The sequence below is a fragment of the Sciurus carolinensis genome, chromosome 1 (assembly GCF_902686445.1).
Source record: "Sciurus carolinensis chromosome 1, mSciCar1.2, whole genome shotgun sequence".
Lineage (NCBI taxonomy): Eukaryota > Metazoa > Chordata > Mammalia > Rodentia > Sciuridae > Sciurus > Sciurus carolinensis.
Window position 1 is genome coordinate 96,768,406 of NC_062213.1, and position 144,179 is coordinate 96,912,584.

Below are 144,179 nucleotides of genomic sequence, written 5' to 3' on the forward strand. Positions count from 1 at the left end.
AATGACCAAGCTGGGTGCAAACTTTTTGGATCAGCAGAACCTTTATTCAGTGGTGGAGTCATGCATCTGGTGGACACACTTTCCTGATGAAAAATGAGCCACTGGTCAAAGGGGGAGTCTGAGCTTATATATGCTATACCGAGAGGTGACTTAATTATTGACAGAGCATGTCAGTTTAGGCACTAAGGAAATAGGTTTGTGAGAATTTGAAATTTGTTTTTACTGTGCAATATTTTTACTTGGGGAAGAATGGAGAGTCTGGGGTCAGCATCCAGTGCTTATCTCTTTCCCTTCAGGGTCCCATTGTACTGTCACTGGTAAAGAATTTATTTGGGGAAGGATCAATACTTTGGCCTCCTCCCAGAGACTGCCATTTTAGGCTTGGTGGATATCTCCTTCCCAGGGATTGTCTGGTCACTGGATGATGTTTGCTTCCTTCCCAGGGATTGTCCTGTCACAGAAATGTTGTATTGGGAAAGGACCAATGCATCACACAATGTTACCAATGTGTTGCCTTCTTCCTCTTTCCCTCTTCCCAGGTCACACTATTTTGGGGCTTGTTATTTGCCATATCTTACAAACACCCTTCCATGACTTGTACATGTGGGTGAACCTCACCTTACACAGCAGGCTAAGAGTAAGGTAGAGAGTAAAACATTCACAAATTCTTAGATGCAAAGTGGGAGTTGCTAGTGTAATTATCAAGGGACCCTGTGGAGAAGTCTTTCACAGAGTGAAAATTTTTCTTTCATCTTTCATGAAAATTTCGTGCTAGCTGTGCTTTAAGTGAGAACACTCTCATCTCCACTTCAGAATCATGGCTGATGTGCATATAGCTAATCAAAATGTTCCGATGAACTCCTTGCCTGGTAGGGACTGTGTCTTCCTTCCTCTGTAGATCTAACGCCTGGCACAGCCTTATATTTAGGAAACAACTAAGTAAAGAAGGATGAGCAGTTATCAGAGACATTCTGGTTGTGAGAGAAGGTTGCCAAGGCCTTCAAATCAGATACAGGACAAAGGTAAACAGGGGTCAGGGGTGGATAGGGGATAAGAACCTAACCAGAATGGAAAACAGTACAAAGTTGGAGAAGGAACTACTGTTGTAGCCCCAAATCCAGCAGGGCAGGATAATGGGGGCTCACCTCCTTCTTCTGAAAAGGCTTTCATGGGTAGTTTGGATGGAGAGAAATTCCCATGAGCAAAACAGATGGTGGGAGAATGGTACAAAGGCTGTCTCATCACATTAGAACAGGACCCTAGAGGCAGCACCTGATTTTGGGTGCCTCAGAGATTACACTCTTTCTTCCTTCCTTCTTTTTCTTCTATTTCCTCACTTTCTTCTTCTGCACTTCCACATGTATCAAAAATACTCTGATTGCTCCTCCAAAGTGCTTCATGTGCACTAAGGAAGTTGGAAGGCAGTGTGACTTTGATTTTAATATCCTAGTTGTTACTTTTCCCCTCCCAACACCTGCATCACATAAACCCATGCTCCAGAGACCTCACATGTCTCAAAAGCATTTCCTTGAGTTTAACCTGTATGCCTCCTACCTAAGGAATGAGGATTCTTCCTGGGGTTCTGCCCTGGGTTAACTAAGCATCCCTGTCTCCTTTACATCTCCTCCAGACCACTGCTTATAATAAATTGCCTGCAAAAATCTCTAGGTGCAGTGCTAAAATGAATTTTATCACTTATAAGATGCCATTGGAAATTGACTTCAGAAGAGGACTTCATGAGTTCCCCAAGTTGCAGTGTCTTCCAAATGGACTTGTAAGTCCACACAGTTATAAATCAAGATCCCAGAAATTTAATGTTCTCCTTTAATTATCCCCGTCCTTCTCTTCCTGGCTCAGGGTGTATCTAAGAGTATGATTCTGTGATTTGGTAACTATTAAGTACCTGCTATGGACTGGATATAAGAAGGAATAGAGCCCCATCATATACTTCAAATTTTTCACCTTGAGAGAGAGAAAAAAGACACATTAATAAATAAGACAAGAAAGATGGGCAAATTGGGAGGCAGGTGAATTCTGGTCGTAGGTTAGGAGTAGGACTAGTTAACTTAAATGAATCCAGTTAGAGAATATCTGAAGAGATTCAGTTCCTACTATTATTAGAATCTCAACCTAATCTAGAGACAAGACTCCATTCCTGAGAATAATCCTTTCTCATCCCTCATCACTATTTATGATCCTATTTCTCAGAGCAATAGATGCCTTCAGGTCCCCTTAGAAAGCTGCTTAGCTTCCTAACTGTCTGGACTTTGGTCACTTTCTTTCTGGTACCCCCAAACATTTGGTTATTCCTGAAATGATTCCCCAAATGTATTTTTAAAACTATATTTTATCTTGCTCAATTTTTTCATAAATAATTGCCCTGTTACATAATCCTCCAGAACATTCTGGTGTCTTCAGGATAAATCTAAAGCCCTGTGGTTAGCATTTAAGGCTCTGAATTCTTGAGTCCCATCCTATCACTCTGGGCCTCACTCCTGTCACTTCCTTTCCTTTTGTCTCCTCCTCTGATGAATAGGTGGACTCGCTGTATGATGAACTGGCTTTGTCTTTCCTGACAATGTTTCTCTGGTCATCCCTTCCATTCTGCTCTGTTCTGTCTCTTTTTCTTCCTTCTCTTCCTCCCTTCCTCTCTCTTCCTTCCTTCCATCACCAAGCAAACATCCTCTCAAACCTGGAGAAAAAATCCTTTTTACTAATTCATGTTCTGTTCCAGAGTAGCCATCCACCACGCAGACTCCCAGTACCTTGGTTGCTATTGTGAAGCCAAGTGAAGAACAGAACTGGGCAAAACTGGATTGAACCATAAGGAGTGCCATGTGGACCTTCTATTCACCCCAGAGTCACTACCACCTCATTGTAAAATATAGTCCTGATAGAATTTCCACATGCCAGCCCTCTCTCAGTCTATCTAGTCTGCTTCTGACCCCATTGAAACAGTCCCATAACAAGGATCAAAAAAGAGAGCAACCCCTCATCTCTGGGGCAGACCCAGCTCTGTCCCCAAGAAATCACAAATAATCCTCCTACTTCTTAGCTAAAATTCACCTTTTCTCCCCTCACTCTAAAGAAGGACTCTCATTCATTGTTCAGAGAGAAGCTTTTCTGAGAGTTATTTCTCCTGGTTTCTCTTTATTCTTTGGTCAAAGAATGTTCTTTCCTACACTGCTTAATCAGCTGTTGGTTTTGTCATTGGCCTCATGATTCTGAGAGGGAAAAGAATGCACTTTGGGTCAATATTGGTATCATGCACTTCCTCCCTCCGTCCCTCTATTCCTTCCTTTCTTATCTCTCTCTTCTTTATTTTACTTTTTTTGTGTGTGCTAGTTCCTCTTCTGAGTACTCTCACCTTCTTTTCTTTGCCTTCTGATAATCTATCTTCCAAGGGCCAATTCCAATTTCCCATCCTCTATAATTGATTCCTTCGCAATACCTGGCCAAGCAAAACCTTTCTGAGCATTTATTGTTTGTTATATCTGAAATTTACTGTCATGAACAATTGCTTTTTAAAATGTGAATTGTAAGAACTTTGAGCATGGGGCTATGACTCACATCATATGTCCCCTTTCAGTATATATAACCATTCTTTATATGTATTAGTTATCAGGTTTTTAAAAATCCCCATCATGAAAATTTGAAAAATAAAAATGTACAGTTTACAGAATACCTTGTAAATCTTAAGTCCTGAATTTATTAATTCCAATGAAGTATTGACTGAGGCCAAGAAAAAAAATCAGACATATACAATGAGGTTGAGATTGTCCATATTACGTTTGTGGACCCCTCAACTGTATTTCCTGAGTACTGTGATAATTTTACATAAGACTGCATCAATGATTTCAGTTTGAGAGGAATGTTCGGAAATTTATACCATAACTCATACAAGTATTTCTTATTTAACTCACAATTTTTTTAAGAAGAAGAATTAAGAGATCTTTTAGCCTTATCTCCAGGTAAGACTGTACACAAACCACCAATGAATCTAACTTCTTCCAAGCTATAACATCATGAGAACGGCTTGTTAACATGTATTATTGAGTCTAAATGGTTTAGTTTCTATTTCAATGGAAGAAATTGTCACGACCAGCACAATAAACTCTTGGGTCCAGCGAGGGATGAAGGGAGATTGGAAAATAAAGATTCACGGACACAGATTTTGAAGATTAAGCAGGGATCAGGTGAAGCACTGCTCTCTGATGGAGATGCAGATCTAAAGAGTTACACCATTAACCTTTATTTAATGTCTCATTATTAAGTTAAAAACTATGCAAAAGCATTGTTCTTTGTATTCAGGAAAATTACAGAAACTAGGACATCTAAGTAGCTTTTCCACAGTTGCAATCCACAGTTGCAAAGTGCAATGTTAGGAGCTTTGTGTAGCTCTCAAGAAAGTCCATTGTTAAAAGTTACTGTCAGGTGGGCAGGAACTGGAGAAGCAGAGCTGGTGAAACATTGTGGTTGTCTAACATAAGAGTTCCTTCCTAGGAGCTGTATGCCTGAGATCAAGGTCAGAGCAGACAGGACTTGCACAGAGCCTCCTCATGCAGGGCATTACCACAGCAGCTAAGCATCCTGTGCCCTTGCACAGAAACATTCCCAGCACCTGGCATGCCACAGCCATGATTCATCAGGGACTCCCAATCTCAATCACTGCTCTCCCATCCTCTGTCACCACTCTCCACAAATTATCACAAGAAAAAGTTGGACTTAGTATAGCCTTTATTTTACTAAAGGGATCAGTCTTTTGTTCTCTCCCACAAAGAAAGAGGAGGGAAATCTTCTGAGATTTGGAGAAAAATAACTAAAACTGTGCCTATCCAATCAAAACAAACAAACAAACAAACAACAAACCCTGAGGGCCAGGACGGATCATTATATAAAGATGCTACATCATAATATTAAAAAGAACAATTTTTAAACAAAAAGTTTATCATATGTGCAAGTAAACAGGACAGCGTGAATATTGCATGAAAAAGCAGTCAACAGAAACTTTCTATGAGGCAGTCCAAAGGTTGGACTTAATTAGCAAATGTTTTAGAGCAGCCTTTTTAGCTATATTTAAAGAATTTGAAAAAGTTATGCTTAAGATGTTAAGGAAGGTATGGTAATGTTATATTAAAAAAATACTGTCAATAAAGAGGTAGAAATTGTTGGGGTTTCTTTTTAAAGAATTAAATGGAAACTCTGGAGTTGAAAAGGACCATAACTGTAATGAAAAAATTAACTAAAGGGACTTAATTTGAACTAGCAGAGGAGAGAATCAGAAAATAAGATCATACACTCTAAAGAACAGAATGAAAAATGAAGAAAAGTGACTAGAGTCTTTGAAAAACAATGCTAGTAAGGATACCAACATGTACATAATATGAGTGCAAGGGTGTAAAAATTCTGATTATTTCACTAAGGAAACATTAGTCTTTACACAAATGATGCTAAGGCAACTAGAAATCCACAAGCAAAAGAATAAAATTGACTCCTACATCACAACATTTAAAAAATTTACTCAAAATGGGGGGATAAAAGGTGAAAACACACAAGAGTTGGATATCGTGGCACATGTCTCTAATCCCAGCAACTCTGGAGGCTGAAGCAGGAGGATCATGAGTTTAACTGCAGCTTCCACAACTTAGTGAGATGCTGTCTCAAAATAAAACATAAAAAGATCTGGGAATGTAGCTAAGTAGTAGAGCATACCTGAGTTCAATCCATAGTGCCAACAAAAGGCAGGGAGGAGAAGAGGAAGAGAGGGGAGGAGCAGGGAAAGGAGGAAGAAGAGGGAGGAGGAAGAGGAAGAGGAAAAGGAGGAGAAGGGGAAAAAAGAAAACATACAAGAAAATCTTTGTGATCTTGTGGGAAAGCACTGTCTTGACTCTCATGGGGTTCTGTTCTAACATAGACACACAGCATGTATCTTTAGGGAGTACCTAGTCTAAGGAGGTGAAAGACATAACCTTAGAGTGTGCCTGGTCCCAACTCGAACATCACTTCTCTTTTTCAGAATGTATGATTCTTCTACTTGGCAATTCCTATTTATATAGCATGATACTCATGTGTCACTTAGGGCAGCAATCAATTCCGTACCTCTTAGTATGTTAGTTGAATTCTTTGGAGGAGATTACCAGTATGTGTAGTGTTATGACAGCCAAAACAAATATATCCCTCATCTAACTTCCTAGATTGTCAAGGAACAGAAATATAACAGAAGATCAGTGTTTTGGATTTTTCCTCATGAGACTCTGAATATTGGGTGACAAATAAAAGACACAGGGACATCTAGAGGTCATGTTTATCAGAGCAATTGTGAGATGTGCTCCAGTATGTTTCTGTGATGTGTTCCTGCTATCGGTTCTGCCAGACAACCTAAGTTTTTTACACAGATTTAAAAATAAGTACAAAGAGAAAGAAAGATGATCAGTAGAGGGAGGTTGCACTTTTCAGTTGCTCTGTGGCTTGAAATTAAAGCATTAGGAATGCTGCTTCTCAGCAAGATGGGATGACTGAGGGAAGTCACTGAAATTTAATACTGTATAGTTGAAAACTGAGAGAGACCCAGAATTAAGGTATTTTGAACAAAGGACAAGAAAGAGTACTCTGGAGCCAAGCTGGTTGCAGCAGCAGTGCCAGGCCCAGAAGGGAGGGGTAATGAAAACAGAAAGAAAGAAAAACACAGTGGATAAATTTGGCATGGGCAAACCATACCAAACATGAAACAGAAAAGAAGTCTGAATTTAGCTAAACCAAAGGCTGCACAGTAAGCTGGTGTTGGAAAAGTGTTCTGTTTTTCAACTTGTAAGTGGAGAGCTGAGGCAGGGAGTCATCTTGAAGAGGTCATGCTGGAGCTTGTTGCTGTGGAAACTCAGTAGGTCATTGCAGCACTGTCCCAGCCATACCTACTGTGTGGCCTAGGGTGCACCTGAGAGAGTGTGATTGAAACAGGAACAGAAAATATTGGAACTAGAGGGATTCAGGTCACAGATATTAAGGGCAGTGTAACCCACTCTCCCTTTGAGTTTGATGGTTCAGCTCAAAAGTGTAAAGAAACTGAACAGATGGGACTGGGTTTGGGAAGGCCATATTCATGGTTGGTGGAGTACAGAGACATGTCATACTCTCTTCACCAGCCAGGGTGGTTTTATACCCCACCCTGCAAGTAAAATTCTCCTGAGATCCAGACATCCAGCAGAGATCAGCATCTACCTGGCCCTCAGTGTGTGTTGATCAAATTGCTCCAGAACAGACATGACCTGGCAAAATTCCAAAGTTCTGATCAGAGCTAGGCCCCAGTCAACAGATCTTTCCATTTAAACTCTGCATCAGCCCTGTCCTAGCAGGGGATTGATTATCTGTCCAGACAGAACTCCAAAAGAGAGTACTTCCTATTACACCCTATCTTGCACTGGTTAGCAGGGAAGCTGAGAGTCATTTCAACCAGCTTAGGTCCAGGTCACTCCAGTCAGAAGCTTGGTGAGCAGCATCAAAGGTTTTAACAACAGCCAGCCTTTTCTCTCTCTAAGGAGTGTGTAGCCCAAGAAGAAAAGAAAGGATAGTCTGGCATAGACTCTGAATATTCATCCTTGTCCACAGTTTTTATCCCTCAGTGGAGACAATTCTTTCATTTCTTTACAAATATTTTTGGTGGTGCTGTTGTGTTTGTGATATATATGTTTCCTTTTCCTTTTTTTTTAAATCACCCTTTTCTTTTTATTATTCTTTCATTGTAGTGCTTTGTTTTGTTCCTTGAGGATTATTGAGCATTTTGTTTTTGTTGTTTCTCTTGTTCTATTTCTCTTCTTTCTTTTCCTGCTAATGGCCAAATTCTCTTGTCTCCCTTCCATTTTTTTTATTTATTTATTTTTCCTCCTCTATGATCTCCATTTGCTACCTTTCTTATGCTTCCTCTCTTTTCACTTTTAAATATTCTGAGCTTTCTTTTGCTTCTAACTGATTTTCTATTCTCATAACAAACTATATTCATCCTCTTTTAGAACCATTTAGTTTAGATAATCTCTGCCCCCACCCTTCGTGTTGTTGCAGTTATTAGTACTGTGTATGTTGTAGTTGGCACCTGCTGTTTACTTTAACACTAGATTCCATTCACAGCAGTTTGCTGTTGCTACTTGCTGACTCCATCATTCCTGTTTTTGTGGTTAACAGAGTTGTAGATGTCAAAGTAAGCACCTGGTATTTATTTTAATGCTGTATATTGTTTTCTGCTGTTGTTTATTCCCCTCTTCTATTAGATGTTGAGAAAATAGCATGACATTATGAGTTCATGGAGTGGATACTTTGCTGCTGATCTCTTCCCCTCAACCAGCTAAGAGACAGCACACTTTGCTCCACACACAACCTAACCCCACTCAAACTATAGCCTTATTTTAACACAATAGGGGAGAGAAAAATCACAAGTAAGAATGAACATGTTGGGGAGTGGAACTCAGGTTCCACTTAGGGACATCTGGGCCTACAGCAGGAGTGTAGAGGAAAAACACAAATGCCATGGACACCACACCTTCAAGGGGTTTTAATCTAGATTGCTCCCGTACCCTTCCAGAACAGACACAGTTGTCAGGTCTAGAAAAGCAATCGCAGAGGAACTATTTTCAATCCTCCTCAAATTATTGCATGGAACAAAATAGAGAGTGAGCACTCTCAAATTTATTCTATGAAGCCAATATCACCCAGTTAGCAAAATCAGACAAGGCTACATCAAGGAAAGAAAAGTACAGGCCAATATCCTGATGAGCACAGACACAAAAATCCTTAATAAATTATCATCAGATTGCATTCAACAATACATTAAGATTGTATATTGTGACCAAATTCATTTTATTCCAGCTACACAAGGATGGCTCAATATACACTAATCAATAAATGTATTTCACCACATAAATACAATCAAGGAGAAAAATCACATAAGAATCTCAACTGATGCAGAGAAAGTCTTTCACAAAATTCAGAACCCATTCATTATAAAAACACTGAAGAAACAAGGAATAGAAGAAATTTACCTGACATCATAAAGGTTATCTATAACAAATCCAAGTCAACATCATACTTAATGGTGAAAAACAAAATATTTCCTCTAAAGTTAGGAGCAAGACAAGGAGGTCCACTCTCACCTCCTATTCAATATACTATGTGAAATTTTATCCAGAGAAAACAGTAAAGAAGGAAAAAAAGGGATTAAAAAAATGAAAGGAATAGCTGGGTTGAGAGGGGTTAGTGTTAGGGTTAGAGTTAGGGTTAGGGAGGGGGGCAAGAATGCAGGAAGGAAGGACTGTATAGAGGGAAAAGAGGGGTGGGAGGGGTAGGACGGGTGGGAGGAAGGGAAAAAATAACATAATGAATCAAACAGCATTACCCTATGTAGATTTATGATTACACAAATGGTATGCCTTTACTCCATGTACAAACAGAGAAACAACATGTATACCATTTGTTTACAATAAAAAAAAAATGAAAGGAAGAAGTCAAATTATCACTCTTTGCAGATGACATAATTCTATACTTAGAAGATCTAAATAACTTCACAGAATATTTCTAGAGCAAATTAAAAAATTCAGCAAAGTAGCAGGTTATAAAATCATCAACATACAAAAATCAATAATTTTCCTATATTTCATTAAGGAAAAAGAATCTTTTTCCACTGAAAAAGAATCAGGAAAACAATTCAATTTACAATAGCCCCCAAATATTGAATACCTAGGAATAAATTTTACCAAGGTAGTGAAATAACTATATAATAAAAATCATAGAATACTGAAGAAAGAAGTTAAAGAGGACTAAAGAAGATGGTAAGACATCCCATATTTATGGATAGATAAAATCAATGTTTTTTGAAATGACCATCTACAAATTCAATGCAATCCCCATTAAAACACCAATGGCATTTTTCACAGAATTAGAAAAAACAGTCCTAACATTCATATGGAAGAATAAAAACTCAGAATAACCAAAACAATTCTAAGCCAATAAAGCAATGCTGGAGCCAGCACAATACCTAAATTCAAATTGTACTACAGAGCTATAGTAACATAAACTACCTGGTACTGGCCTAAAAACAGACACACAGATGAGTGGAACAGAACAGATGACGCAGAGACAAACCCACATAGATACAGTCATCTGATCCTTGACAAAGGCTTCAAAAATACACATTTGAGAAAAAGCAGCCTTTTTTAAAACTAAGATCAGGAACATTGACATATCCTTTTTTAATTTTTGTTGGTTCTTTTCAGTTATACATGACAGTAGAGTCCATCTTGATATGATTATGTAAGCATGGAATACATCCTATTCTAGTTAGGACCCCAGTCTTGTGGAAGTACATGATAGATTCACTGTGGCATATTCATATATATACACAGAAAAGTTATTTCAGATTCATTCCACTGTCTTTCCTTTCCCTATCCCCTCCTCCCTTCTTTCTATTTCCCATTGTCTAATATACTGAACTTCTATTCTTCTCCTCTCCTACCTTTTTGTGGGTTAGCTTCCACATGTCAGAGAAAACATTTGACATTTGGTTTTTTGGGATTGACTCATTTCACTTAGCATGATAGTCTCCAGATACATCCATTCACTGGCTGATGTCAAAAAGTCATTCTTCTTTATGGCTGAGTAATACTTCATTGTCTATATATAATACATTTTTTTTTATCCTTTCACTTGTTGATGGGCACCTAGGTTTGGTTCCATAACTTAGCTATTGTAAATTGTGATGCTTTAAACACTGATGTGACTGCATCACTGTAGTATGCTAATTTAAAGTCACTTGATATATACTGAGGGGTGGGATAACTGGGTCAAATGGATGTTCTATTCCTATTTTTTAAAGAAATTTCCATATACTTTCCAGAGTGATTGGACCAATTTACATTCCCACCAGCAACATATCAGTGTACCTTTCCCCCACATCCTCAGCAATATTTATTGTTATTTATATTCTTGATGATTGCCATTCTTGTTAGAATGAGATAAAAATCTCAGTGTAGTTTTAATTTGCATTTCTCTAATTGCTAAAGATGTTGAGCATTTTTCCATATATGTGTTGACCATTCATATTTCTTCTATTGAGAAATGTCCTAAAAGAGACATTTATTGCCTTTGCCCATTTATTGATTGGGTTATTTGGGATTTGTTGTTGTTGTTGTTTTTTGAACTCTTGTATATCCTGGAAATTAATGTCCTATCTGAGGTATAAGTGGAAAAGATATTCTCCCATTTTGTAATCTCTCTTCATGCTTTTTGATTGTTTCCTTTACGTGAAGAAGTCTTTCAGTTTGATGCCATCCCATTAATTTACTTTTTAATTTTACTTTTTGCACTTTAGGAATATTGTGAAGGAAGTCAGTTCCTAAGCCAACATATTGAAGTGTTGGGCTTACAGTTTCTTCTAGCAGCTGCAGGATTTCTGGTCTAATAATTAGGTCTTTGTTCCACTTTGAGCTGAGTTTTGTGCAGGGTGAGAGATGGGGTTAAATTTCATTCTACTACATATAGATTTCCATTTTTCCCAGCACCATTAGTTGAAGAGACTATCTTTTCTCCAATATATGTTTTTGACACCTTTTTCTAGTATGAGATAACTGTTGCTGTGTCTTCTATTCTATTCCATTGGTCTTTAGGCCTGTTTTGGTGCCAATACCATGCTGCTTTTGTTATGATAGCTCTGTAGTATAATTTGGGGTCTGATATTATGCCTCCTGTTTTGCTTTACTTGTTAAGGATTGCTTTGACTATTCTGAGCCTCTTATTTCTCCAAATGGATTTCATGACTACCTTTTCTAAATCTGTTAGGAACATCGTTGGAATTTTAATGGGAATTGCATTAAACCTGTAATGATTTTGGTAGCATGGCCATTTTGACAATATTGATTCTTCCTATCCAAGAACGCAGGAGATCTTTCCATCTTCTAAGTTCTTCTTCTATAATTTTCATTGTAGGGAAAGACAGCCTTTTAAACAAATGATGCTGGGAAAACTAGATAGCCATATGCAGAAGAATGAAACTGGATTGCTGTCTCTCAGTCTGCATTCAAGTCAATGGATCAAAGCCTTAAGAATTAGACTAGAAACTTTGTAACTGGTAAAAGAAATTGTAGTGTCAACACTTCAACATATAGGCACAAGCTACAACTTCCTCAATAGTTTTTCTATAACTCAGGAAATAATACCAAAAATCAATAGTAGGATGGTGTCAACTTAAAAAATTTCTGCATAGCAAAAGAAATAATTAAGAGCTTGAAGAGAGAGCCTACAGAATGGGAGAACATCTCTACCAAGCTACTCTTTTAATAGAGGATTAATATCCAGAATAGAAAACTCCAAAAATGTACCAAAACCCCAAATAACTCAATGAATAAATGTATAAATGAACTAAGCAAATCCTTTTCAAAAGAATACAAATGGCCAACAAATACATACATTTTTTACATCCTTAGGAATTAGAGTAATGCACATCAAAACTACACTGAGATTTCACATCACCTCAGTTATAATGACAGTCATGGAGAATACAAACAATAATAGATGTTAGGATGTGGGGTAAAAGACACCTATATGCTGTTGGTAGGATTGCAAATGAGTACAACTGAGGTAGGAGGAAGAAATAAGGATAGGTAGAAAGGAGACAAATAGGGAAGGAACAGGTTCTGTAACTTTAAATTTAAAAATTCCATGCATGCCCTCATCTTTATCCCTCAGGTCTGTTTTCTTCCAGGCTTAAATTATTAAAAAGTCCAATAAATATTACAGTAATTGCAATTAAATAGTACCTTTATACCCTGTTTGATTACAGAACACATTTTTAAACTAAAAATAACCCTACAGATAAATATTGGTAGAGACCCATGATATAAACCAAGTCCAAGTGCTATAAATGAACTAGGTTAACATCCACCAGAGGATTCTGACAAGAACCGGACCACCATGGCCAGCTCCATGCTCCACGATCAAAAGGGATTGAGCTCATTGGATCGATGCCACTCTCTAATGCTTCCCATATTCACCATTTACAAGGTTTCCTTTAGAAGAACCCTGAGACCCTCAGTGCCTGCCTCACTCCAGTGCCTGCCAGTACTCCTTCTCCCTCTGGGTGCATATCCTGCTCTATTGCTTATGTTCCTAAATAAATCTCTACTTGTGTCTCTTTTGACTCATCCTGAAATTCCTTTCTGTGGTGTACTGTACTTAACCACATGAAAATTGCCACCACATTAAGGTATATTCATGAGTATTGTGTGCATCCTTGTCTGGCACCAAAAAGAGGTTAGCAATAGATGATTTAAAAGTAATACAGACACAATAAAAAAGGTTCACATAATGGTCACATCCTACTTTTTTTGAAAAAACAAACAAACAAACAAACAAACAAAAAACCCAAAAAAGGCATAAAATCTGCAACAATTATGCTGTGAAATACAGGAAGTCAGGAACCTACCATGACTGAGTTGAGGTCTTCTTTTCCATTCTGGGGACCTCATCAGACCTCATCTAATCTAGTGATACAACTACTATGGAAATCAGTATACAGGTTTCTCCAAAGATGAGGAATGGAACTACCATGAGACTCAGGTATACCACTCTTTGGTATGTGCTCCAAAGAATTAAAGCCATTATTCCATGATAGGCAATATATGTACGCCCGTGTTTATAGCAGCACAATTCACAATAACCAAATTATGAAGCTACCCTAGATGTCTGTCAATGCATGAATGGATAAAGAAAATGTGGTACACATATATATGATTAAATTTTATTTGGCCAAAAAGAAAAATAGAATTATGTCATTTGTAGGAAAAGGGATGGAATTTGAAAACTTTATATTAAGCAAAAGAAGCCAAATTCAGAAAGTCAAGGATCAGATGTTTTCTCTCATACGTGGAAGCTGGAGAGGAAAAAGGAATAAAAGGGAGGTCAGGGAGAAGCTCTTGGAAATAGAAGGGAGATCGGTAGAGAAGAGGAGGGGATGGGGAGGAGGGAGGGAGTGAAACGGAAAGTACTAGGGAATAAAATTGATCGAATTCTGTTGTGTGCATGCATGAATATGTAACAAAAATCCCACCAATATGTATAGTTATAGACACACTAATAAAGAATTAAAAGAAATGAATAAAAGGTTTTGATTATCCACTTCATGGTAAGATTGCTTACAAATAATAAATACAAAGTAAAATTAACAATGATAAATCTTGTTTGGAATACGTAAATGAAAAACATTTTGTTGAAAAATCATCACATCTTTACAAAAATATAAAGATGAAATATTTAACCTGAATATTGTTCTTGGAACTTGGGAGAGAAAAGAAAGAAGTGACTTATTTTTAAGTTCTTGATTTCTTTTTTAATGAATTTTTATTTTTATCATGTTCATCGTGTGTTATGTTCACATTTCTAGTTAAAATTAGCTAAGATTCATGGTTTATTTGCAGAAAGTTCATAACTAATTTTCTAAAAAGTTTTTTTTTTTTTTTTTTTTTTTTTTTAACTAACAGGGCAAGAAATTTGGGATGGAGTACCATAAATGGGAGGAGGAACAGACCAATAAGTGAAGGAATACAAGCCTGTCTTCCTGCTGTGTCCCAGGATTTGAGTTGGACTCTGAAGAGAGATCATAGTTTGAGGTACTGTGTTCATGAGAGACACCAGGAGTCTGAGCACAAGCAAAGCTATTAGAAATTCGTCTGACAGATGGTGGCAGATGAGGCAGAGAACCATTTTCCTCTCTTTTCTCACCCTTAACCATGTGACTGATATAACTCTGATTACCATGGTCTCCAGGTAGCAGGACAATTAATAGCAGTAAAAGAAATATTGGAGACACAAACAGGCATGGGACAGTCTAGCACAAAATGGCGAGTAGACGTCTTGCTTTATTGTTTCACTTGAGGGTGTACATTGCCAGGAATGAGTGGGGAAGTGGAGTCTCATAGATTTGGGGATCCCAGAAGACAGAGCACAGTTGGTGTCAGAGATCATCACGTAAATTTCTGGGGGAAGACTCAGACTTCTGAATCTAGGACAGAAGCATCCACTAAGCCAGAGCTCAGAGCCATCACCTGGACATGTCAGAATCTAATGCAGGCCCAGGAAAAGGAAGATGAGGAGTAAATATTTGGCCTCTTGCTTGACCTAAATCTTCTCTGCTAGATTCAGGGTCCACTTCAGCAGCAGCCTCCAGATTGCTGGCTGCTGCCCCCTCCACAGCAGCTGGAGCCCCCTGAGGGCTGACTGCAGCAGCCAGAGCTCTGTCTGTGGCGGCGGGACCTGCGGGGCCTGTGGTGGCTCAGGCAGCAGCCACCACCCCCAGAGCTGCAGCAGCCCCCAGAGCTGGAGCCACAGCAGCCCCCAGAGCTGGAACCACAGCAACCCCCAGAGCTGACACTGCAGCAGGAAGGGGCTGGAGGGCACTTAGGGGGACACTTTGGGGGGCACTTTGGGGCAGGGCACTTTTGAGGGCACTTAGGGGTGCACTTGGGAGGGGGCTGGCACTGTTGCTGGCTCTGCTGGCAGGACATCTTGGCAGATGTGTATTCAGGAGCTGAGGGAGAGACAAACACAAGTCAGAACCAGCACACAGAGTTCTCCTTTGTTGTCTTTTTACTTTCATTTATCTCTTCACATTTTTCAAACTTGTTCAAGTTATATCACAGAGAAATGACCTCTAGCGTAGTTTGTCAAATGTTTCTGTGCTCTCTCAATGGAACCTCAGGATGTTTTCACAAAATACAACTGGATTATCTTCTTTTAATAAAGCAAGAAAACGAGAACAATTGTATTAATACACTTGCCTAGAGTGGAGAAGGCAAACTGATATTCACAAAACCTGGGTCAAGCCTGCTTTTCTACACCACTCAGAAATCTGAAGATATCCAATCTAGCATCCAGTTTAGAGATGCAGTTCTCTCTATTAAGGAAGAAGGAAGGAGTCCCTTTGGGAAGAACTTCCCAGATAGCACAGTGTTAACAGACACATGTTCTTTTGCTATCATATGTCATATACATAAATATGAATGACATTCATATCAATGATTATCATACATATGACAATATATACACTATATTATAGTCAGAATTGCAAAAAACCATCCATGTAAAGTATTGTATCAAATCATTTTACAAATGGAGGAAGTGAGACTCCAAGCTAATTGTGGCAACAGATATGTGACCTTTGTTTTTGAGGTCTTGGGAACCCAGGCCTTGTGATGGAAGCTATGCCTCCTCCATCGATCTCCTTCGTGTCATGAAATTCAACCCATTACTCAATGTTGGAGCATCTGATATAAATCCTAGGTCAATCCCTACCCAAGTAAATGATACCTGGTGACGGTGAGGGCCACAGGATCTGAGCCAATCAAGTCCCAATTTTGCTTCCCCTGTGATCTCAGTACAGACTTAGGGAAGGAATTTAGCTGATATCCCAAAAGCAACTCTTCTGAATGGAAGAATTGATATGACCCATCTGTGATATGAGAGGTTCAAAAGGATACAGCACTAATTCAGAGCATCAAGCACAGACACAAATCATCAGAGTGCTTCCAGTCTCCCCTGCCCCCACACAGCTCATCGTCTTTCATCAGGAGTTCTAGACATTCTCTCCCTCTGCCCTTCTAGCTACTCCCTCTCCTGGAGGAATTTCCAGCTTCCCCTCCTCTCTGGTCTGAGCATCCGTCTGGGAAAGTCCCTGTTCTTGTTCCCAGTGGACACTTACCTGGTCACAGGCAGTACAGGGTCTGTGGGCACCTCAGGTGAGTGGATGGAGATGCTTCAGCCTGAGGACCTTTTATCTTGGCTTTGGGCTCTTCCCTCAGCATGTGAGACAGAGCCTGGGCATGGGAGGGCCCACCTCCTGACGCCCACATGGTCCTGTGACAGGTGATGACTGGATGTTCCTCACCTGCTTCTGTCCATGGGGTTGAGGGCAGCTGCCTCAGCTTGGAATATGACTTAGAAAAGGGGAGGTGGGTGAATTCCTACACCATCTGCCATTTTGTTCTCCCTAGGGAACCTGCTTCTCAGTCTCTTTCTTGGAGTGTGGCCCAGAAACTTCCTCATCTTCCTCCTGCAATGCTAATTCTTTAGTTCCAGGTCTTCAGGCTTGAAGAAAGAAACACAGATTCCTTCACACCTTCTCACATATGTCTCCCCACTCTGCCATTGAGAGTTAGTTTAACTGTACATTGTGTGTGTCTATTTGTAAGTCTGGTTTATGGATTAGGTGTATATGGTGTGGAACAACTTTCCAAAGTAGATCTTTTCTGAAGATCAGCTTGAGCTTGGAAAAATTGCTTAGAAGTAGGTCTTGGGGATAGACATCCTTAGGAAAATTATTTAACCTCTTTTCCTCAGTTTCCTCATTTGAAAAAGGGGGATTTTGATAGCTTCCACCTCACTGTTTTTTTAGGAGTATTAAAAGAGATAACTTACTTAAATCTCATCTAATTTTTAATTTGTAAAAAATTTAGTGCATTATGGATATACATAATAGTGGGGTTCAATCTGACATATTTCTAAATGCATACAATGTAATTTTCTCCATTTTAGCATCATCCCCTTCTCTCTACTCCTCCCTTCCACTGCTCCCTTCCTCTACTCTACTGGTTTTTCCTATAGCTATTTGTTTATTTTTAATTGGTACATTAAAGTTTATATAAAGTTAGAATGCATTGTGATATATGCACAAAGCATAATTTGGTCAACTTTATTCCCCAGTTCTTCTCTTTTCCCTCTGTTCCTCCTCTTCTCTTGGGCCCCTGCTTCTACTTTACTGATCTTCAGTTTTATGAAACTTGCTGTCATTTTTCTTCTCCTTCTCTGCCCCCTTCATTTTTTTTTATCATATTCTAGAAGTATGCTGTCACACAGTCAGTCAATAGATTATTTTTTGGTCAGGTGTGAAGCATGCATTTACATACTACTTGAGAGCTTACAAATAGTTTTCTAACCTATCAGCCCGAGACCTGGAGCACACCAACATACGTGGTGAGTACACATCATCCTGCAGATATCTAGTCTTATGTTGCCAATGACTCTTCTTTTCCTCTTCAGGTTGTTACAAAAGTCTTTCTAAGAAGGGAGTGGTCAGAATACCAAATCCTTGGTCCACACAAGTCAATCTTAGGAGTGGGGCTCACTGATTCTTTAGACAATTAGTCTGAGAGTTCAATGGCCCATGCCTCTAGAGGATGTGGGGCTCAGTACAGGCACAATTAATTAGATTTAGGTTTGGAACCTCATGAAGATTGGTTTGCCTGCCTGATGTCAATAACTTAAATTCCATTCAGTAAGAAAATTTTTATTAAGCAAATGATTGGCTTTCTTGGTCTTCTGGTATCAAAAATTGAGAGTGAACGTAGCTGAGATCTAGAATGGAAGGAAATATGAGGCAAATCAAAAGTAATGCATAAGTCCCACATTGTAATGTTGTAGAGATAAGTGTGATCATTTCCAGTTGGCTTTGAATATGTACACCTAAAAACTTGTTACTGAATAACAAATTTTTGAAAATATTTAACTTCTTTAGAACCATCCTGAATTTTATACTTCATAATATTTTATTTTATTCTCTATAACCAGTGCCAAGGACATTAATGGATTATTTGTTTTTATCTATCAAATCCATTTTTGGTTACATACATTACTAAATAATAATCTCAAAGTGATAAATAAAACAGTTGACTGTTTCTTATGCCTGGGAGCTTCTAAAATCATAATAGAAAAGGAAAATGTGATTAAGTTTATCCACTTCCAAATGAAACTATTCACATATAGTTTCATATATTCACATATATAGTATATAAATAAAATTGAAAGAGAAATAACTGATTAAAATTATATTACATATCTCGGAAGAAGATTTTAAAAGTTCATATACAAATATTTTCTACAAATTAATGAGAAGGAAACATGAAAATAATGTACAAAAGTGAGAAATACAATACAAATATTATATTTATATATGTCCAAAAGCTATGTGAAAAGTTGGAAAACTGAGGAGTATTTTTATTCAAATACATAAATTCATATTAAAACAGAAAAGATTTAAAACTTCTATAAACTAAGAGTGAACACAGGAAAAAATATCACTGTGGTTAATATGCTTTTCTGAAAGGCAAAAATCTATTCATTCATGTAATTTTTATTGGTAAAATCATTAAAATGTGGAATGTAGATGCATCTGTACCAAACAAGTCCAAAAATGTGACAATCTGAATATCAAGTTTGTTAATCATGATATTTATGAGAAGTTGGAAACACCTTAATACTTACAATAAATTGTGACACATACATACAAAAAAATGTGTGGTGGTGATAATTAAAATTGTTTTTTTGGTTCTGTACATATTTATTTACTTTTTCTTTTCCTTTTCTCTTTTTTGGTAACAGGGATTGAACCCAGGGGCACTTAACCACTGAATTACATCCTCAGCCCCTTTTAAAATGTTTATTATTATTTTTTTGTGACAGGATCTTGCTAAGTTGCTGAGGCTGGCTTGGAACTTGCAATCCTCCTGCTTCAGAATCACAAGCTACTGGGATTACAGGTGTGTACCACTGCCCCCAGTTCTGAAAATATGTTTCTTGACTGAAGCTGTTATGCTATAGAACACATATTATGCAAAACAATCAGAAAATGTTATTTAAACATAAAACCATATATAGTCCATGGCAATGAGAATATGTTATAAGGATCCTTAGGTCCTCTGGTCCTTCTCATTGTGCCAACATCACAGAGTATACTTAAACAAATCTAGATGATATAGCTTACCACACATCTAGGCTATATGGTGTAGCCTATTGTTCCTAGGCCACAAACCTATTGCTGTACTGTTGCGCTGGTCATGACAGGTTAACCTCATGGCTACCAAATTTTACATGGATCAAACAACTTTTCATTGGAGGATGTTTATTGATAGTTGCCTTATTGAGCTATGCTTATTTTTGCCAGTGTTTGCCTTGCTTTCTCCCTCCACTTTCCTTAAACAGAATATAAGTCATGTCTATTCAAAAGGCCATACAAAACAAAAAAAGGGGAGTTGTAGGGATTTCAAGTCAAGTTAACATACAGAGGAACAAAAAGTCCTTTGAGTCGAGCAAACTCCTCAGGACAAAAGGCACTCTGTTTGAATGAGTTAGAGACGCTCTGCACCTCCCCTGTCCTTGAGGCCTGGAGACATTATCTTATTATAATAACCCTTGGTAGTAGTGGACTCTAAGAAGCAAGCAAGTTATGTGATCTGCACATGTGCAAAGTTAACTGTACTATGTAACCTAGGTAACATATGATATGACCCTGGAATAGATCATAAACTGGATTGGCTTTCCCATGGGAGCCACTTCTTGCTCTTTGTCATCCTGTGTGTTTGTCTCTTGATTGTTCTCCCTGTACTGTATACCAATTAACCTTTACACTGTACTGAATACTATAATTAATTATAATCAAGGGTAAGTACAAAGATACACAAAAATATCGTATAAAAGATAAAAAATGATGTACCTGTACAGGACATTTCCATGAGTGGTGCTTGCAGGACTGGAAGTTGCTCTGGGTGAGTGTGAGGATGAAGTAGAGGACATTACTATACACTACTGCAGACGTTATAAATGCTGTACACTTGGGCTACAATAATTTTTTAAAAGTCTATTTCTTTCTTCAATGAGAAGTTAATTTGATCTTACTGTGATCTTTTTGTTTTAAAACTTTTTTTTAAAAGCTTTGATTCTTTTCTGATTCTTGGCTTTAAACACAAACATGTTGTATAGCTCTACAAAAGTATTTTCTTTCTTTATATTCTTATTCTTAAAAGTTTTTCTCTATTTAATTCTTTATTAATATTTAAAACTTTTTAAAAAAATTTTTTGCAGTATTGGAGATTGAACCCAGGGACACTCTACCACTGAGCCACATTCATGCTCTTGTAAAATGGGGGTCTTGAAGCAGGGTCTTGTTAAACTGCTTAGGGCCTCACTAAATTGCTGAGGCTGCCTCATATTTGTGATCTTCCTGCCTCAGTTTCCTGCATGGCTGGGATTATAGGTATGTGGCACCAAGCCTGGCTAAAATTACTTCATTAAAAACTAAGATACACACAGTTTAGTCTAGGCCTACACAGGTCAGACTCACCAGCATCACTGTCTGCCACCTCCACATCTTCTTGTTCCACTGGAAGGTCTTCAAGAGCAGCAATACACATGCAGCTGTCATCTCCTCTAGTAGTGATGCCTTCCTCTGGATCCCCTCCTGAAGGACCTCTCTGAAGCTCTTCTTGAGGAGATATTATTCTTCAGAAATATGTGCATAGTCATTTGCTTGCTTTGTTTAATATTTTAAATCATAGATTTGTTTGTAAGCAGATAATGCACCATGAACATTCATTCCTCTCTATCAATGAAAACTGTGGTACTGGGGTCCATGTTTTCAACTGTTTTAAAGAGTTTGTTTAGGTCTATAAGAGCTTCTGCTAAGAACTTCACTGTGAACATATCTTTGGGTTCCCTCTTTTTCTTCTCCTGCAGTTGCTTTTTCTCTTGTCTCTTCCTCAGCTATGTTTTCCTATTTCATTTCCAACAATTCCTTATTACTCAATCCCAAGGAAACACCTCTGGGAGTTCCTCAATGTCATCCCCATTCACACACAGGCTAAAGTTATTTGCCATCTCAACCACAACCTCGTTGATTTTTGTAACCTCCTCATTCTTGTCAAATTCTTTGCAGTAATGGACCAACTTCTTGAGTGTCTTCTTCTAGATGCCACTTGCACACTCCTTGATGACATCACCTGAAGCCCAAGCAAGGCTTTGATGCAGTCCTAGATGTTGTAATCCTTCCAGAATTGCATCAGTGTCTTCCTCAGATATAGCAAGAGCCTCCTCAGGGAGCAGGCCTTGAAATCTGCTATAACTCCTTGATCCATTGGTTGGATCAAAGATGTAGTGTTTAAAACTATTTTATATTGGAATGAAAATCACCAATAGAAGGAAATAAGAAACAAGGAAAATGGATTACTAACAACAAGAAAAATTCTTAAAGTACTATTTCCTAAACAGTACTTTGTTAGCATAGCAATTCTGGAGGCATCGTGGAAGAGGAGCTGAGACATCCATGACTTCTGAGGGACACTGGCAGTGTGTGCTTATTGACATGCTTGGAGTCCCTGGGATTCTCACTGTGCCACATCACAGGGGTTTCTATTTGTATACTTCAATATTTCCCCCAAGCAAGTCTTGAAACCTGGCACTCAATTGGTCTCCTTAAGGACAAAATTCCTTCTAGGCATCCATTTCAGAATACAGAGTTTTCATTCACAATGAAGATTTGCTTGGGCAAGCAATTCTCTGACACAACAGTTTACCTTGAGTTTCCAAAATTCCTTCAGCTTCCTTCACTTCAGTCATTGCAGACTGTCTTCTCCCTTTCACATTACATCATGAATAATAGCATTTCCAGAATCATTTAAACCATCCAGAGCTAGCAGTAACTTCAACATCATAGTCAAGTTCAGGTATTTCTTTCAAAATCACAAACCTTTTGCTTTTGCTGTGAGCATGGTGCTGAGAGGGATATACTTTTGTGTCTGGTCTTCTACTGAAGTCATTAGAAGTACCTCCATATCTGATATAGAACTTCTCAAAATTTTGTCCATCTCATTCAATAAAATACGTTTTTTTTAACAGTTTCTGTCCCTTTATTTTTCTGAAATCAGCCCTGCCTGACCAGTGAGTGGGGATATCGCCAATATTACACATTTATAGGACTTAATCACTTTTAATTTTGTTTCCAACACAGTCAGTCACTCAGTGTGCTTCTTACTGGCTATACCAGCAGTGGTGGTGGTATGCTTAGGAGCCATTCTGAGCAAAACAACTGGAGATTAATTTAAGCATATTATTTGATTCAATCAGGAGATATATTAAACATTTAAGAACAGCATATCATTGTACAATAGATTTTTTTAAAAATTAAGTACAAGGAGTATGAAGTAGAATACTGATTACCAGAAGCTGGGGACAGTGGAGGAAGTGATGGGGAAAGGCTGATTAATGGGTAGTAAATTATGGTTAGATAGGAAAAAGAAGTTCTGGTGTGCTATTGCACAGTAGGCTGACAACTGATAAGGTATAAATATATCTATATTTTTTTAAAAGGTAGAAGAAAGGACAGATTTTTTATCATGAAGAAATGATAAATATTTGAACATTACACAATGTGTTCATTTATTGAAACATCACATCGGTATACCATAAATGTACATTTTTATATATCAGTTTTAAGTAACAATATTTAAAAATAAAACAAAATGATAATAAAAAGCATTGTACAGTAAATGTATAAACCTGTAGTAGAGTTATTTGTCATCATTATTATGTACTGAATATGATAGTATATACAATACATTTTTATTAAAAGAATACTTTTTGTACTACTGGTCATTGAACTCAAGGGTGATCTCCCACTGAGCTACATCTTCAACCCACCCCTGATCTGTTTTCGATACAGGACATTGCTACATTGGTAAGGCTGGCCTCAAACTTGCAATTCTCCTGTCACAGCCTCCTGGGTAGCTGGAATTACAGGCATGTTCCTCAACATCTGACTTATATTAGATTTTGTATCACCTGTACGTTTGCTTGCATCAGCAGCACCAAAAGTGTATGAGTAATGCAAAGTACTATGAAGTTATCTATGACATCACTAGACCATAGTCAATTTTCAGTTCTATTATAATATTATGGGACCTCTGTCACATATTTGGTCCACCACTAACTGAAATGTTATTTGTTATGCTGCACATGATTGTACATTAACAACAAGAATACGAGGTATCCAAGAATAAATATCTCAAAATATATTTATTTGTGCAAATGGAGAAAATTAGAACTCTTCATTGAAAGGTGTTAAAGTAGATTGTAATAAATGGAAAACTATATTATATGCATGGATTGAAAGAACAATGTCTTAAAGATGTCCATTATCTCTAAGTCATCCTATGGATCCCACTCAATTCTAATAAAACCACAAGAGGAATTTTACAGGAACTTCACAAACTTACTCCATGACTTTTGTGAAATAGCAAAAGGCTAAAAGTAGACTCATGAAGAGGAAAAACAAAGCATGTGAACTTGCCTCACAAACCACCAAGCAAAATTATAGAGAACTTACCCTTAAGACCTTGGTGAAGAAAAAATGTAAAAGGTGCAATAAGTAAAAATAAACTCACTTACATATATGTGAACACTTGAAATGTGTTCAGAAGATGGTTACACAAAAGTGGTGTAAGAGCAAACACATTAAAAGGTGCTATGCCAACTGTTTATTACACCACATGATGAAAGTCAATTCCATAATGTGGAAAACAAAACCTTAAGCATGGGTTCACAATACGGTGAATTAACAGAAAGTGGCCTTTCTTTTTTCTTTTCTTTTTGTTTGTTTGCAATGGTTCATATTCTTTATGAAATTTCACTTTTTAAAAAATTTTTATTTCATTTGTTCTAATTAGTTGTATATGACAGCAGAATGCAATTGTACACTATGATAGATTATACGTAAATAGAGTATAATCTCATTTTTCTGATTATACATATTGCAGGATCACATCAGTCATGCAGTCATACATGTACTTGAGATAATAATGTCTGTTTCACTTTACTAACATTCCTTCTCCCATACCCCTTCCCCTCCCTTCACTCCCTTCTACCTAATATAAAGTGACTCTATTCCTCCCTATCTGCCCACCCCCACCCCCCTTATTGTAAATTAGCATCTGCATATCAGAGAAAACATTCAGTCTTTAGTTTTTTGGGTTTGGCTTATTTCACTTAGCATGATATTCTCTAACTCCATCCATTTACCAGCAAATGCCAGAATTTCATTCTTCTTTAAAGTTTAATATTCCAACATAAATATCACATTTTCTTTATCCATTCATCTGTTGAAGGGCATCTATGTTTGTTCCCTAGTTTAGCTGTTGTGAATTGAGCTGCTATAAACATTGATGTGACTGTGACACTGTAGCATGCTGATTATAAGTCCTTTGGGTATAAACTGAGGAGCGGCCTCAGAAAACTTGAAATGGAAAGTGGTATTTCTTACAGCTCTGTGACACGGGACACAAGTGGCAGGAATATGGCTTCTCTGCGAGGTGGGTGAAAAGGAACTTCACTGATACTCAATATCGAACTGGGAACCATGGAGCCTAGGAAATTTGGACTGCATCAAACAAGCATAAAAGGAACAAAACTGGAGCAGGGGTCCTGGTGGGAGTCTGGGATATTAGCACACAAGGTTGGAAAAGGCTGAAAAGTGCTTCAAGACAGTCTTGGATGGAGAATCCTGAGAATGGAGAGGCATCCTGTCCTGTGCTGACCCAGAAGTTATTTGTCTCATTAAACTGGTGCAGGAAAGACTTCCTGGTCTGCCACGTGTGCCCAGGGAGCCCAGGTGGGGGCCATTTGGGGATGTCTACACTGCAGTGCTCCAACTTAGACCAGGAATTTAAAGCCAGGAGTATGGGGCTGACTTTAATAGATGAATCCAACAGATGCCAGCCACAGTATCTACACTGAGCCCAACAAATCAGGAAAATTTCTGGCACAGAGAGCATTTTGACCCGGCATAATATAGGTTGGAGAGCTGGAGAGACCCCGCCTCCCTTCCCTCCCTTGAGTCAGGCCGCTCATAGGACCAGTGGCAGTGATTCAAGAATTTGAATGGGGCAGAGTGACAGCATTCAAGGTCAGACCTCAGGAGTCCAGAAAGGGCAGCACTGCAAACAAGAGAAGCAGTGAAGAACTGGCTCCCTGGTCCCAAGAGCAAAGCCCTGGGGAGACTCCCAGGGTACAGTCCTAGAGGTATGTTGATTTAATAATGCTGACAACACCCCACACAATAAAACACCTGGGGCAATACTAGACCTAATTCCTGCCCCTGGGAACTTCACTTTAAACACTCATCTCTTAAAATCCAGTGGTACCCATACCCTGGGAGTGGAGCTGAGCCCGCTTCCCATGGCTCCCCACACCATCCTGCTGAGAAGGAAAGGTGAGAAACAGAGGACACTGGCACAGAGAGCCATACTTTCATTGACTATTCTTTTTTTTCTTTTTCTTTTGAATGTGTACTGACTGATAGGTGGACATTTATATATATATAGGTGTTTATTTCTGCTTTCTCATTTCTAGCATTTCTTGAAGGTAGTTATTTTCCCTTACTCTGTTTTTTTCAGGGTTAGGTTTTTTTCATTAGTATATTTCGAATTGATTTTGTATTGTCTGTTTTACACCGCTGTCTCTCTTGGTTTCTCCTTATCTCTTTTCTTCTGCTAACAGCCAACTTCTATTGTTCTCTTCACTCTCCCTTTAATTCTTTTACTTCTATTTTTTATCCTTTCCCCTAATAAACATTTCCCCTGTCACCTCGGAATCTACCCTATTCACCTCTTGAAACTACAAACTGTTTTACCCTTTGATTTCTTCTTTCCTCTTAATTAACTTTAACCTTAACTTCTCTTAACACTAATTGACTTATAAAAGTCAGACCCCACCACTACTGCTGCAGCCATAATTAATACAATGGAAGTCATAAACAACACCCATTGCTTGATTTTGTGCCATAATTCATGATTACTTATTGTCTTTATTGAAATAAATGGTTGATCCTGTCATTCTTGTTTATTGTGTCAATTAACATTTTAAATTTCATAATAGGAATTAAGTACATAATTTAGTTTTACATATTGTATGCATAGTTGGTTGCAATTATTTGGCTTCCCTAATCTGTGAGGCACTAAAAACCTACAGAATCACTAAACATTAGAATAGAAGCTCTCCTGCTTCAGATCCATTCAGATAGGTGGATAAACACACACAAAAAAACATGAAATAGCAAAGGAATAAACAATCCCAAACAAGTCACAATGGCCCAATAACAGACTTCACCGAAACGACAGTGGAGAAAATGTCAGAGAAGGAATTTAGAGAGTTTAAAGTTAAACTGATCTATGAGATAAAATGTGATGTCAGTAGCTAAACTATAGAACCAATCTAGGTGCCCTTCAACAGATGAATGAATAAAGAAACTGTGGTATATATACATAATAGAATATTACTCAGCCTTAAAGAGAATGAAATTATGGAATTTGCCATTAAATGGATGGGACTGGAGAATATGCTAAGTGAAATAAGCCAATCCCAAACAACCAAAGGCTGAATGTTTTCTCTGATATGTGGATGCTAATTCACAATAAGGGGGGACTAGGGAAGAATAGAGGTACTTTAGATCAGACCAGGGGATCTAAGGTTAGTAAGGATAGTAGAATAAATTGGACATTATCACTCTAAGTAAATATATGATTACACAACCGCTGTCATTCTACATCATGTAGAACCAGAAGAATGAGAAGTTATATTGCATTTATGCATGATGTATCAAAATGCATTCTAATGTCCTGTATAACTAATTAGAACAAATAAAAATTAGTTTAAAAAGACTTAAAAAAGAGTATACAGATAAGAACAATATTTTAACTTATACATAGTTAAAACTCTGGAGCCTTAGTTTTTTATTTGATATGATTAGAATGCCCCTTTTTAAGTCACTTGAGTAATTATAGCTTCTAAGTCTTCCAAGGATGATGCTAGAGTATGGTTCAGTTTCCCTTTACCTTTTGGAAACATGGTTCAGGTATACTCTGATTACTACATGTTGTATCAGTTGATAGAGATAATTAAAGGGACACCTCATTCTGAAAGAAAAGAAAAGAGATAAAATGCAGTCTGTAAAAAAGAAAAAAAATTAAAAAATTAAAAAATTAAAAAATAAATTCCATAGAACTTTCTACAAATATAAATAATCATCTGTAAGCAATGAAAAATCTACTTTTTCATTGTTTTCATTGTTTTATAAGCTCTTTGTTTTCTTTTCTTGAATTTCTGAGTTGGCTAGAACTCCCAGTACAATGCTGAACAGATGTAGTAAGTGTTCCTTGCATAATATCAGTATTGGGAAGAACTACTGAATGTTTCAACATTAAGCTTGATGTTATATGTTTTTACAACACCCTTTATCAAATAAAGGAAAATGCCTTCTATTACTAAATACCAAGAGTTTTTACCTTGAAGATACCTTGAGCCTTTTCAGATCTGTTGAGATGGCCATGTGGTTTGTCCCTTTTATTGTGTTATTGTGAATTTTTGAATATTAAGTCAACTTTGCACTCCTGAATAATGAAATTTGTGTGATTATAAAAAAAAGTGAAATCAGAGAAAAAATACAAGAAGTGAAAGATCACTTCAATAAGGAAATAGAAATACTGAAGAGGAATCAATCTGAAATTCTTGAAATGAAGGATTCAATAAACCAAATTTAAAAATCAATGGAAAGATCACCAATAGACTTGACCATTTGGAAGACAGATTTTCAGGCAATGAAGACAAAGTACAAAATCTTCAAAATAAAGTTTATCATGGAGAAAAGATGTTAAGACACCATGAATAGAATTTTCAAGAAATATGGGATAACACTAAAAGGTCAAATCTAAGATTCATAGGGGTAGATGACAGCTCTGAATTATAAACCAAAGGAATGCAAAATCTTTTCAATGAAATAATAACAGAACATTTCCCAAATCTGAAGAATAAAATGGAAACTCAAATACAGGAGGCATACAGGACTCCCAATATACAAAATTACAACAAACCCACTTGTACGCACATTATAATGAAAATGCTTAACATACAGAATAAGAATAGAATTTTAAAGGTGTCTAGAGATAAATGGTCACATTTAGAAGTAAACCAATCTGGATCTCAGCTGATTTTTCAACCCAGAGCCTAAAAGCTAGGAGGTCTTAGAATACTACATACTAAGCTTTTAAAGAAAATGGATGCCAATCAAGAATACTATACCCAGCAAAATAAAGCTTCAGATTTGAAGATGAGGTAAAAACCTTTCGTGATAAACAAAAGTTAAAAGAATTCACAACTAGAAATCTGCCACTAGGAGCCATACTCAACAAACTATTTCATGAAGGAAAAATGGAGAATACAAATGAAAACCAGCAGAGGTTGAAACTACATTAGAAGAATTAAAGAATCTAATTCAACTTAAAAACTAGAAATAAATCAAAATGACAAGAAATAAAAATCATCTCTCAATAATAACACTGAAAGTTAAGGGTCTTAACTCATCAATTAAGAGATATAGATTGGCAGATTGGATTAAAAAACAAGACCAAACAATATGCTGTCTCCAAGAGAGAGATCTTATAGGCAAGACATTCACACACTGAAGGTGAAAGGATGGGAAAAAACCTATCATTCACATGGATCTTGTAAACAAGCAGGAGTTTCTTGTCTCATATCTGATAAAGTGTACTTTAAGTCAAAGTTAATCAGAAGAGACAAAGAAGGTCATTTCATACTGCTTCAGGGAGACATAAAACAAGAAGAAATGCCCTCCACAATGGAGCATCCATGTACATCAAACAAACCCTTCTTGATATCAAGAATCAAATAATAATACAGGGGTGAGTTTAACATGCCTCTATCATCACTGAATTGATCTTCCAAACAAAAACTAAACAGGGAAGTCACAGAACTAAAAAATACAATTAATAATTTAGACCTAACAGACATATACAGAATATTTCATCCATCAGTAATGGAACACACTGTCTTCTCAGTTGCACATGGAACATTTTCTAACATAGACCATATTTTAGAACACAAAGCAACCCTTGGCAAATGCAAAAAATAGATATAATATGCTGCATTTTATCAGATTATAATGGAATGAAATTAGAAATCGATGATAGGATTAAAAAATAGAAATTAGTCTAACACCTAGAGACTAAATAATTTACTATTAAATGATAAATGGATAGCAGAGGAAATCAGAGGAGAAATTTTAAAAATACTTATAAGTAAATGAGAATAATGATAAAACATATCGAAATCTCTGGGACACTATGAAGGTGGTTCTAAGAGGAAAGTTCATAGCATTGAACACATACAGTAAATTAATAGAAAGATACCAAATAAATAATCTAACATTACATCTCAAGGATCTAGAAAAAGAAGAACAAATCAGCACCAAAAGCCATAGAAGACAGGAAATAATTAAAATCAGAGCCAAAATAAATAAAATTGAAATTTTAAAAATCATGAATCAAAAAGTTGGTTGTTTGAAAAATAAGCAAAATTGATAAACCGTTAGCCATGCTAACCAAGAGAAAAAAAGAAAAACCACAAATTACTAAAATCCATTATATAAATGGACATATCACCGCAGACACTACTGAAATAGAAAGGATAATCAGCAGCTATTTTGAAAATCTATACTCCAATAAACTAGAAACTATTGAAGACATTGATAAATTCCTAGAGAATATGACCTACCAAAATTGAACCAGGAGGATATAGAAAATTTAAACAGATCAATTTCAAGTAATGAGAATAAGGCCATTAAAAGCATACCAACAAAGAAAAGTCTAGGACCAGATGGATTCTCAACCAAGTTCTACCAGAGCATTAAAGAAGAATTAATATCAATCCTCCTCAAAATATAACATGAAATGGAAAAGAAGAAAACTCTTTCAAATTCATTCTATAAAGACAATATTACCCTGATATTAAAATCAAACAAAGACACATCAAGGGAAGAAAATCTCAGATCAATAACACTGATGAACATAAATAGAAAAATTCTCATTAAAATGTAGGCAACTCACATACAAAAACACATTAAAATGATAGTGTACCATGAGCAAATGGGTTTCATCCCATGGATTCAAAGTTGGGTCATCATATTAAAATCAATAAATGTAATTCATCACTTAGACTTAAAGACAAGAATCCCATGATTATTTCAATAGATGCTGAAAAAGTATTTGATAAAATGTAGCATCCACTTATGAATAAATCACTGGAAAAATAGGGATAAAGAATCATAACTCAATATTGTAAAAGCTGTATACAGCAAACCCAACACCAACATCATTCTAAATGGAGAAAAACTGAAAGTATTCCTTCTAAAAACTGGAACAAGACAGGGATACCCAATTTCACCACTTCTGTTCAACATTGTCCTTGAATTTCTGGCCAGAGCAATTAGGCAGAAGTAAGAAATGAAAGGACCTGAATAGGGAAAGAAGAGCTAAAAATAGCTCTGCTTGCCAATGATATGATTCTATATTTAGAAGAACCAAAACACTGCTGTAAAACTTCTAGAGCTCATAAACAAGTTCAGCAAAGTAGAAGGATACAAAATTAACACTCATAAATCAATTGCCTTCCTAAACTCAGATAACAAATCAGCTGATAGAGAAACTAGGAAAACAATCCCACTCAGACCAGTGTAAAAAAAAAAAAAAAAATTACTTCGGAGTCAATCTAACAAAAGAAGTGAAAGACCTCTACAATGAAAACTACAGAACACTGAAGAAAGATATTCACTGAGACAAGACCTTAGAGGATTGAAAGATCTCCCATGTTCTTGGATAGAAGAATTAATATTGTCAAAATGGCCATACTATCAAAAGCACTATGCAGATTCAATGTAATTCCCATCAAAATTCCAATGACATTCTTCATGGAAATAGAAAAAGCAGTCATGAAAGTCATTTGGAAAAATAAGAGGCCCAGAATAGTAGAAGCAATACTTAGCAAGAAAAGTGAAGCGGGAGGTATTACAATACCAGACCTTAAATTGTACTACAGAACTATAGTTACAAAACCAGCATGATATTGGCACCAAAATAGGCAAAAAGATCAATGGAACAAAACAGAAGACACAGAGATAAAACCACATATATAAGTTACCTCATACTAGACCAAGGCACCAAAAACACACACTGGAGAGGATAGCCTCTTCAACAAATGGTGCTGGGAAAAATGTAAATCCATATGTAGTGGAATGAAATTTAACTCCTGTCATATTACACAAAAATCAGATCAAAGTATATCAAGGACCAATGTATTAGACCAGAAACCCATCACATACTAGAAGAAAATGTAGTCCCAACACTTCAACATATCAGCTTAGGAACAATCTTCCTTAACAAGACTCCCAAAGCACAAGAAGTATAATAAATAAAGAATAAATGAGATGACATCAAACTAAAAAGCTTCTTCATAGCAAAGGAAACAGTCAAGAATGCAAACAAACAGTCTACAGAATGGGAGAAAATCTTTACTACCTGCACCTCACATAGAGCATTAAATATCCAGGATATACAAAGAACTCAAAAAATGTAACACCAAAAAATAATTAAAACCCACAATTAACCCAATCAATAAATGGAGAAAGGAACTAAACAGACAATTCACAGACAATTAATACAAATGGTCAACAAATATAAGAGAAAAAAGTTTCACATCTCTAGCAATTAGAGAAATACAAATTTCCTGTGTAACACACACATGTGCACTTCAAGGATACAACATAGATAGACAAGCAAAACACGAATTTAATTGCATTAAAATTAAATATCCCCTCATCAGAAAATATTTTAAAGAATTAAAATTTAAAATACATTTGCAACTGGGCTTGGGATGTAGCTCAGTTGGTAGAGTGCTTGTTTCATAAGCACAAGGCCCTGGGTTCAATCCCCAGCACCACAAAAAAACAAAAACAAAAACAAAAACAAAAAACACATTTGCAACACATAATTGACAACATATTAGTAATGAAAATAAAGAACCTTACAAACCTATGAGAAAAAAATGATAGACTAAAGGGATAATGAGGGAAAGATACAAAAACCTAAATAACCAGTACATTATGAAAAAATTTTCCAGACCAGCTAGGTATTAGAGAAAAGCAAGGAAAAAACCCCACAATTTTATATGATTTCACATCTGTCCATTTATTGGGAATAAAAAATCCTGATAGTATTATTATTTGCATTGACAATGAATAATAGAAATCCTTATACACTCTGATGCTAGTATATGTTTGTATAATTAATTTAAGAGCAATTGGGCAATATCTAGTCAGGATAGACAGACAAGCTCAATGACTCACTGCTCCTAAATCTGTGCCTTGAATACCAAAGGAAGGCATATGTGAAGATGTTAAAAATTAGCACTGTCTGTAGAACCACAACTGGAAACAAGGTAAATGTTCAAGTGCGGATGAATGCATGAGAACAAATATTAAGAATATTAAGAATAAACTGAACAAATATTAAAACAAATATTAAGAATATATTGTAAGCAGGAGAATACTATATAATAGTGAAAATAAATGGAAATAAAATGAACAACCTGTTACAACATAAAAAATAACAGGAGTCTGAAAGTTGAAAATACAAGTTACAATTAATATCTAATTACATTATACATAAAATATAGTTAAGTATAAGTAAATTATACTTAAGTCCAAGGGATTTGCTGTACTTTTAATTCAATTATAAATAAATGACAAATTAATAATAAATACAGTAAAGTATATGTTACACATGGGGACAAACCAATAAATACAAAATAATGAATATCTCTGGGTAGAAGAGATATATGTGTGTGACAGTTTTAATTTTATTTATAGTGTTTTCTTTTTTAATTTTTTGGAGGATCCAAATGTGGATGTTCACCAGGTTGTCTTAGTTTATATCTGTATAAAACATTTTATTTTAAAAGCTATGTACATGTAAAATTTTACATACACATACCTAATAAGATACTAAACAATATTTCATTTATATTAAGATGTTTCCAAAATGTTTTGACTTAAAAATTTTTTTTGGTTTTAATTAGTTGTACATGACAGTAGAATGCATCTATACATTTTGATAGATCATACACAAATGGAGTGTAATCTGTCATTTTTCTGATCATACATATTGCAGGATCATGTGGGTCATGCAATCATATATGTACATGAGATAATAATGTCTGTTTCACTCTACTATCATTCCTTCCCCATACCCCTTCTCCTCCATTCACTCCCCTCTATCTAATATAAAGTAACTCTTGACTTAAAATTTTTATTGACATAATCCTAATGCATATTTATGGGACACAATATGGTAATTTTATATATGTGTATTACATGTAATGATCAAATTAGGGTCATTAAAATTTCCATCTCTTAAACAGTTTTCATTTCTCTGTGTTGGGAAAGTTTGAACTCCTCTTTACTGGTTTCTCTAGAATGTGTAACGAATTCTTATAAACCACAGTCATTCCATTGTGCTACAGAACATTAGGACTTACCCCTCCTAGGTAAGTTTATTTTTTATCTGTTACAAATTCCCTCTATCTCCCTCCCCTGAAACTTCCCAACCTCTAGTTATTACTATTCTACACTCTACAGAAAATCAACTTCTTTTAACTTCCACACAAGTGAGAATATGTGGTATTTGTCTTTCCATGCCTGATTTATTCCACTAAACATAATGTCCTCCAGTTCCATCCATTCGTCAAAAATGATGGGCTTTCATTCTATATTTATGGATGAATAATATTCCATTGCGAATATATACCACATTTTTTTGATCATTCATCTGCTGATGGATACCTCAGTTGATTCTATATCTTGGTTATTGGGAATAGTGCCACAATAAACACTAGAGAGCAAGTATTCTTTGATTTCCTTATATATACTTTGGACATAAACCCAGTAATTGGATAGCTCTCTGATCATGTGAGTTCTACTCTTTGTTTTTTGAAGAACCTCCATATTGTTTTCCATAATGACTGTATTAATTAAGATTCCTTTCAACAGCACATGAGAATTTCCCTTCTCCAGAGTCTTTCCAGGACTGCTGGTTTTTTGTTTGTTTGTTTGTTTTTTGTTTTTTGTTTTTTTGTCTTTATTATAGCCATTCTAACTAGTGTGAAAAATATTTTCTCCAGTTCTGTAGATCTCTCTTCAATATATTGCTTCCTTTGCTATGTAGAGGCGTCTTAGATTGATATAATCCCATTTGTCTGTTTTTGTTTTTGTGGCTGTGCTTTTGGAGTCTTATTCCAAAAAAAGCATTATGTATATTGATGTAGACATTTCTACACTGTTTTTTTTTTTTTTTTTTTCCTATAACAGTTTCAAAACTTCAAGTCTTACGTTTAGGTCTTTGTCCCACTTTGATTTTTGTATTTGTTGAGAGAAAGGTATCCAGTTTCATTCCTCTGCATATGGGTCTTCAATTTTTTTCAGCACCATTTATTGAAGAGACTGTTCGTTCTCCAATGAATGTTTTTGGCCCCCTTATTAAAGATCAGTTGGCTATACATGTGTGATTTTGTGTCTGGGTTTTCCATTCTCTTCCATTGATCTATGTGTCATTTCTTAAGCTGACCATGTTATTGGGTTACTATCATTTCAGGAAACAGACTGGTTGAGAAGCAGCAAGCAGCACTTGGAGAGGAGAACTCCAAACTTTATTTTATACTGGCAGAACCAGAGGAAAACAAAAACTCCAAATTCTGAGCCCTGATCCACAGTTTCTCACAAAATTTATAGGTTATTTGATGCCATCTTAGACCCATCCTATCATTGGGACTTTTTCCTCTTTTTTAAAAAAAAATTTCTAATCTATATGGTTGAAGGCCTTGTGCAGGGTCTTTAACATAAAGCATGCTCACAGAAACAGTTAAGAAGAAAGGGCTCTTTTCATAGGCATGTGTTACATTTCAGGAGGGAGTAGTTGAAGGGTTATGGAAAATACTATTCCTAAAAGATAGTTCCCAAGAAAAATGGAGGGACAGTGTGACTCGGGTGAGGGAGGGGAAATTGGCCAAATATTAAACCTCTCCCCGCACACCCTTTCCTAATAACAATGGGCCCTAAACTTTGACCTTCCCCTATCACAAATTAGCCCTAAATGGAGGCACAGCAAATACTGAAACTCTGGGAAACAATGGATCCCAGAGAAAGAACAATGAGTTTCAACTTTTTTACAATCACCTTCCTAAATTAAAGTTTTAACATGTACACCTAGCCCCTGACAGTCAAAACTGCATGTGCACAGCTTCCAATGATTACATCATCCTCATTGTACCCTATAAAAACAAAATTCCCTCTGTAACTGACGGCCATTTTCCCATCCGGAGAAATGTGTCCCAATGGTGCCCGCGAGAAAATAAAGGCTTCTCTGAATCCGTTGAGGTCTGCTTCCATCCTTTCCTGCTTACAGTAGTCAGACTCTTGGGGTAGTTAGACAATCCAAAAGATAGGGACGCATGGTTAATTAGGCTTCCTGGAGAAAGTCAGAGAGAGGGGAGTGGAACAGACCCCTTCCCCAGGCATTGCTCTCTTACCATAACATTATTGTAATTTAATTTCACAACAAGGACTGGTTTTGCCATCACACTATGGCCCCAACCACCTGACCTGTGGGTTGGGCATGTTGGGCTCTGACAAAGCCATTTATCACTATCCTGTGCAGGCTTGGAGTGCATTTGATGTGAGTACACAGTGTCTCTAATCCCAGTCTGCCTTTGGATGTACGGAGACAGGCCACTCTCTGATGAACCGCCAAGGTTTCTTCTCCCAAGTCCTCTCCCAACGGCCCTTATTGGGTATCCTGTGGCGACTGGTTGATCAAGGGACATTTAGGGAATGACTTATGCCTCCAGAGTCATACTGCTCTTTCCTGTGCTAGCTCCTCCTGAGCACCCCTTCCCCTCACCGATCATACATTAGCCATTGAGAGAGGGACATTTTATATGGAGTGGTTGGTAAGGAAATGCCTGGGTTCCTTTTGTTCACATATTAAACCTTGACAAACCTGTAGGGATTCTCCTTATTGTTGTTTTTGTGCTCCAATGTGTTCCACTCGTTTCTTTGACTGCAAAAGGCAGAAATTTGCATTTCACTCTTTTTGTAAACTCTTCCAGGAAAAGGGCACTAAGTGTCTAATGACCACTAGATGGCCTCCTTACCCTCTGTATATTCTTTTAGGCCACAGAGCAGAGAAATGTACCCCATCATAGGCTTTTTTTTTTCCCCATGGGTCATCAAAATTGCAAGTTTATAGTAGCAGGAGCAGGTCAGTCATGTTGAAGTGGGTAACCAACCCAAGCCTGGATATAAAGCAAACTGTAAAAATTAATGCCCAGGAAAGGGAGAAAGAGTTTCCCTCTTTGTTCCCATTGCCAGGTGGTTTTCGGGGAACCTAATTAACACCATTCACTCCTTGCATTTGGATTGTAAAGGACTTTCCCTAGGATCTAACCACAGTCCTTTGAAGTGTAACCACCCTTGTGAAGGCTCGGCCAGGGCTAGAGATTTACTGAAGACCTTGTGAGAGGAGCCAGTCTCCCTTATCACACTCTGTAAACACACTTTTCCACTTGAAAACCCTTACACACCATCATATATGGTGTTTTCTTTTTTCTTTTGAAACCTGTGCCCAATTATGTACCATTTTAGACTAGAAAATTTATGACACTAGTAGCCTATAAATGTTGTGGAAAAACTGGCAAGGGGTGCTCAGAATTTGAAGTGCTAATCTCTTTTGGGCCTGCTGGCATAAAGTAAAATTTGCTGCCTCTTGCATGATTTCCATAACAATGTCTCCAAGTCTGAATTCTCTTGGGTCTTTGGCCTGAGGCAACACAAGGATCCTAGCATCTGCTCATTAAAGCCAGCAATAGAATTGGCAGAACAATTTGTTGAGAAACGAACATGCTGCATCGTCAGAAGTTCAGGGAAACATCCCTAGTGAAATGGACAATTCTCTCTCGTGCGGGCGCCTGAGTTCTGTTTTTTGTTGGTTGGTTTGTTTTTTTCTTACTCAGAAGGAAGCTTTATTCTCAACAGCTATGCCAGGCTCACAACTAGCCTACATACTGAAAAATTGGGATAAATTTGATCCACAGATACTCAAGAAAAAGTGCTTCATTTTCTTCTGCTGCCAGGCCTGGCCTGTTGGATATGGAAAATGACAAACCCCAACATAGTGTGGCTTGGGGAGAGGGAATGAGGAACAAGGTAATACGTTGTTCCAATTTCCAGTACACTCTTTCCCAGTGACAAGACAGGCACCGGGGAAGAGAGATCCACCACGTCTGAAATTACAGTCTCTGGGAAGAGGCCAAAACATTGATTCTTCCCAAAACAAATCCTTTTCCACATACTAACCACTGACCCCAGACCCCTCCATCTGGCCCAGCAAAGATAAATTCCAAACACCAACCACTGACACCCCCATCTTGCCCAGTAAAACAGACCCCAAATTCCTGAGAGCCCAAACTGACATGCTCATTAAATAAGTCACCTTTCAGTGTTGCCTATATAAGCCCAGACTCCCCTTTTTGCCAATGCCTCATTTTCCACTAGGAAAGTGGGTTCATCAAAGGTGTGACTCCATTCCTGAATAAGGAATTTTCCTGATCTATGAAGTCTGCCTCCAGCCCTGTCCTTTTGTGCTAATATGACCTCAATACAAACTCTCTGATGGAGAATCTTGGCCACCAGAGGGAAGCATAAATTTTAATACTATTTGACAGCTTAGTGTGTTGCTGACCCGTTAGGGTCGGGGGTCATGTATGAGTTCCTTTTTTGTTCCTTCCCTCTAGCTGAGGCCCCTTGGCTTTTAAATGAGAAAAGCTTCAATTTTACCCCAGACCAAGGTAGGTAAGGTAACAGCTTCAGATAGAGGGGATGTCCTTGGACTTATTCTCCATATTCTTTACCCAAGGCCTAAGGTGCTGTGCTTGGCTTTACTCGGAATCAGAAATACCCCCAAAGTGCTAGGTCTCAGCCCAGTTGAGCTCTCATGTGGGAAGCCATTCCTAAGGGATGATAGTCTTAAAGATCAGGAAACTGCAGCTCTGGTGGTTCATAACATAGAGCTGGCTAAGTTCAAGCTGAAGTCTGTAGATATCCCACATCTGAGTCATTCACTTCTCCACCTCTGTATGAACCAGGGGATCTAATTATGGTCAAGACCATACCTTCAAATTCCCAAAATTTAGACCCTATTTGGAAGGGAACTTTCCCTATAATTTTATCTCCTCCCTCTGCAGTGAAAGTGCTTGAACAGGAGAACTGGATCTACTAGTCAGTGTCAGGTAAAATCTTGCCATCCTGGATTGACTCTCAGAGAAGCTTCTCCTTCCCAAGAAACTGAGGAATGATACTCCTGCACTCTAAGAGAAGACCTAAAATATCTCTTTTGCAATGACAGTGATGATAAGTAAACTCTTAAAAATCTCTTTATTATTATGGACAGGTTCACTGAAATTAACTCTTTTCTAGATTGGGCTCAACAGTCTGCCACTAAGTTGCAGAAAGATAACTGGATATGTGGACTATTACCCTTTCCAGCACTTCTGGGCTTCCTTGGTGGGTATCCTCCTTACAAGAGAGAGACTGGATAAAATTACAATCTTAAATGTTAGAACAAAGAGAGAGAAAGAGAGAGAGAGAGAGAGAGAGAGAGAGAGAGAGAGAGAGAGACTCTTAACAAACCACTACTCATGCAGATATTAAATTATGGCCTATAAATGAAAGTTTATCACAACCAGGTCATGGAAAAACTTTCACTTTAGAACAAACTAATCTTCAGAACTTTATAGCTGTTAAATCACATTTAAGCCCATCCACTTCTCACTTTCCATTATCACTGCCCACATATCGAAGGCATAAGGATAGTTACTATCAGATTTGGGATGGATCTACGTGGCTTATACCCACCATAGGGCATCTGAACCAAGGAGGCCCCAATCTGTTGGGAACAACATAACCACACCTATGACAAATGGCCTAATGCTATTCGGGAATTAGGGTGGATCCCAGGCTCACTATGCCAACACATTGTAACTTTACAGCTCAATGATTGGTTTGTTACTAATTGGTTCTCTAGACCTGAAATTAGGTGGCCAGCACCCAATAGGACCCAATGAATGTGTGGAACTAACTTATGACCCTGGCTTCCCCCAGGCTGGATAGGAAAATGTACCATTGGGTATCCCTAGATGCAAGGGAGCTGGACACCAAGTATAGGACAACTGGCAAATCTCCCCAATCTCAGACATAGGTGGGATGTTCTGTTTTTCATTGGTATGATCATTTAGCTTCCCTGTTTATCCCACAAATTGGCTTAGAAGATGAAATGTGGCAATTGAGGAAACCCTAACCAATTATAGTCAAATTGCTCTCCATGACATTGAGGAAAGTTATTTCTCTCCTTAACACAGAAGTAAAACTCATGAGGAAAGCCATTTTACAAAACCAGATGGCTTCAGATGTCCTCACTGCAGCCCAAGGTGGCACTTGTGCCGTTACTAGAACTGAATGCTGTGTTTACATTCCTTACAACTCTGGTAATGGAACTAACTTCCTTAAAGACTTACATTACCAGAAAGAGGCCATGTCTTCACCAACCCTGTCATGGGAACAGCTTTTTAGTTCTTGGTTTTCTGGTACCTCCTGTTGGAAAACATTGTTAATCTCTGTTATCATCATCATACTCATTGGCATATTCACATGCTTCATCATTTACCGTTGCATTAATTTTATTCCAGTACTCATATCTTCTTGTTTCTCCCTCTCCAAGGACCTTATAACCTGTTGCTTCCAAACCAGGCTTTTACCATGGACCCCTCAAACTACCTGATTTCTAAAAGGGAAACTCAAACTGTCTGCCCCACATAGCCCCACTCAAAGCAGCCAGAACATCATCATCCATTTTCCCTTACAGCAGTAAGGGTTTCCTTAAATTAGCGGTGGGGATGAAGTAAGAAAAAAGGACAGGAAGCTAGTATAGATGGATGATTCCGTAAGACTGGGAAGATGGAGTCTGGTTTGAAAGGAAAGGAAATAAAATGCTAATACCTTCAGGACACTTTCCCCTTCCCCTATACTTGTTGCCAAGGTTACCTGCCTACAAGGAACTGTTCCTCCCAAGAAGTTGTTAATGGAGTACTTACTAGATGGTTCCTTTCCTACCCGTTTGAACAGACAGGTGGAGGCACCCCTGGAAAGCTTCTTTCCCAACTTTTGGTCACATAAACAAGGTAAGGGAGGAGGGGGCATGAGAGGAAAAGGATAAAAGAGGCAGGACACCCACCTCCCATGGAAACCAGCTCTGAATCCCCTTCCTCCTTCCAGGAGAAGTCTGTCCTATCCTTTAAATAAAACTTCTTTTCTGTGCTTGCCTCGCTGTGTTTCTCAGTTGTTCATTCTTCAGCACCGGGGAAAAGGGACCCCGATAAGATTCACAATACTGATAACAGTAGTAGCAGTAGTAGTGGCAGCACTTCCAAATTAACAAGAGAATCTTCCCTTTATTGAAGATTTACCATATTCTGGACTCTGAGTTAAGGGTAGTAATCCTACTAACTGTTTTCCAGGAGAAAAAGGATGTGAAGATATGCATGCTATATCTAGGCAATGATGAGTTCTTCAGAAACATGGGAATTGATGGGAAAATGTGAATGACTGATCTTAGAAGTTGGAAACAATTTCTCTTGAATCTTAAATGTAGTTCTTGAGAAGCACAAGAATAATAACTTAATCTGTAAAGAGCCATTGTTATGCAAAAGTGAAGGAACAAGTTTAGAAATGTGATATAGAAAGTGTGTTCAGGAAATAAGTATAGAGGATATATTGGAACAGGAGGAGAAAGCCAGGATTTGCTGAAAGGTTAGTAAAAGAGAAATGCTTATGTGTGAATGTGCCTGGAAATAAACTGATTGCAAAAATAGTGGGTGGGTAATATGTATTTTCAAAATATATTTAAGGGAAGGATGGGGTAACATGAGCTCACAGAGGGACAGGAATATGGAGACAGGTTAGAGCCCTGAAGGAGACCAGGGGCAAAGGTGCTTTGTTATTCAAAAGGCATTTTAAGCAAAACTGAAAGGAAACACAAGTAAAGCTATTTCGGGCTGATTGTCACAGGACAGACAGCATTGGGAGCATTTATCTTTCCCAACCCTGTTCCCATTCACTTCAGCACTCATGCCCCGAAGGCTCCAAGGCCACCTCTAATAGAAGACAGAGCGAGGAGAACAATGGTCACCCAATAATAGAGGCTTTCTAGAACAAGATGCTAAGCAGACTCCTTATTTTATTGTTTTCATCAGTAGATACACACTGTTAAGAAGTAAGACATAAAGTACATTAGTATCTTCAGTATGGAAATGTGGGGGGTAACCACACAGGTGGAGTCTAAGACCAATGGATAGCATTCAGGAGAGTTTTGAGTTTCTGAATCCGAGGAAGGATGCACTCATCCTAAGTTCAGAGTCTTCTGGACCTCCCAATCTCAGGCAGGCCTGAGAAGGAGGATGTCCTCTGAGTTGGAAGTTCTCAATTCTGCTCATCTAGGACCAGGGTCCACTTCAGCAGCAGCCTCCAGATTGCTGGCTGCTGCCCCCTCCACAGCAGCTGGAGCCCCCTGAGGGCTGGCTGCAGCAGCCAGAGCTCTGTCTGTGGCGGTGGGACCTGCGGGGCCTGTGGTGGCTCAGACAGCAGCCACCACCCCCAGAGCTACAGCAGCCCCCAGAGCTGGAGCCACAGCAGCCCCCAGAGCTGGAGCCACAGCAACCCCCAGAGCTGACACTGCAGCAGGAAGGGGCTGGAGGGCACTTAGGGGGACACTTTGGGGGGCATTTTGGGGCAGAGCACTTCTGAGGGCACTTGGGGGTGCACTTGGGAGGGGGCTGGCACTGCTGCTGGCTCTGCTGGCAGGACATCTTGGCAGGTGTGTGTTCAGGAGCTGAGGGAGAGACAAACACAAGTCAGATGCAGGACACAGAGGCCACCTGCCCGCTCTTGTTCTTTCTGCTTCATTTCTAGTTTCTTCATTTTGATGAACTGTTGAAGTGTAGTTCTAGATAATTAATCATTATGTATTGTATTATTTCTTCTAATTTGGCAAATTCTCTGGTGCTATATCTTTTGAGTATCACAATTTTGTTTTAAGATTGTCAAGGGTTCTTATAACATTTACAAAGCAACGTAGATAGTATACCTTATGGGGGAAAATACCTGCTGAAATTGACCTTCTAGCACATGAAGACAGCAATTTTTGTCACCTTGTCAACCAGAACCTTGGAACTGTCTAGTCTAGGACTGGGGATATAAAAATTTTCCTGAAAAAAGAAAATCAAGGATTCTATCTTGGAGTAATATGTGAATTCTGTTCTGTAAAACCTTGGGCATGCATAATCTCAAATGTTCTTGAAGATCAGCTGTGTCACTGACTCCTGTTACTAGTGAAGAAGCTGAAGACCATCATTTCCTGTGTAGATCAGGGAGCTGAACCCAGGCACCCTGCTGTAGTCTGGTGCTCTGCTGTTTTCAGCACACCAAGGCCTCATGCCAATAATATCTTGGTACAGTGATTCAATTGCTATGTTCAACTTCTTAAAGAGATATCTGATTCCAATTTAGATCCATAGAGAGGTTTCAGAAAGTCCCAGATATTCCCTGATTCTTTCTCTACTGAATGAGGTCTACTACCTCTAGCTCATCTATGCAAGAAGGGTCACAGTTTCACTTTCAAAAGTGACAGCTCTTCTTGAAGCTGTTCTAATAGTTTGGTGGTAGGACTTCAATTCCTGGAGCCCAGCCTGCTGCTGATCAATTTGGAACAGCACAAAGGCACAGTTGTATAATTCTTTGTGTTCCCAGTTGGCCTGCTCCCCATCACCTAGCCCCTATACACAGCCTCCCTTCATCTTCCTGTGACCTCTCTATCAATGTAGACCCCACTACCTGGGACCCTGCCCGTCCCCCTTTTTTCTCTGTTCTGTGCATCTCTCTGGGGAGGCTCCTATTTCTGCTCCCAGTGGACACTTACCAGGATTCAAGCAGCACAGGATCTGTAGGCACCTCAGGAGGTGAGTGGATAGAGGTATTCTGGTCCTGAACCTTTTTATCCTGGCCTTATCCTATTCCTCAATGTGTGAGACAGAACCTGGGCATGAGAGGACCCACTTCCTGAAACCCACACGGTTCTGTGGCATGTGATGACTGGTTGTTCCTCTCCTGACTTCCTCTATAGGGCTCAGGGTGACTGCTCCCAGCTAGGAATAGGATTAGAAATTGTAGTAGGGTAGGGTCAGAAAATTCCTACCACCATTTCACCTTGTTCTTCCTGGAAAACACCTATCTAGCTTGATTTTGGAGATTTCCTTTTTTTCTTTGTCCCAATTCTTAGTTCAATGGTGTGTGTGTGTGGGGGGGTGTATTACAGCAATTAAGAAGCTGGCTAAAGAGTGAAAAAGACTGGGACTGGGGCTGTAGCTCAGTGGTAGAGTGCTTGCTTAGCATGTGTGAGGCACTGGGTTCGATCCTCAGCATCACACATAAATAAATAAAAAATGAAGGTCCATCAATGACTAAAAAATTTTTTTAAAAAATACCTAGAGAGAATCCTGGTTCTATCACCTATTTCCTATGTGACCTTAAGAAAAATACCTCATCATTCTTGTTCTCAGTTTGGTAACTCTACAATAGAGGTAATATAAAAATAACTCCCCAGGGACGCCTGAGATTCAGTGAGCTAATGCAAATACAAATTTCTGACAGTTTATAATATGCTATAGTCTTTAAACATGACAACACATTAATTTTTTAAGGTATAGCTGCTTTTTAAGGAGACTGGATCTGGTTAGAAAATGCAAGAAACTTTTGTTGAGGTTTTAATGAGAATTTAGGAGAGAATAAAGTTTTGTGAAGGAGAGAGAGATGACTTGATCATCTAACCAGAGTGAAAATTCAGATTTTTCAGGAGTTACATGGGTGGACTTTGGAAAAATCCACAGATAAGGACAATAAAAAGAGGAGAAGATGGATTGTATAAAGCTGGGATAGTGCCTGGGTAATGAACCAGGAGAGAGACCTCCCCAGTGACATGGAAATGGGTAGATGTTTAAAGCAGGAGTATCAAATATTTCATATGATATATTTTTCTTCCTGTTTCATAAGCTTATCTCAACTTCTGGTCACTTAGGGTTTCAATTCAGTTATCTACATTAACACAGGTTTTTCCTTGCAAGAAATATTGGGATGTTCATACTTTCAGGATATTAAGGGAAAAGGTTACAGTTTACCTCAGAGTTAAGACAGTAAATCAGATAACAAGAATCCCCACATGATATCAAAATGGTGTTAAACGAGTAGACTAACTTTTCCAATAGAGGAGAATTAGAACTGGAAGTGATCATGCTAAGAAAGCCTACTTTCTCCAGGCTTGGAGAAGAACTCTGGAATTCCCTAGACCCCAGATGGATATTGATTTGATAATATCTAGGTCACTTTGTTCAGTATGAATCCTACCAGCATGTAGCTAAAATGTGGTGTGTGTATGTGTGTGTGTCTTCCATATTTCTGTTAGTACCTAGTATTTCATAGTGTCCAGCCCTTTAAATTGCTCTGTCTCTTATTTGCCTTATCCATCCTATGTTCTAATTCCAGTTAGTTTCAAAATAGTTCTGTTTCCATCTGTAACACACACACACAAAAAAAAATTGCCCCAGACCATTAAGGAAATCTCATCTTGGGATCCCAGTGGGTTCACAAGGAGCTCCGATCTCTGCTGACTTGCGTTTGGAAAACTGGGCATTGTGATGCTTTACTCCATCTCCGCTTTAGGCTTTGCTATCTCCCTTCAGAAATGTTGTTAGGCTGATATGGCCTAGATACTTTTAATTCATCCCTCCTTCTTCACTTCTGCACTTTATTCCATAATCTGTGCACTTCTAAAATGATGCTTTTCTAATATAACTTGCTCTATGAGTCATCTTTCAAATAGGTTTACAATAAACTCTCCTTGATTCTATAGTTTGTGGTTTTATATTTATGTATTCCTCATTAGGTTGCAAAGTAGGACTATGCATTAAATGGATGGTCAATTTAAAAATCAATTTATTGATAATATCATTAACTTTATATGTGACTTAAGCCATCATCATTAGGACTCTCTAGGACATTCACATTATATCATATTAGTCTTATCATCCTGCAGAAATCTGGCACTGAATTACTTGGGTATTGCTCATGTTGTTCCAAAGGGTGCATTTCAAGAGCAGTCAGGATATTAGTTACTCAGCTTACACAGGTAGTTCTGATCCAGAAGCCTAGCCCATCCATTCCAAGGATGATGAGGTTAGAAACCATTCTCTCTATGTCTCAGTCATCACAAAGGGTAGCACCCATCGATTATCTGGCATGGGATTAGGTAATAATATGCTAGTACCAGGTGACATCATGAGCACTATTTCTTTACATTGGGGATTAGATCTTGATGGCCTGGGTGCTGCTTTAATATTAACAATGTGCACTAAGACAGCAATGATTAACTCTGTTTTTTCCATCATCAGGGTCTCCTAGTCTCAGGATATAGGAAAGAAGAATGCTGACATCTAGTGATAATTAATTCGGATTTTGTAAGTTTTACTGTGTACCAGAGCATGTGTACTGTATACACGAGTGATTTTTAATTTATCTTCTTCTATGGCAAACCCCTGTTTATAGTACTACTAATAAATCAATACTCCAAAATCACTAGGAGAATGTGTAACTATTTCTTTATAAGTAGTTGAGCAAAATATTTTAAGCAAGGAAAAAATATTTACAAATCTTAGCACATAGTAAAAAATAACACTTCATTTCAGAAAGCATAATAAAAAAAAAGAAAAAAATAACCGGCTAAGGAAAAATAAAATACACAAGTCAGGAATAGTATTAAAATCCAAAAAGAACAACAACTTCTTATAATTGTATAGGAAACAAATTTATCTACAAATAAATGGGTAAAGCACAAGAAGAAACAAATATCTTATACAAGTACAATTTACCAATATACTTCCAAAATTATTGTTTTATGTTTGTTGATACAAATAATCTAAGAACTGTGTATAAAACAAGGATGGTTCAGGGTTGGTGCTTCTTAGGTTTCTTTCTTTTTACTAAAGTGGAAAAGACTTAAAATGGTTAACAAAACTCAGTGTTGCTAAAAGGTATTGAAAGTGAGTCTTATGTTTTTTGGAAATATAAACTAGTGTAACCAATTGGGACAGAAATTTGGTGATTCATTAGTCAACAGAATATGATAGTTGTATGTACAAATTAAAATGACGATATTCTTTTATGCAACAGTCATGTTTCCAACTAAGCAACTTAAGGAGAGAAACTTTAATAAAGAAAATATATGCATAAGAATGATTACTAGAGGAAATAGAATAACAGTAAGAGAAAAATATTTAAGGTCAGACCACAGAATAAGTTAAATTTATATTAACCAGCAACAAATAACTCAAATATAATTTTAAAAATTAATACTTAAAATAACAAAAATGTACAATGTCTAAAATAGAATTTTGAAGTAAATATTTTGATAAAACAAGAAAACTTTATTCAAAGGTAATTTGGAATACCAAATGAAACAAAGAGATATGCTATATTTATTGATGAACAGAAAGAAAATTATGGTAAAATAGAATAATCCTTCATAAATTAATGCATATGATTAATACAATTTTCACCAAAATTTAAATATTTTGCTTTATTTTCAGTTTGTAGAGTATGAAAAACTGACTCTAAAATGTGTATGATAATCACCAAGACAATCTTTTTTTTTTTTTTATTGTAAACAAATGGGATACACGTTGTTTCTCTGTTTGTACATGGCGTAAAGGCATACCATTTGTGTAATCATAAATTTACATAGGGCAAGGTTGTTTGATTCATTCTGTTATTTTTTCCCTTCCCTCCCACCCCTCCCACCCCTCTTTTCCCTCTATACAGTCCTTCCTTCCTCCATTCTTGTCCCCCTCCCTAACCCTAACTCTAACCCTAACACTAACCCCTCCCACCCCCCATTATGTGTCATCATCTACTTATTAGCGATATCATTCGTCCTTTGGTTTTTTGAGATTGGCTTATCTCACTTAGCATGATATTCTCCAATTTCATCCATTTGCCTGCAAATGCCATAATTTTATCATTCTTTATGGCTGAGTAATATTCCATTGTATATATATACCACAGTTTCTTTATCCATTCATCAATTGAAGGACATCTAGGTTGGTTCCACAATCTGGCTATTGTGAACTGAGCAGCTATGAACATTGATGTGGCTGTATTTCTGTAATATGCTGATTTTAAGTCCTTTGGGTATAGGCCAAGAAGTGGGATAGCTGGGTCAAATGGTGGGTCCATTCCAAGCTTTCTAAGGGGTCTCCACACTGCTTTCCAGAGTGGCTGCACTAATTTTCAGCCCCACCAGCAACGTATGAGTGTACCTTTCTCCCCACATCCTCGCCAACACCTGTTGTTGCTCACCAAGACAATCTTAATGAATGATGGAACTGCATAATTAGATATCACATTTGATTTTACATCTGTGGTAATAAAGACAGGAGAATTTTCTCACAGGGAAAGACAAGTAGGTAATGAAAGTCTGATCAGTCTAATTACAAATCTACAAATATGTGGTAATGTGGTTATGACAGGAATATTTTAGATTATTAGGGAAAGCAGAATGTTTGATTATGATAGACAGTTGATTATCCATTTGGAAAAATGTTTCAGTAAAGATGAAATGCACAAAAATTCCTTTCTGAGTTGAATAGAGATCTTAAAGAAAGAATCAAAACAAATTTTACAATTTTTCAAAGAATAAAGAAAAGAACAGATTCTGATCTCATGAAAAGTTGAGATTCTTAAAATTTGGAAAGTGTGAACAGTAAGGTTTAACTATATTGAAAACAAAATGCTCAAAAAATGACACTATTAAATGAAAACAACAAACTTTACTGGGAAAATATATGCACATTGCATTTAATAGCACACACTGCACTTAGAAATACACATAGAGATGTGCAAAGACAGATATAATAACAGTCAATGGCAAATTGGGGGAATGCATGTGAAAAGGCTTGGAGGAATCTATGTTTCTTTCTTCAATCCTGAAGACCTGGAGCTAAAGAATTAGCATTGCAGGAGGAAGATGGGGAAGTTTCTGGGCCACACTCCAAGAAAGAGACTGAGAAGCAGGTTCCACTAGGGAGAACAAAATGGCAGATGGTGTAGGAATTCACCCACCTCCCCTTTTCTAAGTCATATTCCAAGCTGAGGCAGCTGCCCTCAACCCCATGGACAGAGGCAGGTGAGGAACATCCAGTCATCACCTGTCACAGGACCATGTGGGCGTCAGGAGGTGGGCCCTCCCATGCCCAGGCTCTGTCTCACATGCTGAGGGAAGAGCCCAAAGCCAGGATAAAAGGTTCTCAGGCTGAAGCATCTCCAGCCACTCACCTGAGGTGCCCACAGACCCTGTACTGCCTGTGACCAGGTAAGTGTCCACTGGGAACAGGAACAGGGACTTTCCCAGATGGATGCTCAGACCAGAGAGGAGGGGAAGCTGGGAACTCCTCCAGGAGAGGGAGTAGCTAGAAGGGCAGAGGGAGAGAATGTCTAGAACTCCTGATGAATGACGATGAGTTGTGTGAGGGCAGGAGAGACTGGAAGCACTCTGATGATTTGTGTCTGTGCTTGATGCTCTGAATTAGTGCTGTATCCTTTTGAACCTCTCATATCACAGATAGGTCATATCAATTCTTCCATTCAGAAGAGTTGCTTTTGGGATATCAGCTGAATTCCTTCCCCAAGCCTGTACTGGGATCACTGTTGTCTTCAAATAATGGGGACCGGGCAAGCGTATTTGGGGTTTGATAAGCTCAGATACCTGTGTCACAAACCCTCCCCAGGTAGCATTTAGTTGCTCAGGAATGGTACCTGGGATCTATATAAGATGTTCCAAAGTTAAGTAGTGAGTAACAGGTTGAAATTCATGATGTCAAGGAGATAGATGGAGAAGGCTAGGGCTGCAGAAGGTGCATCGCCTGGCCTGGTTTCAGCTGCCACGATTTGCTTGGAGTCTCACTTCCTCCATTTATAACCTGATTTGGGACAATGCTTTGCAAGTATGGTCCTTTGCAATTCTGACTGTAATATAGTTCATATATTGTGATTACTATGATAACATAAGATATACATCATATATATATATATACATATACATATATATGATAATGTCATGTGTCTGTTAGTAAGGCTATTTAGGAAATTCTTTCTTTTTTTGATTCTAAATTGAAAATTTAGAATTTCAATTCTAAATTGGCTCCTAGATTGCATATTTTCAGATTCTGAGTGGTGTAGAAAAGCAGGCTTGACCCAGGTTTTGTGAATATCAATTTGCCTTCTCCACTTAAAGGACATTGATTCTAAGCAAGTGTATTAATACAATTGTTCTCATTTCCTTGCTTTGTTAAAAAAAGATAATCCAGTTGTGTTTTGTGAAAACATCCTGAGATTCCATTGAGAGAGCACAGAAACATTTGACAAACTATGCTAGAGGTCATTTCTCTGTGATATAACTTGAACAAGTTGGAAAAATGTAAGGAGATAAATGATGGTAAAAAGACAACAAAGGAGAACTCTGTGTGCTGCGTCTGACTTGTGTTTGTCTCTCCCTCAGCTCCTGAACACACACCTGCCAAGATGTCCTGCCAGCAGAGCCAGCAGCAGTGCCAGCCCCCTCCCAAGTGCACCCCCAAGTGCCCTCAAAAGTGCCCTGCCCCAAAGTGCCCCCCAAAGTGTCCCCCTAAGTGCCCTCCAGCCCCTTCCTGCTGCAGTGTCAGCTCTGGGGGTTGCTGTGGTTCCAGCTCTGGGGGCTGCTGTGGCTCCAGCTCTGGGGGCTGCTGTAGCTCTGGGGGTGGTGGCTGCTGCCTGAGCCACCACAGGCCCCGCAGGTCCCACCGCCATAGACAGAGCTCTGGCTGCTGCAGCCAGCCCTCAGGGGACTCCAGCTGCTGTGGAGGGGGCAGCAGCCAGCAATCTGGAGGCTGCTGCTGAAGTGGACCCTGGTCCTAGATGAGCAGAATTGAGAACTTCCAACTCAGAGGACATCCTCCTTCTCAGGCCTAGACTCTGGACCTAGAAGAGCAGACTTGGAAGAAGAAAATATCCAAATGTTTTCTCCTCTTGCTCTTTGTCCTGAATCTGCCCAGTGCTGAGAAGTCTTCTTGAATGGTCATGGTGCTGAGAAGTCTCTGCTCAAACTTTTCTAGATCATTCTGTGTTGTCCAGGATCTCAAAGCTATGCCCCAAACATCTTCACTGACTTCTTTTACCACATATCCTGGTGTCCTAAGGCACAGACTCTATGTCCCTCTGCACTTTATCTCTGCATACCCAAGCATAATGTGAATTAATAAAACCTGAATTCTGCATTTGATTTTGCCATTGCTGGTTTTATTTGTCATAATTCTCCTAGTCTTCTGATTCCCTTTGGGCTTCAGCATCTACAGACCTTCAAATTTTGCCACTTGTACCACTGATATCCTTTGTAGCAAAGCAATATTTCTTTGATTGAGAATCCAATACAGAGTCCCCTCATACTTAGTTGTCCTGATTCTTCAGCGTTCTCTAATCTGTGATGATTCCTCAGTCTTTATCTTTTGTGACTTTGAACTTTTTTAAGAGTCACAGGCTTTGTGTGATGGTTCTTCTAGGCTTGATTCACAATGCTTGTCTGCAGAGATTCCCCCAGTGGTACTCTGACCTTCTCAGGTCCTGATATTAAGTCACACATGACATCTAATTGTCCCATTTGACATAATTTTGGCAACTCGGTTTAGTTGATGTCTACCAGGTTTCTTCATTAGCTAGTTATTATGAATGATGTATGGGGAGAAACTCTGAGACTATTTAAATACTTACATTTTATCAAACACTGATACGCTGATTTTAAGTCATTTAACCCCAAATGCTCTTCCATTTCCATTGATGGTTCTTTTATAAAACAATTGCTATTATGCTATTCTTGATATCATTGAGTATAATTTGTATTTTACATATTAACCTTAATTTTCCTTCCTTGCTGAGCTCTTATTACATCAAATTTATTGCAAATAGATTCTTTTTCTTGTAACTTTTTAAAAAGTTTGTTCTAATTAGTTATATGTGATGGCAGAATACATTTCAATTCATTGTTCATGAATGGAGGACAACTTTTCATTTCTCTTGTTGTACAAGATGTACTATTCATGAGGTCATATATGTACCTAGGGTAATGATGTCCATCTCATTCTATCATCTTTCCCTTTTCCCTGCCCCTTCCTTCCTCTCACTCCCCTCTGGACAATCCAAAGTTCTTCCATTCTTCCCTTGCCCCTCCCCCTATTATGGATCAGCAACCACATATCAGGGAAAACATTTGGCCTTTGGTTTAGGGGGATTGCCTTATTTCGCATAGTATGATTTTCTCCAACTTCATCCATTTACCTGAAAATGCTGTAATTCTATCCTCCTTTAGGACTGAATACTCCATTGTGTATATATACCACAGTTTCTTGATCCATTCATCTATTGATGGGCATCTACGTTGGTCCCATAGCTTGGCTATTGTGAATTGAACTGCTATAAACATTGAAGTGCTGCATTACTATTGTACGCTGATTTTAAGTCTTTTGGGTATAGACTGAGGAGTCTGATAGCTGGATCAAATGGAGGTTCCAATCCAAGTTTTCTGAGGAATCTCCACACTGCTTTCCAGAGTGGTTGCACTAATTTTCAGTCCCATCAGCAATGTATGAGTGTACCTTTTTCCCCACATCTTCACCAACACCTGTTGTTGCTCGTATTCTAGATCATTGCTATACTGACTGGAGTGAGATATCTTAGAGTAGTTTTGATTTGTGTTTCTCTAATTACTAGAGGTAGTGAACATTTTTTCATATATTTGTTGATCAGTTGTATATTTTCTTCTGTGAAGTGTCTGCTCAGTTCCTTAGTTCATTTATTGATTGAGTTACTTGCTTTTTTGGTGTTATGTTTTTTGAGTTCTTTATGTATCCTGGATTAGTGCTCTATCTGATATTCCTGTGGCAAAGATTTTCTCTCACTTTGTAGGCTCTCTCTTCACATTATTGACTGTTTCCTGTGCTGAGAAGCTTTTTAGTTTGAATCCACACAATTTATTGATTCTTGATTTTATTTCTTGTGCTTTAGGAGTCTTGATAAGGAAGTTAGGTCCTAAACCAAAGTGATAAAGATCTGGGCCTGCTTTCTCTTCTATTAGGCGCAGGGTCTCTGATCTAATTCCTAGGTCCTTGATCCACTTTGACATGAGTTTTGTGCAGGGTGAGAGGTAGGGAATTAATTTCCTTGTGCTGCATAAGTTTTCCAATTTTTCCAGTACCATTTGTTGAAGAGGCTATTTTTTTCTCCATTGTATGTTTTTGGCACCTTTGTCTAGTATGAGGTAACTATTTATATGGATTTGTCTCTGTGTCTTCTATTCTGTACCATTTGTCTACCTGTCTATTTTGGTGCCAACACCATGCCATTTTTTGCTGGGTAGTATAGTTTAAGGTCTGGTATTGTTATACCTCCTGCTTCACTCTTCTTGCTAAGGATTGCTTTGGTTATTCTCAGTCTCTTATTTTCCCAAGTGGATTTCATGATTGCTTTCACTATTTCCATGAAGAAAGACACTGGATTTTAATTTGTAATTGCATTGAACATGTAGAACGCTTTTAGTAGTATGGCCATTTTGACAATATTAAATCTGCCTATCCAAGAACATGGGAGATCTTTCCATCTTCTAAAGTCTTCCTTAATTTCTTTCTTTAGCGTTCTGTAGATTTAATTGTAGAAATCTTTCACCTCTTTTGTTAGATTGATTCTCAAGTATTTGATTTTTTTAGGTTTATTTCTTTTTTAGAGGATTCATCACTGATGTATATAAATGCATTTATTAAGATTTATGGGTATTGCTTTTGTATCCTGCTACTTTGCTGAATTCATTTATTAGGTCTAGAAGTTTTCTGGTGAATTTTTTTGGATCCTCTAAATATAGAATCACTTTGTCAGCAAATAGGGATACTTTGAGTTCTTATTTTCCTATTCATATCCCTTTAATTTCTTTAATCTGTCTAATTGCTCTGGCTAGAGTTTCAAGGACTAGGTTGAATAGAAGTTGTGAAAGAGGGCATCCCTATCTTGTTCTAGATTTTAGAGAAAATGCTTTCAATTTTTCTCCATTTAGAATGATGTTGGCCTTGGGCTTAGGTAGCTTTTACATTGTTGAGGTATGTTCCTACTATCCCCATTTTTTCTAGTGTTTTGAACATGAAGGGGTGATGTATTTTGTAAAATACCTTTTCTGCATCTATTGAGATTATTATGATTCTTACCTTTAAGTCTATTGATGTGATGAATTACATTTATTTATTTCTGTATGTTGAACGAACCTTGCATCCCTGGGATGAACCCCATTCAATTGTTCTGCACTATCTTTTTAATATTTTTGTATGCAATTTGCCAGAATTTTATTAAGAATTTTTACATCAATATTCCTCAGAGATATTGACCCAAAGTTTTCTTTCCTTGATGTGTCTTTGTCTGGTCTTGGTATCAGGGTGATACTAGCTTCATAGCATGAGTTTTGAAGGATTCCCTCCTTTTCTATGTCATGGAATACTTTGAGAAGTATTGGTATTAATTCGTCTTTGAAGCTCATGTAGAACTCTGCTGAGAATCCATCTGGACCCGGGCTTTCTTGGTTGGAAGGCTTTTGATGGTGTTTTCTATTTTTTTGCTTGAAATTGATCTGTTTAAATTATGTATGTCCTCTCGATTCAGGTTAGGTAGTTTGTATGTCTATAGAAATTTGTTGATGTCTTTGAGATTCCTGTTTTGTTGGAGTACAAATTTTTAAAATAGTTTCTAATTATCTTCTGTAAATCAATAGTGTCCATTGTGATATTTCCTTTTTTATCATGAATTTTAGTAATGTGAGTTTTCTCTCTTCTCTTCATTAGTGTGGCTAGAGATTTATCAATTTATTTTTTCAAAGAACCAACTTTTTGTTTTGTCAATTTTTTCAATTGTTTCTTCTGCTTCAATTTCATTGATTTCAGCTCTGATTTTAATTATTTCCCATCTTATCCTACTTTTGGTGTTGATTTGTTCTTCTTTTTTAAGGGCTTTGAGATGTCTTGTTAGGTCATTTATTTGTTGACTTTTAATTCTTTTAGTGAAGGAATTCAATGCAATGAATGTTAATCTTAACACTGCCTTCATCGAGTCCCAGTGATTTTGATGTTGTATTGGTATGGTATTCTCATTTACCTCTAAGAATTTTTTAATCTCCTCCCTGAAGTCTTCTATTATCTATGTGTAATTCAATAGCATATTATTTAGTCTCCAGGTGTTGGAGTAGCTTCTATTTTTTATTTCATCATTGATTTCTAATTTCATTCCATTATGATCCAATAGAATGCACAATAGTATCTCTATTTTTTTGTATTTACTAAGAGTTGCTTTCTGGCATAACATATGATCTATTTAAAGAAGGATCCATGTTCTGCTGAGAAAAAAGTGTATTTGCTGGAATATTCTATATATGTTGAGTCTAAGTTATTGCTCATATTATTGAGTCCTATAGCTTCTTTGTTTAGTTTATGTTTGAAAGATCTATTCAATGGTGAGAGAGGTATGTTAAAATTACCCAGTATTGTGTTGTGGTCCATTTGATTCCTGAAATTGAGAAGGGTTTGTTTGATGTACATAGATGTTCCATTTTGGGGGGGGCATAAATATGTACAATTGTTATGTCTTGTCAATGTATGATTCCCTTCTGATTAACTTTAGCTTGAAGTCCACTTTATTTGATGTGAGGATGGAAACCCCTGATTTTATGCAGACCATGAGAATGATATGTTTTTTTTCCCATCCTTTCACTTTCAATCTGTGAATGCCTTTTCCTATGAGGTAAGTTTCTTGAAGGAAGCATATTGTTGGGCCTTTTCTGTAAATCCAATCTTTCGGTCTATGTCTTTTGATTAATGAGTTCAGACTGTTAACATTCAGGGTTATTATTGAGATTTGTTTTGTATTCCCAGTCATTTTGGTTTATTTTTGTTTTTTAACTTGATTTGGTTTTTCCTTTGATTGACCTTTCCTTTAGTGTAGCTCCTCCCCTTTCTGTCTTTCATTGTTGTTTTTCACTTCATCCTCATGGGATATTTTACTGAGAATGTTCTGTAATGTAGGTTTCCTAGTTGTAAATTCTTTTAACTTTTGTTTGTCATAGAAGGTTTTTATTTCATCATCAGACCTGAAGCTTAATTATGCCAGATATAAGATTCTTGGTTGGCATCCATATTCTTTCAGAGCTTGGTATATGTTGTTCCAGGACCTCCTTGCTTTGAAGGTCTGGGTTGAGAAATCTGCTGATATCGGTATTGGTTTCCCCCTCTATGTAATCTGATAGTTTTCTCTTGCAGCCTTTAAAATTCTATCTTTATTTTGTATGCTGGGCATTTTCAGTATAATGTGCCTTGGTGTGGATCTGTTGTAATTTTGTACATTTGGTATCCTATAAGCCTTCTGTATTTGATTTTCCATTTCATTTTTTCAGGTTTGGGAAATTTTCTGGTATTATTTCATTGAATAGATTATTCGTTCCTTTGTTTTTCTGTTCCTTCCTCTATCCTGATAATTCTTAAATTTGGTCTTTTCATGTTATCCCATATTTCTTGATGCTTCCATTCATGGTTCTTACCATTTTCACTGTGTGGTCAGCTTTATTTTCAAGATGGTATATTTTGTCTTCATTGTCTGAGGTTTTGTCTTCCAAGTGATCTAGTCCGTTGGTGATGCTTTCTATTGAGTTTCTAATTTGGTTTATTGTCTCCTTCATTTTAAGGATATACATTTGCTGTTTTTAGAATCTCTATCTCTTTATTGAAGTGATCTTTTGTTGCCTGCACTTGCTGTCTTATATCATCCTTTACTTCTCAGATCATTTTAACTATGTAGCTTCTGAACTTCTCTGACATTTCTTTTATTGTGCTGTCAATGAATTCTTTTATTGTAGCATCTTGGTTTGTTTGGGGAACTTTCTTCCCTTGTTTTTTCATGTTGTTTGAGTGTCTTTCCCTCTAGCACCGTGAATCTGAGGTATTACAGTTTCTACCCTATAGATTTATAATGTCTCTGCAGGTTTCCAATACCTTGTCTTTACGAGGGAGATCAATATTAACAGCACCAAATGCAAATAATATGCAGCTTTAAATCAACCCCTATTAAGACAGTTTTGTTGCAATAAAAAGAAATGATGTGTTTGATTATCTATAATATAAATAATTTGTTTACAATAGTATCTATAGTTTCTAATGGTGGACCAAGAGAGAAGGGGGGTGTGTTTTTGAGGTAGGAGGTAAGAATATAGAGATATTAGATCATAAGAAGAATGAAGGAAGAATCAATATAAGTTGACTGTTAGCAGGAGAGAAGAGAAAAAGGGACTCTCAGGTGTAACCAAGCCTGTAGGGACCTTGGAAAAAATATTCTATGTCCTGGATGTTGTCCCTAGATGGAAGTGACCATGTCTGTAGTTGGTGGTGGCAGTGTCAAACTTGTAGGTACCTTGGTGTTGGGCTTCCAGGGTCCAGCTGGTGTCCCACAATGGAAGCTGCCTCAACTATAGTTGGCAGTAGAGGTGACCTAGGATGGAGATGACCACTTTCAGAGATGGGCTGAGAAGGCAGGCCATGGGGTGGCATTGGGTGGCCTTTTTGGGTATGCAGCACTGTGGTGGGCACTGTTGCGACAGGCAGTTGCCTCTAGGTCCTGTCCGTTGTCCTAAGGTGGAAGCTACCACATGGGGAGGGGCTATGGCGGCTGTTGTAGCATCCCAAGATGGAGGCCGGCCTGGGGAGCCACAGGGACCACAGTGCAGGCCTCAGGTTGGCTCACCTTTGCATAGGCGCAGTTGGCTCTCTGCAAATAGTATTCTTATGTATTTATCTGTCCTTTATCATATTTTTTTTTCTTTAGGCTAAGTACTTAGAACAATCATTGTGTAAAAGGACATGCTGTTTTAAGTATAAATTCATTATGCATTGATAATCATATGTTGCTATCTAGAACAATTGGGCTTATTTATATTTGGTATTGGTACCAAAATAGACATCTAGACCAATGTTACAAAATAGAAGACACAGAGATAAGCCCACATAAATACAGTTATCTCATAAAACACAAAGGCATAAACACACACTGGAGAAAAGATAACCTCTCAAATGGTACTGGGAAAAATGTAAACCCATATGTAGTAAAATGAAATTTAAACCCTATCTCTTACCCTGCACAAAACTTATCTCAAAGTGGATCAAAGACCTAGGTATTAGATCAGAAAGCCTGCACCTGCTAGAAGAAAATATATGCCCAACACTCCAATATGTCAGCTCAGAAATTGACTTCCTAACAAGAACTCCTAAGGTGCAAAAAGTAAAATAAAAAATCAATAAATGGGATGGCATTAAATTATAAAGCTATTCACAGCAAAGGATACACTCAAGAGTGTGAAGAGAGAGAATGGGAGAATGGGAGAAAATCTTCACCACCTGCACTTCAGGTAGGGCATTAATATACAGAACATACAAAAAACTAAAAAAATCTTAGCACCAAAGAAACCAAATAATAGTTAATAAATGGGCAAAGAAATCAAACAGACATTTCTCAAAAGAAGAAATACACATGGTCAACAAATATGTGAAAAAATGTTCAACATCTCTAGTGTTTAGAGAAAACAAATTAAAACTAAACAGATTTCATCTCACTCCAGTCAGAATGGCAATTATCAAGAATACAAGTAACAATAAGTGTTGGCAAAGATGTAGGGGAAAGGGTACACTCATACATCACTGATGGGACTTCAAATTGGTGCAACCACTCTAGAAAACATTATGGAGATTCCTCAGAAAATTTGTAATGGAACCACCATTTGATCCAGCTATCCCATTCCTATACATATACCCAAAGGATTTAAAATCAGCATACTATAATAATGCAGCCACATCAATGTTTATAACAGTTCAATTTATAATAGCTAAGCTATGAAGCCAACCTAGATACCTTTCAACAGATGAATAGATAAAGTAAATGTGGTATATATACACAATGGAGTATTAGCCATTAAGAATGATTTTATGCCTTTTGCAGGTAAGTGTATTGATGTGGAGACTATTATGCTAAGTGAAATAAGCCAGTCCCCAAAACCAAAGGTTTCTCTGATATATGCACACTAACACACAACAAGGAGTGGGAAGGGGAAGAATACAGGTTCAGTAAATTAGACAATTGAATGAAGGGAAGGAAGGGTGAACAGGAATAGGAAAGACAATAAATCTGACATAACTTTCCTATGTACATATATGAATACACCACTGTGAATCTCCACATCATGTATAACCACAAGACTGAGATCCTAATTAGAGTAAGATGTACTCCATGTTTGTAAAAATATGCCAAGATATCCTCCACTGTCATGTATAACTAAAAAGAATAAATTTTAAAAAATCAGGAAATAATTTCATATTACTTTTGTAGTGCTGTTTGTCAATAACAATTTAAAAGAATGATTTTCAGGGAGGGAAAATTCTAAATTCATTACTTGCTAGTTAGTGGCTCAGAGGGGAGAACAGTGGGAGGCCCAGAGGAGAATTAAATCAGTGTGTGTATCTTGTGGGAGATAAGATCTCAGTCATTCTCCCTGCAGTTACCTAAGAAGATGAAAGAATGATGATGTAAGAGACAGACTCCCTCAGAAAGTATTTGCTGGACAAGAAAGTTTTGTTCAAGGAAATACGTGGGAATATCAAGTTGACAAGGGGTGCATGTGATGGTCAGGTGTCAACATAATAATATGGTATGGGTTACCCAGTTTTTGGTCAAACACCAGTCCAGATGCTATTGTGAAAAAATTTTTAAATGTGATTAACATACCTCAGCAGATTTTGAGTGAAGTGCATTGCCCTCCAAAAAGGGTGGGCTTCAACAATCAGTTGAAGACTTTAGGAGAAAAGACTCAGTTCCTGCAAGGAACAAGAAATTCTACCTCCAGACTACATTCAGACTCAAGACTAATCTCAACCTTCCCTCAGACTCCATCCTGCTGAACTGCTCTGCAGGCCTCAGACTTACCAAATGTCTGAGCCAGTTTCTAGGACAAGTCTCCCCCTCTTCCCTGGTCTGTCTCTCTCAATATCTTCCTCCTTTTGGTTAGGTTTCCTTGAAAAACCCTGACTAATACAACGTGAGTGCATGTGTGTTTATAAGAAAGGAGTTGGAAATAGTCATTTTGTGTCCTTATATTTTTCATTACTTCTATTTGAAGATTTACTTATATAATAGATAAGTTAATTCTTTACTTGACGTGTATTTTTCTCTAGTTGACAACTTTCCTTTTTACCTTATATGTGTTACTTTTTCATATATCAATTTAATTTTTATGTAATTTAATTGCTCATACTTTTTTTGTGTGGTACTGGGGATTGAACCCAGGGCACTCTACTACTGAGCCACATCCCAACCTTTTAAATGTTTTTAAAATTTTGAGACAAGATCTCACTAAGTTGCCCAGGCTGACCTTGAACTTATGATCCTTCTGTTTCCAGCTCCCAACTAGCTGGGTTAACAGATGTGCACCACCACATCCAACATTCAAATCTTTATTAACACATTTTATGTACTCTTAACATATCTTCTCTGACTTAACAATTAAGAAACAATTTCATATGTTTCCTATTAGTTTTAGAGTAGTATTTTATCATTTATAATCTACAGACAGATTTTTTTCAGGGAAAGTCAAATATAAATTCATTAATGTGCCTCCTCATGGCTCCTTAGAGGCAGGAAATTTAATTTAGTGTGAAGTTTTCTCTCTTAGGACCTCATCAGTGCTCCCTACTGTTACTTGAGTAGATAAGAGACTATTAATAAAAGAGACACATTGCTTGGATGGATTGGTGGCCTCAGAAAGCTTTGGCTAGACACAAATGGTTATTGAATGGTCCCAAAGCCATCGATAGCTAACATCCAGGTCACAGGGTCGGCCCCAGTGATGATGATGCTGGCTCAGCGTCTAAGTCCATGCAGACTGATGGTTCTGGTGCTGCCCTGTCTCAAGACAAAGGCATGGGCCAGATGACCTCTTCTCCCCATCATTCTAGCAATCAGGAACTAGGTGCCTGCATGGTCCAAGGCAGGATATCCTAACCATGTCCCCATCCCTATAACCAAGCCTATGGGAAAAACCTGAATAAATGTGTTTCGCGGGTGAGATGGTGGCAGATCTCTGCAGGGTGATGTGGTCTTCCGTGAAGACCATCTAAACCATTGTAAAATGGCTATAAAGTCACGTCAGTGCCAGTGATAAAACACTTAAAATTCTATTAACCACCCATATGCACATAATTTTGCCTAGTTGCTGATGGAATATAAGGCTGGGGTTGTGCTGTCAAAGGATTTCTTAAAATCTTGTTTGTAGGCTATGTCACATAAACAGTACCAGAGCAAGTGGGATTTGAATGGTGTTGTCTCAGAAAGGAAAAATCAAGGAACAAAGCATGGAGGTAGAGCAGGGGCATGTCAAGTTCAGCCAGTAGATCAGTTCTTCTTGGGAAGCAAGAACGAACCGGAGGAGAAGTAGAGGCGTTGCTGCAAAGGCTTGGAGACTGCCCTCATTAGTGAACACAGGGTGGAGTCCGGACGTGGATGCCCTGAAGGTTAGGGGTAATTATTCCTGGAGGAGGGGATGGTGAAGAAAAACTATTTAGTGATTGTAGTGAAGATTAGAATCAAGCAAAACTATAAAATGGGAAAGCTGCCACCCTGAGATACTGGGTGCCTTGGCAATAGGACAATGTGGATTCTATATCTATATCTATATCTATACTTGTACCTATATCTGCATTTATATCTATATCTATCAATACCTGTGTCCAAATCTGTGCATACACTTACATCTCTGTTTCTAAGCATACGCATGTATGTGATCAATTAAATACAATATTCTAAAATACCCCAAATTTGTGAACACATACATTTCACCAGATGTTGTTCCTCCGTGCCCACTATAGCCTGAATATGGGCATATTCGATCAACCTCTAACCCATTCCATGCTCTGGCGAATTATTTCAGATACTTCCTGACAGGAGAACTTTCTTCACATCATTAGTTCTAGGTCTTATTTGCTTCCCTCTAATTAATTTTCCTATTTTTTAATGTTGCCCTGCAGACATGGGAGGAGCACTTTATATACCAAGTTGGCATTACTAATCTTTATATTAGTGTCCTCAAAACTTCAAATACAAAAACAAAAAACAACAACAAAAAAACCTCAGGTAATCCTTGTGTTCACGTAGAAACAAAACAGAAACACTGGAAGTTCGTCCTTGCGTTTCAATCTTCTTTTTTCCTGAAGGCTGTGCAGCCTCCTCTACTTGAGAAACTCTTTTCTACAGTGTCCTGCACCTCATGGAGTGCCCCCAACTTGAACCAACTCACCTCTTCTCCCCCCTGCTTTCGCATCCACAGACTTCACCGTCTTCCCAGGTGTGTGGTCCCTGGACAGCAAATTCTTATTCCACCTTGCATTTCAGCTCTTCTCTCAAGCACCACCACAGGGTTATTTTTATATGAAAATGTATGGAGGACCTTAATTGAAAAATGGCCATTTAAAAAATTGGATGCACTGCTTCCTGAAAACTGCTATGATCAAAAGCAGAAGAAAACAACACACACACACACACACACACACACACAATCAAACCTCATTTCCTTTTAATTACTGATAGATAAGTATTTCAGTTGAGAGACCACACTCTGTTATTGTACCTGACTGGGTGTTTCCTTCCATGATCCCACTGTCCCTCACAACAGTCTGGAAACTAATCCTCATCATCTCTATTACAACATTCATGAACCTGAGAATGAGAAATGTGTGGCAGAACCAGGTGTGCCTGAGTCTTACTCCAGGATGGTGTAGACACACATGGGTTCACACAAACATATGCACTTGCACCCACAGGGTCCAGTGGGATGACGGGGACACACCAGGGACATTCAGAGGTTTCTGTGAACTTTAGTTCGAAGAATATCAAGAAAAGAAGAAAAAATTGCTTTGGAAGCCTAGTTCCAAGAAGAGGGTCTGAGAGTGGGGCAGCTTTAAGAAGGAGATGGCACTGGTCCTAGGAACTATTCTAATTCTGTGTGGAGGGAGGTAGCAAGAAGCTACTAATCATCAAGTACTCATAGGACCTGTGCAGCTGACAAGAGACAGGTCCTCCCTTGTCCATGTGTTGCCTCACTTGTTGGGGAAAGAGACCTAACTAAGATAAAAGAAGGTCCTTGATTCTGTTCCCATGTCAGAATCAGGAAAACACTTTCCCATCCCCATAAATGATGAATACTGAGTCATTAGTAAAGTCTTAGTTAGGACTGCATGCTGTTTAAGGGAAAAAGTTCAAACCCTTCTGTGAAATATGGCATTTGACACCCACACTTAGAAATGATCTAAGTTGAATTGCATTATTTTCTGTGCTTGAATTATGCCTGTCCCTCCAACAATGCCCTGGCCCTTGCAATCCAGGACAGTGCAGTCGATTTCACCGTTTTTTACTGTTTGTTCAGTTCTTCATGTGACCTCACACTCCAATGAGATTGTAATAAATTCCTTGACATTCTGGCTTGGGGTTTATGCTTTACTTCTACTAGTTCAACACAGGACTATGGACACAATAGATATTTTTAACTTTTGAAGCCTCTTGCTTGCATGAGCATTGACTTTATAGTTTATAAATAGTTATACTTTATAACTCAGGTCACAATCATGGGAAACTACACTCTGAGAGAGGCATAATAAAGCATGTGTGGCCATGTCACCTTAAGAGATCTGCTATTGTCTCACCTTACATAACATTCATTCTCCTGCTCGTGTTGTTCCCAAGGGCTTACTGATGGGAAAGTGGTCAGGAGATTGATCCCTAGATTTTTATAATGGCAGGTCTACTAAGAAGCTCATCTCCTGGTTTCTAGGATGATGGGATGAGATGCCACCTGGCCCATGACTCTGTCTGTATGATGAAAGATAACAAGTGGGGACAAGGACATGACAAAAAGGGATCCTTGCACACTGTTGCTGGGAATGTAAATTGGCACATTCTGGAAAACAATATGAAGGTTTCTTAACAAATTAAAAATAGAACTACCTCATGATCCAGTAATGGTGCTGCTGGGTACAAAACCAAAGAAAAGGAAATGAGTAGTTTGAAGAGAGAGCCATACTCCTATGTTCATTTCAGCATCATTCACAACAGTCAACATATTGAAACAACCTGAATGTCTGACAATAGTTGAATGGATAAAGAAAAGGTGATACTTGCATGTGTGTGCCTGTGTGTGTTGAAATATCAGCCTTAAAAAAAGAAAAAAGAAAACCCTGCCATATATGAGATGGATAAGCTTAAATAATATTATTTTAATTAAAGCATGCCAGGGACAGAAGGCAAACTTTGTGATCTCAATTATATGTGGAAATCTAAAAATGTGGGACTCACAGAAACATTGAACAGACTGGTGATTACCAGGGACTAGGGAGAGGAAGACATGGAGAAATGTTGGTTAAGAGATACAAGGTTTTAATTATTCAGGATAAGTGACTCTGGAGATCCGACGTACAACAATGTGACTCTAGTTAAAAATATTGTATTTGCAATACTTGAAATTTGTTAAGTCAGGAAATCTTAAGTGCTCAAACTGCACACACACACACACACACACACACACACACAAATGACTAGGTGATGTGATAGACACATTACTTAGCTTGGTTATGATGTATATAAATCACAATGTACACTTAAATATACACAATATTTTGCAACTATACCATAATCAAGTTGGAAAAAAGAAAACAAATCTCACAGAAAATTTAAAAATTAAGTCTAAAAGAAAATTCGGTTATTATTTTAAATAGTATCTTTTAAAATTATATTTTCAGTGTTGTAATTTTTAGCATCCTGAATTCATATACAATTGCACTGAACTCTCCTATGATTTCTAAATTACTGTACTGAACATTCTTGTCCATTTATTCTTTATTTTTATATTTTTATGTTATCTAAAAAATCATACAACTTTTGCAAGAAAGGGTATGTTGATTTATGTTTTAGTCAGCTTTTTTGCTGCTGTGACTAAATGATCTGAGCAGAACAATTTTAAAGGAGGAAAAGTTTATTTGAGGGCTCATAGTTGGTTTCAGAGATCTTAGTCCACAGAAGGCCGACTCCATTCCTTGGGGCTAGAGGTGAGGCAGAATATGATGATGAAAGAGTGTAACGAGGGAGGCAGTTCACATGGTCATCAGAGAGCAGAGAGAGAGGCTCCACTGGCCACATACAAATATATACCCCCTAACCACACCACAGTTCCCACCTCCTCCAGCCACACTCTAACGCTTCAGTTACCACTCAATTAATCCCTATCAGGGTATTAATTCACTGATTGAGTTAAGACTCTTACAACCCAATCATTTCTCCTCTGAACCTTCTTGCACTATCTTACATATGAACTTTTGGGGGACACCACATCTAAACGATAACAATTTACAACTTTAATTATTTCCCTGATAAAGATTTGTTAAATGAATAAAAATCACCCAAGTCCCAATAACACAGAGCATGTGATGATTTGTGCTCCTGCCAACAATGAATTTTGTGAGCCTTTGCCAATGTTTTATACATTTAACAGCTCCCTTCCCAAAAGATGAGTTATATCCCTTCATTAAAAGTTGAATATTTTTTACAATCTAATTTGTTATTGATATTTCTTATTTTTTCTTCTGTTTTAAAATCAATCATCCCTGACTTCCATCAAATCTTTTATCATAATATTTGCTTTTTAATTCTTAGTTTATATGACTACAATGTTATAAGGGATATTGATAGTCAGCTTTCCATGACTGTAACAAAATGTATAAGCTAATCAACTTATAGAAAGGAAAGATTTATTTTGGCTCGCATTTTTGGAGGTTCCAATCCATGATTGATTGGCCCTATTGCTTTGGGCCTGTGACAAGACAGCACATCATGGAAGGAGCACATGGCAGGACAAAAACTGCTCACCTCATGTCCAGAAAGCAAAGAGAGAGTGGCAGGAGTCAATCCCCTTCAAGGGCATGTCCTGCTGACCACCCCTGAGGCAAAGCCTTTAATACGTGGGTCTTTTGGGGACATTCATCATCCAAATTAGAGCAGGATTTTGGCCCCATTCCTATCATATGTACTCTATTTTCACAGGTCAATTTTTATCCTTCCATCTTTTAATGGTGTTTTTTGTCATTCAAAATTTAATTGTAATGTGGTCAAATATATCCACATTTTCTTGAATATATTGCAATTTTTTTCTAGTTTTTGAACTTTCTACAAATAATGATTAATTATCAACTATATTTGTATGATGTTACTTGTGATGGTTGTTACATGACTGCATATGTTTGGCAAAGCTCATTAGGTCATATGTTTAAAATAAGTGAATTTCACTGTGTAAAATTTATACATCAATGAAGTGATTAAAAATTTAAATATATGGATTTATTCCATAAAATGTATGCATACATCTATATATGTGTACGTATGTATAAAATATGTATGTATACATACATATATATACATACATACATATATTTATATGTATATTATATAAAGATTGAATGAAGGAGGAGTCCAGGGAAATAAATTAATAAAAAGAGTGGGGAATAGGAAGCACAGAAGTGTAGAGGTGATGGTTTCCTGGCGGTTGCCCCCCACCTGTCAGTCTGTACAAATCTCTCCAGCCTCCAAGGACCTGCCCAACTTCCCTCCTACTATTCTGTGAGCACCCCTCTGGTGCTTACAGACTTACAACCAGAAGTTGAAGTAGCACTGTTAACAGTTACTGCTGCTTCAGGGCTTTGGTTAAAAGGGAATGCACATAATTAGAGAAAAAATCAAGCATACAAAAATTTGAACTTTACCTACTAATGACAAAAATCCACCCTCTGTCCACTGAGGCCAGAGGAGCTACCAGCAGAAGAGAGAGGAGAAGGGTAGGAAACGCAGGGAAATAAGTTAGTCTTATAGTCAGTTAGAGAGCAGATTTCAGATTTTATTATTTCAATTTGGGCAATACAGTATAATGACAGATGCTGTGTAAGACTAGGCCAGTGCTTTGGGGTGTACAGCACAGACTGGACAATGGGGAATGTGGTCCCCAGCATGTTTTAGGAGAAAGATTTTGGCTTCTGGACATCAGGCTAGAAAGATGCTCCAGACAAGAGCTCAAACTTTCCCGCGAGCCTCTCCGCCAGCCACTCCTGCAGCCTCAGAAGGGAGAGGAAGTCAAGGGCACTTCAGCAGCAGCCTCCAGATTGCTGGCTGCTGCCCCCTCCACAGCAGCTGGAGCCCCCTGAGGGCTGGCTGCAGCAGCCAGAGCTCTGTCTGTGGCGGTGGGACCTGCGGGACCTGTGGTGGCTCAGGCAGCAGCCACCACCCCCAGAGCTACAGCAGCCCCCAGAGCTGGAGCCACAGCAGCCCCCAGAGCTGGAGCCACAGCAACCCCCAGAGCTGACACTGCAGCAGGAAGGGGCTGGAGGGCACTTAGGGGGACACTTTGGGGGGCATTTTGGGGCAGGGCACTTCTGAGGGCACTTGGGGGTGCACTTGGGAGGGGGCTGGCACTGCTGCTGGCTCTGCTGGCAGGACATCTTGGCAGGTGTGTGTTCAGGAGCTGAAGGAGAGACAAACACAAGTCAGACCCAGGACACAGAGGCCACCTGCCCACTCTGACCCTCTTAGCATTGTTTAGAATCATAGAAACAGCATCTCCAGTTTTACTTCTCATACTCCATTCTCTCATATCACTACCACCATCATCATCCTCATCCTCTCTATGGAAGTTCAGGATACCCTTTTAAGTCAGAATAATGTACCAGTGTAGTCAACTAAGACCAAATGATATTATAAAACATGTCCATGAGTCAAAGATTTATATATAAAGGAGAAAATTATTGCAAATGTCTCCAAACCCTGAAATTGCCCTACTTAAGGGTCATTACAGAGAAAAGAATTTTTAAAAGGGAAAAGCAATCATTCCCTCTTGTCATGACTTGCAAGATGATTTTCCTCTGTAGGTCAGTATTGCAAAGGTTCTTAAAAATTATCAGCTCACTCAGCCACTCCATTAATGAAGAGATGATAAGCCCATCATTTCCTACATGCATGAGACCTGAACTCTAGTCCCTCACATCAGGTTGGAGCTCAGGTGTCCTCTGCTCACCACCTACTCATGATGACAGATTGGCCTGGCAAGTCTCAGGTGTGTGGGTCCCCTAATCAAGTTGGAAGTGAGTGAGAAAATACCAGACCCATGGCTATGTGTGTTTCCTAAGCCAAAGCAGCCACTGATATCCTGTCCTGGCTTTAGTTCTTTCTTTGCTGAGACAGGGCTGCATTTCCAGAAGTTGGATCCCCTTCTAATACTGGCACAAGTGGAACAGGTCTCTGTGCTCAGTGTCCCCTGTTCTGAGGGGTCCAACTCATTGCAGAGCAACTTGTTGTCTCCAGAGCCCAAGGCATAGCCACTCAGTTGTCCCTCATGCCCTTTATTTGTGCCAGAATTCCTGTTGCCCCTCACCTGTAAGTCTAGGCCAATCTCTCCTCCTCTGGCAATATGGCCTCCAGCCCTCAAGGCCCTGCTCAGCTTCCCTCCTCCTCCTACCTGAGCATCCTTCTTGGGAAGCTTCTATCCCTTTTCCCAGTAGACACTTACCGAGTTCACAGGCAGTGCAGGGTCAGTGGCAGCTCAGGAGGTGAGCAGATGGAGGTGCTCTGCTCCTGAGCCTTTTTATCCTGGCCTTGTTCTCTGTCTCAGCATATGAGACAGGGCCTCGGCATGGGAGGACCCACCTTATGACACCCACATAAGTCATGTGATGGGTGATGACTGGATGCTCCTCACCTGCTTTTTCCATGGGGTTCAGAGAAGCTGCTCCTAGCCTGGAATGTGACTTAGAAATGAGATGAGGATGTAAATTCCTGTCATCATTCTCTACCTCATTTATTTTAACAGGTACCTGCCTTGACAGCACCTCCCTTATCTGTTTATTCCATTTTCTGCCTCTTTCAAAAGTACTCTATGTTCCAGGTAACCTAGGTTGAATTATTAAAAGTCTGATGTTTTCACACATTCTACTTCTAAACCTGTACTTTGCCAAACTGTGCCGGTGATGTAGCCATATGCACAGGTAAAGCTCTGGAAGAGGGACCTGGCTCAGCAGCACTGGGACCTGGTAATTAATCAATAACATTTTACATTTATGGCTATAAAATTAGAAGTTTGATGATAATTGGTTATAAAAATATTGTGAAAATCAATGAAGTAACACACACAAGGGAGAGAGAGAAAGAGAACAAATAACGTGTGACGAACAGAATGACATACATGCCTTACTGAGTATAGGATGAAGGTAAGGTTCTTAATAATAAAAAAAAAAATCACAATTTCCTTCTGGAGAGAGCGAATCTCATTCATTGTTTGGTCATTTTTTTGTTTTTAATCAGTCAATGAATCAGTTTATTTACATTGACAGTTCTCTAATCAAACTAATAATAGGCCAATAAACCAAAAATGTAACATCAAAAGGATGTGACTTTTAAATATTATACTTAATTTTTGTCTTTTATAGGTACAGAAATAAAATACCATTTCTGTTCTCAGAACACCTTTAATGAAACTGACATCTAACAAATAATGTGTATTTCAAAATGAGGTGAACAGAAAGATCTCTATTTTTTGATGGATATTATTCTTTCATAAAGATCACATTACCCTTGAATTTTATGTATGTATTGTTAAGCAAAACATTAATACAAATAGAGTCTTCTGATCTACCACATACATTTGCAGTAATCATCTTTAGGATTTTAATGTTGTCAATATCAGTATTTCCTAAACTGTACTTCTAACTCATAAACCTCTCTAATAGTAACATAAACTTTCTTAAAGATCTATCCATTTTTATTTTAGTTATTTTAAAAATCACATAACAAATCATTAAATAATAGTAACAAATTTTCCTAGAAATTATAAATATTTATTTAATTATAAAAACAATCACATAATAAATCACTAAATATTATTTAATTAATTTGTAAAAACAAAATAAAAAACCAGTTGAATAAGTGAATGATGTGTTTTTTTGGGGGGGAGATTAAAAAACTCTTGTAAGATTTAATGAATTTGAGAGGAATATTCTTTGTGTTCCTTAGAGTTCCTTAGGTTGGTCAAATGAATGATCACTTAGTATATGTGCCTCTGAAATGCCCAGTGTCTAGCACTGGGTTGCAAATTAGTGCAGCCACTCTGGAAAGCAGTGTGGAGATTCCTCAGAAAGCTTGGAATGGAACCACCATTTGACCCAGCTATCCCACTCCTTGGCCTATACCCAAAGGACTTAAAATCAGCATACTACAGAGATACAGCCACATCAATGTTCATTGCTGCTCAATTCACCATAGCCAGATTGTGGAACCAACCTAGATGCCCATCAGTTGATGAATGGATAAAGAAACTGTGGCATATATATACAGTGGAATATTACTCCTCCATAAAGAATGATAAAATCATGGCATTTGCAGGCAAATGGATGAAATTGGAGAATATCATGCTAAGTGAGATAAGCCAATCTTAAAAAACCAAAGGACGAATGATCTCGCTGATAAGCGGATGGGGTGGGAGGGGTTAGTGTTAGGGTTAGGGTTAGGTTTAGGGTTAGGGTTAGGGAGGGGGGCAAGAATGGAGGAAGGAAGGACTGTATAGAGGGAAAAGAGGGGTGGGGGGTGGGGGGGAAGGGGGGAAAGTGGCAGAATGAATCAAACAACATTGCCCTGTGTAAATTTATTATTACACGAATGGTATGCCTTGACTCCATGTACAGAGAATCAAAATGGTCATTTGCTTTTATTAGTCCTTTTCTTCTGGTGCAGACATAGTACCAGTAGTAAGATAGGCAGCAGGAAGAAAGCTCTTTAGGGGAAGCAGAAGTAGCAGCTTTGCTCCTTGTATTAATGTGAAGGTTTGAATTTCTGGGGGTCTCGTTGGGAGGAAGGGATGATAGCCACAGAAGAGAAGGAGAAGGACAAGAAAGAAGGCTGTGAAATTCTTTAATTCTAGGCACACATTCCAGACCATAGGGAAGCAGGTGACTTTTGAGAACAATAGTTTGTGCTGTTACTTTGTAAGACTCTGCCTTCTCTTCATCCCACAGGTTTTCACTAGTTTTCTCCACATCCACAGGTCTTACATAAAAGCAGGGGTTTGAATTTGTGTATTCATTCTAAGACAAGATGTGGCAGAGGCAGTCATGACTGTGGGTTTTTCCAAAAACTAAACACATCCCGCCAGATGTAGACAAACAAAAGTTAGATTCAATCAGGTGGCAGGGGGTGGGGTGGGCAAGTACTCTTCTCCACAGACACTGGTGGGCTCTGGAATTGTCCAGAACTTGGAATTAATATCTGGGCCACAAAGGGCATGGTGAAACCAATCAAAATGTAGTGGAGATACATATGCATTTATGAATGTATATACAGAGACTACATATGTAGAGAGATACAGGTCTGTAGTTTAGAAAGATGACATATTTATGTGTATATATCTCTTTACCACAGAGCATCAACTATTTACATGTGCCCAGACTCCCTTTGACAAAACACTGCCTGTAAACCCTGTAGTCTTTTCTCAACTCTCTTCTTGCATGAGATCCAAGAAAAGGTTCTGAAATCTCCATAAATAATTAACACCAACTCATCAGCTGTCTTGTTCAGGATTGCATGCTGCTTAAAGGGAAAAGTTCACAATTCTATAAGACATGGCTTCATGCTCTATCTCTGCTGCAACCATTTTCCTCCCAGTCTCAAAAATGTTCTAAGTTGCACTTTATTTTCTGCACTTTGATTACACTGCTCCTGGCAATATTTGCCTTGGTCTTTGCCCTGTCAGGACAAATCCCACTTCTTTTCTTTTCATCCTTCATGTGCCGTATCACTTACAACAAATTTCTTAACACCTGACCTGGATTTGCTATTTCTTAACCCTCATTAGTTCAACTCGAGGCTCTGCACACTATTGGTATTTTCTGATTTTTTAAAGCCTTTCACTAGCATTGCATTGACTTTATAAATAACTAATCCTTATGACTTCAGTCACCCTGACAGGCATCTATACTCTGAGAAAGGTAGGGAGGTATGTGTGGCCACATCACCTTGAAAGAGCTTCCATTGTCTCACCTCACATGACATTTGTTCTCCTGCTCATGTTGTTCCCAAGGGTTTAGGAATGGGGAAGTGACCAGGATATTGATTCTTTGCTTTTCATAATTGCTGGTCTCCTCAGAATCTCATCTCCTAGTTTCTAGGATGATGGAGTGAGATGCCACTTGGCCATGCCTCTGTCTCTACACAGGGAAACACCTAGGTCCTCATCTGACCATATTTGGATGTAGGTGAGGAGCCAGCAGCATACCTGCATAAGGAAGACTGGAATTAAGTCATGGCTATGGGATATACTGACTCGGGTGTCAGGTTAGTATAAACATCTTGACTAGTAAATCATTGCTGTTCTGAGGATTTCTGTTTGTCAAAGTGCCTCTTTTATGTAGTGAAGTTCTTGCTATCTCCTGGAATGTGGGAGAACACTGTTGAGATCTCACCAGAAGATAGTCAAACGGATTAAGTGGGTTTTTTCTCCTCTGTTTTATAGCCAGCACCAAGGAAATTGATGATCTTCAGGATTTTCCCTTCATCTAATCAAATGGTGAAGCCATGCTCTTTAAAAGAAAATTCAGTTAGTATGTAAATAACATCTTTTAAAATTATAGTTTTTTGGGGAGGGGGAGGGATATGAAAGATGGTAGAATGAGACAGACATCATTACCCTATGTACATGTATGATTATACAAATGATGTGAATCTACATTGCATACAATCATAGAAATGAAAGTTGTATCCCATTTGTGTACAATGATTCAAAATGCAGTCTGTAAAAATAAAAAAAATTCAAACACAAAAAATAACATAAAATTATAGTTTTTGATTGCTGCCAGTAGTATAATTTCTAATATATTTTTGACATATCATAGAGTAAAACTGTAATGAGTTCTCCATCATATCTAAATTATTGCAGTGAAAATCTTCTAAAAAAGCTTTAATAAATACTGACAAAGTCAAGAGTCATGTGTTTTATATGTGGAAACTGGAAGGAAAGACAAAGGGGTTCTCATGAAAATAGGAAGGGAGACAAGGAGATAGAGGAAGGGAATGAGAAGGAGGGAGGAGAGGGAGAGTGGAAGTAGTTGGGATGAAATTGGCCAAATTACATTGTTCTATTGTATGCATGTACAAATATGTGACAACTAATCTACTGTATGTATAATGTTATATATAATTATATGTTACATATAATTATAATGTACAAGTAAAAATACAAAAAAGTTTGGTAAAACACATCTCAGCCATTTTTAATTGTATATCCAGAGTGTTAAATACAATCACACTGTTGTGTAACCAATTTCCAGATATCATTTTGTGAAACTGAAACTCTACCCTCATTAATCAACAGTTCCCCACTATTCCTTCCCTGCAACCACCCCTCACCAGAAACCACCATTCTACTTTCTGACCACTTAGTATTCCACATAAGTGAAATCATTAGTATTTGTCTTTTCGTCATTAGATTATTTTACTCAGCATAATGTTTTTAAGGTTCATTCATGTTGTAGTGTATATATACTATATATATATACACACACATATATGTGGATATATATATTTGTTCCCTTTTTAAGACTATATAATATTTCATTGCATATATACACTGGGGTTTGTTAATGGAATTATCTATCAGCAGACATCGGGCTGCCTCCACCTTTAGGCAACTGTGAATAATACTGCTAGAAACATGGATATATAAATATGTCTTTCAATTCTGCTTTCTATTCTTTTGTACTGAGAATCAGTCAGAAGTGAAATTACTGGATCAGGTGTTAATTAGTATGGATTCACCATACTGATTTTCAACATGTCACTTTACATTTCCACCATCAGCGCACAAAGATTCCAAATATTCTATATCCTCATCAACAATATTGTTTTCTTCTTTTGCTTTTATTCTGGGCTTGAAGTGATATCTCCTTGTAGCTTGTGCTTGCATTTACCTAATTTTCAGGGATACTGAGCTTCTTTTCATGTGCTTGTGATCATTTTTCTATTTTTTTTTTTGAGGAATGTCTATTCAAGACCTTTCTCCATTTTTATCATATTGTTCATTTATTTGATGATAAGTTATAGCAGTTTGCTACATACTGTGGACATTAACCCAATATCAGATATAAAATTTCAGATATCTATCTCCATAAAGGATATTCTTTTAGTATTAAAGGTTATTCTTTTAGTATTGATTGTGTTCATTGATTCACAGAAGGTTTTTAATATTGATATAGTCTAATTTATCCATTTTTATTTATTTCCTGGGCTTTTGGTTTATATCAAAGAAGTCACTGTCAGATCCAATGTTATGAAGTTTTCCCTTATGTTTTCTTCTGGGAGCGTTATAGTTTTAATTCTTATGTTTAGGTCCTTGGTACTATTGGAGTTATCAAATGTGTATAATATAAACTGATGATTCAGTTTCATTCTTTTACATGTGGCTGTCTAGTTTTCCCAGTACCATCTGTTCAAAAGATTGTCCTTTACTGAATGGTCTTGTCAATTTTGTTGAGAATCATTTGACCATATATGTGAGATTTACTTCTGGGCTTTCTTCTATTCCCTAACTCTATGCCATTAGTCTATACATTCATCTTCTGATAGGACCATGCTCATTGTTGTAGATGTGTAGCAAGTTTTAGAAGATCAGAAAGTGTAAGATCTCCAATTTTCTTCTTCCTTTTCAAGATTGTATCAGCTATTCAGGAAATAATTTGCAATTGGTCTTGGTGTGCATACTTTTAGCATGTTATTGAACACTGCTTGTTAATATTCTGTTTAGGATTTTTATCAGTTCTTAATATCACTGGGGATATTGATCTGTAGTTTTTTATATTGTTGTCTGGCTTTGGTATGAGTACAATGCTAGCATAATAGAATGAGGTTAAAGTGTTTCATTCTTTCAGCTTTTGGAAGAATGGAAGAGAATTGGTATTAATTTTTCTTAACATGTTTGATAGAATTCATAAATGCATCTGTCCAGTCCTACACTTTACTTTGTAGGAAGTTAATTAATCCTGATTTAATCTTCTTGGTAATTTTTGTTTTTTTCATGAATCCATCTTTTTAGGTTATAAGTTTCTAGGAATATCCAATTTGTTGCCAAACAATTCTTTTATAATCTTTTTTATTTCTATAAATCTATTGCAATGTTCCCCTCTCATTTCTTTTATTTTCTAACTTGACTCTTTCTTTTTCTATGTCAGTCTAGCTATTTGTCAAATTTGATGTTCTCAGAGAAACTGCTCTTGATTTCATTGATTTTCTCTATTCTCTATTTCAGTTAACCCTGGTCTAACATTTCTGATTTCCTTCTTTCTGCTAGATTTAGGTTCAATTTGTCCTTTTCATAGTTATTTAAAATGTAAAACTGAGTCATTAATGTGAGGTAATTTATTCTTTTATCATGCAAGTTTTTATAGCTATAACTTTCCCTCTTAGCACAGCTTTCTCAGCATCTTGATAAGTTTTAAGTTTTGATATGATCTATTTTCACTTTTACTTGTACCAAGGTATTTAATGACACCTCTGTGATTTTTTACTTTGACCTAGTGACTGTTTAAGAGTATATTGCTTAATATCTACATATTTGAGGATTTTCCTGTTTTCCTTTGCTGTAAGTTTTTAGTTTGATTCCATTTTGATTTGAAAAAAATACTTTATATGAATTCAATACTTTTTAAAATTAGTAAGACTTGTTTTGTGTCCTTTCATATGATTTATTCTGGAGAATATTGCATGTGCACTTGAGAAAAACGTGTACTAGGCTGAATTTGGTTGGAGTGTTGCATATAGTTATCAGGCAGTTGGTGTGTAGTGTTGTCCTGGTCTCTGTGTACTTGTTGATTTCTGTAGGTTGTTCTGTTATTGCAAGAGGGAGTTTTAGAGCCTCTTACTCTGCACAGATCTCTATTTCTCCCTTTGATTCTGTCAATATCTGCTTCATACATGTAGAAGCTCCAATGTTTGGTTCATATGATATCACCAGTTATAGGTGACAAGTTCTTCTTCCTCAAATGTTGAAGTTTGAACACTAGAGAAGCACCAAGGTAAACAGAAAGCAGGTTTTATTTAAAAAGTAGTAATCCCGAGAGGGTAAGCCATGCCCTTTTTCCTCCCAGAGGAGTTTACGGGAGAGGTTGGTTAAAATAGAATGCCTCCTTCATGCAGCTTTAAAAAAATCACATTGAGGACATTTGAACACAGCTGAGCACAGGAACAATCATGGGGAGATTCCAGACAGGCTTATAAAGGTTTACTAGGCAAACAAAGGGAACCTGCTGGGCCTTTTCTTACTAACAGTCCTCAGCCCTAGAGTCTGAATTGCTTGTGTCTGATCTGTGAGGGAAGGGAAGCACCCTGAGGATGGGTGTGGCAGAGAAGTGTGGAACAGTGTTGCATGGCCCATAGGGAGGTGAGTGTCATTGGCATTTTCCCTCAGTGCCACTTATTGAGCAATCACCCTAGGTACCCCTTAGGGCAGTTGGGAATGGGGTCCAGAGAAGGAACCTTTGGGCTCAGCCAAGAGTAGCCCAGGGCAGAACTCCATAATTGTTCCAGCTCCTTCACCTGCCTCCATGAATCCAAGGTAGACCAGGGCTAGAGACACTGTGTTATTAGATATGGAAAATGAAAAATCCCCCAAATAATGTGGTCTGGGAAAAGAGCATGAAAAAGAAGGTCATGCACCAACCGCCTTCATCTCCCAAGACAAATGTCCAGGTGCTGGCTGCAGATGGCGATACTGCCATTTACCCATTTACCGGTGACGGCGAGTTCTGCTTCCTCAGATGTTGAAGTATAACAACAAGAGAAGAACACCAAGGCAAGCATATACTAAGCAGATTTTTTTTTAAAGTAGTAACACAGACTTCTTCCAGGAGGGAGAAGGGGGACATGACTGATGTTCTAGAATCCCAAGAAGTGAGTGCACCCTGCATCTTTTGTAGATTAGGGTCTTCTTTGTTCTGTTCTTTCCCCCACTTATCTCGCTTCTACCTGACTAGACCCAGGAGTTGCTGGTGACATGGCAAAAAAGGTGAGAAACAGATGGTAGGGGGAAGGGCCAAATGCAGATTCAGGTAGGGCCACCCCCCCCCCCCCACACACACACACATTAACTAGCAATTCCCTGCCTGTAGCATTTTGGGAGGGGTGGTTAGGCAGGTAACTTTGGTGATCAAAAGTGCACTGGAGACTCTGACATTCCAATCTCTCAAGAGAAGTCTCTAACTTCCCAGACTCAGATGGCCTTCATTCCTTGATTCAACCAGATTTTCTATTCTGCACTAACTGCTTGTCCTTAATTCTGGCTTCACCTGCATCCCCTGTTCTGGTGTGAAACTTCATCCCTGAATAAATAGCTTCATGAGGTTTGCATCCAGTCAGGTCTTTTGTGTGCTAATGTATACTTATGCCAATCACTCTCGAGTCTGGACAGAAAAGTAGGAAGTGGCTTGGCAGGACCCAACATGCTTGGTGTAATGTACAAAGCTGCTCTCCTCACCCTTTCTGTTGCAGCCATTTCCCCACCTCCCAATTACTGTCAGTCTGTGAACATCCTAGCTAGCTGTTGGTTCATCAGTCAGCTTGCAAGTATCCTTCTCCGTTATTGGTCCCCTGTTAGCCCGGCAGAATTCAACTGCTTAAGGGCAGCTACCCCACCATCTTTTCTCATGCTTTCTCTCCCCCTGACTCACTTTCTTTCTCTTCCTCGCTTTTCCAATCTCTCTAGCGTGAGCCCTTTCTCTTTTCCTCTCATTTTCTCTCCTACCCTGCAGGGAGACACTCTGTTTGCTTAATAAACCCTCTTATGTGATTTCCCGTGTCCGGCGTGGTTTTCGTGGGATTCCTTACACTTGGTCTGCACAGAACAGGTGATCGGGAACTGCCTAGGCCAGGAACTCTTTCACCCATGTCTTGAAGAATGGTGGCTGCACTAACTGCATTTAAGTAGCTGACAGATGCCCTTATTTACCCTCCTGAAAGAAACAGAGAGATGCACCTCAAACAGATGTGGGGTGCACGGAGAGGAGCTTACCTCGGTGTAGCTCTTGGTGGGACCTCCAAATGTGATACTGCCAGTTATCGGTGACAAGTTCTGCTTCCTCAAATGTTGAAGTTTGAGGTGTGAGAGGTGTGAGGCAAGAGTAGAAAGCAGGTTTTATTTAAAATGTAGTAACACAGACTTCTCCCAGGAGGAAGAAGGGGGCCATAGCTGATATTCTGGTATTCCAAGAAGTGAGAACATCTTGTCCCTTTCATACATTTTGGATTTGTTTTTTCTTCTGCCCTCTTCCCCCTTATCTCTCTCCTGCCTATGCGACTAGGCCCAGGAGGTGCCAATGGGTTGGCCAAACCTTGAGAAGCAAATGGGCAGAGGGAAGGGCCAAATGGAGTGATCCTGGCAAGAAGCAGCCCAGGGGCATTAATTAACAACTTTCTGTCTGCAGCCTTTTGGGAGGGGTAGTATAGGCAGGTGATCTTGGTAATCAAAGGGCTCTGGAGACATTGGCATTCTAATCTCCCAGGGGCTGTCTCCAACTTCCTGGGCCCAAACGAGTCTCCATTTTTCTCAATCCAGCCTGATTGCCTGTCTACACTGACTGCCTGTCTTTAATTCTTGCTTCACATATATGTCCATAATCGTTATTTAATATTCTTCTTTTACCTATTTTGTCTACATTCCATTAGTTGTATTCATCTTTTTCCATTCTTTTTTTTCCCCCTCTCAGACTTAATCATTTCAAATGACTTGTGCCTGTGTGAATCTGTTATTGTATGTGCAAGTGAAGCCAGAATTAAGGACAGGTAGTTAGTGTAGAAATAGGAAATCGGGTCAATTTGAGGAAATGAAGCCATGAAGCCATCTGCCTCTGGAAGTTGGAGATTGTTCCTGGAAGAATGGAATGTCAAGGAGCTCCAGAGCCCTTTATCAAGGAGTGCAAGCATGGAGCTGCTAATTAATGCCCCCTGGGCCCTTGCCTGCCTAAATCACCTTGGCCCTCCCCCTGCCCATGGCTTCTTACTTAATGCAAAACCAGGCCTAGTCACCTAGGCAGGAAGGAGAAAGAGATAAGGGAGGAGAAAACTGGAGAACAAAAGAGACTTTAACCTATAAAAGATGTAGGGTGCTCTCACTTCTTAAGACTTTTAGAACATCAGCCATGGCCCCCTTCTCCCTGCCGGGAGAAGTCTGTATTATTACCTTTAAATAAAGCCTGCTTAATATGCTTGCCTTGGCGTGCTTCTCTAGTGTTCAATCTTCAACATTAGAAGGAGCAGAACTCGTCACCGGTAAACGGCGGTATCACAAGCACAAAAAACCAAGACAGGAGCAGAACTCAAATGGGCCAGCAAACTCTCTTTATCATCAGTAGGATGGCACATGACACATGGCACATTTTCAGGGGAGAAAATGGATACTGGTTACAAGAGGTTCTACTTTTTATAGGTCTTAATGAGAGTTGATCATAGTGTAGTGGGTAACTGACCCAGGCCTGGATACAAAATTAAGGACACTAAAAATTAGTGCCTGGGAAAGGGAGAGAGTTCTCTTCCCCTTTCCTGCCAGCTGGTTTTCAGGGAACTTAACTAGCACCATTCACTCCTTCCTTTTGGATTGTAAAGGACTTTCCCTTGGATCTAACTACTTTCCTTTGAAGTGTAAATACCCTTGTGAAGGCTCCCAGGCCCAAGGCTAGAGATTTACCATTGGCCTTGTAAGAGGAGCCAGTCCACTCTGCTTCTGTAAACAAGCTTCCCGCTTGAAAACTCTTACATACCATCATATATCAGTTTTTGAAACCTTGTGCACAACTATGTATCATTTTAGGCTGAAAATTTATGACACCAGATAGCCTATAAATGTTGTGAGAAACTGGTAAGGGGCACTCAGAATCTGGAGTGGTGATCTCCTGTGGACCCTCTTAGTGCCTTTGGCTGCTTCTTGCTGATTCCCACAACAACAGCAGAATGTTTAGTGTACTTAATCATTGGAGATTTGGGAAGTGCCAACTGGGCAGTCAGGAAACTAGTTGTGCAGGTTAAAATCCAATTCAGGAAAACAGCTGTAAAAGTTTGAAACTCATTCTAACTCAGGGAAACAATTGTAAAAGCTTGAAACTCATCGTCCCTGGGATAAAAATCTAGAGCCCAGAGACCACTTCTTTGCCTTCCCCTCCAGGACTCAGCGGTCCTGGGGAAGGATGAAAGCCCAGAGCCCTGTGCTCATTGCTCACCTTCTTCCTCTGGGATCCATTGTTACCCACAGCTTCACTATCTGTTTTTTCCTTCCAGGACTCATCAATTCAGGGGCAATGGAAAGGGTCAAAGTCCAGGGCCCAGCGCTCATCGCCCTTCTCCCTTCAGGACCTATTGTCACTGGGAAGGGATGAATGTTTGCCTTCTTCCCACCCCACACTCCTCCCAAGTCACACTGTCCTCCTTTCTTCCTGGGGGCTGTCTTGGGGGATATTATTTTTCATATCCTTCAGTACCCTTTAGAGAACTTTTCAATTAAGTTTTTGTAGTTCTCATAATTTTTATCTGTTTGTATATTAATTTATTCATACCTCATTTTCTAATTTCATTGAGTCATTTGTCCATACTCTCCTTTAGCTCTTTGAGAATATTTAAGAAAGTTGTTTTTAAATTGTTTTTAAGTTGTTTAAAATTGTTAAATTTTAAATTGTTTTAAAATTCTTCTTTAAGGAATTCTTGACTTGTGTTTTTGTAAAGTCAGATTCTAGAGATTTGTTTTATTCCTGAGAATGAGCCAAGTTGTCCTCTCTCTTTATATGTCTTTTGATTTTTTTTGTTGAAGAATGTGTGATGGGCTGACAGATCGGGCTCCATGAGAATGGTATAGGCCAGACTCTAAGGGAAATGACTAAACAGACTCCATTTGATACCACCATTTACCGGTGACGAGTTCTGCTCCTTCTAATGTTGAAGATTGAACACTAGAGAAGCACGCCAAGGCAAGCATATTAAGCAGGTTTATTTAAAGGGAATAATACAGACTTCTCCCGGCAGGGAGAAGGGGGCCATGGCTGATGTTCTAAAGTCCCAAGAAGTGAGCACACCCTGCATCTTTTATAGGCTAAAGTCTCTTTTGTTCTCCAGTTTTCTCCCCCCTTATCTCTCTCCTTCCTGCCTACGTAACTAGGCCTGGTTTTGCATAAGTGAGAAGCCATGGGCAGGGGAGGGCCAAGGTGATTCAGGCAGGCAAGGGCCCAGGGGGCATTAATTAGCAGCTCCTTGCTTGCAGTCCTTGATAAAGGCAGGTAAATTTGGTAATCAATGGGCTCCGGAGATCCTTGACATTCCATTCTTCCAGGGGCAGTCTCCAACTTCCAAAGGCAGATGGCTTCATGGCTTCATTTCCTCGAATTGACCCGATTTCCTATTTCTACACTAACTACCTGTCCTTAATTCTGGCTTCACATTTTGCTCTGAGACTCCATGTTATGTAGGAAATAATCTTCTCCATGGGAACACCCCACCTCTGTGCCCATCCTCAGTTACTTAGTGTGACATGTTTAACAATACAGAATGACAATTCCTATGTAAAGAAACATTGCTCTCTTTTGATCCCTATTGCTCCTAAACAATGTACCATGTGAACAGTGATTGTGTGGATGTTAGTGAAGCCAGAATTAAGGATAGGTAGGTAGTGTAGAAATAGGGGATCAGGTCAAATCCAGGAAATGAAGCCATGAAACCATCTGCCTCTGGAAGTTGGAGATTGTTCCTGGAAGAATGGAATGTCAAGGATCTCCGGAGCCCATTGATTACCAAATTTACCTGCCTTTATCAAGGACTGCAAGCATGGAGCTGCTAATTAATGCCCCCTGGGCCCTTGCCTGGCTGAATCAACTTGGTCCTCCCCCTGCCCATCGCTTTTCACTTTATGCAAAACTGGGCCTAGTCACTGTAGGCAGGAAGGAGAGATAAGGGGGGAGAGAACTGGAGAACAAAAGAGACTTTAACCTATAAAAGATGTAGGGTGCTCTCACTTCTTGGGACTTTAGAACATCAGCCATGGCCCCCTTCTTCCTGCCGGGAGAAGTCTGTATTATTACCTTTAAATAAAACCTGCTTAATATGCTTGCCTTGGCGTGCTTCTCTAGTGTTCAATCTTCAACATTAGAAGGAGCAGAACTCGTCACCGGTAAACGGCGGTATCATTAGTAACCATTCTTTAGTTTGTACCTAGATAAGGGTCATTTTAACCTACTTCCCCCTCTGTCGATGATCTCATGATGTTAATGTGTAATTTTGAATCATAGCAACAGACACTTATGTGATTTTTGGTATAAGAACCCCTACAACCCTATGGTCACAGTTGTTCTCCCAAAAGCCATTTTTTGGGGCATTGTGTGAGACAGTTAGGCGGCCAGCTTAATAAAGATTCTCAAATTTGGACTTCTCAGTGGTGATCGGTCTGTTCTTAAGTTGCACCTCATAACAGAATGCACATTTGAATGCTTTTCAATCTTTGGAAACTGGTTCTGTGGAGCAGGGATACCTTCTCTGTTCAGCATGTCTGAAGGCTCTGGGTTCTTTCCAACCTTTTCTGGGGATATGTCTTCCCTGGGTGTGTTTGTTCCAGTTCTCTCTACTGTTTTAAAATATCTTAATTTCCCTGAGAGTTTTGTTCCTGCCTCTTCTTGGAGGCTTGGCCTGTTGTATTCCTTAGCTCCTAACCTCTTGCCCTAAGGCATCCACAGTCTGCCCTCTCCTGAGGCTTTCATGCCATAGTGGGGCTGTGGCTTTCCACAGCCTTGAATGTCATATTGCAACTATGCCACTGTCCCATTAGTGATCTAAAGTCAGGTCAGGTTAAAAAAAAAAAAAAAAAGAAGAAGAAGAAGAAGAAGAAGGCCTAGGCAGTTCCCTAATAACCAGAGTGCTGAATATAAGTGCCAGACTTTTCCTTTTATTCCAAGGGAGGACCAGGGAATTGACAGCCGTCCCCTGCCTGCACCATATCATGCCTCTGATGGGGTAGTGCAGTGGGTGAGTACCATGATATATCTTCTGTTCGAGTGTTGTTTCTTTCCTGGTTAGAGGTTCGCTTGTTTGCTGCAGTTTCGTTACTAACCCCTTAAGTTTCATTAAGCCTTTTTGGTGTGCACGTTCTTGTTTATTCCGTGTTGTGGTGGAGTTGGAGCATGGAGTGCCCCATTCCACCCTCTTGCTGATGTCATTACTACAGTGACCATTCTTACTTACCTATTCTTTCATTGTTAAATTTTTATGTCATGTGACTAATACTAGAACAAATTTATAGAAAATAATAAGTTCATTTTAAACTGTAATTCATCTATCCCAAATAATTTTTGCTGGATAATAAATGAATTATTCAACTTTCTTACATGAATGATTATAACAATTTACATTTCTAATTGTGAAGAAAAGTAATCACTTCCTCATACACTCACCAACAGTGTTTTCTGAGCTTTTTAATCTTTGCCAATGTGTTACAAACCAATAGTTCTCTCTGAAAGATCAGTTACATTTATCTTTTATTAATGAGGTTAGGTTTTATAGTGTAATGTGGCTACTAATTTTTTTCTTCTATTTTGTATTTTAAAATTGAATATTCATGAGTTTTGCCCATTGTTTTATAGAAATGTTTCCTTGTTTACTAATTTACATGAGTCTTATTATAAATGAGAGGGTTAATATAACTTATATTGTTAATATAAGTCAATATCCTCTTATTTGTATTAACCCTTTTCCAAATTAAATTTTTATCTTTCTATAATTTTAATGATACTTTCTGCCACTTAGAATTTAATTATAATGAGGTTAAACATATCTACGTTTTCATTAATGTATTGTGGACTTGTGATGGTTTTTAAAAACTTTCTCAAATAATAACTATTAAATTGTCAGCTACATTTACAGTGTGTCGATAGCACTTGTGGTTACATGACTGTACATATTTGGCAAAACTCATTAAATTTTATGTTTAGATATTGAGAATTTTACTATGCATAAATTATACAGCATTTAATTTTGTAATAGAGATTTCATGTTGAGTATGTGTGTACATAGGATTTCAGTGAAGGAGTCAGGTTAAATTTGATCAGGTGAAGGAGTGGAGTATGGGACACTCAGGTGATGGGAAAATGGGCAGACATGTCTGTTTTCTGCTTATACCCAAATGACAGAGTGAGATCTGATGGAAACTATAAGTTAAACGAGCAATATATCTTACTAGTACTGTGGTGCTTTGCTTTAAAAGCCAAACACAGAATTAGGTGCCGCTTGCCACCACTTGCCGCTGGTCACCAGCGGGACAAACGACACGTACTCTTCAGAGGTTCATGAAGCAGCTTCCGCTTTATTCGTATAATACCCTCGATATATAAGCAGTCTCATGCATAAGCAATTGTAATCAGATATGTCCATCCAATCCTATTAAAGGTCAAGTGATCATGAGCTCAAGCATACATATGAGATATATCTGTCCATGCGCGCTAGGCGGCTGAACTAATTATCATACAGACAATGGTAAACGCTTCCTGTTTTTCTCAAGGCGCATACAGCACGCCCTTTGGCTTTCTGCCAGTCGCCATCTTGGATGCATGTGGCGTAACCCTGGGCCCCGGGTCTCGCCCCCCACCTTAGGAGGAAAAGGCAAAAGGCAAAAAACTTTTTGCTTCTGACTCCTGATGTCATCCTTTCCCTACTGGGTTGAACTATTAGCTCCCTGGGGTTGAGGTTAGGATATACTGTTCTGTACTCCACAAGTCAGAAGTCCAATTGGTGAAAAAATAAGTTTTATTAAGTCAGCTTTGAGGAAAGATAGAAGAAAGTTTTTGTTTTAAAATTTGCATCCTCAGGGGATTTTGGGTTGAGAAAAGCTTTTAAAAGAGAAAAAGTTGCAGTCAGGTGTGGTGGTGCACACCTGTAATTCCAGCAGCTCAGGAGACTGAGACAGGAGGACTGCAAGTTCAAAGTCAGCCTTAGCAACAGCAAGTTGCTAAGCAACTCAGTGAGACCATTTCTCTAAATAAAGTACAAAATAAGGCAAGGGATGTGGCTTAGTGGCTCTGAGTTCAATCCTTGGTACCCACCCCCTGAAAAAGAAGTTGCAAAATGGGTAATGTATTAAAATATATCTAGATATTGAGAATTTTACTGTGCATACATTATACAGCATTGTGATTTAATTTTGTAATAGCGATTTCATAATATATTATTCTGTTTTTTGTCCCACTTTGCAACTTCTTCTCTTTTTATATATACATACACAGGGGCAGATTTATATATAAGTATAAATATATTCTCTATATATTATATATAATTATAAGTATATAATTTTATATATAACAACTATATAACTATAATTATATAATTATATAAAAATATATAACTATATATAATATATGAAAATAGTCTACATATGGGCATTTGTATACATAATATATATATTATATATGACTTAATCTGCCTATATATTTTTTCTTTTTTTCTTTTTTCTTTCTTTCTCTCTCTCTCTCTCTCTCTCTCTCTCTTTCTCTCCCTCTCCCTCCCTCCCTTCCTTCCTTCCTTCCTTTCTTTCTTTTTTTCATATATATGGGCAGATGTAGTCAACCTGCGCTAGGCAGGTGTGGGCAGGGGTTGATCTCCACTCCAGGCATTCTTGGCTTCCCAGGCCAGGGCAGCATCCCCACTGCATTTACTCTCACCATGAGGAACTAGTCTTCAATTTTGGAGGGGCTCTTAATTTCAGTCTGTTTCATCCTGTTCAGAGAGGCCTAAGTAGCCACCAGGAAAAGACAAAGGGGAATGAACAATGGCAACATAAGCAGGAAAAAAAAAAATCAATCTCATAGTCAGATGGAGAGCAGATTCCAGAGTTTATCATTTAAGTTTATGCAAGAGAATACAATGACAGAATCTGTGCCAGAATTAGATTAGTGGATTAAGTTGCCAGAGCACCGTGGAAATAGGGAAGGAGGTCTCTGATGCATTGTAGGAGAAACATTTTGACTTCTGCACACCAGGGTAGAAAGATGCTCCAGACAAGAGCTCAAACTTTCACATAAACCTCTCAGTCACTCCTGCAGCCTCAGAAGAGAGAGGAAGTCAAGGGCACTTCAGCAGCAGCCTCCAGATTGCTGGCTGCTGCCCCCTCCACAGCAGCTGGAGCCCCCTGAGGGCTGGCTGCAGCAGCCAGAGCTCTGTCTGTGGCGGTGGGACCTGTGGGGCCTGTGGTGGCTCAGGCAGCAGCCACCACCCCCAGAGCTGGAGCCACAGCAGCCCCCAGAGCTGGAGCCACAGCCACCTCCAGAGCTGGAGCCACAGCAGCCTCCAGAGCTGACACTGCAGCAGGAAGGGGCTGGAGGGCACTTAGGGGGACACTTTGGTGGACACTTTGGGGCAGGGCACTTCTGAGGGCACTTGGGGGTACACTTGGGAGGGGGTTGGCATTGCTGCTGGCTCTGCTGGCAGGACATCTTGGCAGGTGTGTGTTCAGGAGCTGAAGGAGAGACAAACAAAAGTCAGACCCAGGACACAGAGGCCACCTGCCCACTCTGATCCTCTTAGCATTGTTTAGAATCATAGAAACAGCATCTCCAGTTTTACTTCTCATACTCCATTCTCTCATATCACTACCACCATCATCATCCTCATCCTCTCTATGGAAGTTCAGGATACCCTTTTAAGTCAGAATAATGTACCAGTGTAGTCAACTAAGACCAAATGATTTTATAAAACATGTCCATGAGTCAAAGATTTATATATAAAGGAGAAAATTATTGCAAATGTCTCCAAACCCTGGAATTGCCTATTTAAGGGTCATTACAGAAAAAAAAAATTTTAAAAGGGAAAAGCAATCATTCCCTCTTGTCATGACTTGCAAGATGATTTTCCTCTGTAGGTCAGTATTGCAAAGGTTCTTAAAAATTATCAGCTCACTCAGCCACTCCATTAATGAAGAGATGATAAGCCCATCATTTCCTACATGCATGAGACCTGAACTCTAGTCCCTCACATCAGGTTGGAGCTCAGGTGTCCTCTGCTCACCACCTGCTCATGATGACAGATTGGCCTGGCAAGTCTCAGGTGTGGTCCCCTAATCAAGTTGGAAGTGAGTGAGAAAATACCAGACCCATGGCTATGTGTGTTTCCTGAGCCAAAGCAGCCGATATCCTGTCCTGGTTTCAGTTCTTTCTTTGCTGAGACAGGGCTGCATTTCCAGAAGTTGGATCCCCTTCTAACACTGGCACAAGTGGAGCAGCTTGTTGTCTCCAGAGCCCAAGGCACAGCCATTCAGTTGTCCCTCATGCCTTGTATTGGTCCCTGTTGCCCCCCATCTGTCAGTCTATGCTAATCTTTCCTTCCCTGGCAGTATGGCCTCCAACTTTCAAGGCCCTTCCCAGATATCCTCCTGCTCTTGTCTGAGCATCCTTCTTGGGAAGCCTCTATCCCTTTTCCCAGTGGACACTTACCAAGGTCCCAGGCAGTGCAGGGTCTGTGAGCACCTCAGGAGATGAGTAGATGGAGGTGCTCTGCTCCTGTGGCCCTTTTATCCTGGTCTTGGGCTCTGCCCCAGTGTGTGAGACAGAGCCTGGGCATGGAAGACCTGCCTACTGACACATGCATGGGTTCTGTGACTGATGATGACAGATGCTTCTCATCTGCCTCCCTCCACTGGGTTCAGGACAGATACTTCTTGGTAGGAACTGGCCTTTTTAGAAACAAACAGTCTTGGTCATAGACAATTTATATATAATCTTCTGCCTCATAATCTTGGGCAGATGCCAGATTCAAGTTTGCTTAGTTTTAATTTTTGGACTGTTGTCACAGGAAAGTGGGGAACTGAAACTCCAAACCTTAGCTCTTGTGTTCTGACTAAAGAAAATTTAAAGTTATGCACCAAAAGTCATGCAAGAGAACTTCATTAGAAGTGAAAGAGAGGTGAAAAAAAAGTAAAATAAAAATGAAGCTTAAGCAAAAAACACTCTCAAGGGAGATCGTGGGCTGTCTCCAAGTAGAGAACAACACAGGAGACAATGCTGCCCGCAATTTTATTACTGTTTTTTGTTTACCAGAACTGGGACCCCCTTCTGTACTCTTTGCCAATCAGGTGTTCAACTACTTCAAGGGATTTTTTTACTTTAGATGGTCCTCTCCAGAACTGTCATGGTGGCCATCCTATTTAGGGGGGCTTCATCCACAAGTCAATCCATATTAATTTGGGCACTGAGGTCAGAAGTTACCTTAATGTGCCCATGCTACTAAGGAGATCTTCCTTCCCAGACAATTGGAGACACTTACACCCGCAATTTCTATGTTTACATCAACATCAATGGACCCTGTCAGGCAAGGAAAAACTCTTTCCTCCTGTCAGTGGCAGAAATACTCAGGGAGAATCTAAAGTTCTCTGAAGCCTGGAACAATATGATGCATTAATAATACGTAGCTCGTAATGGGAAGAGTGAAACCAGTTCACACGTAGTTGCAAAATATACATGTTTTTATACATATTTGAAATTTCAGTGTAGAAATTTCAGTGTTGAGGTGTGCAAATAATATAGTGAGAGATTAATTGTGATTATATAAACATATGCACTTAAATATATTATAGTGGGCTTGTGGGTGTATGTGTGTATACATACTTGATTGACTTTCTCTGCCTCCCACCTTCTGGTTTTTCCCTCCAGCTCTACTTCATTAGCATTCTTCTAGAAATAATTACCTATGACAATTTAATAGGATGACAGTTTTGGATTATGGCTTTGTCCTAGCAAATGTTATTATAAATATTATTTTCTATCTCAAATGTGTCTCTCTTTGGATGATCATTTGTATAGTCAAGCTACCATTAACTGAAGTCTTCTCAAAGGCTTTCACTGGCTCAGAATAAACATAAACACCTATTCATTGCATTCAAGGACCTGGGCATTCTGACCCTATTCTCTTTCTGTAGATTTTTCTGTACCTTCTTAAGAGATGAAACCCTTTTTTTAAGTTGATGTGGCCTGTTAACTGTTCTTTGAATAAACTACTCCCTGTCTCACCTGTGTTTTATGTGGCATATTCTGAAACTATATTGAATATTTCTTTAGAGTGGAGTCTAAATGTATTATGTTTGTAACCCCCATCAATTTTTAGAACAAGGTTATACATACAGTCATTTCACTAGCATTCTTAGCACCTGAGAATTTGCAAACAATTTTCCATGTGACTTAAGGCAATAATGTATGAGACTGACCCTAAGGCATGCACAGGGAGAGGTGGTGCCATATCCTACAGCGATCCACCTCTGTATTACTCAAGGATGATGTTTCTTCTCAGATGGTTCCGAAGAGCTTAGTTATGGAAGGAGAGGCCAGGATATTGATCCCTTGGCCTACACAGGTAATACTACTCAGAAGCCCAGCTCACTGATCCCTGGGATAATGGATCTGAGATGCCATTGAGCCATGTCTCTGCCTCCAGTCAGGACAACACCCAACTGCCAATTAATTTGACTTGAACACAGGTGATAAATCAGCTGCGTGGTTGTGATATCATGAGAACTCATTTCTAAGCCTTGTTTAGTAGGTTTAAGTTAAAAGTCTATTAACATTAAAACAGAAAAAAAATATATTGACAGGTGATTTGTTTTCAAGGTCACCTGTTCATCAAGGGCATGTGCCTCATGTCTTTTATAATCTGCCTCATGTCTTTTATAATATCTGGATTATAAATGGTTGAGATCCATTGGAAGTAGTTCAAATTGCCTGGATTTCCCTCTGCTCCCTGAGTCCTGCAGCATGACTTCTAATTCATGGAGAAAGAAATTATTATGAGTGAATAAAGGAAAAGGAAATAAAAAAGAAAAAATTGGTAAGCGTATTTTTAAAAACTTAAAAATCTATAGAGCAAATAGCAGCATAAATAAGACAAAAAGTCAAATAATCAGCTAGTGGAAATCACAACATGTTCGTGTAGGCATGTAAAAATTCAGCTCTTACAGATCAGTAGGAAATATACAAGTCCACCAGTGAAAAGAATAGTCAGTGACAGTAAGCAGCAGTGGCCACACTAAAAAGAAATATGAATGGCTGAAAGAATGACTGGAAGTGTCATCAACATTGCTAATTATCAAAGATGAGAAAGCATAAGAAAATGTTTTTCTGGCATATGGTGTCTATCCAATTTATTTATTTATATCAGATTGCAAGGATCAAATGCCTAGAGACAATTCAGTGGACAGGAGATATAAGTTCTGGTGTTCTATGGCACAGCAGGGCGAAATTAACAATAATCCATTGTATATCTCAAAATAATTAGAAGAGAGAAATTTGAATTTTCTCATCATAAAGAAATGATACATTTAAGGTGAAGAACATGCTAATTACTCTGAGTGTTCATCACTTAATGTATACATGAATCAAAACATCCCATTGTGTCTCCGAAATGTGTACAAATAACTGTCATTTTTTTTTAAATTTTAAAAGACCAGAAAAAACCTTCAATGTTGAAGAGGATTGTGCAACTGGGTACTCTCGTACTTCCCTGGTGTGAAAATAAATTGGCATAATTATTCTGAATAACAATGTGATGATTCATTCATTCAACACATAGCTTGTGGTGTGGAAATGTAAAATGAACATGCTTTTTTAAATTATTTGAAAATCTTGGAATTTAACCTAAGGAGCTAAGGGAATATTAAGGAAAGAATGTATGCATAAAAATGTTACTTGTATTATTTATAATTGCCATTCTGACTCAAGCAAGATGGAGTCTCAGTATAGTTTTGTATTTCTCTAATTGTGAGAGATGTTGTACATTTTTTCATTTATTTTTGACCATTCATATTTCTTTTTCTGTGAAGTGTTTGTTCAGTTCTTTTGCCCATTTATTGACTGGGCTGTTTATTTTTCTGGTGTTGTTTGAGTTCTTTGTATATCCTGGAAATTAATGCCTTATCTGAGGTATTGGTGGTGAAAATTTTTTCCCAATCTACAGGATCTCTGTACACGTTCTCGATTGTTTATTTGGCTGTGAAGAAGCTTTTCAGTTTGATACCATCCCATTTATTGATTCTTAATTTTACTTCTTGCACTTTAGGAGTCTTGTTAAGGAGTTTGGTTCCCAAGTCAACATGTTGGAGAGTTGGGTTTACTTTTTCTTCTAGTAAGTAGAGTGTCTCTAGTCTAATGCCAGTAAATGGATGGAACTGGAAAATATACTAAGTGAAATAAGCCAACCCCAAAAATCCAAAGGCCAAATGTTCTCTCTGATTTGTGGAGTCTAACTCCAAACAAGGGAAGTTGGGGAGGAGAATAATAGGAACCCACTGGACTAAACAAAGGAAAATAAAGGGAAGGGAGGACAGAGGAGAATGGGAAAGACACTAGAATCAATTGGACATAACTTTCCTAGTCTTGTATTTGTATACACGACCAGGGTAACTCCACATCGTGTAAGCTCACAAGAGTGGGAACCTAAATAGAATAAGTTATACTTCATGCAAGTATATTCTGCCTTAATGTATTCTACTGTCATGTATAAATAAAAATTAAAATATTTAAAAAAGAATGTCCCCAGTAGCAAATTAGAAGAAACCTTATGAGATCAATATTTTTTCATCACTCAGAAAATAACAGAAGATGAAAAATTTAAGATACTATTTTAAATAAATAGAAATATACACAAAAGCTATATTTTAAGATGAACCACTATATTCAGGAAAATGATAAAGCAGCAGTGAGATAGTATTTCACATTCATTTTTTGACTATTATGTAGACATCTGATATCACAATATTTTGCCAGAATGGGAAGCAACAGGAACTTTTTTACACTAATGGAGGGAATGCAAGTTGAAGATCAATGTGATACTACATTGAAAAGTTAAACCACAGCATGTCCAATATACCATGGTATAATTCCTCAGCATATCCTAGACATGCTGTCCTACAATGGACAATATGTAAAGAACTTTTAATAATGGCGTCTAGAATTATAGGACAGTTGGAAAGAACATAAATATTCATTAAAAAGAAACTGCTTAAATACATACCAGAATGACTGTAAGGGGCAATATTATACAGCATTAATAATTGAACTAAGCCATACAGATTTACATGAATAACTCATTAATGTTTCTGTAATAGGGAAGCAAGTTTGCATAAGGGTGCACTAAGTATGTAATGTTTAAGGTGAGAATATGTAAACTGTAGTATATATTTTAAAGAATCAGTAGGAACATTTGGATCCAAACTCAGAAGAAGGTAGGTATTAAATGTATGAAATTCTTTACCTCTTAGCTGGGTGATCAGAAAGAAATTATTCATTAGATAAATATTTATGCTCTTTAAATATGAATTTCTCAATAAATTATAAATATTTTAATGTAAAAATTATTAAAACAAAATATTTTAATTTAAAATTTTCTTTGAATTAAATAATTAAATTTAAAATTCTGTTTTTTTTTCCTTTTTTAAAAATTTTTGGTTCATTGTACACAAATGGAGTACAACTTTTGTTTCTCCAGTTGTACACAAAGTAAAGTCACACTGTTTGCGTACTTGTACATAGGGTAATGATGTTTGTCTCAATCTATTATCTTCCCTTCTCCCACCTCCTCCCCACCCCTCATTTTCCTCTGCATAATCCATCACCATTCTTGCCTTACCCCCTCCCTCCTTCATTATATATCATCATCCACTTATCAGAGAAATCACTCAGCCTTTGTTTTTTGGGGATTAACTTATTTCACTTAGCATGATATTCTCCAATTCCATCCATTTACCTGAAATTCCATAATTTTATTCTTCTTTATGACTGAATAATATTCCATTGTGATATATACCACAGTTTTTTTATCCATTCATCTATGGAAGGGCATCTAGGTTGATTCCACAATCTAGTTATTGTGAATTGAGCTGCTGTAAACATTTATGTAGCTGCGTCACTGTAGTATGCTGATTTTAAATACTTTGGGTATAAGCCAAGGAGTGGGATAGCTGGGTCAAATGGTGATTCCATTCCAAGTTTTCTAAGGAATCTCCATACTGCTTTCCAGAGTGGCTGCACAAATTTTCAACCCCACCAGCAATGTATGAGTGTACCTTTTCCCCCACATCATCACCAACACCTATTGTTGCTTGTATTGTTGATAACAGACATTCTAATTGGGGTGAGATGAAATCTTAGGTAGTTTTGACTTGCATTTCTCTTATTACTAGAGATGTTGAATATTTTTTCATATATCTGTTGATTGTTTATAGATCTTCTTCTGTGCAGTGTTTGATCATTTCCTTTATCCCATTTATTGATTGGGTTATTTGTATCCTTGGTGTAAAGATTTTGAGTTCTTTATAAATTCTGGAGATTAGTACTCTCTGGAGTGTGCATGGCAAAGATTTTCTCCCATTCTGTAGGCTCTCTCTTCACATTGTTGATTGTTTTCTTTGCTGATAAAAATCTGTTTAGTTTGAATCTGTCCCAGTTATTGATTCCTGCTTTTATTTCTTGTGCTTTTGGAGTCGTGTTAAGGAAGTCTGGTCCTAAGCTGATATGATGAAGATTTGGACTTACTTTTTCTTCTATTAGGTGCAAGGTCTCTGTTCTAATTTCTAGGTTCTTGATCCATTTTGAGTTGAGCTTTGTGCAGGGTGAGAGATAGGGGTTTAATTTCAATTTGCTGCATATAGATTTCCAGTTTTCCCAGCATCATTTGTCGAAGAGGCTATCTTTTCTCCATTGTATGTTTTTGGCACTTTTGTCTAGTATGAGGTAACTTTATTTATGTGGATTTGTCTCTGTGTCCTCTATTCTGTACCATTGATCCACTTGTCTATTTTGGTGCCAATACCATGCCGTTTTTGTTACTATTGCTCTGTGAGTGTAGTTGAAGTTCTGGTATTGTGATGCCACCTGCTTCACTCTTCCTGATAAGGATTCCTTTAGCTATTCTGGATCTCTTATTCTTCCAAATGAATTTCATGATTGCTTGCTCTGTTTCTGTAAGGTACATCATTGGGATTTTAATTGGAATTGCATTGAATTTGTATAGCACTTTCAGTAGTATGGCCATTTTGACAATATTAATTCTGCCTATCCAAGAACTTGGGAAATCTTTCCATCTTCTAAGATTTTCTTTAATTTCTTTCTTTAGCATTCTGTAGTTTCATTGTAGAGGTCTTTTGGGGCTGGGGATATAGCTCACTTGGTAGAGTGCTCACCTTACATGCACAAGACCCTGGGTTCAATCCCCAGCACCAAAAAAAAAAAAAAAAAAAAAAAAAAGTAGAGGTCTTTCACCTGTTTTGTAAGATTGATTCTCAAGGTTTTTTTTTTTTTTTTTGAGGTTATTGTGAATGGGGTAGTTTTCCTAATTTCTCTTTCAGCGGATTCATCACTTATGAATAAAAATGCATTAGATTTATGAGAGTTGATTTTGCATCCTACTACTTTTCTGAATTAAGTTATGAGTTCTAGAAGTTTTCTGGTGGAAGTTTTTGGATCCTCTAAATCATGTCATCTGCAGATAGTGTTAGTTTGAGTTCTTCTTTTGCTATTCATATCCCTTTAATTTCTTTTATATGTCTAATTGCTCTGGCTAGAGTTTCAAGGAAGATATTGAATAAAAGTGGTGAAAGAGGGCATCTCTGCCTTGTTCCAGTTTTTAGTGGAAATGCTTTCAGTTTTTCTCCATTTAGAATAATGTTGACTGTGGGTTTAGCATAGATAACCTTTACAATGTTGAGATATGTTCCTACTATCCCTATTTTTTCTAGTGTTTTGAGCATGAAGGGATGCTGTATTTTATCTAATGCTTTTTCTGCATCTATTGAAATAATCATATGATTCTTAACTTTAAGTCTGTGAATTACATTGAACCAACCTTGCATCCCTGGGATGAAACCCACTTGATCATGGTGCACTATCTTTTTAAGATGTTTTTGTATGAAATTTGTTAGAATTTTGTTAAGAATTTTTGCATCTATGTATGGGATATTGGTCTGAAGTTTTCATTCCTTGATGTGTCTTTGTCTGGTTTTGGTAACAGGGTGATATTAGCTTCATAGAATAAGTTTGGAAGGGTTCCCTCCTTTTTTATTTCATGGAATACTTTGAGAAATATTGGAATGAGTTCTTCTTTGAAAGTCTTGTAGAACTCAGCTGAGAATCCATCTGGTCCCAGACTTTTCTTGGTTGGTAGACTTTTGGTGGCTTCTTCTATTTCATTGCTTGAAATTGATCTGTTTAAATTGTGTATGTCCTCCTGATTCAGTTTGTGTGGATCATATGCCTCTAGAAATCTGTTGATGTCTTAGAGATTTTCTATTTCATTGGAGTATAGATTTTTGAATTATCTTGTAATTATGTTTTGTATTTCAATAGTGTCTGTCATGATATTTCCTTTTTCATCACAAATTTTAGTAATTTGAGGTTTCTCCTCTCTACTTCTCTTTGTTTAGTGTAGCTAAGGGTTTAAAATTTTGTTTATTTTTTCAAATAACCAACTTTTTGTTTTGTCAATTTTGTGAATTATTTCTTTTGTTTCAATTTCATTGATTTCAGATCTGATTTTAATTATTTCCTGTCTTCTATGACCTTTGGTGTCGATCTGTTCTTCTTTTTCTAGGGCTTTGAGCTGTAATGTTAGGTCATTTATTTGTTGACTTTTCCTTCTTTTATTGAATGCACTCCATGCAATGAATTTTCCTCTTAGTACTGCTTCCATAACATCCCAGAGATTTTGATATGTTGCATCCGTGTTCTCATTTACCTTTAAGAATCTTTTTATCTCTCTCTGAATGTCTTCTGTTATCCATGTATCATTCAATAGCATATTTTTTAGTTTCCAGGTATTGGAGTCCCCACTTAAGTATCTCAGGTCCTTGGAACTTGGAAAAAAGCAGGAAAGAAGAGATGATGCTGTTCCCACTAGAGGGAGTACTGTGAGATTTCCTGTCTTCCCTTGAGAAGTCCCTTAAATTCAGGCACAGTTTCCCCTACCCTAGGGAGTCCCCAGGATGAGGGAAGAAGCCCAGTTCTTGTCTCAAGGAAGACCTCAGTGTGACATTAGAAACTATCCCTTGAACTTGGAAGTCCTTCCCCCAGGGTCTAACATGCTGCCAGCGTCCTTTGAGTATCTCTGATCCTAGTGCTGAGAGATTCAGGTATTGCAAAGATCACAATTTATATGAATTGGAAAGACCCTTTCTTTAGGGACCTCATGTCATTGGGCAGAGAGGAAATGCAGCTGGGGCAGTCCCAGGAGGGGAAAAGCAAGAAGGATAATAGCAAGAGAGGATAACCCAGGGAAATCATCATTGGAGGATGAAAGTGTTAAAGTATGTGAAAGTGGAAGACATATTGGGCAAGCTTCCTGGACATGGAGGAGGCTCACTGAGGCTGACATTCCTCCAGACTCTAAACTTCCAGTTAGTTGATAAGAAGGACTGACAGAAGCACAGAGGGGGAGTGCCTTTCCCAGAGCCGGACATTATTTCCAAGCACCTGACACCCAGGATGAAGAGGTGAAGATTGGTGTGTGTATGTGTGTGTAATTAATGGTTCTATTTATACAGGCAGTGGTGGCAACAGAAACTCTTTGAGGCCCATGTGCAGGCCCTCTTTGAGGATAACAGTCTGAATAGGTTATAAGGAATCATTTTGTCATTTTTGCTAAAATTCCTTGGGAGAGCAGATGTGGAGAGAGGAGGGCACTAGGAAGAAGGTGGTTACTGCTCAGTGTGATACTGTCTGTCCCTGCCTTGTGCTGGTTTGAAGGTTAGTGTTGCCCAACTTTACACCCTGCCTTCCACACCCTGCCTTATGATGTCAGGGTTGCCAACTGTTTACTGCAAATGTCCACCCATAGAAAGAAGCTATCTGAAGGCAGAAGCACACTCCCTGTCTGCTTCCTGTTCACTTCCTTATATCTTCCTTGGACCTGGGGTGTTTCACCCCCAAAGCTGGAGTCACAGCAGCCTCCATGTCACCCCACCCTGACCTCCTGACCCTAGCAGAGACCATTTATTCCAGTAACAACACTGCTTAGTTACCTGTTTTCATAGAGGCCCCTTTGTTGTGTCTTCTTAGGGACCCTAGAACCAGTACCAAACAGAAGCCTTCCCAGAAGCCTGGGTCCCAGCCACAGGGGAATCCTCTTCCAAGCTCACGGACTCCTGCATTAGAGAGAGAGGTCCACTCCTCAGAGTCTCAAGCTTCAGCTTCATGAGATCCCTCCTCCAAGTTTCTAAGTTTAAATAATTCCAGCATGCTCCCTCTGTGGGTGATAGTAGTCGAAGTCACTCCCTCCAAGAAGCCTTTTTGTCTCTTATTGACCTGCTCCATTTTCCAATGCCAAATTAACAGTGTGTAAAGTTCTGCCTGTTAAAGTGAACATCAAAATTTTCTGTTTCCTGACCAGTGCACTGTACCGCTCAGTGCTTTCAGATCTTATGAGGACCAGGAATTGAAAGAGTTTTGTTCATAGGACTCTGGTAGGCTCCACACCAGACACTGCTGCTGCTGGGACGAGGCAATAAGGAAGACAGAGCTAAGACCAGACATACTCATCTTTCTCTGCACATTCTCCAATAAGAGAAAAGCATTCTAGAACAATAGAGTGAGCAGATTGTTTTATTGTTTTCTTGAGATAGGGGACTGCATAAGAATGGCATAAAAACTAAGAATATCATAAGAACAATTTGGGGTCCCCAGAGCAGCTACAGAGATGGGATCAGAGGTCAGAGATGAGTTTTGTGAGAGGACACAAATTTCTGGATTCCAAGTCAGAGGAATATCATAGCACACAGTTTGAAGTCTTTACTAAACTCTCTCAGCAATACACCCAGGTTCAAAGAAGATGAAGCTGTTCCTTTCATGCTCCTAATTCTGCTCATCTAGGACCAGGGTCCACTTCAGCAGCAGCCTCCAGATTGCTGGCTGCTGCCCCCTCCACAGCAGCTGGAGCCCCCTGAGGGCTGGCTGCAGCAGCCAGAGCTCTGTCTGTGGCGGTGGGACCTGCGGGACCTGTGGTGGCTCAGGCAGCAGCCACCACCCCCAGAGCTGGAGCCACAGCAGCCCCCAGAGCTGGAGCCACAGCAGCCTCCAGAGCTGGAACCACAGCAACCCCCAGAGCTGACACTGCAGCAGGAAGGGGCTGGAGGGCACTTAGGGGGACACTTTGGGGGGCACTTTGGGGCAGGGCACTTCTGAGGGCACTTGGGGGTACACTTGGGAGGGGGCTGGCACTGCTGCTGGCTCTGCTGGCAGGACATCTTGGCAGGTGTGTGTTCAGGAGCTGAGGGAGAGACAAACACAAGTCAGACCCAGTTTTTTGCTTCCTTCCCAGTTCACTCATTCTGCAAATCTTTTGATCACGCACAAGAAAATCACTTGATTTTTTATTACTTTGTATGTTTACTAGATGCTTTCTTTCAGAGTTTCATTGCAAACCTATTTTGGAGGTTGTCAAGCAATATAATCTCCAATATGCAAAGAAAGTGATCCGCTATTAAAGTCTCTGAAGTGTAGGAAGAAAGACATGGAAATAAATTTACTCCAGTCCGATATCCACTCCATCAAATCAATGAGAATTATGAAAATGTCCAACATAGGGACCAGTTTAGAACTAAAAGACTCTTTAAGAAAATAGAAAAAGCATTCCTCTTGGAAGAATTTCCAAAACATTTTGGTTTTGCAGGAATATGGACAACTGTAACTGCAAACAACTTTCAATGTGTCCCAATCAGCACCATCTATAACTGAAATCAAAGAAGTGACTTCACTGGCCAGTGCTATTCACCAGAACATCATGATTTTGTTTCCATGTTCTCTGACCCTCAGTCCAAATTTCTTTTAAAACAATCTGCTCACTGAGTCTAACCAGAGTCACAGGGGTCTCTGATCCTTTCTTCTAAACACCAACATCTTCATTACATTTTTTCTACAAATGGATAAGGCTCTATTTCCAAAATCATATACCCACTGTACAATTCACTCCCTTACACTCCAGTGGCAAGCATTTTTATTCTCTAATGTCGAAGAAACATACTCAGAAGCAGAGAACAATTTTATTTCTCTTAAACTATAGCATATAGCTCCTCAAGTCTTCCCATTTGCCCCTGATTTCTCGCCCTCCATCTTCCTTGCCAATTACAACTCTGGGTTTCTCAGGTCCCCGTCTACTCTCCCCTCCAGTTCTGCTTTGAGGATCCCTTTGGAGAAGTCCCTGCTCCTGTTCCCAATGGACACTTACCAGGTCACAGGAAGCACGGAGTATGTGGACACCTTAGGAGGTGAGTGGACAGAGATATTCTGTCCTTGAGCCTTTTTATACTGATTTGGGCTTTACCCCAGATGTGAGACAGGGCCTAGGCATGGGTGGACCTGCTTCCTTACACCCACACTGTCTTGTGACAGGTAATGACTGGTGCTCCATACATGGGGCTCAGGTCAGATGCTCCCAACTCAGAAAGTGCTTGAGCAGACTTGAATGGGCAGAAATGGATGGCACCACTCTTGGAGTCCTCTACTTTTCCATCTAGACTTTTGGTTCTTGATGGCTTGGTGTGAAAATCCACATCTTTGAGTTGTGGTGTGAGAGTCTGTGTGTGTGTGTGCACAGCATAGTGATTGAGAAAAGAGGCCCTAGAGAGGTCAGCAAAGTATTAAACTTCCTTGAATTTCATCTTCTTGATCTTTTAAATGGATATAATAATAAAAATGAGTTTTGCAGGATTAACAAATTAATTAAATTGTTAAGAAGAAGTAGCCATGATAATAAAGATAATACATGGCATGTATTGACATTCTGGAAATGAATGGATGGATGAATGGATAGATAGAGGCAAATTTTTAGGGTACCTTGGGAATTTTTAAAGCCACAGTTGAAAACTAGGTGGATCTTGTTAAACTAAATGTCATCTCGTTTTTTTTTTTTTCTTCTACATATCTCAGTGAGTTTGACTTTGCAAAGGTAGATATAGAATGGGTATAGGAAAAGAAGATTAAAGAGAGGCATGAGTTCCTAAGTTATAGTATGAGAAGAGCTTGAAATTTCCTAGGAAAAGTCTAAAGGAATGAGAGGAGAGCAGTAACCGGAATGGCTTTGAACTGTGGCATGAAATGATGTAACTGGCATATATAAACATAAACACATTCAATTGGAAAATTTTGAATTATTGTAATATACATGTTCTGTGTTTATTTCCCCAGTTTCCCATGCTAAAAATAACTAAATGGAAAAAAAGTTAAAGACGTCTGGTCAGATAGACTTTAAAAGACTAGATCTGTGCGAATAGTGGGATTGAGAGAGTGGGCGTGGTACAGTATGCATGGGGCAAGGGGTGCAGAAGTCTTTGGTGAGCTGTGAGTGGTCCAGCCTGATTGGAACACAGACCCTGTGTGATGGAGTGGGGAGGAGAGAATGAGGTCCAGAGTCATGTCGAAAGAAAGACTGGATCCAGTCTGTGGGGAATCCATTGCTAGGGCCTTATTGAATGTTCACCAGATATCCACTGAAGGTTTTAGTTTAATTTTACTGTTGTCACTGTATGTTTGCTGTTTTATTTAGCAGGGGAAGAATAATTACTTTAGAGTTGTGCCCTAACATGGAAGATGACTTTGGGGAAGATCTGGGAACTGAGGGCATCAGCAGTAGGGAATGAGATGAAACAAAATGATGACCAATAATTCCCCAAATGATACTACATATTCACACTCCCATATTTGCAATTTCTAAATCTAAAAAACACTAAAAATTGAGCTTTTTTTGATTTTTGCCAATACTCATATGGTGGCAAAACCATGTCACCTACTGCAAATGTTCCTGTGTTCTGTTGTAGAAATATTAATGCCCTCCACAAGGAGGTAGGATGCCAGGTGTCATAGGGATGATGAGGGATGGGGTTTCTTGAACTGTCCACCATGGCTGTCTAAGAGGCTCTAGAATTTTGGGGTTCAAATTCCAAGCATTGTGTTGGACAGGGCTGATTCTGAAGTATACCTGTAACTAATTCTATTTGTTGTATTGCTCTCCTTAAAGAAGTAAAAATATTCTGAATTTCAAAACACCCTTATTACTATGGATTTCAGATAAGTGTCATTAAAGGAACACAAATGTAACAGTTTTCAGGGATGCCAGATTTTCACTAATCATTACTTTTTTGGTTAGGAGAGCCTGTTGTACACTCTGTCTGACCAAATTCTCAGACTTGAACAAGTTTCAGATTCTCCACATTTTTAATTGACCCCTCAAAACTGTCTCAACTCATGTTTACACCATTAACTCTAATTCATAATGAATTCTTACATGGTGTGTTTCATATCCTCAATTCTTCCTTGATGTTCGTGGGGGACCTGAATGAACAGTGTGAACCTACTTACTGAAGGCCCTCCCAGGGCCCCTGTGTGTTTTTGACCAGTTCTCCTTTTACCTATTAACCTCACTAAGCAACCATCAATACAAGTCCCTTCTCTTTGTGTCAAAATGTCCTGTGTTACAATTTTTCAAGACAGTTGAAAGTCCTCCTTATAATTTTTCCACGTTGTTACTGGCATTCCATAGTCGACAAATTAGGAAGTTTAGAAAGTAAGGGTTCTTTTCACTTTTAATGGGTGGCAGTTGGTTGAGATAGAGGCAAGGACAAGGCTTGATTCTCTATTGGATGGAGTGCCCTGAGGGCAAGGTTTGAACTTCTTTCCTCTGTGTTAGCAAATCTCAGTGAGGGAGGAGAGAGGAATAGGTGCTGTACCCTTATCCCTCACCCTCATCCCAAAAGAGAACATTTGACAATTTGAGGACACGTTTGGTCATCATAGCTTCTCATATCTAGTAGTTAGAATCCAGGGATGTTGCTAATTACCCTACAATGCATAGGACAGTCATCCCATAACAAAGAATTATCTGATCCCATACATCAGAAATGCTGAGGTTGATAAACCCTGTTTTCCTACAGGGAAATTAAGACTCTACAGTGGTAACAGCTCCTGAATTTCTAATTGAACAGAACAAACCTCTAAAGAATGTTGGTGAGATACTGTGGGAAAGACTGATTAAGTGATGGATTGCTCAATCCAAACTTTTTATCCAGGCAGTTTAAGCCAGGACATCTTGCAGTGACTAAGATTCCCCAAACCTGATTCAAGCCTAAGTGTATTTCTGATCTATTGCAAAGCTTCCCCTCTCTGGTATTTCCTCTCCCTCTGGCTGACCCAAGGAACAATACCAGTGGCATTGGGTGGTATTACTGTGCTGATGACCATTTGTGATGACTGTTTGCCTCACTGTCCTTCAGTCCAACATTCACTAGGCTACTTGAGCTTCCTGTCCCCCACATATTTTGTCTTCTAGACTTGGCGTTTGCCTAAGTCATTGTCCACCAGCAACTTACCCCATCCCTCTCCTCTGCTATTCCATGTCCCTCATTCCTCCAATTCCTCCTCCTGAACACTTCCCCTGACTTGCCCTCTACATTCCTACATATGCATCCTTCCAGCTCATCTGGCCTCTGCTTGAGCCTGGATGTGACTTGCTTTGGTGACCAACTTCCCTCATCAAACAGACAGCTCCTCAAGCCAATCATCTGCTTTCTTCTCTACTTCTCCTCTTGGGGGTGAATATAGCACTGCCAAAAGCAAATATGTTTCATGTATATTTAGCATTTTACACTATACAAAACATTTTAAAATAAATTATCTCATTGAATTATCAAAATGACCCAGACAGAAACACATTTTATGCCATATTTTATAGATGGGGAAACGCAGTATTAGGGAAGTTGCCTAAGCCAAGACCTCTCAGTGAGTGAGAGGTGGGGACTAGGTTCAAACCCATGTCTCATGATGCATCTCTCATGCCACTTATCTTTCCCTGTCTTATAGTCTGACACCTTGTGGGTCCCTTCTTCTCACACACTGAGCTCAGTCTCTATCTCCTTCCTATGTCTGGGTTTCCCACCCATGTTATCCCACTGCTATACCTGTTCTTAGTTCCAAAGCAGTTTGTACATTTTAACGTTACATAATTTTAAAAATTACACCCACTTTTCCATTTTCCCCTGTCATAATTTAAACTCCTTCAGAACCAGGATCTTTGTTTTATGCACTGATTTATCCAAAGCACCTAGAAGAGTGAGTGGCACATAATAAAAACTCAAATAATCTTTGAATACATATCTTGCATGCATGCATGAATAACCAGTGCATTCGATTTCCAGAACAGTTCTATTATATCCATATGTCTAGCAATAATCTTCCCTTAAAAGTTCATATTCATTGAATTTAAGTTCTTTGAGTTTTATGAAAAGGCTGATTCTTTTTCCAAATGAAAGTTCTCCAAATAATGGAAGATGGAACCATGTTACTTCTTTCAACCATAACTTTTTCTCCTTCTACAGGGAGAGAGATGGAGTTTTGGAACAAGATGAGTCTTGGATTCCAGCACTATCCAGTATTAGATGTATGACCAGACAAATTAGTTAACCTCTCTAGACTTTTTTCTAACCTCTGTAAAATGGAGAAAATACTAACAGATTTTTCAAGTTGTTGGAAGTATGAGGAAGGATTTCTGACCTTGGGTGGATTTCTGAAAGATATGGAGATGTCATGGAGGCTAGTTCCTGTGCAGCTGTCAGAAATTTACCCAAGGTCAGAAATTCTTCCTCATACCAACACACGGTAGGTCACCCTTCCAGCCCCATTGCATTTGATCTGAGCTGAACACCATATGTACCACAAAGAACACTATCAGGCGTAGCTATTAAGAATAAAAGTCTATCACCATTTGGCACAGATAATCTTACCCTTGGCTCATACTAAGATTTTAATCAATCAAGTTTGCTTTATATATCAGGTATATATCATCTATTCATGTACAAATGCAACTGATCTGTATCTTAAATTCATAACTTCACATTAAACTTAATTATATTTTCTTTTGTCACATCAATTCCATGATTCTAACTTATGTTGAATCAGAAGTTTATAGTTCAATACCCTCTCAAAACTCAAAGTCACCTGAAATGTTGGATACTTTTTTCAAAGTTTTTCTGAAGTGTTAATTTTAAAAAAGTTTATTTGAGCAAGACTGAGGATGGAGTTCAAAGATGAGCAGAAAACGTCCATACAGGGTTAGGCACCAGGAAGGATATTTAATAATGAGGAACCACTCCTTCCTCCTTGGGCTGTCATTGTTAGCCATAACTCACACTAATCCTGCTCTTACCTCCACTTGGAAAACACTCCTCTTTCCTTCATCCATCATCTCACTCACACTCACCTTTTATCTCTCTGATTTGTAGTTGCCTCCTCTGGGTACTTGACTCACTATGCTGCCCCTCCGGTGGACCTGCATGACTCTCATGTTGAAGCTCTCACCATATCAATTTTCTGTCTGTCCTGCTTACCATTGCAACTCCAGGATTAAACCCAGTTCCTGGAAGACTATTGAGTCCCAATAATTAATTTATCAAGTGAATGAATGTGTTGATGCACAGTGATAAATGTTTTTCTCCCTGATGGACATAACACTAAAGAATAGAGGAGAGATATTGAGACAATTTAGTGTTCTCATGACGAGATGTGATGAGAAACATGATGAGTAGGTTTGGCACAGTCTGGGTTGTTCCGAGTCCTTTAGATACTTGTTTTGCCTTCCAGATCAGGAAACCTCATCTTTAGGAGAGGAGGGATGGTCCCAGGCAATGGGAAGCACAGGGATCATCAAGCATCACCATGTATTCCTGACTAATCTCATACATGACCATGTGGAGGTTCTGGGATGTCTAGCCTTGCCAGAATTCAGGACAATGCTATGTGCAGGGACCAAGTCATCAACAAAGCATCCATATCTGTACTTCCTGAAATGATCTGATCCTATTACTCTCTATGTATTCTAATTTAAACAGAACTATTCTCTGACACATCACAGTCTTATTTGCCTATGCATTCAATGTATTTTAGGATGTAGAACAAACTGTGGGATGTAGAATTTCTCCCTCTTACAGTTGTGGGAATACCTAGTTTAAAAATAGATATGTCATAACTAGAACCCCATTTCCTAGTAGAAATACTTCTAACCTATGCCAGTCCCCATCTTATTAAACCATGTACAGAATCTCATTCTGAATGTTTTTGGTGGCAACCAGGTTAAAGATTAACAAAAAGAAATGAAGAGATTTCTTGGTCTTAGGTACTTATAGACTGAGGAATAGAACATTTGGCTTCACATACAGGCAAGTTCATAAAACCTCCCATAAAAGATAGTTAACAGGTCTGTTTTTGCCATCATGTCCACATCCTACTCATTTTGAGGCCAGATATGTACAAATTTCAACTCTCCCTCTGGGTACTAGCAAACTAATTTTTATATCAATATTTTCTACCTTCTGATGGCCAGAATAAATTTCAGATGGAGGTCCTTTGTTTTGATGATCAAAATTGGGTAGGTCTGGGATTCTGTGTTTTTAAGTGAATAGCCAAGGCAATTTCACTCTAGTATAGTATCTGCCATATAGAAGGAATTTCTATAACACATCTGGTAGGGAAGGAATCGCTGATAACATCTAGTACAATTTCTTCAGTCTACAGTGAAAAATCCTAGGGTAGGATATTTAAAGAAAAAGGATAGAGATTTACAAAGATGTGGAAGCAGGATTCTAAGGTGGGAATTGTGGTCTTTATGTTCAATCTTTCTTACATTCACTTTGATTAAGTTACCCCTCATCTCTGGAAACTAGGCAGCATGTAGAAACCTGGCCTAATGTCTGCTTCAAACTGCTTGGGAGTTGGTCAACGCATTTCTGAGAAAGATCCACTAAACCGAGACAGAAATAATGTTTTGCAACACATTAAGTGCCTCATACTAGTGTGAGATTCAAAGGGGAGTCCTTCTTGTGTGTCTTTGAGCACTGTTAAGGGCTCTATAAGTTGTTGTGATTTTTTTTTAACATTTTTGTGTCCTCAGTCCTGGTTCTAGAGATACTGTAAGGTTTGCTCAAATGTTTGTTGTAGAAAGAGAAAGCATAAATGGGGTAGGTAAGACATCAGGGACATGTTAGAGAATGAGGAATAGAAAAGACAATGGAAAGGGTCTTCCAAGCCATTCTTGAAGGGCTATGGGATATTTTCTAAATCATTCTCCTAAGATCACAGTCACTATTACCAAATGCATTTTAAAATTTCCAGCCTTCAAGAGCACATAGGCAGATGAACACAGGTACACACAAAGAAACATGAAAACCTCTCAAAAGAGCAGGCACTTTTGGGTACCTCTTTGATCCAAGGTGTTTGTCTCTGACTATGGAGATGACATGGAGGTTGGCTCCTGCACAGCTTTGGTCAGTGAGAGACACCATCACCCAACTCCTTCCTATATTCTGATAATGGACAGAGTCTCTCTCCAAAGGACAGTGTGGGTCACAGAGCACTGCCTGTTCCTGTATGGTGAACTGCCCCCTGAACCTGAGGGAGGTTGGAGCTTCTCAGGGATGAATGTTCTTTTCTCATTGTCAGCTCTGCGTTCATTTTGCATCTTGAGAGGATGATCTGCCCTTACCTACTCAAAAACAGAAGGATCATTGTCTAACAGAGTGTTTAATAGAATGGGGTACATTTAAAAAGTTCCCATCTGGAGCTTCCAAACCTTTCCCCATGCCAGGCTTTTAGGTGATAGAAACTCAGGGATGTCCCACAGGGGAGAGGGTTGCCCTGACAAGTCCCTCTGGGAATGTTTCCCAAAGCAGATACAGTCTGAGAGCTTCCTGCTTTTTAAGAAAGGAGGCAAATGTGAAACAAATAAAAATTACCTGTTCTGTAATTGAGCAAACTCCAAGACTATTGGAAAAATAATTGTGTTAATCCAGGAAAGATCTCCGGGAGAGGGACAGTGACTGAGATCAAAGGCACCAAGTGTAGTAGAAAAAAATTGCAGAAGGACTTTAGAAAATCACTTAGACCCTGTGTGCTTAGATCTCCAGCTACAAAATGATAAGCTAATAATGCCTGTCTGATGGGTTGTTGTGGAAATTAGAGTATAGTCAGTCAGACAGACAGACTGACGTACTGACATGTGTAGATAGATAGGCAGGTAGGCATCTTGTCAGGGTTTGGATGTGAGGTGTCCCCCAAAAGCTCCTGTGTTCATGCAGGAATATTCAGAGGTAAATGATTGGATTACGAGCACTATATCCTACTTAGTCCACCCCAGTGTGAATGGATTCACTGGGTGATAACTGTAGCTGTGGGGCATGTGGTTGGAGGAGGTGGGTCACTCTTAGCAGGCCCTGGAAGGGTTCATCTCCTCTGCATCCCTTTCCCCTTTCTTCTATCTCTGCTTCCCAGCCTCCATGGGTAGAGGAGTGCTCCTCTGCCATGCCATCCACCATGTCTTTCTCCCTCAACTCAGGCCCTGAGCAATGGAGTTGGCTGACTATGGACTGAACTTCTAACTGTGAGCCAAAATAATTTTTTTTCTCCTCTAAGTTGTGCTTGCCATATTTTGGGGAGGTGGTGAAGAAAACCTAACTAATACACACTTGTTTTTATACACCCATATATACATGCTATACATATAGAATGTGTGGGGGGTGTATGTGTGAGTGTGTATATTCATATTTTGCCTACAGAAGGAATTTCATTAAACCTGTGATGAACAAATGCTACTGGGTATCATAAATGCCTGGAGGACTGGTTAGAGCACTGCTTGCCCAGAGCCTCCGCTTTGGTAGGTTCAGCAAGATGCAATTGCATTTCTAACAAGGTCCTAGGTGATACCAATGATGCTGTTCCTGCTACACACTTTGAGAACCACTGTACTAGGTGGTATGTTGAGAACAAAAATGTTATGTCTGTCCCTTTTTCCTAACAAGTAAGCAATGAATGTTTGTTAGTAAATGCATAAGTAAATGGATTTCACACAAGTGCCATTTTTTATTTATATTGCAGAGGGTTTTGCTAGGTGGTCTCTAAGATCTCCACCACCACCACTGCAGAGTTAGGTCCCTCAGGCGAGAGAAAGACATACTGAGAGCCCTGAAGCTGTGGGGTCCAACTCTGGCTCTATCATTGTTAAATCTTCTGGGGCATGACCTGAAAGGAAGGGGCACTGGATCAGACCTTTCAGGGCCTGTGCCCTACTTCTTAGAGGCACCCTTTCATCCCCTATAGACTGCTGTGGCCTCAGGGCATTGTCTCCTTTGGGGAAGGGCCTGTCCTCCAGAATGCTCATCCTTTAGGTCCATATGCACACAGCACTCATCTCATCTGCCAGGAATAGGAGAAAGAGGCACCTCTGTCTTTTCTGTCCCTCCCATATCCACCCTTCAGATTGACAAGATCACCATGCCTAATGGAATTTCAGAGCAATTGAGGAGTGCAGAGCCTTGCTCATGCTCTTCTTTCTCTATAACCTTAATGAACAAACAAACAAACAAATAAACAAAAAACTCCCAGATGCTTCCATCTCCATTTCCCCTGGTTCCAAAAGTACAGCCCTAGGTCTGAGCAACCTGTCAAACTCAGATCGGAAAGCCTTTACTTCTATCTTTGGTAGCAAGAGCCAAAGACTCTCCCGGAATCGTGTAGGAGAGATAGAAAACCCAAAAGGCAACTTGTTGTAAGGGAAGCTCAGACAATTAGGTAGAGTAAATCCAAGAAGAAAAGTAGTAAATTAAAATGAAAGTTCATATCATCTTATAACCATTAATATGGCCATTATAAAAAATAGAAAAATCATAAAAATTGGCAAGGATGCAGGTAAATTAGGACTTATGCACTGTTGATAAGAGTGTAAAATGATGCAGCCACTATGGAAAATGGTATGGTGGTTCCTCAAAAAAATTAAAAATAGTTTCATCATATCCAGAAATTCTACTTCTGGATATCTACAAACAAGAATTGAAATTATAGATGCAAAAAGGTATTTTACACCCACATTCATTGCAGCACTGTTAATTACAGGTTTAAAAGATGGAAGTAACCCAAGTGTTTGTCCATTCATCAAAGAACAAATAAACAAAATGTGGTAAATCCACATTGGAATATTATACAGTCCTAAAAGATATGACATACCCTATAATATAGAGGAACCTGGAGAACATTATGCTCAATGAAATAAGCCAGTTCAAAAGACAAACACTAATGATTCCACTTATATATGGTACCTAGGACAGTCAAATTAATAGAGACAGAAAATAGAATGGTAGTTGGTAGGAGCAGAGGGAAGTGGGGAATGGAAAATTATAATTTAATGAGTACTGATTTTTAGTTCTACAAGCTAAAAAGAGGTTTGTGGATGAATGGTGGTGATGGGCACACAATGATGTGAAAGGATTTAATTCTACTGAACTGCACAATTAGAAATGGTTAAGATGATAAATTTCATGTCACATATCTTTTGTCACAACTACAAAATAGAAACTCATCTCAGCAAATCTGAAAGGAGTGAAAAGAAGGCATTACTCAGGACTCAGAAGGCGAATTTATCAAGATCTTTATTGCTATGTGGACTCCTCTTGCCTCAGTTTCTACAGTTGTCCATCAGGATAGAACATGACTCAAGCTGCTGACCCACAAGTCTTGGTGAATAGTTGCCTGTCCCAAGATAGGCACAGAAATTTAGGGATATTTTGACTCTACTTGGATGGGAGTTTACAATCTAGCTGGGCATATAAAGCAGACACACCTGAAAAGTAAAAAACCGTTCAAGAAATGTTGCAAAGCAGTTGTCAAATGGATAGCATGGCCAGAGCAACAAGTCCTAGGAAATAGAACAGGTTCCTAAGGCTGGGGACAGGCAGAAAGGTCCAAGGAAGAGACACGGAAAGATTGGCTAGATTTTAGATGCTGGGTAACTGGAGAGAAATGATTCAAGCAGAAGGAGAAGGAGTGAGCAGAGGTTTGGAGGCAAGGACACCTAAGGAATGTTATAAGGAATATCCAAGCACCCTGGTGGCCTGGCTGGTCTGGCTATGGTTGAAGATGTGTATAGGGAAGGAGTCAATGTGATGCTGGAGAGATGTCTAAGACCAAGGGTTGGAACCTCAGATCATTTGAAAAGGAGTTTGTACATCACCTTTGAAGCAGGGAGACTTTACAAGTCTTTGGAGAGATGCAAATAAGAACACATTGGAAATTGTTGCTGCAGAAGAGGGAGAGGAAGAGCAAGATTTTCCAAGCAGGAGATAGGGGGCATCTCAGTCCCTTTAAAAATAGGCACCCTTTGCTCCTGAGTAAGCCCCACCTTTCACACCAGCAAAGGTATTTCCTTGGTCTCCACAACCACCTATACCCTGTGGCTCTGGAAACACATCACCAGGTCCACAGCCTGGGCCACTCTCTTGCCCCTGGTTGCAACTATATGGGCCATAGCTGGGGCCTTCCGTGTCTAAACGGCATGGATTGGACTCATGACAGCCTAGGTCTTGTGGGAATGGAATTGGATTTGGGCTGGAGCAGGGACTGGGACATCTAATAGGTTCCCCACATGGCTCTGAGCTTGAGCAGGGTGCTGGAAGGGGAATTGGCTCTGAACGCTCACAGGGTTGTGGACATGGACGTGGCCCTGGATTCTCACACTGCACAGGGCGAGGTCTTGGAGCTGGACGTGGAGCTGGGCGTGGAGCTGGGCATGGAGCAGGACATGGAGCTGCTCGTGGTTCCGGACTCAAACAAGGTTCTGAAAATCGCCGTACTGGGGGACGTGGGCGGGGTTCTGGAATTGTGCATGGTTCTGGGCGAGGCCATGGACGCGGAGCAGGAAGAGGGCATCGCTGCCTAGATGGCTCTGGATATCGGTCAATGCGCTGTGGTGGACAGGACCTTGGGAATGGACGTGGCTCTACACGTGGCCTCAGATCTGGGCAGGAAGCTCCACAAGAGGATTGTGGGGCACAGCTCTGAGAGCAGCCTCTGATGGGAGGAATCTGAACAGGACATCTTTGTGGCGGAACTTGCCTGGGGCAGCACGGGGAGGAGATCTCTACTCGGCACTTGGGTCCACATCTCTGAGAGCAGCTTGAAGTGCGGCCTCGAGGACAGTGGCTGTTGTAGATGGGTTCAGAGCGGCGGGGTGGGGTACAGTAGTTGTAGGAACCTGAAGGGCACCGTGATGGCAGGCAGCTGCTGTAACAGGGCTCAGAACGTCGTGGCGGGGAACAGCTGCGGTAAGAAGGTTGCAGCCGGCGAGGAGGGAGGCATCGGCCTATGCTTTGAGACCGACGTTGCCCGGAGTAGCTTCCATATGAACCCTGGGCCTGGCACTGGGGTGCACAAGTGCTAAATGAAGCCTGCGATTGTTGCTGGGGAGCGCGGCTATCGTAGGAAGCCCTCGACTGGTACTGAGGGGCACAGCTGTTGTAGGAAGCCTGGGACTGACGCTGCGGGGCACAGCTGCTGTAGGAAGCCCGAGACTGGAACTGGGAGGCGCAGCTGTTGTAGGAAGCCTGGGACTGACGCTGGGGGGCGCAGTTGCCATAGGAAGCCCGAGACTGGACTTGGGGACCGCAGTTGCTATAGGAGCCTTGATACTGGCACTGGGTGGAGAAGCTTCCCTGAGTCTGGCTCACTGGGGTACATTCTACATAAGTATGGACAGGCTGAGGAGCTGGAGCCGGTACATAGGTTTGGACTGGGTATTCCACATAACGAGTTTCAGTATAACAAACTGGAGCACATTGTACATAGCAAGTCTGAGTAGGGCATGGGACTTCGTATTGCACGTAGGAAACCTCAGACTGGTTTGGAGCCTGGCATTGAACACAGGAAATTTGTGTCTGGGAGGGAGCCTGGCACTTCACCTGGGTGGTCTTAGACTGGCATGGATCCTGGTTCTTCACCTGTGTGGTTTTAGATTTGCCTGAAGCCTGGCTCTTCACCTGGGTGGTCTTAGACTGGCTTGAAACTTGGCTCTTCACCTCCGTAGTCTTAGACTGGCATGGAGTCTGGGAAATTTGAACTGGGCATAGTGCAGGACACTCCAAAATTTGCATCTCATAAGGGGCTTGAACCAGCACCTGGTTATTGGCATAGGGGAACTGGGAGGGGCCGAAGGAGGAACCCTTGACACAGCACTGGGGGAGTGGCAGGCAACACTGAATCTGCTGCTGGTCACACATGGTCCTGATGTAGGTAGGTGAGTGGGACCTAAGGGTAGAGAGACAAAGGTCAGGGGGGTGAGAGTTGGGGAGGAGGGTCCAGGACCTAAGAGAAAACACCTTTTATTCTTCCTTGAACTTTCTTTCTCTACCCTCAACCAGCACCCAAGAATCCTTACTGACTTATCTGGATCCAGAATTTGTCACCATTGTTCAGGAGACCTGCCCTGGATATGCTTAAAGGTCTGTAAATATAGCCAGGGTTAATGTTCAGGATCTTTCCTTGGACATACCAGTGTCCATCACCAGAGGGCGCCGATGACTAGAGGCTTTGCCAAACTTCCTCAAATGCTTCCTCAAGCCTTAAAAGGAAAGGAAATAAATACTTTGCTCCCAAAGCTGTAGCCCAAAGTGGGAGCTTGGATTTCCTCACACATGCATACTGGCAGCACACATGTATGTGTGCACATTTAAAACTGAACAATGGAGTCGGGCGCAGTGGCACACACCTGTAATCCTAGTGGCTCCAGAGGCTGAGGCAGGAGGATCATGAGTTCAAAGCCAGCCTCAGTAACAGTGAGGCACTAAGCAACCCACTGAGATCCTGTCTCTAAATAAAATACAAAATAGGGTTGGGGATGTGACTCAAGTGCCCCTAAGTCCAATCCCTGGTGCCAAAAAAAAAAATTGAACATACAGAACAAGTACTCAGATACCACCTATGCTCACATGAATTTCAAAGCATCCATTGGAGAGTAATGAATCCAGTCAGTTAGTGGTCAACTCAAACTTGGCATTAAATGTTTTTTTCTCTGTATTTGATCTTTTTAGATGAATTCATTTAAATAGAGCCTCATAAAAACGTGCAAAATCATTTACATTCAAAATGCTCCAGCCTTGGAACGGCTTGGGATCAACATGGTGACTTGCCTAGACAGGTTACTGATGTTAATCACTTAGCATCTGACAGTTTGCTGACTTCAGGAGTGTTTATTTCTTTTTTCTTTTTCTTTTCTCTTCAGCCCTACTGAGAGGCAGGATAGAATTACCTAAGCTGGAGTAACTCAGGAAGTACAAGATTCTTAATCACAAGACACTTGTTCAGTCACACTTAAAGATCTACACAGCCCAGCCAGAGCCTTACAAACATAACCCAAGGCATGCAGGTGTACGCTCCAATATCACACTTAGCCTGGGAGAAAACATGGATCGCTGAACTTCTCTGCTCTTCCCAGATCTACCTGCTTGTGGACAGGCACCCCAGTGACCAGTACAGCAGAGGGATGATTTGATAAAATCAATTCAGTCAACAAAACACCTCTCAAAAAACCCTCAAGAAGTTGCAGATGCTTGTAATGAAGAACAAAGTCATACGTTTTCCACTTGAAGAGACTATCTAAGTACATCTTCCCTCAGGCAACTCTGCTCACAAGATACAAATAGCTAATTTAATCATTTCCAGAGAGTGCAGGTACTGATGAGGGAAAAATTGCTTGAGGATGAGGCCAACATTATTAAAGAAAAATAAACTGACTTCATAAACTCTACCAATATTCTTATGTCTCCTAAAATTCACCAGACTGCTGCTCAGGATGATGTACCTCTCTTCCTCTGCTCCCAGCTTCTCCCTTCACAGTGCCTTACTCCTGTAAATGTTGGCACCCACTGAACATCACCCCCACCCAAACCCCAGGACCCAGCTCCCTGGACTCACCCTCCTCAGCAGGCACTCGATCATTCAGGCTGAGGCATCTAAGCAGAGGACTGTCTTTATATAAAGGACTCTGGGTCTGGCTTAGGACATGAGACAACTGGTTGGCATCTCCCTGGCTTGTTGCCCAGGTTGGCGTTCCAGCAGTTGGTTCCCTCCCTGTATGCCTGTCTTTGCAATCACCTAGAGTAGGGAGTGTCTTACTTCAGTGACAAATCTTCCAGACTATGGAAGAGCATGTTTTTGTTTACTTCCTCCTTCTTCACCCTATCAGTTTTGTCTCCATCCCTAGAAGGGCTGGAAGTGGGTTTGATGAGGAGTGGCAAAGGATGCTCTGCACTTGCTGATTTTATCCCCCACCTTCCTCCTCACCTCAGACTCTCACAAAATGGAGGAAAAGGGGAAGACTGCCTACACTAAAGCAACCCAAAATACCTCAAAGACAGAGACAACTCTAGAGAATGGGGGGAACACAGGGTCAGACCTGATTCTAAACCCAGGTTGGTTTACTTACAGCTGTGTGACCTTTGTTAGCAAACTGAGTATTAATTTACTCCTTTGCAAAATAAGTATAATTATATATCCTTTTCTAATTGTCATAAAGATTAAGGCAATTATTTTATACCAAATCAGTCAAGGATAATATTCAAAATATCCAGCAGCCACTCAGAGTAAATACATTTCATAAGCAACAAACACAGCTGGATCAATGGGCACTGCTACAACCCGGTCTTCAATTGAGAAAATTGATGGCCACATAGTAGGTGGTTAGCAAATGCTATGGGACAGTACTTGAAGGCAGCATGAGGCTCTGGGTGCTGTGAAATAGTTCTTGAAAGACAGCCCAGTGCAGAACGGAAGTAATAAATTGACATTCTGTGGGTCAGAAACAGGCAAGATGGATGTCTTTCCATGTTTTTCCTGCATCATATTATAATTAATCATTTTATCTTTATAAATAGAGAGATTTCACTTAGACATCCAGCTTTTCTTCTGAAATGAAAAGACCTGGCATAGGTAAACCTGCCTTCTATCCACCTGATCACTAGCAACCCTCTTTGGATAGGACAACCACTTTTTTATATAACTCCCACATCCTTTACTCTATGCCTTTTTTTGAAGTGTGAGTTTCCTTGTTTTATTTTACCTGTGCTCTTACTTTTCCTTGGTGAAGTTAGAAAAGAAAGTAAAAAAAATCCTTCTGCATGGATTATTTCACTTGTTCTTATCACTCTCCAGTCTTTGTAGGCATTTAGATTCTGATCAAGCTCATGAGCAGAGATTTTAGATTTAGACAGCTTTTGAGCTCTAGTACTTACTAATTAAAGTTACTCAGTCATCATAAGCCTTGGATTTATTATCTATAAAATAGAAAAGAGATGAAGAAGGGTGGAATGGTAGATACTTAACTAAACATTTAGCTCTTTGGGCTCCAGTTTCCTCATATGAAGATGGAAGTGATAATACATTTTTTGCCAGGTTCTCATGATGATAAAATCAGATAATGGGTATGAAAGTGATTTGTAACCCACAGTTCACATGCCAATCATGTTGATGAAGTCTCTCCCATTAGGATGTCTTCCCAGTTCAATGCGACTTCAGAGTCTTATCTCTGGATCCCATCACTCTTTCCAAAGGCGTCTCCAGATAACACTTTAGACTTGAGTAGTGTAACAGACTTTCAGAATGTTACAGCAACAAGAACCCCCAGAAATCACCTGGTGCTACCCTACCATTCTACATAAGAGGACTTTAAAATCCAGGAAGGGAAACCTCATTGGGGATTTAAAGCTAATGACTCTGTGTCTTCTATTTTGTTCCATTGGTCTTCTTGCCTGTTTTGGTGCCAATACCATGCTGTTTTTGTTACTATAGCTCTATAGTATAATTTAAGGTCGGGTATTGTCATTCCCCCTGCTTTGCTTTTCTCTAAGGATTTTTTTTTTTTTTTTTTGGATATTCTGGGTTTCTTATTTTTCCAAATGAGTTTCATGACTGCTTTTTTTATTTCCATGAAAAATGTCATTGGAATTTTGATTGGATTGGAATTGCATAGAATCTGTGTTTTGGTAGTATGGACATTTTGACAATATTAATTCTGCCTATCCAGGAACATTTTCTAAGATCTTCCTTAATTTCTTTCTTTAGTATTCTGTAATTATAATTTTAGAGGTCTTTCCCCTCATTTGTTACATTGATTCACAAGTTTTTGTTGTTGCTGTTGTTTTGTTTTGTTTTGTTTTTTTCTTTGAGGTGATTGTGAATGGGATGGTTTTCTTTAGTGGATTAAATCCCAAGTAACCCTAATCCCAGATAAGGGGTCTGGGATAACTTCAAGTCATTTCTCTGATCACACACTTTGGTCTAGGAGTTCTGAACTTGGATAGCATTGGGCTTTGACATTCAGTAAAAAGATATTCTGGAAATCAGTGAAAAAAGAAAACTGAGAACATAAACCAGCTGTTGTGAATTCTTGAGTCCTAATAGCTTTGTGTCTCTCCCACTCATCTTTTGATGGGATGTGTAGTTTTTGAGGAGAAAAGACCTTTGCATCTCTATATCCTGACATAACATGAGTCTGTTGATAGATGAAAGATGGATGATTGGAAAGATGGGCATGAAACTGGGCTTGGTGCACATATCTTAAATCACTGGAGGATGAGTTGATAGGCCAGAGCAGCACTGTAACCCTTGATGCTTCTTGCTTCTTACAAAGAGAAAAGGAGGCGAAGGGAGAGGTGTAAAGGGTCTTACAGAGGAAAATGGGGTTGCGAGATAAGAGTTTTCAATAATATGATTTTTAGAAACTTGTCATTAGACTAAAAGCAAACATATTTAACTTCCAACATTCTTCCTTCTCTGAGGTAATATTCTAGAGCCAAAATGTTCTCATTGGTTCAAGAACTAGAATCAGTACTGAAGTTGTTTAAAAGTAGGGATAAATGTAGCATATTCTTTAATCTTCGATAAGGTCTAGAATCCTTCTTCCAAAGGGCCTTTCTTATGTGGCAGTTACTTCAAACTAAATTGTCTCTTTAGATGGCTCTGGTGTGGTCTTCTAGTCTCTGTGAGCTTATATGTGTTTTTAATTTGTTTGTTTGTTTTTTGACTCAACCAGCTCCTCCTTTGGGTCTGTTATTACACAACTGAGTCACTCTTGATCTTCTAACTTACCCCCAAACAATCCCCACATAGCTTCATTCTACTACATATTTCTCTCAAATATTCCTCCTAATGTTCATCCCCACTGCCCCTGCTGGATCTCAGGTGTTCAGACACCCACATGGTACAACCACCCCACTGTTTCTCTGCATTTAGTCTTTCTTCCATTTAACTTCCTAGTAGCCACTAGAGTGATCATTGTTAAAATTTTTCCTTTTGTTTCTTGTTGTCTACTGGGAAAATAGTCAAAATCCTAAGCAAAGTATACAAATCCCTTTATAAACTGGCTTCCTTCTAGCCTTCCAGGCTCATGTCCCTCATATCACTGCCTCCTCACCTACCTACCACCCCACATAACATCAAATGAAGCCATGCAAAGTGATTTTCATCCTCTAAACATGCCTTGATATTTCATGATGGCAGACTTTTGCAAATGTTGTCTTCCCTTCCTGCGATGTTCTTTCATCTCTTCTCCACTTGTAAATTGTTGCTCATCATCTGAGACTAGTCCAAAATCACATCCTTGGCAGTGTCCCCGACTCCCAAAGCCATGATTCACTCTCTGCTCTCACAGCACTGTAGACACACCTGTCTTTGAGGTTATCACGTGTTCTGATTATTTACATTCCTGGTTTCCACACTAACTGGGAGTTGCTCAAGGAAAACAAGTTGTGTTGTAAAAAACTATGTCCCAGAAACAGACACTGTGCTAGTGCATAGGGTTTATTTTACCTTTGATTTAATTATTTAATTTTCTTTTATACAAATATACACAGATTCACACATCTAAGCCTAGTCTATGTTTTTCTTATATTGCAGTTTATAGATTGTTTCATTACACCTTGAAATATAATAAATTTATACATGATAATATATTAAAGCCATATTCGAATCCACAACAGTATCAGAGAAAGAGGATGAGATGATAAATGATAGATGATAGGTAGACAGATAGATAGATAGATAGATAAGTAGAGGCTATCTCCAGAGAGAGGTCATTGATTTAGGGAATGATACAGAGGCTATTTGCATAAAAGGAGCTATTTGGAAATACTAATAATGTAGGTTGAAATATACATAACTAGAAATTTGAGATATTTAATTTATAAATTCTGTATCTATAGAATTATAAAAATAGAAATAGATATAATGAAATATACAGCATAAGATAGAGATGAAGTTACAGGTCTTTTAAAAACATGGAAGTTTAAATGGTACAAATTGGAACTGGAATCACTGAAGAGAAAGAGCCTTAGAGGCACAGGAGAGCAGTACATATGGATGCCTTAATGCTAAAAGGATGAAAGCAACTTGAAAAGCACACATAAATCTAGAGGTAATTCAGTGAGAATTTGCTATATCACTAGAAAATCTGGTATATATTAACTGTTCATTTTTTTAACAGAATCTTTTAATCCTTCCTTTGAGGCAATTTGATATTCTACTTGAATTTTACTTTATGGAATTTCAAAAATTACAAAGCTTATGATTTAAAGTTTTTCTTAGTACAATAGGCAAAGAGAACTGAAAGATTACACACACTTTCTCTAATTGGTTAACTTCCTTTTGTTTTCTTTTTGTTACCAGGGATTGAACCCAGGAGCACTTAACCAGTGAGCCACATTCCCAGTTCTTTTATTGTTATTTTAATTTTTATTTCATTTTATGTTTTAAACTTTGATACAGGATCTAGCAAAGTTTCTTAGGACCTCTCTAAGCTGCTAAGGCTGGCTTTAAACTTGGGATCCTCCACCTTGACCTGTTGAGCCGCTGGGATTATAGGTGTGTGTCACCACGCATAGCTGCTAACTGTCTTAATCTTTAAAATAGCCCTGTGTGGTACATTTCATTATCTTAATGCTATAATTGAGAGAACAGAGATTCAAAAAGAAAGTAATTTGTTGTAGATTATAAGCTTGGAAATGACAGAACCAGGATTCATTGCCAAGTCATCCAGCAAGAGAGGCCTTTGGAAGTAGATAAATCATGATTGAAAGTTACCTTGAAGAGGAGGAAAGTTACCTTGAATTAAGGATACACAGAGATGGTCTATGTTTATTAGAGACTCTTTCCAAGAGTTATGATCCTTTGAGACTACAGCTTATCCAATCTTAAAAGAAATTTGTGATGTCTGGATTATGAGACCTAGACATAAATACTTGCCCTTTGCTGCAAAGATGTATGTTTTCAACAGATTCAAAAAGACTCTTTTCCTTTTGTATCATTTCATGCTGTTTCATTTTATGCTCCCTTTCATCATTATGATAGCCAGAGGTAGTGAGACTCATCCCTGACATAGAGGTTATATTTGTCACCTAAGGTGTCTTTCAGTCTTGCCATATAAATTCTAGAGTCTTGTGAGCTCTACTTTTGAGCATTGAAGAAATCAGGGTTTTATCTTGGCACTAAGGTACCATGGCGTTTTCCTCCCTCAGCCCAGCTTGAATAGATCTGATGCAAACCTAAAGGACATGGTACCTATGTGTCAGCTACACTAAAGGTAAATGTAAAAAAAAAAAAAAAAAAAAAAATAGTACCTCAAGTTTTCACCATAATGCTAAATACCTGAAAAAAACAAACATACCCAAGAGTTGTGTCCAGGGAATCAAAGAAAAATGAATATTAAACAGAACTTCCTTCTGTTTGCAGCTATCACTAACAGAGGCATTGAAAGAAAGCACAGAAAGGGTAATGGTAGAGAAGGTCAAATGGTTATGCAGGGAGACATGCAAAGGGATAGAGAAGCTGGCGTTCATTATCAGAGACTGTATAAAGACAAGGGTACAGATGCAATGAGGAAAGTAGAACAAAATGCCATTTGAACTCTTTTCCACATTTTAAAATTTAATATAGTTGCCTCAGTTAACTGGAAATGTATGCATGTTTTATCAGCAGCATGAAAACAACCTAGGCAAGTTGTACCTCTACGTACACAGAAAATTTGGGCTTCTTGCAATAGTCATTTCACCGAAACCGTACTATTTTAGGCCTAATGTAGAGTTAAGTCAACTACTTTTTAAACCAGAGTAAACTTTCAGACAATCTTCACAGTTGGTAAATCATGCTCAATCAGATCCTCAAACAAAACAGAAATGAACATTGAAAGTTCATCATTGAGGTGTCATACGATGATTTAGAAAGCAGCAAAGGAAACTCGCTTGCAAAGGTGTAGCAAATGCCCACCAGCCTTCCTGGAAAACGTTTGACTATGTCCAACTTGCATCAAAGTCACTTCCAGCAGACTGGTGCTTCATTCACTGCCTTCGCTCAGACTTCTTTCCTGGGAGCATTCTCACACACCTTTCTCCACACCCATAACCCTTCCCTGTGCCAGATGCCCACCAGTATTTACTTCACATTTAGCTCAGCCATTGATGTCTCCATCAGTCTTGCATGGCTGTTCTTTCAACACCTTTCCAAGGAGAGTGGGCCACTGGGGCTCCCCAAAGTCTTCTTTCATAGGATTTAAAATTACTGCACTTCTCTGTCCACGTGTCTGGTCTCTTCACCAGATGACAAGTATCTTGATGGCACCTCTTGAAGACTATACTTAGAGGAAACCAGGTTTCCAGAAAATGCCCATTTAATGACATTAAAATCAGGCTAGGGATGAGCCCCAGGGGCCAATAAAAATTATTGATTGATAGGATACTAGGAAAGATTTCAGGAGGCATACATTGATTAGAAAAAAAAGATAGAATATCAATTATTAAATCAAAAGGTAGAATATCAATTATTAAGTCAAAATGTAAATACATAGATTAATTTTTTATGTTTGAATTATTTGTTTGCTATAGGTTTCAGATATAAACTACCTTCTAGTTTGGGACTCAGTAAATGTATATATATATATATATATATATATATATATATGTGTGTGTGTGTGTGTAACACATAAGTGTATATGTACACATGTTAACATATGTATACACATATATGTATATATAAATAAATCTTGGGGTTAATTTATTATTGTAAAATCCATATATTCATTTTAAATCTATTTTATTACCACAAAGACATTAGAAGTTGTGTGACCTCCAACAAAATCATTTAAATTACCTTATTCTCAGGTGAACCCTATAACTTCCATACTAATTTATGATCTTAATATTATATTTAAATTAGAGAGGCAGAGATAAAATTAGGAAGAGAAAGAGAACCACAGATTGAGTCAAAACAATGAATGAAATAGATATAACACTGTGAAAATAGAGTGTGAGCATTAGATATGAATACAGATGAGGACAGAAATATGTGCAATAAGAGTACATAAATAATTCATAAGAAAAATTTTAGGTGAAATTAAGATTAAAATGTTTGATTCCTCACACCATACACACAATTAATTAAAATCTGTTATAGACCTAGACGTAAATGATAGAATTGTAAAATTCTTAGAAGAAACATCCGAGTCAGTCTCTATGATCTTGGGTTAGGCGTTGCTTTCTTAGGTATAACAATAAAAGTAGAAGAGAAAAAAATAGAAAAATTGAAAACTTTATGCTATAAGTTATACCATTAAAAAATGAAAAAAAAAAAAGATCCACAGAACAGAAGAAAGTATCTACAAATAATATATCTGAAAGGGATTTAAACTAGAATATATAAAGTACATAAAGGACTCTTACAACTCAATAATAAAAAAAGATAATGCAATTTAAAAATGGGCAATGACTGAATAGAAAGTCTTCAAAGAAGACATACACATGGCCAATTAGCAAAAGACAATCAACGTAATTAATTGTTAAGGAAATGCACATCAAAGCCATAATAACATACCATTTCACATTCACTAAAATTATTATAATAAAAAATAGGCCATAACAAGTGTTATGGAGAATACTGAAAATTTGAAAACCTCAATATGTTGCTGGTGGAAATGTACACACTACAGTCACTGGAAAATAGTTTGGCAGTTCCTCAAAAAGTTATACATAGTTACTACATGATTCATTAATCCCACTCATAGTAAAATGAAAATTCCACCCAAGCAAAATGAAAACATACATCCACTTAAAAACCAGTAAATGAATATTTCATAGCAGTATGATTCCCAATAGCCAAAATGCAGAAACAACCTAAAGATCTATTAACTGATGAATGGACAAACACAACATGGAATAGCCATAAAATGGAGTATTAATTGACCACGAAAAGGACTGAGAATCTGAAACACTGCTACAACATGGTTGAACTTCAATGTTTCACTTGCACTTATGCTCAGTGAAAGCCAGTCATAACAGACCACATACTATACAATTCAATTTATATGTAAAATCCATAATAGGCAAATGCATAGAGACAGAAAGTAAGACTTGAGGGAATGTGACTGCTAATAGCCACAGTATTTCAATACAGGATGATGAAAATATTACAAAATTAGATTGTGGGGATAATTATGTAGCTCTGTGAATATACTAAAATCTTTGAATTTTATACTACTTGGATTAACTCTGTGGAATGTGAATTGTTTCTCAATAAAAATTATATATATATTTATGTGTATAAATGAACAAAACATATACATATACGTTGCACACATACACATTGATATGTAGATATATAAATAGATACACATTTATATCCATAAATCCTAGTGAAACCAAAATCACATTCATGAAACATAGTATCGCAAACTTCTTAAGAATCAGCCTCTGTGCCACACTTGACACCCTCTGCAATATCCCTGGGGATCAGTTTCTGCTTAAACTGCAGCAAGGGAACTTCCCTAAGCATCTTGGGGATGTAAATGATCCAGACTTGTTCACTTGGAAGCCATACTGAAATCCAAGGAGCAATATATTCCTCTAGATGATAACACTTCTTTTATTTCTTCCTTACTATTAGTCATTATCTCACATAATGGACAGGATCTTAGTGCATCAAGTGGAGCTTATTCAATTCAGTTAATCTAACAAATATTTATAGATCACCTATCAGGTTCCTAGAATAGATTAGGAACAGTCATCATCCATTCAGTCCACAAACACTCCCTGAGCACAGATACATAGACTTTACCCTCAGAGATCTTATAGGCTAATGAGAAGACACAAAGATAAACAGACAATGGTACTACTGTGTAATAAGATCTTTGGGAGATACAAGTACAGTGTGGAAGCACAGAAGGAAGCACACAGAGGAAGAAGCATCGGGAGTTACAGTCTTGCAAAGACTTTACCTTCTACTCTGGAGGAAAACCACATATGTACACCAGTGAGAGAATGGAACAATGTGCCTCTCAAGAAGAAACTGGATGGCCCATGTAACATAAGTCTGGTACCTGGAATAGAGTTTCCAGATTTAGCAAATAAAAATACAGGATTCCAAGATTAATGTGAATTTTGTAAAGACTACAAATATTTATAGTGTATGTATGCCCCATAGTGTTGGAACAGTTAAGAAATACATTTCAGACCAATACAGATTGAAAGGATGATGGTGATAATGGTAATGGTGCTGATTCATTCATCCGTGTATGCAATAATTATTCAGCAAATATTTATTTGGCAAGTATTTACTATGTAAAAAGCATTGTTCTGTGCCCTACAGGTACAGAGGTAATACACAAAAACAAACATGCAGCACAAGCTTTTGACAGAGTGGACAGATATTAATAGAAAGGCTACAGAGAGAGCCAGCAACAACCCACATTGGTGTCTAACAGGAGAGATCCAGAGAGCAGTGGAAGAGCTGTAGGGCTGGGGCACAAAGTGGGGAAAAGCCAGTGAGATCAGAAAGAGCTTTTCTGAGGAAGCAAATATGGGACTGAGATCTAAAGGCTAAGCAGAAGAAAATGAATGCAAAGAACATACTAGAACAGGGAATAACAAATGCAAAGGGACAGCAGGTGGGTCTAGAGGGACTGCAGCATGTTCATGGAACTGAAAGCTGTGGCATGAGAGCAGGAGGAAGGAACCAGTGTGTGCATGGCTGTAAGAAGCCAGGTCTGTGTCCTCAGGAGGCTGGCACTTAACTTAAGTAGAGGCATGATGGGTTCCAACTCTGGGTGCCCTGGGAGGGAAGCTAGAGCAGAATCAGGGAGACAGGGTGGAAACAATGTGTCATAACCCAAGAAGCAGATCCCTGACCGGTGCTGTGATAGGAACCGCCAAACCCAATCGTCACTTTCCTATTTGATCTCAAGAACAAATAATAATTAAAAAATAATAAAACAATTAAAATAAAATAAAATGGAAGAGCCAATTGCAGGATGGAACTGACACAGGAGAGGGCAGAGAGAAAGAGAGGAAAGAAACAAAGGCTCTTACAATATAAACCTTAAAGCCCTGCCTATCTGCAGACCGCACACTTATGTGAACCAATAAATTACCTGTGGTGGGAGCCAAAAAAAGAAGTAAAAGTCACAGTTAGGGGACTGAGTGCCCCAGGGCAAGGTCTTCCAGGTCAGACACATCTGTGCCATACTAAGCCTCTCCTTCCAATCAACTGTGGTGGCACAAGTCACTTACTCTCTCTAAGCCTTGGTTAGTTTCATTATATATGAAAAGGTAAATACTACCTGCTTCATAGGTTGCTATAAAAGTTAATAAAAGGTATACGAAGAGTCAAGTCATGCATAGGCCCTCAGTAAAGGCAATTGTTTTATTGGCATCATTATACTATCATCATTATACTTAAAAATTATAACTATTGTTATTGCACTATGATTCAGCTAATGGAAAAATAATAATGTCCTTAACAGTTTGCAATGAACCAAACTTATTTGGAGTATGAAATCAAAGAAGCTGATCATGTGACATTAGGTGTTATTGAAAGAGTAACAGACTAGGGCATCACACAAAGGTCTCAGGTCTCAATCATACTCTCCAGGTAACCTCTCTGAATCTTCAGTTCTTCATCTCTCCTTTCTCTAGTTCTATTTCTTGCTTACTTTCCAAAGAATGTTATAAAAATAAAATGTGTGATAAATATTCCAACATTCTTTAAATTGATATAAATCATTGTAGACATGGTAGTTGTACCCCTATGCTTACATGGCATTTTTAGTCCCCAACCTGGGACTGACAGAACAGAGGTCCCTGTTCCAGATTAAATGATGAGATCACTGAGTTGCTCTGAGCAGTGGTCCCAGCAGTGGTCTGGACAAAGTGGTGTACTCCCCAGAATGTGTGAAACCTATAGGGCCACACTGCCTGGAGGAACACTGATCAGTATTGGGGTGCTGGAGAGGCAGGTTGTGGTGTGTGTGCCTATGTGTGTGTGTGTGTGTGTGTGAGAGAGAGAGAGAGAGAGAGAGAGAGAGAGAGAGACAGAGAGAGAGAGAGAGAGAGAGAGAGAGAGACAGAGAGAGAGAGAGAGACAGAGAGAGAGAGAGAGAGAGAGAGAGAGAGAGAGAGAGAGAGAGAGAGAGACAGAGAGAGAGAGAGAGACAGAGAGAGAGAGACAGAGAGAGAGAATATCAAGAGCAAGGAGCAAGAGGCACTGAAAGAAGAAACTTAATTATTTTCCAAGGTGTAATTTAGAATCTGAAGTTCCCATAGAGGAGATTTTCAGGGGACAAGGAATTTGTGTGGAATATAGGAATGGGCCCTCTGAAAAAAGTGTATGTTAGCATCTCAAACTCCAAGACTAAAGAAAGACTGTGAAGGGAGGGAAAGTTCAGAGGAAGGTGGTCAGTGTTTACTTGGGTCCTCCCATAATTGCTCCTCTGGAGAAAGGCTCAGGTCAGCAGCAGCTCCCAGAACAATGGTAGCAGCCAGAAGCCTCATATAGCTGACACTTGCAACAGTAGGGACTCTGGTGACACCAGAACCAGGGAAGAATATTGTTCTGTGGTGACTCAAGCAGGAACCACCAACCCCAGAGGTATAGCAGCCACAGCAGCCCAGAGCCTTGGCCACAGCAGGAAATTATACAGGCAAATGGAGCTGGGCACTGAGGAAGGCACTTTTTAGGGCACTTGGGGGAACATTTAGGAGTGGGACATTTTTCCAGCACTTGGACAGGGGCTGGCCCTGCTAGTGGTGCTGCTGGTAGGACATGAAGGCAAAGCTTCATCGACTGAGAGAAATAGAAGAAGTCAGTGCACAACATGAAGGATTGCTTTTCATTAATTTATTGCTCCTGGATTTCATAGAAACTATCTTCTGTAACTAACTGGTTCATAGATCAACTTCTACAAAGGGATTTGGAAACAGGTCTGTAGGAAAATAAATCTTAATAATTTCTCTCTTTCTGTCCACTTTGTTTACACAATTATTGTAACCATTTCCCTACATGGACTCACAACTCAGCTCTACATAAGCCTTCTTGTCCCCAAAAGAAACAGGTAATTCACTCATTTTTTGATCCCTAATTTCAATGATGTTTGATGAGGATATGACAATATTCGAGAATATCCATTTTCTTCTCATTTTACTTTTTTTGGTGTGGTGCTAGACATTGAACCCAGGTGCTCAAGCATGCTAAGCAAGTGCTCTACCACTGAGCTACATTCCCAGCCCAAGTACATACATTTTCTAATGAGTAAATTAGAAAGTAGTGGTACTGAAAACTAAAACTCCTACAGGTTGCAGCTTTCCTCCTGTCCCCTTGGCCCCAATGACTTCTTCCTTTTTCTCTGACTTCTGTAATTTTTCCACACAGCTCTATTCCCCTGAAGGCTTCTTTACCAAGCATTCACTTGACTCACTGAAGGAAGCAAGAGCCACCACTGACGAGTGACAAGGCATGGGAATTGAAGAGCCCAGTATTGGAGCCTTGTATCCTGAGCCTGCTCTTTCCTGGAGTGAGGCACAGCCTGTGTATGCAGAACAATCACTTTCACATCCTGGGAGGAGAGTGACTCTTACAACCCTGGGGCTCCGGGATTTCCCTGGGCAGGGGCCAAGGGGAATCCCAGAAGCCAGAAATTGCCCAGTATCTGCTCTACAGGCCTCCTGTGGTCAGCCATTCCACTTGAGTGCATTCACTCATTCATTAATTCAATAAATATGTATTATCTGTTTTGATCCTGTGTTTTGCCGAAGGCTTTTGTCATCAAGATGAACCAAGTTGCCTTGAGGACATATTTGTAAACAATGCACAGTCAAAATTCTACTATGTGTAATAAGAAGGCGCCATGATGCAAGTATGTACTCCTAACAAGTTCTTACATCAGGATAATGTCATGCCTATTTGTGTGCCTTTCTGATCCTCTGGATAGAGAATCTGGTGAGGGCAGAAATCATTCATCTCCATATGCCTGGGAATACCATCAACACAATGGGTAGCCTTGAAAAGTAAATGAATTAATTGACCAAATGAATAAAACAATGAACAATTGGGTGCTTTTTAGACCCATGGACAGAGGCTTGGAATATTATTCTTTAGTTTCAGAAGCTCCTAAAGCTAGGTTAAGTGTGACGTGACCCATGGATGTCATCATCTATCAATGCCTCCATAATATTAGATGAAATGAGAGCACAAACCTAAGGGACTAATGCTCAGGTGGAGAGTGTGGGTGTGTAAGCAGGCCATGAAAAGGGGTGATGCTCAGGTCACCAACAATGGGAAGAGGATCAAAGGAGGGGACAGGAGATGGCCTGAGGAATTATAGGACTGTGTTGGAGACAGTGTTTACGAGCAGTAGTGGGAATTGAAAGGGGCAGGAGACAGTTATAAAGGTGATTTGGTCATGAGAGACTCTGTTGGACTTTGCTTTAAGGTAGGGTTCAAGTGTACAGAATGGTGAGATAAGGTTAAAATCCATGTTCTTGTCTTATTGGTAAATTTGAAATTGGAGACAAAGAAGACTTAATTAAGTAGAGAGTTAATTTATGTTCTATCTCTATTAAGTACTCAAAATTTAAGGGTAATCTCTTTCTGAAGAATTCATGGGGTGGGGTGGGAGACAGTTGAGTACACATGTGGTTTCTCTATTAGAGAAGCCCTAGATACTAATGGAGCTGTGAAGGGCACATAACTCGAAAGGGAGAGCAACACAGGGACATAGCCATGAACAAGAAGACGGCCATTGTGGACATCAGGATCAAAGACAACTGGGATTCCAAGTTTTCATATATGAATAGCAGATGATGGGAAAAAGGAATGGGCACTGCATAGAAGGGTCAGCATTAGCCTAAGAGGAGAAAAAGATAAGGATGAAGAAAATTTGAATTATTCAAAGGAAGAGATAATTCTAGAAGATGATCACCTTTGTCAAATGTTCCAATAAGCCCATTCCACTTGACTATTTTGACATTGATTGTGACTTCAAAGAGATTGATTTCAGAGGAGAATGAAGAGCAGGAGCCATTATATAATTTCTTCATTAATGAACAGGATTAATGAAGTGGTAAATAATCCAGAGGTGAAAGACAACTTCACGAAGGATTAGAAAGGACAAATACAATAAAGTCACCATTTCTTGAGAGTTAAAAAAAACAGAAACTTTAATAGAATATAAAGCAGTATTCAATGGAGTATCAAAAATGTGGAATTTACTGAAAGAATTTCAAATATTTACAAAGGAAGTGAATAACGAGGGCTGGGTTAGTTAAAAAGATTGGCTCATATGATTAAGGTCACTGTTGGGAGTGGCCATAATCACAGTGATGATGCTCTTGTTAATGATGATGATGATGTGACTAGGATGGTGATGTCAAAAGAACCATACCCTGTGGAATAAATGTATTTCTGAGGACTTTGAATTATAATGATAGCAAAAACTTACTGTGCTTTTGTGTTGTCACACACACAAACACAAAAATTGTACTTGGTGTTTATCCCTGGTTTCTGGCACAGAGCTCCAAAAATCCTCAGATTCCTCAGTAGTGGGAATATCTTTTGTTATTCAGAGGAAATCCTTTTAGAGCATACCTGAGTTTATGCCAATGAGGTGCCTCAGGATGGGGCTGTTGATAGTTCCAAGATTGGGGCTGGTCAACATGGTTAGAGGGATTGAAATCGCAGAGATATGATTTAATCAATTATGCCTACATAAGTAAACCTCTGTAAACTCCCCTAAAGGGTAGGGTTCAGTCAACTTCTGGGTTGAACATATTAAATTCCTGGGAGAGTGGACTGAAGGAAGAAGGCTTAGAAGCTCCGTACCCCTGCCCTCCACACATGTATGCCCTCATGTATCTGCTATGGTTGGGTAACTGTCTTTCATGGGCCCATGTGTTAAAGACTTCCCCAATCTAAGGTACTCTTGGGAGGTGGTGGAACCTTTAGAAGGTGGGTCCTAGTCAGGGAATGTTAGGTTATTAGAGGCATGGCCTTGAAGGGAATATTGGAGCCCCAGCCTTTCCTTTTCCTCTCTTTTCTTTTACTTTTGGTCATAAGAGGAAGATTTCTGACATGTGTTCCTACCATGATGTGCTATCTTGCTGTAGACCCAAATTCAGTAGGCCAACTGAGCATGGATTGAAAGCTTCAAAACTGTGAGCCAAAATAAACCTTTTCTCCTTTTAAGTTGATTATCTTGGGTATTTTGTCACAGTCATGGAAAGATGACTAACACAGTGTCTCTTCCATTTGACTGCTATTGAGTTGTATCTTTTATAATAAACCTGTAATCATAAATAAAACATTTTCCTGAGTTCTGTGAGTCATTATAGTGAATTATTGAACTAAGGAGGGGTTCATGGTAACTCCTGGACTTGTAGTAATCTGGGCAGATGTATGGGTAGCCTAGAAACCCCATTTTCAGCCAGCAGCTAAAGTAAGAGACACTCTTGAAGAACTGAGCCCTGAACTGTGGGATTTGGTCTCACTATGGGAGTTAGTGTCAGAATGGTATTGAATTGTTGGACTCTTAGTGAGTGCTGGAGAATTGATGAATTGGTGTAGAAAACCAACATGTCTGTGGTGTCAAAATATACTTCTCAGCTGCCCAAAATCATTCACACACATTTACTCATTTAATCTTCACAATAGCCTATGGTTTAGGCAACTACACCTAACTCTCCCCGATCCCCTTAAAATAAGTATATTTGAGAACAGAGAAGTTAATAACTTACTTCAAGTTCACATAACCAGAATTTTATTGACTTAATATGTATCTCTAATTCATGTGTATCAACAATGAAAAACCATTTTCATTGATATAATAAAATGCTCATTCCCTATGTAAATGGAAATAATCATTATTTTGTATAACAGCATTCTGTTAGACAGTGGTCTGAGTATCATTTGGCTTAGTAAAGGTGAAGCCTCTTCTTGGCCAAAACAACCCACAGAGACAGAGGTCTACAGAGAGCTGGGCTGTATGGTGCACACCTGCAATTCCGGCAGATTGAGATGCTGAGGCAGGAGGATCACAAGTTGGAGGCCAGCCTCAGCAACACAACTTATCCAGACACTGTCTCAAAATACAAACAAACAAACAAAGGTCGGGGGTATAGCTAGGTGGTAGAGTGCCCTGGGTTAAATCCACACTACCACAAAAATGAAGCCCTGAGTCCAGGCAGACCTGAGGGGGACTGTATGGGTTCAGACAGAATCATAGCTGTTGTCCTCATTATTTGATATTATTTTGTATCTCTCTTGCAATTCCAAAACAATTATTTTCTTCTGGAAATAATCTGGGGTTATTTTTCTCTTTTTGTAATTCTTACACTGCCTCACCCCATGGGGGAGAAGAGCCTTTCACCAAGAGTCAAAGAGGTTGTGTTTGCTCAGAATTGCAGTCTGCTGCCTGATGAGAGCCTGGTCACACACAAGGTGTATCTCTGGAGATTGTCCCTTCGGTTATTCTCTTGGTGATGTCCAGTGGGGTCCCTAAATCTCTAAGAAAGAACCAACAACACAACAGAGGTAGTGACCAAATTGTGGTCAGGAGGGAGTCCAGTGCTTCCCTAAGACTTTCTTGAGACATGGTGGACTGGATGGACACTGAGCCCTGAATGCTGCACATCAGAAGCAGCAATGTGTTATATGCAACGAACTCCTAGACCTCCTAACCCTTGAACCATGAAAGATTTGAAGCCTGGAGATTGATGGGTTTGAATTGACCTTTTGGAAAGATTATGAGTTGTAGTACAGAGAACAGATTGGAGCAGTGTAAGACCACAGCCAGGAGACCCTCATGGTGCTGTGAGAATAATCTAAGAAAGACATAACATGGACTCCTGTAGCAACAATGGAGATGGAAAGAAGTAGAAAAATTTGAGATGCAAGATATGGAATCAGTAGGATTTAGTGTTTGGTGGTTTCAAACACTGTGAGAGTGGATTACAAGAGACAAAACAATTCAGAATGTGTCTGGTTTCTGGACTAGACCAACAATGATATTATTCACTAAGCTGTAAGTCAACACAGGGAAGTCTTGTTGAATGGAGACCAGGTGTTGAGGTTCCTTTTGTAAAGTTAGAGAATGAAATTAGAATGAAACTCTTGACTGCTGAAGTCTAACAGGCAGCCAGATGTATCAAGCAGGAGCTCAGGAAATGAATTCAGAATTCGTCTGTTGACTTGGAAGCCATTCAGTTGAAAATAGCTTTAGCAATCCCAGATAAGCCTGCTCTAGGTGCTAGAAAGACCGCAGTAGGCAGAAGAGCAAGGCCCCTACTCCCATGAAATTTACATTAGAGTTGAGAGAAATGGGCAAAAGAAAAACAAATAGATAAGAAAGCATTTATCTGTGATACAGAAATTTAAAAAAAAGTAAAACAGAACCAAGGGAGTAGGAGTGACACAGGTGCTAATATTTTAGCCTCTAGGGCCCTGAGGTCTCTCTGAGCCAGGGCCTCCGCTGCCATCAGCATAGTGATGTTCACTGATACCAAGGAGTACGAGAGAATGCTCAGGAAAGAGGAGAATGAGAGTATGAGGGAGCAGACAGTAAAGGGCAGATACTGACAGGCACTGGGTCTTGCTCTTCCTGTGTGAACCTGGACAAATTATTTAATTTCTGAATCTCAATTTCCTCATATGTAAAATTAATAGGAGATCAAAATCATATATTTTAAAAGTTGTGAAAATTAGTTGAGAACTTTATTTAAGTGAATGCATAGAACACTTTCTGAAAAAAATAGGGCCCTGGATGTGTAGAATTGGAGAAATCAGAATTCTTGGCCTATGAAACAGTTGTCACTGTTTCATGCATGGTCCTCTTAATTTTTTAGTTAGTTGATCCTCCCATCTTCTCATTCATTCATTCATTTGAAAAGAATGGGAACCCACTAAACAATAGCTAGGACCTTGAGAATAACCCACATGGCACAGCCCACTACCCATCCTGTGCTCCTTCCCACCCAAAGGACTTATTATTCTAAAACAAATTTTCATCCATATTTTCTTTTCCTTTTCATATAGTTTATTTGTATCATATATATGCCAACACAAAAAAGAATATATTTTTCCGTTTTAAATGTATCTATCTATGTGGCTATCATGCTTTACATATTCTTTTGAAAATAACTTTTTTTGTTTACTCATATATTGTTTTGTGTTGATTCAGTTCATTCATTTTGAATATTGACTCAATCTATTGAATGTATATCTAATAATGAACCATTTATCTTCCATTTATGGGCATTTGGTTTTCCCCCATATATTACTATTGTGTGGAGTGCTAGCAGTTTCTATGTTTTCATTCATATTGGCTGTTGTTATTATAATATAACAATATAATATTGTTGTTATTTTAAGAAAAGTAAAGTAGAGCAATAGGCCTAAAATCAGAGAAAATTCCGGTACCCAGAAGAGGACGAAATCCTGAATGGGCAATTAGACTGGCCTCTCTGCAGGAAAGGTCAACCACAGACTTAACTATGCATGTCTTGTGCCGGCTACCTGATCATCTGACCCACACTCCCAAGCCAGGCTTCTGTCCTAGCCAGGCCAGGGCAGAGCCCTGGTGGCTAACACTGACCTGTGGGGATGATGCTGGTGAAAATAAGCAAGAGACTGGTGAGGCTCAGTAGGGAAGATTTTATTACTTTGTAACACAGAAGTAGTGGGGAGGGGCTCTGGCCATCTGCAGGGAAATTCAGAAGCTTCTGCAGGAAGATTTCAGCATCTCAGAGCCCAGGATATGGAAAACAGGAAAAGGAGGGAGGAAGAGCTATAGGCTGAGACAGGTTTTCTGCACTTTGGTTCCTCCAGCTCTGCTTGTCTGAGGTCCTCATGGCTCAGGTTAGCAGCAACCCCCAGACTGCTGGCCACTGCTGCCTCCACTGCCGCCACAGCAGCCACTGCTGCCTCCACTGCCGCCACAGCAGCCACTGCTGCCTCCACTGCCGCCACAGCAGCCACTGCTGCCTCCACTGCTGCAGCAGCCACTGCTGCCTCCACTGCTGCAGCAGCCAGAGCTCTGGTGTCGGCGTCGAAGAGATCTGCGGGGCCTGTGGTGGCTCAGGCAGCAGCCGCCACCTCCAGAGCTGCAGCAGCCCCCAGAGCTGGAGCCACAGCAGCCCCCAGAGCTAGAGCTGCAGCAGGAAGAGACTTGAGGGCACTTGGGGGGACATTTGGGGGGACATTTTGGGGCAGAGCACTTTTGAGGGCACTTGGGGGTGCACTTGGGAGGGGGCTGGCACTGCTGCTGGCTCTGCTGGCAAGACATTTTTGACAGGAAGTCAGTTAGCCTAAAGAGAAATTTGAAAAGCCATCAGCACAATATCAAGAAAATATATCCTGTACTCTGGATGTCAATGGATTCTCCAAAATAAGTTTCTTTGTGAACAAGATCTATAGCTTAAATTTGGAAACTGAGATAAAGCATAATAAAAACTGTCTCTCCCTCTTGCATTTCTTCCACCTGTGAAAGATGCTGACCATCTTCCTACATGGGCTCAATATCAGACTCATGTTAGTTTTCCTGAGTTCTGGGGACATAGCCGGCCTTGTGCTCAGAAACCTTCCTTTGGTGACTGGATCATTCTTAGGCATATCAGGTGGGTCCTCTCTGAGAACTCACTGGAAGAGGATTAGAGGGAAAGCTACCAAAGGCTCAGCTGTTATCAGTTTACCTCACATGACTCCTGTTGGTCTCTTTCTTACCCCACTGTTCATGAAGCAGTTCTACTCACTCTCCCACCCTAAGTTGGGACATTCACAGTCCCAGGGCCTGCTTCTCACCAGATCCTTACCAGACCAAGAGAAGTCAGGAGAGGATGTCACCATCAAGACTGAACAAGGACAAGCCTGGGTTCTTGTCAACTACAGGTCGAAGAATCCCTCACACTGGTTGCACACACCCCAGGGGACTCCCTCCTCTGCCCCTAACATCTTCTGCCCTCCCTCCATGCAGTTCCATCTGCCTTCCTTCCAGTTCAAGAACTCACCTAGTCAGCGAAGGAAGAGGAGCTGCCACTGGTAAGGCCGAGGACTGAAGAGCCCAGCACTGGAGCCCTTTTATCTAGATCCTGCTGTCTTTCCGGGAGTGAGGCACAACCTGTGTATGAAGAACAGTCACTTTCACACCCCTGGATGAGGGTGACTCTTCTCATACTCCCAACCCTGAGGCTCCAGGATCTCCTTGGGCAGGTGCCAAGAGGAATTTCAGAAGCCAGAGATTGCCCAGATATCTGCTCCATAGGCCTGCTGCAGGCTCACCATTCCATCTTCATGCATTCACTCATTCATTAATTCAATAAGTATGCATTGTCTGTCTTGGGCCCATAATTTTGCAAGATATCAATGACACAAAGATGACATGTGTTGCTCTGAGGAACTTGTAGTCTTAAAGCGTGAATATGTAAGTAATGATTTGTAAGTTTATGTACCATGTGATTTTAATCTTTTTTCAGTTCCCTGTAGTTCTTCCCTTGGGTAGTTTCAGGATCTAAATTATGAACCATTTGAAAGTAGGATATGTTTTAATTGCCTCTGGATTCCAAGTACTTGGTATACATCTGGCATAATCAACTTATGAAGATTAAACATCAGGAAAGAAGAAGGCAGATGTTTATGAATCACTGAGGCAGAGACTCAGGCTGTAGTGTGGAAGCCTTTTGACTTTCTGAATCCCTTATAGCAAGACAATATTCCCAAAGAGATGGAGTGTTATTTCCACTAACACTGGATATTAACTCCTGAGGGATAAATAATCTGAGAGCATAGCCATATATGAATGAGATCAGATGGGCATGAATGTAGGTTGGCTGAGTGAAGACCCAAAGGAATCTAAGGGATGTAGTAGCTAAGACCTTGGGAAGCCAGATGGCCCCTGGAAGGCAGTGGGCACATGAAGGAGTGGTGCTGCCATCATGAGGAGAGGGGACTTGAGATATGGAGGAGTTAGGAACTGACAAATATTATTTTGAAATTAGAAGTTCTAAGAAGTTTTGCTTCAGGAGTGAAGATACTTGAGAATTAGAACAACTTTAGCCTTGAACTATTATACATCTTTAGGTAGATGTTCATAGAGAAGTGAAATAAGATATAAGTGGGGTTTTAAAGATGACATTGATTCAACACCTATCAAACTGGGTCACGTTTCTGTGAATAAGGAATCATCACTAAGTTTAACGAGCTCATAATAAATTCAGGGTGTTTTTTTAAGAGAACAGAACAATTTTCTGAGAGAAGTTTACCAGGGTACAATATGTATATAGGAGGGCACCTAAAAATATTGAATTTCCTTCTTGATAATTAAATAATGAACTGAAGAGTTGCAGATGGTTGAGGTCACTAAAGGAGAGTATGCATGCTAAGAGACAAATTGAGGGCTGGAACTTTTAATGGCCAGGTAAATGAGATGTATTAGTCTGTCTTTTGTTACAATAACCTTTGCTAAAATACCTGAGGCAGGTATTTTTTGTTACTATAACAAAATATCTACTCTGTAAGAAGCAGAGATTTATTTTGGCTCATAATTCTGAAGGTGCAAGGTTTAGGGGCCACATCTGGTGAAGTTCTTTTTGTTGGCAGAGTACCAAGGTAATGCAGGGCATCGCATAGTTAAATAAGGAAAGCACACACGTGTAGGTGTGGTTTCTCTCCATCTTCTCACAGAGTCACCAGAATTTGGGTTCTACCCCAATTACATTTTTTTTTTTTGAATTGGGGATTGAACCCAGAGGTGCTTAACCACTGAGTCATTCCCCAGACCTTCTTTTAATATTTTATTTGAAGACAGGGTCTCACTGAGTTGCTAAGTGACTCACCTTTGCTGAAACTGCCTTTGAACTTGTGATCCTTCTGCCTCAGCCTCCCAAGTTCCTGGGACCACAGGTGTGCACCCCTGCACCCAGATACCACAATGACTTTAATCCAAATCACTTTCCAAATGCCTTACCTCTAAACATCATAGTTGATTAAGTTTCTACCCTCTTAATACCTCACAACATGGATTAATTTTTAACACATGAAATTTTGGGGAACTCTCAAACTATAAACAAAACATAGGAGGAGATGTAAAACTGAAGGAGTCTAAAAAAGAAAGTCGAGATACTTATCTGAAAAAAATCAGAAGAAAATTATGGCATTGTGGGGAAAAATGGAAAAAGAAATTTCAAGGATAAAAAAGAATACTCACATTGTCCAATGCTACTGAGACAATTCACTGGGGGACATTGGAAATATTAGCTTAGTGGTGAGGACTGAAACTACTTTATAATAATTTTAGAAAGTAGTAGTATATGCAAAGCAGAGATCATTATTTCAGGAATATATAGAAGAATGGTGAGTGTTTCTTAAAAAATAAAGGAACCACAATTTTTTTACTATACAACTTTTTGTATTATAATTTTTATATTATGCAAGATTATGATGGCAAATTGTCCATTAGATTGTAGTATTGTATAGTAATTAAGAAAGCTTAATTTTTGAGAAAAATATTTTTTAAACTTGATTTTTAAGAGTACAAGGATTTTTAGAAATATTTATTCAAAAGCCAGTGTTAAGTGATGAAAGTGAAGATGATAGCTACCCTGATTATATCTGCAGCCAAAAGAAACTAGAGTTGACAGCAGGAAAACAGAAGATTGAAAGAGAGCTGACTGAAACAAATGGGAGATATTTCAGAGTATTACTTGAAAAGGAAAGTTGGCATGCCTGTTTCTCTGAGGGCAAGATGTACAAAACTAAGCAGGTTACATTTATTTCCTAAGGTACGGGTTTTTTGTGTACAGAAAAGTTGATCATAGCTCTCCTTATTGATGGGAATAAAATAGAAGATTACCTACAAAGCACTGAGCACAGTACCACACATGTAGCTGGAACTCAAAATCAGTAGCTACTTCTGCAACTGAGATTACTACTACTCTGTTGATTATTATTTCTTCACATGCTTTGGTATTTAAATGGGTATCATTCTGCCTAACAAGATTTCTTGCCTCAGAGAACAGATGCTACCTGATGAAATTAGAAGTCTTAATTTTGTCCTGGTTTCCTTGTTGGACTCAACTGAGGCCATAAGTAGATATTTATGAAGATAAAGAAGGCAAAAGAGAGTTGGGTGTGTCATTATCTATTGACTGTTCTACATGCAAAGCATTATTCTGGATAATCTGGAGGATTTGGAGAGATTTGAACACCACCCTCACTTTCAAAGATAGCTTTATAAGTAAAGTTTAGCATTTAGAAGGCCAAACAAACAGGTACTCCACTTTTACATTAGGCAGACAGTGCCTATTGCAGACAAGGTTATTTTCTGTGAAACCAAGTGGTGACGCTGGAGATAGAGCCCACATAATGAAAATGAACAGAACTGGATGCAGAGATGTAGAGATACATACTGATAGTTATGGTGCGCAAGAATGAGACAGAGGGAGGAGTAGATAAAGCAACTTGGGGAAAGATTTTATATAATTATAGCATTAGTTATATGAAAACAATGAAGAGATCTTGATATAAAGTAATATGGGGAAGAGATGCAAAAAACTAAAGGGCCACACTTCACTCTCTAATTGAATTAATAATTCCATGTGTTGTACTAATTTAGTGAAGAAAATTATTCTTATGGGCAAGAAAAATTGACTTGTTTTAATGGCTATTATAACTAATAAAAATTACAGTGGAACTGATACTAGTGGTGGTTACATGTTCTTGAGTCAAGGGACTCCACCATGGACAAGGACCGTATCAAATGAATTTATGTTAACCTATTTTCATTATTTCTTGTAATAAGAAGGATTGGCTCCTTTCTAGATTATATGTTTGCCAAACTCACAAATTAAAATTAGAATAGTTCTTTAAAAAGGGTGATTTAAAAATATAATTGAGATGAAAACTCTTATTTATTATCAGTGAATTTGATTTCCCTTGACACAAGGAGGCCTAACTTATTCTTCTTAAGATTTTTAGTGTGTTTAAAAGAAGAGTTGAAAATTCCTCTCCTCACTCACTCTGAACCATGAATTCCTCACTCGCTTAAGACACCTGTAGGAAGATGGTCATGAAGATGTGTTTTCCTTCTACCTGTTCAGATGGAAATGGATGTTCTCACTGAAGAGATATGCTCAGATATGTCCTGCCAAAAAGAAAGAATACTGATTCCTTTCCCATAGGCCTCTGTATTCATGAGCAGACACTTCTCAGTAAATAGAAAACACTCTACAATCTGCTAGTGCAGGCATCAAGTCTAAGAAGTGACTTTCTAAAGGGGAGAATACAGCTCTATTGACACCAGCTTTGCAGAGGGCCTGAACCTGAGAGGGAGGTGGATGGAAATAGGATCCATGAGTTACAGGGCAGAGGGTACTCAGTTACTTCTGGGCTTCCCTTCTAATTCTAAATTCACATCGGGATCACTAGAAGGACTTAATTCTGTCTTCTCTGGATCAGGCAGCAGTAATTAAACATAACTCTTTAATCATTTTATATGCTGTCTCATCTAATCCTTACAGCAACCTATATATAATAATAACAATAGTAGTTGTTGTTACTAATATTATTAGTGTTATTATTCAAGTTTTACAGATGTCGACTGAAGCAAAAAGAGGTTAAATAACTTGTCCAAATTTCCAGAATTAGTGGTGGGCTTGAGAATTAAACCCATGCATTTTAACTTCAGAGCCATTAAGGAGCATTACCACCCCAACTCTTTCTTGCAGTTCCTCTCAAATCTGTCTGTAGGAAAGAAGCCTGGTTTGCTAGACACAACTGTTTCTCCTTTTTAAAAAAAATTTTTTTGTTCTTTTTAGATATACATGATAGAATGTATTTTGACATATTATACATACATTGCATATAACTTCCCATTCTTGTGGTTGTACATGATGTGGAGTTACATTGGTTGGATGTTCATCTATGAACATAGGAAGGTTATGTCAGAATCATTTCACTGTCCTTCCTATTCCCATCCTCCTTCCCTTCCCTTCATTCCCCTTTATCTAATCCAATGAACTGCAATTCTTCCCTCCCCAATTCTTTATTGTGAGTCAGCATCCACATATCAGAGAGAACATTTGGCCTTTGTTTTTTTGATATTGGTTTATTTTGTTTAGCATGATACTCTCCGTTTCCACCTATTTACTAGAAAATGCCAGAATCTCATTCTTCTTTATGGCTGAGTGATACTTCATTGCATATATTTTATATATATATATATATATATATATATATATATATATATATATATCACATTTTCTTTATCCATTCATCTGTTGAAGGGCACCTAGGTTGGTTCCAAAAATTATCTGTTATGAATTGAACTGCTATAAATATTGATGTGGCTGCGTCACTATAGTATGCTGATTTTAAGTCCTTTGGGTATATACCTAGGAGTGAGATAGGTGAGTCAAATGGTGGTTCCATTCCATGTTTTCTGAAGAATCTCCATATTGTTTTCCAGAGTGGTTGCACCAATTTGCAGTCCTACCAGCAATTTTTTAGTGTACCTTTCCCCAATATCCTCGTCAACATTTATTGTTCCTTGTATTCTTGATAGTGCCATTCTGAATAGAGTGAGATGGAATCTCAGTGTAGTTTTTACTTGCATTTCTCTAGTTGCTGGAGATGTTCAACACTTTTTTTTCATATATTTGTTGATCATGTCGTGTTTCTTCTTCTGTGAAGTGCCTATTCAGTTCCTTTGTCCATTGGGTTGTTTGTTTGTCACAACTGTTTTTCATAAACGCATAGGCCTTTTCATTCTGAAGGAAAATGCAATAATCGGAGAGTTATATAATGCACACAGAAAGGATGAGAATGATGATCCAAGATACGTCTGTGGGAAGAGTCCCTGTTCACCATGAAAGTTACTCCTCCAGCCCCATCCTCAATGCCCATCCCCAGATCCCCTTGTACTCTCCCCTTTCTCCTGACCCCACCCACACCTGCTCCATAATCTGTTTTCCTGAATTCAGATTGTGGAGTTAAGCATGCCCACACATACCCTACATACCAGGAGCAGCACCACCCTGGAGGCTCCACCTACAGAGCAGGCATCCTGACCTGAGATGGCCAGGGGATGGCAGGAATGGCATGAATATGAGACCAGAGGTGATCATCCTCACCCCACAGAGCAGTGAGTGGAACCACCCAGCCACTACTCACTTCCAGGGCACTCCTCTCTATTGATCCTGGTGCTCCAAGGAGCTGGGTAACATGAGAACCCTGATGAATCTGCCCAGTCTGCATTTTGGAAAATTCCATACTTCTCTTTAGATTGATGACTCACTTTCAATTTTTAGCAAGGTTAATTGGTGACATTCCCCAACAACACTAAGAGTTTAACAATACAATGCACAAGTTTTGCACATTGTGAAATTTACAACATTTCTGGAACCTTCAGAGATTACCAAGGAGAATTATCTTTCTTGGCCTTTACTGAGTCACAAATGGAGCTCAGATTGATGTTTGTTCTCATAGCTCTCTTAAACATTTGATTTCTTAGCTCCTTCTTGTAAATTCCCATACTATTTTTCTCTGTTCTTTTTAGTGGAGGTAAAAATAATGTAGGTCTGGAAATTATATGGTATAGAGTTGAGTTTAATCTAAAATCTGTAGTTAATGTGATTTTGCCTTAGACAGCTAAGCTTTCTCTAAAATGAGGAATGTAACAGATAGTAAAGACTTCTTCAAAACTAAAATTTTAACCCTATGAATTTCATTTTCTTTCAAATGAATTCCTCTTTGCATCTTCCTCAATGCTCAGCCCTCTCTGAAACCACATCCCCAGAAACCACAGTCCCAGAAGCATGCTCATGTGGTCAGGAGCGTAGGTCCCATCACATGTTCCCCAGCATGGGACAGCCCTGCAATGGTAGTTCTAATCCCAGAACACATTAGAAGTTCAAAATGGGCCTCCACTCTTTTGTTAATCTTCCATGTCAAAATGAGAACAGACTGGATGAATTAAAAATGACACAGTTTTAAAGAGTGACTGTGGAAAGGGAGGGGTTTGAATAATAATATAGAGGAACTGTATGCTCCTATATGATTTTTCTCAGTTTAAAACTTACTTCTCTCAGCCCGGTGATAGAGGCTTCTCTCCATATTTTTGCTTAATCTTCTAATGTGTAGCAGAAGTCATGTTTTTCCCCACACTTAGAAATGTTCTATACATATCCTGGAATTCTAGATGCTGAATAGGCAGAATAGGCAGAAAAAAGGCTTCTGCAGTATTCCAAACTCTAATTTGTCTGTTAGACTATCTCATCTACAAATGATTGACACCAAGAATAACCATTTACTTAGAGGGAGGATCCACCTGTCACTCACAGGGCCATGGGCAGTTCTTGGCTCTTCCAAGACAGCCACATCAGATATCAGACTACAGTCTCAGTCTGCTCATTTCCTCACACAACAACAACAACAACAACAACAACAACAACAACAACAACACAGAGCAATAACCTGTGACCTTATACTTAGCATGGACACCAGTGCTGGTCCTAAAAATCTTTCTTGTACAGATTCCAGGATATATGCTTTCTGCATAGGAAATTGAATAGGAAAGAGTAAGAAGAGATGTGATGAAGGGACACAAATGACCATCAGAGATGGGGGAAAGAGAAGAAAACACAGAGGTTCAGGGTCCACAATGACTTATAAAGTTCACATGTATCATTTTATTTAACACTTACAATAAGACCACAGGGCTGCTAATTATATTTCTATTTTAGAAATGAAGAAATTAAGACTCAAAGAAGCAAACCCATCTTGCCCAAGTTCACTGAACTTGTTGTAGGCGGTAGAAGTAGTTATAATCTTGAGGCATTTGATTTCAAAGTTCATGTTCTTTCCACTGTGCGGAGTGAGCTGCTTTTTCCTAAAGATAAAATCAACAAGTCTTTTATTTTAGGGACCTTTCTTGATGAGGGTGAAAGTTAGAGTCCAGTCTCTGGACAGGATGGGAAATCTGATAGAAAACCACCCTAAAGTTAGCTCGGCTTATTCTCCAGGTAGGCTGAACCAGAAGAAACCACTGGCCAGGACTGCTGCTGTGCTCTAGGCACCTCTGCCCATGAGCTCTGCTGAAAGTGGTCCTAGAATGGGAGACCCTCTGGTCTTCAACAGCAGCCAATACAAATCATCTCCAGAGGGAGACATTTTCATCCCAGGCTTTCAGTGGTTTCCACAAGTACATTTTCAAGTGAGAGGCCCTACTATCCTCTCCCCAACTCTGACTTAAATTTCATAACAGGCTTTTCATGACCTGACCCAGTCTAAGTTCAGCATCTTCCCGCTAAATGCCCATAACGCCACATTTATTGTAACTATCATTTTATTTTTTGTTGTTTGACAAAGGAGAACATGCCTCCTTCATCTTGGAGTTCCCCACCCAGCATGGAGTACAGAGCATGTGCTCAATGCATGTTCATTCAGTGAATGAATAAACCATTCCTGAGGGTGTGAGAACTGAGGAGGAGTTTCCAGGTGTGGATCAGGTAAGTAACTCCTAAGATGCGAGGCCAAACTCTAACTCTACCTGGACTTTCTGGAGTCTCCTTGGTGTATGCTCAGGCTAAAGGTCCCTAATTATAGGGGAGATGAAAATCATGCTTTTAGGAGGTCTGTATTGGAAGGAACAGGCTTATTCTGAAAAACTTTTGTAGTATTAACAGAGGAACATGAGAACCAAAGTAGACAAGAAGCAGAAGGATGAGGTAAAGAAAAAGACAAAGTAGAGGGAACCAAGGAGCAACAGTTGTCCTGAAAAGGAGAATTAGAATGTGACTTATGTGTATAATTCCTGTTCTGGGTCCTGCCCACCATGTGGATCTGGGTCAGTTCACTTTGCTTCTCTGAATTTCTGTCTTCTCATTGGCAGCTTTGAAGCAGTAATGATATTGATATTTCCCTTACTATTACATATAGCTGTTTTCTAAATGAGATAATAGATTTAAAATTATTTTGTAATTCAAAAAGGCCATGTAAACTAAATTTAACCTTGCTTCTCCCTGAACTTCAAGGTGCTTCCATCAGCAAAGGAAAAACAAAAAACAAATGAATATGTAACAAAGTACCAGATAGTAAACAGTCCAGGAAGAGCAGCATGTAAGGAAGGGTAAGGAGCAGAGACACAGCACTCTCTGAGTCAGGGTGATGAGGTGGGCTACGTGGAGTGCTTGGCCCCGTGATGGGTTCATGACAGTAGAGCGGATCTAACTTGACATTTTCCAGTCTGAGAAAGCCTTAGAAGCTAAACCCATGAGTGTTCTCTGGTGTCCCCTGAGTAATCAGAATGGATTCACACGATACAGGGAATCTTCCACAGGATAGACACATAAATGGGGGAAGATTCAGTCCTTTACTTATCAAGAATATATTAAGTGCCACCTTGTGCTTGGTTCTGGAGACAACATAGCAAATAAGACCTAGTTCCCAATGCACAGTGTGCCCAGGCTGGTAGGTTAAGATGAACAGGTCTCCCAGCAGTCCTCCATGTGGGCCAAACATAAGACTGGCCATGGGGATGAGAATATTACTCACTGCCTGCCTTCCTCAGCCCTGGTACTGCACATACTATTCCACTCCCTCTCTTTCTCCCTATGGCCCAGCCCACCCCAACACCCATCTGTCTCACATGGCAGATGTGCTAATCAGGTCATCAGCAGCCTTCAGTGGGTGGAGCTACTTACAGGAATGATATCTGATTAGGATATTTTCCCCACCAACTTCTGTCTCAGGACCTGTTTCAGATTCCCACTTCTTGCCAAACATGGACTCCAAGAGAAGGGCTGTTATCTACGTCCCCATAGATGGGGAAGGTTACCTGTCAAACAACTGCCCTATCTTTAGTATCTTAGAAAGGTACATTT

The 144,179-nt window shown here is 39.0% G+C and overlaps 1 protein-coding gene, 4 long non-coding RNA genes and 1 other non-coding gene across 6 annotated transcripts; 2 read left to right on the top strand and 4 right to left on the bottom strand.

Annotated features, from left to right (window-relative positions):
* Positions 1-32,564: 32,564 nt before the first annotated feature.
* Trnam-cau (transfer RNA methionine (anticodon CAU)) lies at positions 32,565-32,637 on the top strand. Its single transcript has one exon. It is a non-coding gene; the product is annotated as a tRNA-Met (tRNA).
* A 9,378-nt stretch (positions 32,638-42,015) lies between these two features.
* On the bottom strand, positions 42,016-43,853 carry LOC124975908 (uncharacterized). Its single transcript, XR_007106932.1, has 2 exons — positions 43,773-43,853; positions 42,016-42,686 (listed from the first exon to the last, which is right to left on the bottom strand). It is a non-coding gene; the product is annotated as an uncharacterized LOC124975908 (long non-coding RNA).
* A 5,330-nt stretch (positions 43,854-49,183) lies between these two features.
* On the top strand, positions 49,184-51,215 carry LOC124975912 (uncharacterized). Its single transcript, XR_007106933.1, has 2 exons — positions 49,184-49,271; positions 50,457-51,215. It is a non-coding gene; the product is annotated as an uncharacterized LOC124975912 (long non-coding RNA).
* A 15,741-nt stretch (positions 51,216-66,956) lies between these two features.
* On the bottom strand, positions 66,957-68,704 carry LOC124975906 (uncharacterized). The gene is made up of 2 exons (XR_007106931.1): positions 68,640-68,704; positions 66,957-67,598 (listed from the first exon to the last, which is right to left on the bottom strand). It is a non-coding gene; the product is annotated as an uncharacterized LOC124975906 (long non-coding RNA).
* A 17,287-nt stretch (positions 68,705-85,991) lies between these two features.
* LOC124975902 (uncharacterized) lies at positions 85,992-87,820 on the bottom strand. Its single transcript, XR_007106930.1, has 2 exons — positions 87,607-87,820; positions 85,992-86,633 (listed from the first exon to the last, which is right to left on the bottom strand). It is a non-coding gene; the product is annotated as an uncharacterized LOC124975902 (long non-coding RNA).
* Positions 87,821-109,586: 21,766 nt separating this feature from the next.
* Kprp (keratinocyte proline rich protein) lies at positions 109,587-113,979 on the bottom strand. Its single transcript, XM_047564363.1, has 2 exons — positions 113,920-113,979; positions 109,587-112,254 (listed from the first exon to the last, which is right to left on the bottom strand). The coding sequence occupies exon 2, from the start codon at positions 112,224-112,226 to the stop codon at positions 110,316-110,318; it is 1,911 nt and encodes a 636-aa protein (XP_047420319.1). The 5' UTR covers positions 112,227-112,254; positions 113,920-113,979; the 3' UTR covers positions 109,587-110,315.
* Between the last annotated feature and the right edge of the window lie 30,200 nt (positions 113,980-144,179).

Coding starts and splice junctions, on each gene's coding strand:
- Kprp (XM_047564363.1), bottom strand. CDS start 112,226: ATGTGTGACCAGCAGCAGATTCAGTGTTGCCTGCCACTCCCCCAGTGC.